At 42.3% G+C, this 144179-nt stretch overlaps 1 protein-coding gene across 7 annotated transcripts; it reads left to right on the forward strand.

Moving 5' to 3' along the window:
• The first annotated feature begins 54364 nt into the window (after positions 1–54364).
• LOC310922054 (uncharacterized protein) lies at positions 54365–120244 on the forward strand. Of its 7 annotated transcripts, XM_083882355.1 has the most exons (13): positions 54365–54401; positions 54532–54929; positions 63682–63815; positions 71330–71445; positions 80878–81042; positions 82019–82197; positions 82745–82875; positions 85093–85207; positions 97636–97755; positions 99627–100148; positions 114773–114859; positions 115536–115662; positions 117039–117833. In XM_083882355.1, exons 2-13 carry the CDS (start codon positions 54664–54666, stop codon positions 117189–117191), a joined length of 2115 nt encoding a protein of 704 aa, XP_083738481.1. In that variant the 5' UTR covers positions 54365–54401; positions 54532–54663; the 3' UTR covers positions 117192–117833. The 7 variants fall into 7 exon arrangements, 6 of the variants coding, with proteins under 6 accessions (XP_083738481.1, XP_083738483.1, XP_083738484.1 ...); XR_014592288.1 differs by lacking the exons at positions 54365–54401; positions 117039–117833 and adding an exon at positions 110793–110955 and having other exon boundaries at positions 54444–54929; positions 115536–115572; XM_083882358.1 differs by lacking the exons at positions 54365–54401; positions 117039–117833 and adding an exon at positions 120154–120244 and having other exon boundaries at positions 54444–54929.
• Positions 120245–144179: the final 23935 nt, after the last annotated feature.

Below are 144179 nucleotides of genomic sequence, written 5' to 3' on the forward strand. Positions count from 1 at the left end.
AGGCGACCCTCCTTTGGGCACCTGCAGAGTGGATGTCTGTCGCAGCCGCATCTGTGGCAGCTGAGGCATTTATTTCTGAGGGTGGTGCTGTCCTGCGCTCTGGTTCTGGTTTCCCTGGGTCTGGCAACCTTTAGAATCATACTTAGAGCGACATTGGTTAGAAAAACATAGGCCCCTATGGCATCTTGAAGACACATCTGTGTATTTGGGCTTTTCTTCTTTTAAATCAAGGCAGTCTCTTTTTAAGAGCTCATAAAATATGGTGAACTGATACCATGCTCTGTGACTGCCCACCGGAACTCTTTAACTTCTAGGAAAAACAACTGTTCCCAATGGGCAGTTCGTTTTTGCCATCCCAAATATATGACTGGTGTGACAATTCTTTTGGCAATGTCCAAATCCTCCTCCCTTAGTGGTTGTTGTTTCAGGCGGATCCAGGTGTCACTGGGATCAGGAGGGGGGAGATAAAGATCTGGCTCTTTTGTGGGGTCTACAGGTCCAGGGTCAAAGGGATCCCCTTCAGTGTCTTCGCTGTCATCTGGGCAGTAGCCAGCAGCGAATGCTCCTATGTATTTCGAGGGGTCCTTTTCCCTCTTAGTTGCAAGGGGGGGGGGGGGGGGGGGGCTACAGGAACTGAAGGCTGTACTGGGAGAGACACAGTCTCTTCAGATCATAAAGAGCTCTGAGACTCTGCCACAGAGGGAGGGCAAGCAGCATCCCCTTTATCTTTAGCATGGAATTTTTCTTGGGCTTTTAAAGCCTCAAAAAATTACCTTCCAAGAGGGAAGTAATTGTGCAGCTGCTTTATCTCCCTTCGTTGTGCTATTCCATAGTTTCACTCCCATGTTGTCCCACAAATCTGCCATAAAGATTGTGGATGAAGTAACTTCTGGGAGTTTAGATGCTGTCCATTTGAGCATAGCTTTCAAATCATGCGCAGGCAGAGAATTGCCATGCTTGTCTAGCAGCTTTGTCATAAATTCAAATACATCTCTCTCATGGGCAGAAACCCCCTGCCCCATAGTTCCCCACAGCTCACCTCCCTCTCCTGGGAGGTGATCATTGCCTGCTGGGCTCCCGCTTCCTGTCCATGGTCTCTGAAGTTCTGTGGGGCACTGCTGCCTGCTGCTCACATCAAGTGGTCCTCCTCACACAGTGGGCACCAATTGTTAGTGGTCAAAGAGACATGACTGATTGCTTGGATGCAAAAAGTCTGTTTATTGATCACAAAACTTCAGTATATATACCTTTTCAGCTGTAACTAAAAATAGCTGCTCACTTAAGCAATAATAACTATAGCAACCATATCTTATGCTTCCTAATAACACTGCTTAACGATAGGCAAGCACAGAGCCGTACAAGCGTATATGAACTTACATAAGCTAAACATACTCAGCATACCATTATCTTGTGCTTCCCTCTTCAGGATGCCATCTCCCACGAGCGCACTGCCTGCCAAGGCTTACAGCCTACTAATGCTAACATGTCCACTTCTGTAATGAGCTGAGCAGTACTCTCAGTCCTGCTCTCTAGCTGCATCTCTACAAAGTAATACTTTGTATTGGCCAAGCAGCAACTAGAATATCAAGCATAGTATTGTCAGCCTATGTACAACTGTAATATAGTCTACAAAGAGCTTTTTCTGAGGAACCTTATGTAGGTACATGAAAATCTCAATGAATTTGCATCACTGTCAGCAAAAAAAGATAATCTCAGAGATTTGTACTTGTCAAAGTATTTGCCTGCATTTCAAACTGCTTGTCTTATTATTTTTCTCAATCATCAGTGTAAGGCCCCAGAGCTCACTCAACAAGTCTCTTAAAAGGGCTTAAGATTCTATCAGGTTATTAGGAGAGATGGCACCACTGGGAGATGTCTTAAAGCATGATTTACTGTTATTATCTTCTACAGTCTCATGAAGGATTGAGAACATCTTCACCACATACGCCAGAAGTCTGTGGTCAGTGGTCACAAGACCACAGGTTACACGATCTTTTAAAGGTTAATTAGCCAATAAAATACTGCCACAAAGAATGTTTCTATTTTCACACCAATAGCTAATTAATTTGTCTTATACATTTTTGCCTCAGTGCGGACTTCTTAACCAATCATATAATGACACACAATCCCACAGAATTGCACCTTAAAATTTCTTATTACCTTTATAACTACTTCTATATTCTAAACTTTAAACTCTAAAATTTGCCACTACCTAGCTTAATATGTTTCTGCTTAAACTACAAATCCACATTCTTCCTCATGGTCTCTAGATCCAGAAGCCTTTTCCAAGGTCCCAAGCTGAACCCTGTATTCATTTCCATATTTGGACCTGCATGAACAAGGTTTTAAAAATTTTCTGTGCCTGGATTTCCCACAGATTCTTTTATGTACCCTGAATCAGATGCACAGGAGAAAATACTTTTGCGAAAGCTTAAAACAACATTCAATCAATATAAAGCATTTCACAAAACATTTATTTAGCAAACTGAGTCCGTTCAACTTAGCAAACTTCAACCTATCCAAGTATAAATTACTCGAACTTTGAGAAGAAGGAATTAGAATAAGAAAGAAACAGATAAAAGATATAAAAAAGAAAAAATATAGCTACCTCTCTGTTGGGGGTTAGATTTGTTTCTTTTTTACTTATGGAATTTTTTCCCATAAGTTGCTAGGAAACTAACTACTGGGTACTTATGGGTACTTAAGCAAAACAAAGAAGGGGCCGAAGGAGAGGAGTGTAGCACCTGGCTACACTTCTTTTGTCTCTAGGAGTTTCTCTCCAAGAGGGAAGATACTGTGAGTTTTGCAGAGCAGATAAAGGACAGGGCCAGGGACAGCTGTGCTCTCTCTCGCTTTTGGCATTGGAAGGAGGAGGGTCAAGCCATTGATTACTGTGGGGAGAATTCACTGTCATCACTGGAGCCCAGTCCTAGGGACCTACTGAAAAAAATGAAAATTAGAATGTTGGAGATTTGAAGAGTTGAAACCCTTGATTGTCATGGAATAAGTGTATTAATATTTTAAATGTGATAATTTTAAATTGTAATGTAACAGTAAGGAGCCACCTCCGTGGTCTCCCTGAGGGGGGCAGTGAGGGGGGGGGCTGCTTGGTCGCTGGAGGCCGCCCTCAGCAACCCCGACGCCAGAGTGGGCTACCCGCTGCCTCAGGAAGAGCCTGCACCTTCCCCCCAGACCCCGGAGCGGGCTCGCCTGCCGCCTCGGAGAAGCCTGCAACCCCCGCGAAATGCCGGCTGCCCGCGCCTTCCCACCGCTGCCACTGAGCCGGCGTGGAGCGTGGCTCTGCCGACAGGGCGGCCCGCCCCCGCCCCGGCCCCCTCCAAAAAAAAAAAAACAACGAAAAAAACCCGCTCCCCAAGCAGCGGCAAATTGCCGCCGAGGCGCCGCTACCGGCGCCTTCCCCCCCATCGAAACCGCGAGATCTCCGAGACACCCGCTCCCCGTGTAGCGCGGCCATCTCGCTGATGCTAGTTGCGAAATAACTGCAGCCCGCCATGAGGCTGCTCCAGCCCCTGCCCCCCCCCCCCCCCCCCCCTTTGGGCAACCCCGTAATACATGTAAATTAGGAATCCCAAAGCATTCTGGGACTCTTTTTAACACCAAAAACCCCCTATAAAGATAAATCCAAGTAAAATTTAAACCACAAAAACCAGTACTAAGCTGTGTATATCCTAGAGTATCAGTAGAGCTAATTAATACAATTTTTGTAACTCGCTGTAACCTAAAAATACCAAAAAAAAGGTGAGACCCCGAGGCAAACAAATGGAAATCAGAACTCCTTGGAGACCCCCGGCGAGGAAAGAGTTCTCCAGCTCTGCAGAAACTTCCTGCTGCAAAGCTGACCAGGACCCTCCTCCTCAAGGGCGAACCCGGTGGCTGGCCCCTCGAGGCACCCTGGTAAGAGCTGATTAATAAAGGCATTTTAAGGAGAAAAATATTACCTCCGCCCATTTTTAACACTACTACCATCTGCTTGTGTGCCCAGGAATTTCCTGTCCTGCTGGAGCCAGGCCCCTGCTGTCCCACCCCCACCACTTCTTCGGCACTACTCGGGGTCTTTTGCTATGCTGTAGCCCCTCACCCCCCACCCTGCCAAGATGTCCCACAGTTCCAGCTACCACTGTGGAGCTTCTGATACATCTCATCCACCAGCCCAGGATTTCTGCTCATTCCTGCTGTTCCAGCTTGGTGCTCCTCAGGGTCCTGCAGGGGCACCAGGATCAGACTGCCCCAGGGTTTTGTGAAACAAAGTCTCTCCTCCATTCCTTCCCGTCATGGCCCAGAAGGCCGTCACAAGGTTCCTAGTTCTCTTTTCTTGTTAATGCCACAGTTATTGCTGTTTGTTTGCCTTTTTATACATACTAGTAGAGAACTGTTATTTCTACCCTCATATCCTTGCCTGAGAGCCCATTAATCTCAAAATTATAATCATTCAGAGGGAGGGGGTTTACATTCTCCATTCCAAGGGAGGCTTCTACCTTCCCTAGAACATACCTGTCTTTCAAACTAAGACATGCTTCTGGGTTCCAACAGTGTTCCAGCTGATATAAAATCCAAGGGGAGGTAGGATCATGGCAGGTATCTCATGCCATGTTACTGGAACAGGGGAATGTTATTCTGAAAACATTTGCTGACAATTCTGGTATGTCTCAGTGAAAAACGAGATTCACTTTCATTGAAAAATTTATAAGTTTAATAAAATTTTTTAAAAAGACAATTAGGAGACAGACAAGCAAAATAGTTGATAGCCGAGTGCCTGGCGTGTATCCAGAAAGCACACCTTAACTCAGAAAAATACTCCTTTTAAATGTACCAGTTTGTTACATATTCAAAAGAATCTAATACATTATTCAAACATTCCTTTGAGTTTAGAAATTATTTCCTAGTTTTAAGTCACCCACTCTGCCCCTATTTCACCAATTTAGCATTTTATTACTCCTTGTAGATAATTTTCTTGGTGGCACCTCTTGGTCATCTCATGTCCCTTTTTCTGATAACAGAGGATCAATAAATTCCTTCTTGGAGCTTTGGTTCATTGTTATCTTCATCTGGATAATTCAGGAATGCAGGAGGATTCTCTCTACCCTCCGGTTTAGCCAGTTTAGATGTAAAAAAAACCCAGTCTTTGTTTTTAATATTATGGTACAACCTAAAAAAAAATATGCGTTCATAACATCACTATTTCTAAACCCTGTTAATAATAGTAAAACTTTCTCACATTATAGATATAGCATCCATTTTAATATTTGCGAAAAGTCAAATTTATAATATGCATTTATAACATCACTGTTCCCAACACTAATGGATTATGTATCTGAATATGACTGTTTCTAGACCACCAGAGGCCTATTCCAGCAGACGAGACCTGAAGGACGTGCCTCCAGAAGATCCAAATTGGGAGCTGCATGCAGACGAGAGCAGCTTCGTGTGAGATGGCAAACAGATGACAGATTATGCAGTGACAACCACGGATAAGGTAATCAAAGGCAAAGGCCTTGCCATCAGATATTTCATTGCAGAGAACTGAACAGATTGCATCAATGAAAAATCTGGAACTGAGCGAAGGAAAGAAAGTAAAAATATGGGCTAATTCTGCATATGCATTTAATGTTGTGTATGTCCATGAAGTCATCTGGAAGGAAAGAGGACTGCCAACTGTTCAAGGTAATAGGATGAAACATACTGAACAGATCCATGCACTGCTACAGAATATTTGGAAGTCTAGAGAAGCAGCATTTATGCATTGCAAAGTTCACCAAAATGGGGAAACAACTCCCAAATTAGAGAATCATTTTTCTGATTAAATAGTAAGGGGGGAAGGGGCAATAAGGGCATCTTAACAGTGGTGCTACAGAAGGAAATTGATCTGTCAAGGTTTGTCCCAAAGCACTGATGCCTGAAAGATAGGTTGGAAATAAATCCTCATAGACCAATGTCTACACAGCAGGTATTTGTTTATTGGAGCACTGGTGGTGAGGGGGGATATCTCCACCTAACTCACTCACCTTTGTCAAGTGCTATGGTATATTTATACAGTAAGTATTGCTTAGCGTTACTATGTCACTATAACATCATCACATAGGCATGAGAACTAATTGACATAGCATGATCTCATGATTATTAGATAGTTCTTTTGCACTGTGCTTGCGCCTCCCCAATTTGGGGCTCATCGGGGGTCTTTGACAAAGGCTTCCAAGGTCGTCTTCGCATCTGAACTTTTCAGCTTTGTCTTTGGAGCATGTGCAGTTAAGGTGTTCCTGGGTCTGTCTGGTCCTAACCAGTCTAAATTCTTTATTTTGTGGCTAATGGGTTTTACATTTGCCAATTTTTCATTAGTACTATACTTATCTATCTCTAAAGCTATTCACCTGGTGAGTATTTTTATTCTTTTCTGTCTATTCAGCATTAAGCAACTAGTTAAACATATACTAGCCATTACATTGTTTAGAAAGTTGTTTATATCAGGTTATATAGGTATAAAAAGCTATGATTCAGGTTATATAGGTGTCAGGTTATATAGATATATCAGGTTATATTGATATCTTATAACTCAAGCTATATAAGCACCTTGTAACTTTGACCTAAGTTATATAGGCATCAGCATGAAAATGAATGGATTATTACACCAGAGGGGCAGATTGTAGTTCCACCACAGCAAGAACATGAAAGCGTGTTGTAATTCTCTGGGGGAATGGTTTCTCCCTCCTGACCCCTGGAGTCCCTCACCATACAGAGTGACCCTTCCTTCCTTCTCTGACCTCACTGGCTGTGCTCCAGCTATCTTTTTCCTGAGCAGGGGGCTATATAAGCCTGGTGCTTCCTTGTTCTGTCTCTTTCCCCGCTGGAATTTCCAAGAATAAACACCTGGGACAAAGATCCCGGGGAAGGAGTCTCTTCTGGTATCTTTTATCTTGTTCCTGGTATAATTCCCTCCAAAGCCTCCTAATAACTGAGCTAGCTGAAGCCCCTGGAGGCGGGCAGGGGGCATTTATACAAAAGCGCTCATGTTGGAACAAAGAACCTCTTGAAACATCTGAAGAAGGTCATAATAGAAAGGGAAATGACAGATACTGTACAGTCTATTACAAGCAAATGTGAAATCTGCTATAGAAACAACCCAAACATGAGCAAAAGAGTTGAGTTAGAAATAACAGGGGCAGCAGATTTTCCTGGAGGTTATTGGAAAATAGATTCTGCTGAATTACCACCCAAAAAAAGATACAGGTATGTATTGTGTTGGTTGACATCTTTAGTGGATAGTTTGAGGCTTACCCTTATTGCACTAACACAGCAAAAGAGGTGGTGAGAGTTTTCTTCAATCATATAATTCCAAGGTTTGGGATTCCTTTTGGGTTGGTCCCCCAGTGATCGGGGAAGTTAGTCAAATGCTGGGAATTGTTTGGGATCTGCAAATTCCCTACATACCTCAGATGAGTGATAAGGTTGAACATGTGAATGGAACCCTCAAAAAAACCCCCAACAAAATGTATTCACCCCATGTAGGGGTGGGAATTTTGTGTACATTTTCTGTATCTGCCCCTGGAGGCTTCCAATAAGACAAGCCTTTATATTACCTCCTATGGTAATGTTATCTTGAAAGTGCGTTGTTTCATTTTTAGGTTCTTTAAGGCACCACCCCAGCCTGCAACTGCCCGAAATTTAAGAGCAGTCTTGGGTATGGCTGAATGAAGCAGATTTTGGGTCTCAAATTATGGATTTTTGGTCAAACCATTGTATGAGCTTTTAAAGGAGGCCTCAGAAGGACCTTTGATTTGGACTCCTGAGAGTGAACATGCATTCTGTAATTTAAAGATAGTCCTGTTGTCTGCACCTGCCTTAGGACTCCCATACTTAACAAAGCCCTTTGAGCTTTTTGTGCATGAATGACAGCACCCAGCCCATGGAGTTCTGGCTCAGAAGGTAGAAGACTTCAAGACACCTGTGGGGTACTTTTCAAAACAACTTGACAAGGTTGGCCAAGGATGACCCAGATGTCTCTGAGCCATAGTGAAGACTGTTTTCCTCATACAAGAGGCCAGGAAATTGACTTTAAGACAAAAGATAGTAGTGTACACTTTGCATGCCATAACTACTGTATTAGGCCAAAAAGGTGGGCATTGGCTTTCCCTGATCCACATGCCAAAATATCAGACTTTTCTACTGGAGCAAGAAGATGTGGAGTTGAAAGCAACCACATCAGTAAATCCAGCCCAATTTCTGAATATCCCAATGCAAGGAGAAGAGCATCTAACCCATGGTTACTTGCAGACAATTGAGTACGTTTATGCAAGCCAACCAGACCTACAAGATGCATCCACTGAAGATCCAGAGATAGAGTTCTTTACAGACAGAAGTAGCTTTGTGAAAGATGGAAAATGAAAAACTGACTATGCAGTAGTCACGCTAACGAAGATAATAGAAGCTGCACCGTTGCCCGTGTACACCTCAGCTACGAAGAGCCCTGGAATTGGCACCAACAAAAAGAGTAAACATATTGTGCGGAAAATCACACTATGGAAAGCCCCTGGACGCCTCTAATAAAGACCAGCCTTTATATTACCTTCTATACTAATATTATCTTGAAAGTGTGTTATTTCTAGGTTTGAAAAGGCATCACTGGATAGGATTGCTCTTGAGATCTGGTCTGCTAGAAAACACTTGTTCAATGGTTACCAGGCAGTTATGGTACAAAGGTCTCTAAGCTTCTTCTGAAGCCTGGAGAAACATGACTGAGTTTAAAATAGTCATTACCTTAAGCCAAACATTGTCCTGCTCCAGTAGGGCAACCTGATATTTCAGCATTTTGCTAGTGATATCTAATGTCCTCCTTTTTGTTCCAAACCATTTATTACCATGTGGGGTACATATCCGCTTTTGTGCTTCTCTGTACCTACCACTGCTCTCAGGTATCCAGGTCATCCTTTACTCGCATTTTCCAATTGTTTGGACAGGCTGCTTCCATGACCCCAAATGCTGCGTCAGTACCCCTAGTGCCAGGTGCATCCCTTCATGCACAAATAACTCAAATGGTTTGGTTTAAGTGTGAGAGTTCCTATGTAGGGATGGACATTAAGGTTTTCAGGGCTTTCCAGGTCCTCTGACTCTCAGGAGTCCATTACAAATATTTTTAGTGGAGGACCATACAAGGGTTTTGCCAGTACCCCATAATTGGCAATCCATAACTGACACCATCTGGCCATAGAAGGCTTGTAGTCCTTGGCTCCAGAGTCTGGCAAGCAGCTTCTTTTCAGCTGCTTCCCAAGCTTTTTTTTTTCCTGTGAGATCTCAAACCTAAAATATATTACTGCTTCTTTGTCTATTTGTGCCATTTTCTTTGACACCCTGTATCCAGATTGTCTCAAGAAATTTAACAGAATTACAGTAGCATTGAGGCACTTACTTTCAGTCTTGATTGCTGGCAGAATACTTTCCCTTTTTTTTTTTTTTTTTTAGCACAGTTCATGTTAGCTGTGCCTTCCACCCAGTGTTTGTATTCCCCCACTGAAAGGCAAACAATTTCTTACTACCTGAGTCAGGGGAATATGGAAAAAGGCATCCTTAAGGTTGAGCTCCATGAACCATTTGTATTCCCGTTGCAGTGCTGTCAAAAGTGTGTACAGATTAGCTACTACTGAATGAATATCAGGTACTATTTTATTAATGGCCCTTAAATCTTGTACTATTCTATAACTGGTAATATTGATGTGATATTCTGATTTACAGTCTTACAATAACCCATATTCTAAAATCTTTTCTATAAGCTTCTGCAACTTTTTCTTTGCCTCCCACTTAATAAGATATTGTTTTTGCTTTACTGGTCTGGCTTCAGCTTTGAGAGTAATCTTCACTGGTTTGGCCACCTTTGATCATCCAGGCATCTCAGTTGCCTATACCAACAGGGTTACAGCATTCTCTGCCTCCTCTGGGATTTCTTTCAACTCTTCTGATTCCTGTAGCACTAAATCTTTGCCTTGACAGCTTTTGAGTCTGGTGTTTGAATTTGTTTTTCCCCATTCTGGAAAGTGATTTGAGCATCTGATTTTCCCAATAAATCTCTCCTCAACAAGGGGGTTGGGCATTCAGGCATATACGAATTAGTGTTTCCCCCACTGGTTTTTTAAATTTAAATAGTAATAGTTGTAAAAAAAGGCCTGTTCTCTTTCCTCCCTGTTGCACCCACAACACTTACAGGTTCCTGTCATCCCTGCATTTCTTGCTTTCAAGTGTTTGAGTCTTTGCAGCAGCTTCTCACGCTGCTTCATGTAAACAATATTGTATTGTTAGAATTTATCTGTATGTTTTGCATTCTTGTTCTCTGAGAAAGAACTTGACTGATGGTCATATTGACCAATGGAGTCAGGAGGTTGTAACCTCTTTGGGCCAATCTTGGCCCTCTGTACAAAATGTATATAAGCCTTTGGAGTCAGATAATAAAGAGCTTTCCATGATTCACCAAGCTGCTGCATGCTGTCCTCTGTGAAGGTCCACTCCCACGTCACAACGTGTTGCCCCTCTAAAGGCGTGGGGTAACAGGTTCCAAGCTGTTTTCCTCTGCATGTATTCAGTACTGAATAAGTTGTTCTTGTATCAATTTTAAAAATTTACCTTTTAATTTCCCAGCGATAATGTAACCAGGGGCTCAGCTGAGAAATATTCCCCTGGTCCCCCTTCAGGGCAATTCTTCATCACTGAATGTCTTAAGCTTGATGACTTGAAGATCTGGGTTTAGGTTTTCTGTCTGATTTCCCCTGACTTGGGGACACTCCCTTTTCCAATATCTCCTTTCTTTACAAATTGCCAATTACACTTCAGTCAACAATTATCACAACACAAACTGCCAAATATACTTCAGCCACTAATTAATACAAATTACCAAAGTATACTTTAGCTGCCAATTATAATATTCAACCAATTGTTTCCAAGTGAGAGGGGTCCTGAGTTCTAATTGTGGTTTCAAATTCTTTAGCAACTCTATCCAGATCTTCCCTATAAACTCCTACCACCTTTCTCCATGACATTAAATCTGCTAGTAAATATGGGGGTTTTACTGTTACTGGACCATTATTCTCAACTGCCTGCCGGAGGGGAGCTATCAGAACTTTCCCCCTGTGGACGATTGAAGAGACAGGACTCCACTTAGGTTGTATGCAAGAAGTTGTTTATTGTGAAGGCATGAAGTCCACTAGTGACTCTAATGCTAGGTTCATATACTCTTATAGCTTTAAACAAAATTTTCCATTGTCAGGCAATAATCACATTAATAATGCTTCTTAGCAATATTGCTTAACCACAGGATTGCAGGTGCAGTCATACATGATTTCCTTAAAAAAAAGTACCACATTCCTTTTCACCTCCTTGTGGTGGTTTGAAAGCAAAACCAGTGAGAGACTCCAAGTCAGAAATACAATTTAATAGGAAGGAAAAAAAAAAAAAAAAAGAAAAAAGAAGTAAAATAAATGCAATAATACAAAAGATCACTGACAAAGTCAGAATTCAAATTGAGCAGGGTGCTGGAAACAGTCCAGATGAGGTGGTCTTCTGGAAGCAGTGATCCTGTAGAAAGGTCTAGTAGCTCTTGTCCTCTGGGAATCCAGTGGGTAAGGGCTACCTGTGCTCTTCCAAACCCCAGATTATATCCAGGTGGGAATGCTTGGCTCCTCCCCCTGGGCGGAGCATCTCACAATGGGATGATATGTTTCTATGAGTCATGCAGTGGGTCCTTGATGGCCCATTAAACAGAGATAGCTCCTGGAGGGAGTTACCTATGAGTCATGCGGCAAGGCATCGATGGGGCCATTAACAGAAGATAGTCCAGAGGGAGGGGGCCTGGGAAACACTGTCCCACCTGGTTACAACAGCTCATGAATATGGTGATAGAATATATACTTTGTGCACATCCTACACTGCAACCCAGGACACTCCTCCCTTACATTTCTGTTTGAACGTCCCATGGTTTTTGACCAACAAGAGTAAGGATGTCTGGACCATCCATCATCTCCACAGCATTTCCTGTTCCATTGCCCAACTGCCTCCTCACACCCCTCCCCCCCATTCTTTGCTGCAGAGCAATCATAAACTCTAAATCCTTCTCTTGCCTGCACTTTAAAGGCCTCTGTCCTATGCTGCATGCAGAACAACATCTCTTTGTAACAGATATAGCTAGACTACATGTGCACAGATGATTTGGCCTAACAGATACCAGCTCAACCAGCCTAGCTCGAAGGAAACAAGTCCCTGGACACCACAATGATAGGTCGGATTCAAACCCCGACAGAGGACCTCAGCCAACCCCTTTGAAGCACACATACACCCATATCATTGGCCAGTGAGCTAGGCGGAGTTAAGACCCTTGACCAATCATGTCTGTAAGCGTGGGAAATTTGAAAGTCCTATAAAAGCCAGGGAATAAATGGAGCTTTTGCTGCATGATCTCAAAGGGTTAATGTCACATCCCTGTCTCTGACTCCACAGTGACATCTCTTCAACCCTTTGCCTTTCTTTTCCTTTTCAAGTGATAAAATTAATGGATCTTGGTGGTCCTCCCACATTCCTTTTGCCCATATGGATGATTTCTTAGGGTGAAAACCAAGTCAGCATATGGAACTTCATCCCACTTATTTTCCCATATACAAAATAACATTTATAGCAATATTATGTTTTACTGTAAGGTTCCATCCTTAGGCCACTTCTCTTGGTCTTCCAGTGTGTAAAGTGGCCATCACTGATTACAATATTGGCTTTTCTCATGTAAGGGGATCACCCCCAATGTCTTTCCAATGTGTCAAGATACATTCCAGCAGTGATACCTGTCATACTTCTTTCGAGGTTTTGTTTCCCATTATAACCAATTACCATTTAGGAACTCTGTCACTATTTCAGACACACAAAGCATGAGGCAGGCAGCAGAAGGTCAGGCAGGAAAGCTCTATTTTAATTTTCTGACTCCATCTTATATACACTGATCAGAAGGCAAAAGATTGGCTACACAGGTTTCTACCTCTCTGACCTCATTGGTGAACATCACCATCAATCATATTTCTCCTCCCAGAGGAGAAATATGTAAACAAATAGATAAGTTCTAAATATATACATAGTTTACATGAAGCTGTATGAGAATCCCCACTGCAGAGATTCAAACACTCGAAAGCAAGAAAATTTAGGGCGACAGAGCTCCTTTGAAGGGACTCTAACCCTTCCTTTTTCTTACCTTAGGTACCTTTAAACCAATCCCTGTGTAGCTTTTGCTGTACCTTACAGGCAGGTTAGCACTTAACACCGTTAAAGTAAACAATACCTTTATCTTAACAGGGATCTTGCTCTGATTTCCTTCAGACCAGAGATCGAAGGTTCTCCCTGAGAATCCCTTGGTGCCAGCTGGAGGCCCTGTGATCTCTCTCTGTCTCTCTTTCTCCTCTATCACATTACCGTGTTGTGGGCACTCAATAAAGATGCATTGTTTTGATTAAAACAGTAATTTTCTTGTGTCTTTTGCACTCTGAGATCAATAAGCAAACCATCATGACCCCCACTTATTTTAGCGGATTATGACACACCAAGGTAGCATTAAGAAGCAGGCATTCTTTATTCAGCTGTATGCACAAGTGGATAGCTCCTCCTAAAGCTGTGCATGCTGAGTACAGGAAAATTTCGGTTTATATACTGTGTTTTACATACATATTAATCGATTTTCCCAGAATAAACATGCATATGATAATAATTTCCCTGAAGTAATTAATATGTTTTCCCTCCCCTTTATGCATGCGTTCTTCTGTCCTGGGGGTCTCTCTGGTGGTCCCTAGTAGTTGTGGACCTCAATGTTACAGATGATGTAGTCAACTTGGCAGAGCACTGCAGCTGGTGAACTTCCAGTTCTCCTTAAACCATGGGCATTGTGCAACTCCATAGCCCAGTGGCTTTGGAAGAACAAGCATTGTATTAATTCACCAGGTGTAGACAATTTATCATCTGGTAACATTTTCTTTGAATGTTCTAATAATTCAATTTTTCCTGAAGACTGGGTGTGTGTCTTGGGTGCAGAGGCAAGGGAGTGGAGTTTTCAGTGCTGTTTATTCAAATATCCCTTATGTCATAGTCATGGGCATTGTTTCAGCAGGGGAGATTCCATGGCTGGAACCGGAAGGGAGTTCTTTTTGTCTGGCTCACTCCAGTGAAGGTATCAGCAGACCTTGGCGTTGCGTGCCTGCCAGGTCTCTTCCCATTTCCCATCCCTCTAGGATGCTTCTGCAGGACAAGGGGATTGAGAAGAGACAGCAGGGCTGCTCCTGAGCCACAGTGCTGAAATGACAGCTCCAAACCACAGCCTGAACCGGTGGGGCCAGGGCACAGATTTCTAAGATCAAGTCCAACTGTTAACCCAGCACTGCCATGTTCACTACTAAACCGTGTCCCCAAGTGCCACATCTACATAACCCCTGAACACTTTCAGGGATGATGGCTCCACTACTTTCCTGGGCAGCCTGTTCCAATGCCTGACCACCCTTTCAAATGAAGACAATTTTCCTAATATCTAATCTAAACCTCTCCTGGTGCAACTTGAGGTCATTTCCTCTTGTCTTGTCACTTGTTACCTGGGAAAAGAGACCAACCCCCACCTTGCTACAACCTCCTTTCAGGTATGAGCTGCTTAATCACAAATATTTATCTGTAAAGGACTACTTTTGACCCACACCAAAACCATCTGTATTTTGACCAGCTAGCCCAGAGATGGAAAGAGGAGAAAGATGGCTGTGCAATAAAAGGCATTTTGCTTGGATTGTAGATGTCCTGGATTCAACTGCAACCTCTGCAAGATTTTCAGCATAACATAGAGCATCTCTTTTATGCTGTTCCTATCTCTTTCCATCTACATAATAAAATAATCATGCTTATTTTTAATTGCTTTTTATGGCATAAATTATAAAATACATTGTTCCTGAGGAAGGCAATAAAAATGCTCACAAATCAGCTTGAGACAGGAGTCAACGTGTAAGTAAATTCAGTAATGGGAAATGCTCAGATCTTACAGAAATAAAAATATCAAGAGACTGATGAGAATCTAAGAGGGTTTTTTTCATCTGTAATTGCCCAGATGCCACAGCTGCTTTGCTGTTTCCATTACCTTTTTCCTGACAGGAATTCCATCAATTCAGTCACTTTGAATTTCCTATTCAGCCCACCATTTTATTGTAAAATGTGTAAAATTGCATCAAATAAGGGCTTCCATCCAGCTTGAAAATAAAAAGAGAAATATCTGAGTCCAAATTTCCTGCAAAGTGAGATTTTAAATAATCTAGACAGCTCTCTAACACTTTCAGTTTTTGTAAGCCATGTGCCACCTTTAGGGAGTGAACAGCACAGGAACAAGGTCAGCTGTGAAATTGGCTAACAACTCACCAATGTGCAGCTCCAGAAGCTCCGCATCTCCCAGATGTTTGCAGTGCTTGATAGCAAAATTATATTGAGGGGTCCAAGAGGGACCCCCTTCCCTTTCCTGCAGCTGCCCACCACCTCGAGACATGAGAACAGCTCAGCTCTCCCTCCTGCACCTCCAGGACTGAGTGATGGACCTTCTCTGTCCACTTGGCAGTTTTAAAGGGACTCAAAATCTCTGCTCTTTACCCTTTGTATAAGCATTTTATGGCTCACTTGATAATAAATAACTAAAAAGGAGAAGAAGGAAGGTGAGAGGTCACAGATAGACAGCCAGATGGAAGACTCACATAAACTTTATTTCTTTGGCAGCTTAAACCAACCTCCAAGCCAGCAGTGAAAAACAGTGTTGAGGTCCAGCCCACCTGTGATGCAATGTGACAGCACAGAGAGACAGGTGGCAATTGTGGCACAACGGGGCATCAATAAGCCCATGGTGCCATCCCAAAGCTCAGCTGGGATCTACGTTGCTGCTCATCAATACACTAAGAGCTCAAACAAGGTCTTTCAGGAGTGAGATGACAAAATCTGCTGTGGAAGAGCAGCAGCTTAAACAGGTAAGGATGTGTTTAACATAAAGGCAAGGCAATGCCTATACAAGATAATAGATTTATATGTGTTAGTTTCCTCTCCCTGTCTCATAGAAATGGCTGGTTTAATAAAGCCTGTGAATCTGCAGCACAGTAACCAAAATCATCCTGGAGCTGGAAAACTTCAGGTGCCCTGTGTGCAATGCATGCTGCACACCAGGGTAACTCAAGGACAGCACTTTTAAGAGAAAGATTTGCAGTTACTTTGACCTTGCATGCACTTAAAAATAAACCATATGACTGTGCTCAGCCTATAAATATTTTGTGGAGATGCAATTTTTTAACAGTAAGTTTCTTACAATCAGCAAATGACCCAGCCATTACTTCCAACATAAGCAGGCAGGCTCAGCATCTCACCATGCATGAACCTTCGGGAGCTCATGAAAGGCATATCTATTACTGCTAAGACAGATCTGGGGCTCTGTTGATATATTGTTGGGGAAGATGAAAGTTTAACAGGAAAGTTTCACAGATATGTAGCTTTAGCAGAAGGCTCTCTGAATGTAGAACCTGAAAGCGGAATAGAGATAGAAGCAAGTTTTGATATAGAAGAATAAAAGATGTCTAAATGAAGGATTGCTGAGCCAGTTGTTACTGGACAACTAAGAAAGCAAAGATTAAGTCGAGTTGGAAGGAGGTTTTATGGCTAGAGCAAAGGATATGTTGACTACAAACAAAAAAGATGTTTTTAGCAAGCAGAAAGAAGTCTCAAGAAAAGTAAAAGATGCCATAAGCAAACAAAAACATGTTCTTACCAAGTAGAAAAAAGGTCTAAGAATTTTCCACCTCAAGAAAATAGAAAAACAACTTTAAGCTTAAACTGTAACATACTAACTTGATGTGATTGGGTAGCACTAACCATAATATGGTAATGATAATAGTTATGATGGGCTAGAAGTAATGGTAAAGGTATTGTGTATGATGCTGATTGGTTTTTATGTATTAGGATGCTCAGCAAAGAAAACTATATAATCCATTGTAACCAGAAATAATGTGGCTTCAGGCATGCCTAAGCTGTAGCTGGCAGCTTTAGATGTGGCTCTGTCACCCACGACCCAGGACTGCTGTAACATCTTTGATACAATAAACAGCATTTTGAAGAGCCGCTTGTTGTCCCAACATCCTTTGTCAACGCATCTTCTGTTCCCCCTTCACTTAGAGGGGTAACACATTGCGACATGGGTGTGGACCCTCACAGAGGACAGCAGGCAAGCAGCAGGGTCAAACATGGAAGGCTCCTTTATTATCTGACTCCAATTAACTTATATACACTTTTTACAGAGGGTCAGCATTGGCCCAAGGAGGTTACAACCTCCTGACCTGATTGGTCACTCATACTTTCAATCAAGTTCTCCTCTCAGAGAACAACTATGCAAAACATACAGATAAATTCTAAGAATACACATTGTTTACATCAAGCAGTGTGAGAATGGTGCTGCAAAGGTTCAAACACTTGAAAGCAAGAAAATCAGGAGCAACAATCTTCTACAATATATAACTCAGTAAAAGTCCATGTTGGAGTCCAGGGCATCCCTCTGGGCGCCCTGGATGGTCACAGACGTCGGTAGAGAGGTCTGGGACCTGAGAAAGAGGGTCTGGGGTCTGTGCAGGGGGGTTTTGCCTGACACAGAGCCCAGAAAGACATAGTCTTTGATTTTGGTCCATGAGAAAAACATCCAACAGAGAGAAGAATTGCAAGTCACAAATGTGTGACAGAGCGTAGTGTAGTTTATCACCAGGTAGAAGATTTTGTAGTTTTGGATTTTTAGAATGTAGATGAAAAGGGATAAGATGGAGATTTTAGGGTGGTGCCCTGAGTTCTTCTTCCTTGGCATCCATCTTCTGTTGTGACGTGGGCACAAAGTAGTTTAAGTGGATTGGGTCAAAGTAGAAATGACCCTGTTAGTATAGGTGATAGACATTGGCACAGAATTGTAAATAATGGGTACGTAGTTATCTGTATAAGAGGTAGCGACCTCCCATCACACGGGAGGAGTCACCTCGTGTCCAGGCTGCTGTGAACATCTTGGCCAGACACAGAGAAAATCACATCGTGTCCAAACTGCTGTGAACATCTTGGCCAGACACAGAGAATTGTAAGATAAGAAATAATAAACAATGTGAGAAACCAAGAAAACCAAGACCTTGAGAATCCTCATCATTCTCGCGCTGCACCGAGCTCAGCACAGAACACAGAGACACAGAGTCAGACAGCAGACCCTAAATCCTTCAGAGGTCAACAGGGAAAATCACTCCCTCGGACCCACAAGAACCACCAGCCTTTGGAATCTCGAGTGAGAAAAACCATTAAACCCGAGAAGTCCACATAAACTCACTAGACTTGTCCTGTGCACATGCAAGTTTTAGGAAGACAGGTACACTGGACCTCTGCTCCCAACCTGCCACTCCTATTCTGCATCAGGTTGAATGAGCTAAAACCCAAGGTATTTGGGCTACAAGACACTAATTGCGCTTTCTTTCATAGAAATTTCCTACAACTTCCTAAGCTACAAGTGGGGCATAGGTAAGATGGAAAGGATGTTTTCTTCTGTGCTGGGGGGAAAAGAGTGTTTTGCCAGTAGACAGGGTCAGCACAAAAGACACAGACATCAACTTAAGGAACAAGTGTGATTTACTATAATGCAAAACTGCAAAGAATTACAAAAGGATAAGCTAAACAATGCACATAATCATTACTACAAAAATTGCCTATAGTGATTAAGAAAGATACATCACCAGTTATCATAGTACTAAACTATCATCCAGGGCTGCACATCGGCTGGTGGAAGTTGTCACAGTGAAGGACTGAAGAACCACTCCCAGTAACTGGGAAATCCTGCAGGTGCATCCACCTACAGGCAAAGAGGCTTCTCTGACTTTGCTGTGAGAGGGTTTTTATACTGTTGAATAAACAAGCTACCACAACTTCTAGTGCAGGAACATCTGGTTTCATTCTCCTATTGGATTTCTCCCAAAGCCTGGCCAGGGCTCAAGGAGGAACCAAGGGAGCTGTCTTTGATCCTATACCCCCAAACAAGGCCAGATGTGACCTTGTCTGGTTTCTAAATACGGAAAGGTTGTCTTGGTTTGAACGATGGGTATCTGCTAGGGAGGGGCAGGGCCTCCCTTTGGAATGGAGAATTCAAATCCCCTCCCTTCAAATTATTATAATTTAGAAAATTAAAGGGACTTTCAGGCAGAGGTATGGGGAGAGGAATAACAGTTCTTTACTAGTATGCATAACAAGGCAAACAAACAACAACTACAGCAATAATAATAACAGAACCAGGAACCTCGAGGGGCTTTGTTTCACAAAGACTGGGGCAGTCCAATCTCTTGGGACTCCAAGAGTACCAGGCTGGAACGGTGGAAAATCCTGGGCTTGTGGATGATCAGAAGCTCCACCAGTGGTAGCTGGAATGGCAGGGATGTCCCAGAAGGGCAGGGGGTGCAGGGCTACAGCGTAGCAAAAACAAGCCTCAAAGCAGTGCCGAAGGAACAGCAGCGGTAGGACAGGGCTGGCGCAACAGGGCAGGAGGAGGCAAGCTCAGAGTTCTGGGGCGCATGAACAGATGGGTGGTAGTTTTCCTCAGGACTGGACCTGGTGGGGACAGCAAACTCCTACCTCAGCAAGCAGCAGCCTGGCTGTCCTCTCTCTGATGCGATGCAGAGAGCAAGAGAGAGCAGCTGCACTCAGCCCTGTCCTTATCTCCCCCTCTCAACTTTTGGCCACCTCATTGTTTTAGTCAAGCACCCAGTACTTAGTCTCCTAGCAACTTATGGGGAAAAATTCTTTAAGTAAAAAAGGAACAAACCTAACCCCCAACAAAGGTAAATACATGTTTTGCCAATGAGAGGATACATATGTCATATTGCTAATAGTACTTTGTTAATGAGTGGATACATATAGCATTTGGTTGGAAGGTTCACCTAGAGGTCAAATTTGGCTCAGGGCCTGTTGTTCAGGCCTTGGTACTTCAGTGAGTCATAGAAAATAAAAAGCAATTCAATTTCCATAGACTATATTATGTAGCAAAACAATGGTCTCACTAAAACAGTGGAGGAAAATGGTATTGCTGCCTAGTCCTGGCTAACACCTGCCCCCAAAGAATCCTACTCATTATATCTATAGCACCAGATCCACAATATCCAGCATTTCTCTCCTCAAAGTCCACACCAAGTCTAGGGATGGGACAGGACAGCGCTGTAGAGGTCTTAGCTCTGTTATACAAAATATAATATAACCACTGAAAGAGTCACTGTCCCAGTGAGGGGATGTGCTGCTCATCCAGCAGGTCAAGAACTCAAAAGACTGATGGACTGTTGGAATGCATTTCCCACACCCCCGGCAGGTGTTTCCAAATAGGGAAAGAGTTTCAGTTTACCTCTAGACATTTTAGGAAGCTTACCTAGATTTTTCCATACCCTCCTGGCAGTAATTGGCTCAGGGCCAAGAGAGAAGCATCTATTGGACCTTGCCACTGTTCTTCAAACCCTGTATCTCTATTGGCTGTAAGCCAGATTGTCCCTCCATTCAGTATTTAGGAAGGAGCACAAAAGAAAGGAAAGGGCTTTTTGGAGTGTTTTAGCAGGGTGTCAGAAGTTTTCTCAGACACCTGTGCACGGCTTATCTTTTGTTTTCTGTAATGCTTGTTATTTTGTTATTTTTCTTAATTAAACCTTTTGCTTTACAAAACACCTCTGAAGAGCAGTCTCGCTAATTAATTTTAGCCACTTCTCTGCAAAGGCTGGACCCTCAGAGACTGATACATTTACATGTGGTTCATTACACTCTGACCACATGTTAACCTGTATCAATGGACACCAGAGATGCAAAACACCAAAGGGCTTCTTTTTGTAATCTGCTTTCCTGGGTCTGTTGGTTTTTAGAAGTGAAATTACATCTATTTCTAAACTGCAGGAGACTGAAGCACTGACCCTGCTTGGTCCTTGTCCTGGGGTGACCAAGACAGTCCTAGATAGGGAGACAGAAAACATGACTTGAGTCATCTTGATCATGAGACAAACAGCCTGTTTTATTGTTTGAAACCATCTTATATAGGAAGTTCAAAACTCCTGGCTCTAGACACTGATTGGTCTGACTCTTAGCCCTGCCCAGCTCCTTGACCAGTGATATATCTGCTCTCTGGACTGTCTATGATTGGCTGAGGTCTTTGCACAACCTCTCTTATTCACCTAGGAACTTCAGGAACAAGCCAGGTCAGCCGAACTGGAAATGCCATGACCAGATTTATTTTGTCTTAGCTAAAGACTAGCTGTGACAAAACTGAGCACAGAATTAAAGATTTCATTGACTACCAGAATGGCCAGATACAAAAATGGTAAAAGTCTTTAAACCCAAAAGTTTAGGCCCTAGATCAAAATCCCAGTATGAATTCATCTTTCATGGCAGTTTATGTCATTTTGTATTTTTAACTTGGATCATCCCATCTGGCTGTCTTTTAAACCCTCTATGGGAGCTATTGCATTTTGGTGAATTCTAAGCAAATTTGTCAAGAGATTAAGGATCTCAAATAAAGGAAGTCATCACAAGTTTAATAGAAATCAGTTCTTGGGTGCAGTGCCCTCACTGATCAAGACTTCAACAGAAACTTAACAACTCTCTACTCAGAGGGTGGTAAAACACTGGTGCAGTTTGCCCAGAGAAGCTATTGCTGCCCCATCCTTGGAAGTCTTCAAGGTCAGGTTGAATGGAGCTCTGAGCAACCTGGTCTAATGGAAGGTTCCCTGCCCAGGGCAAGGGGGATGGAATGGAATGGAATGATCTTTATGATGCCTTGGGAAGTCTGACCTGGAACAGAGACTGAACAGAGCTAGAGAATAAAGTAGATATTTATTGAAAGGCCTTTAAGGGTACACCTTGGGCAGCATAAGAGCTTGACCAGGGCTACACCCAAGTTAGACTTAAAATGGTCACAAAATGGACAACTGGTCACGAGGTCCTGCACTTTTATAATTTTTGGTCCATTTGCATATTGGGGTTTAATTATCCAATTACAGCTTTGGGTTGTGAAGTGCCATCCTTGTTTTGTCTCTTCAGTCCACCATTGCTTATGTTTTTGGGCATGAAAGTTGTACTCATTGTCCTTGGTCTTCATCGGGAAAAGGATTTGTTTTTTCTACCTACTCTGTGAAGAGAGCTTACTGGCACTTAATATGAGGCTCAGAACTACACCCCTAGGCAGCACAGAATCTAAAAAACATGAAAGTTAAAACTTAAGGCATAATTTCCCCCCTTTACAGGCTTGACAAGGCCTTTTCCTTGTCAAGTCTCTATTCTAAATATCTACTAATAATAGGTATTCAATAACAGATAATATCTAACAATAGTAAACAGCTAACAATAATAAACATCTAACCATAGATAAATATTTAATAATAGTAAACATCTAACAACAGTAAATATCTAATAATAGACAAATATCTAGCAATAATAATAATAGCAACAAACAGTAATAAACATCTAACAGTAGTAATGCTTTGTACAGTTAGGTATCATGCAAAGAAGAATAATGATTATTGTGAACAGTTCTTTAGTCACAGAAGAGGAATCATTTACAGCATGTTTTCATCTCCATCAGTCTCTGTTTCTACAGTTGTTTCAGGAGCAGAAGCTTTCTTAACTCTGGATTAGTGAATCCAGGGTCCTTTGCCAGCAATGTTGACTGCAGTTAGGGTGGTCAGCAGAACTTGGAATGGTCCTCTCCACCTGGCTTGTAGAGGATCACTGTCCCACCACCTAACATAGACCCAGTCTCCAGGTTGGAAGGGATGTGCAGGTGTGTCCAGTCCTATGGGTCTGGATAGCATGGTGTAGTTTGGAGCTTCTGCAAAGTGGAACCTAAAGCCATTAGATATCGTTGTAAATCAAGTTTCCCCTTCATGTGAACTTCACCTGGAATATGTGGAATCTGATATGTGTGGTGGTCTGTGGACCATCCACAGAGGACAATTCACTCCCTTGGAGAGTGCACAGCCCTTAGGTTGCCTCAGTTCATACTGACTCCCCTTTGGGAAGTCCCCTTGGAAAACTTCCTTATAGCTCAGGGTGAGCAAAAGTACTTCAACCCATGTTCAGCCCCTAGGCTCTCTCAGTTTGCAGGGACTCTCCTTTGGGAAGTCCCTTTGAGAGTTTTCCTTGTGGCTCAAGGTGAGTAAAACTACTTCAACCCATGAGCCTTTGCAGTTCTATGTTAATGTTTCATACCCCATTGGTTATTCCCTTTGTTCCTGGTTTTTACCCCTCCTGATTGGTTCTTTTTGGATCCTTCCCCTGATTGGTTCCTTTCCCAATTCCTTTCCTCATTGGCCAAATCATGAAACCCTGCCCCTGGCTACTCTATATAATCCTCCTCCCCCAGGACCATTTGGCTCCTTTCTGCTCTGGACCTGTGGAATAAAGAAGCTCTCCTGGAGATCAGAAAAACACCATCTCGCTGCTTTTACTCCTGTGTAACCTGGGGCAGAAAACATGGCTTTGCTGCTCAGGCAGCTTCTCAAAGACTGAATCACTTTGCACTTGAGAGTGCACTAAAGAGTGAATCACTCTGCAGCTATGGGTGCACAAAGAGCAAATCACTCTGTGCCTGAGTGTTCCTGTGCCTTCATCAATCTAGGTGTCTTTTTAAAGACGCTTCTAGTGAGGAAGGTTGTGGCACCTTCACCATCACACCAGACCGTGACAGGTATGGTCTGCCATACAGTATTTCATAGGGACTGATGTTATCTCTCTGCCTTGGTTGTATGCGGATTCTCAGTAAAGCTATAGGCATGGCCTGAACCCATGTCATGGATGTTTCTTGGCAAATTATCCTAATTTGTGTTTTGAGGGTCCCATTCACATGTTCAACTTTACCACTTGCTTGGGGTCTATAAGGTGTATGCAGATCCCAAGTAATTCCTAAAATCTGGCTAACTTCTTTAACCACTGTTGCAACAGTGTGGTCCCCTATCTGATGACTTCCCCAAGGGAACTTTGAACCTTAGAATTATATGGTTGAGCCAAACTTTTACCACTTTCTTGGCTGTATTACTGTGACGGGGTAAGCCTCTGGCCTTCCGTTGAAGGTGTCAACTAATACCAGTATGTAACAGTACCTCTCTTTGCATAGTAACTCCGTAAAATCTATTTGCCAGTAATCTCCAGGAAGATCCCCTGCTTTTGTTACTCCTAATACAACTCTTTTCCTTGCATCAGGGTTGTTTTTACAGCAGATTTCACATTTGCTCACTACTGATTGTCAGAGTCCAGGACATCCCCTTGGATGACCTAGGACCTGAGGAAGGGAATTTGAGCCCTGGACAGGGGGGTGTGGAGCCGGTCCAGGGGGTTTGATGACCTTGGCACAGAGCCCAGGAAGACACTGGGTTTGATTTTAGTCCATGGGAGAGGCTTCCGACAGAAAGGAATTGCAAACCACAAAGATGTGAAAACAGTAGTTTGTCACAGCAAAAGATGAAAACTTCAGTAGTTTTAAGGTTCATAGAATAGAGGTAAGTGGAGGACAAAATGGAGGAATTAGGGTGGTACCTTGTGTTCCTTTTCTTCTTCCTTGTCCTCCATCTTCTGAGGTGGTGATGACAAGGTAGAGTGGATTGGGTCAAAGTAGAAATTACCCTTTTAGTGTGAGCACTAGGTATTGGTATAAAATTGTAAATAACTGACACGTGGTTATCTGTATAAAAGTGACGCCCCATCGGTGGGCAGTTGCCTCATGTCCTAGCTGCTGTCCGGACCTCAGCTGGGAGCAGAGAAAATTTTGAGATATCAAATAATAAACAACACGAGAAACCTGAAAACAAGGCCTTGAGGACTCCGCTTTTTTCTTCCGACGCGACCCGGGGCTTTTAGAGGGCCAAGGACTTTAAACAACTTAAATCTCGGGTGAGGAAACCCTCCCTGAGAACTGATTGTATAATGTCAGTCATTCCCTTTCCTATTACTACATTTTTTAGATGTTTCATGAGATTTTCAACCCCAAAATGTGCGTTTTCATGTTCTCTTTGAGCTAGCTCCTGAAGGACCAGGAGTGGGACTACAACCTGATTTACTGGTATAACAGCCCACCCACTTTCTGTGATCTTGGCTTTAAGAAACTTGATTAGTTTGTGGTCTGCTGGGCCATATTTTAGGGTGAACCTCAACAAATCAATCTCTTTTTGTGGAATTGCTGCGAGAATACTTTTTTCTGCAATTCCTCTTGCTGCTTAATCAGCAAAGCGATTTCCCAATTCTGGAGTGGTTTTCCCTTTTTGGTGACCTCTAGAATGCATGATAGCTACTTCTGCAGGTTTTTTTATGCTAAGAGGGCAAGTGTCTGTTCAGCATGTTTGATTTGATTACCTTGAGTGTTCAGAAGTCCTCTCCCCTTCTAGATGGCTTCATGAGCATGGACAACACTAAATGTATATTTAGAGTCAGTCCATATATTTACCTTCTGTCCTTTCCTCAGGTCTAGGGCTCTCGTCAGTGCAATCAGTTCAGCTTTCTGCAATGACACATCTGCTGGAAGGGCCCTTGCCTCGATCACCTTATCATGCATGGTTACTTCATAGGCTGTCATCCTTTTGTCATTTTTCATAAAGCTGCTCCCATCTGTAAAAAGCTCCCAATCTGGATTTTCCAGGAGCACGTCTTTCAGGTCAGGTCAGCTGGAATAGACTTCTTCAATTGTGTGTAAACAGTTATGTTCAGGCTCACTGTCAAATAAGGTGGAAGACAAAAACATGGCAGGGTTAACAACAGAAATTGTTTTCAGGGTAACATCATCCTGTTCTAATAACAGTTCTTGATATTTAAGCATCCAGTTGCCAGACAGCCAATGCCCTCCCTTTTGTTCCAGTACAGCTGCTACGGCATAGGGTACATACACTACAATGTGTCACCTAAGGGTGAGTTTATGGACATCCTGGATCAGGAGGACAGTGGCTGCCATAACTTTCAGGCATCCTGGCCAGCCTTGGGCAACATTGTCTAGCTGTTTAGAAAAGTAGGCCACAGCCCTCCATTGTTTCCTGAGGTGCTGTGCTAGTACCCCCAAAGCCATATTCAGTCTCTCATATGTAAAAAGTTCAAAAGGTTTAGTTAAGCCTGGCAGTCCCAGTGCTGAGGATGACATTAGAGAGTGTTTCAGCTGTTTAAAAGCTGCTCTGGTGTTTTCAGTCCATATGATAATTCCTTTTTCAGCTGCTTTTAATGCTCCATATAAGGGTTTTACCAGCAGTCCATAATTTGCTATCCACAAACGTCACCAACCTACTATTCCCAGGAAAGTTTGCATCTTTCTCACAGTATGGGGCTCTGGGAGTCAACAGATGGCTTCTTTCCATTCTTTGCTGAGCAGTCAGTGTCCACGGAAGATCTCAAGCCCGAAGTAAACTACTGCTTCTTTGGCAATCTGTGCTTTCTCTTTAGAAACTCTGTACCTACTCAGTCCTAAGTTTAATAAACTTACGGTAAGTTGTATGCAGTCATCTCTGGTTCTGGCTGTAATCAGGATGTCCTCCACATATTGAAGAATAACTCCTTCTGGGTCCTGTCTTTTCCAGTCCTCTAATTCTGTTGCTAGTTGGTTTCCAAATATTGTTGGGCTGTTCTTGTAACCTTGAGTTAAAACTAAGTGAGGTGAATTTTCCTCTCTGTCTTGGGATTTTCCCTCTCAAAAGCAGAGAGCTCTTGGCTGTTTTATGCACAGGAATGCAGAAAAAGGCATCCTTCAGGTCTACAACAGTAAACCACCCTAATTCATCTGTAAGTGTGGTCAAAAGGGTATAGGGATTGGCTACCACTGGGTGTATGTCCTCTGTAATTTTGTTAATTGCTCTTAAATCTTGTACTAATCGATAACTCTTACCATCTGCTTTCTTAGCAGCTAAAATTGGGGTGTTGAATCATGACTCACATTGCACTAATAAACCATGTTGCAGGGATTTTTCAATTACAGATATCAATCCCTTGCAGTTCTCTAATTTCAAAGGGTATTGTTTTTGCCTTTTTGGTGTGGCTCCTGCTTTCAGTACAATACTCACTGGTTCTGCTCGTTTGAATCTTCCTGGGATATCACTGGCCCACACTATTGGATTTACCACATTTTCAACTCCAGCAGGGATTTAACCACATTTTTCCTGTATAAAAAGTGCAGCAAATTGGACAAATTTAGATTCATGAACTACAATTTGTACACCATTCCCCTTTTTAAATTTCATTTCGGCTTCCAATTTTTCTAATAAATCTCCCCCCAGCAATGGTTTTGGGGAGTTAGGCATATAGTGGAACTGATGGGCTACCCAGTGCTTCCCCAGCTTAAATTTTAAAGGTTGGAAGAAAGGCTGTGTTTCAGTTACCTCGGTTGCCCCAACAACATGTACAGTATCGTGACTCAGTTTCCCTTCTAAGGCATTTAAGACAGAATAAGCTGCTCCAGTATCTACCAGAAATTCAATGTCTTCTTCCCCCAGCTTAGCTACAACCAAAGGTTCTGCAGGGGAAGAAACCTTTGGTCCCTGTCACTCAGAACTTGAGTTGCTTGAGGTTTATACTACTGGGAGTTGGGGAACTGAGTATTTTTCTTTCAGTGCTGGACAGTCCTTCTTCCAATGTCTGCACTTCTTGCAGTATGCACACTGGTCCTTCTCTGTAGGGGAAGTTTTCTTGGATGACTTTTCTTGAGTTGCCTTCTTACTAGGTTGGCATTTAACTTTTTCAGTGGAGCATCTGTCTCGAAACACCTTGCAGGCAACCTCTAGCAGTTTATCTATGTCTCAAACTCCCTTCATCTTTTGTAGCTTTCTCCTTATATCATTTGAAGCCTGACCCATAAACAAAAGTACTAGATGTGCTTTGCCATCAGTTGATTCTGGATCTAAATCTGTATATTTGATGTCAGTTTCTCTTAGCCTGTTTAAAAAATCTGTGAGTGATTCATCATAATTTTGCTTTACCTCGTAAATCTTTGACCAATTTATAGCTTTAGGGACACCATGTTTTAACCCATATACCACAAGGCTTTGATATCATTTTAACCTCGCCATTTGTTCTGGTATATTTGGATCCCATCATGGGTTTTCAAGGGGGAATATCTGTGGGACAGTGCATTGAAACAATCCATTTGAAATGCTCACCTCGACTGATGTTGTGATGGCTTTATTGACCATTTTTCTCTTGGTAGGGTCAAGCAGTGTGTCTAAAATAGAGTTCAAATCAGCCCAGTCAGGGTTTTGTAAGTTAATTGCCCGTTCTAATAATGTTACTACTTTATCTGGGTTCTCTTTACATTTCCCCACAGTAGTTTTCCACTGTTTTAACTCGATAAGGGAGTATGGAACCTTCACATACATTGACCCTGGTTGCCGACTGCTTGCCGTAATGGGGCTTGTAAAACTGGTTCTTGTTCTTTTTCTCTTTTTGATCTGGTATGTTTGGCACTCGGGCTACGTTCTCTGATGGCTTGTCTCGCTATTTTTCTGGTCTTCTGCCTGCTTAGGGCAGCAATGATTTGATCAATCTCATCCTCCTCCTCAGAGCTGTCTGACTCAGTTGTCTCTGTTGTAGCATATAATCTACTTCACCTAGTCCAAACCATAGGAAGGGCCATACAGGACTTATTACGTTGCTGGTCCCAGGCTGTGTACCTGTGCGCATTGATGATGTCATCTGAGGCAGCTCCCTGACATTCGGGATTCTATGGAAACTCACAGGCCTGAAAGCAGAGGAAGGCTCCCCATGGGAGGTTCCCTCTCCACCCTCTTTTAGAAGGCTCTGCCCCCCGGCTCCTCCCCTAGGGGCAATACCATGGGCTGCACATGCTGTCTGTCCCCTCCCCTTTCCTCTTTCACCGGCTGGGAGCCCACCAGGGTCAGGCCCCACCCCGTCCCCCCTTGTTTAGATGGCGGTGGCACCATCCTTGCCGGGGGCAGCGGCAGGAGCAGGGGGACCGGCTCAACCAGAGGCTGCAGCGGCCCTGCCGCTCTGACTGGGGGCAGTGTTTGCCAAGACCCTCCCCCACTCACTTGCTTTGATCATGGCGGTGACGGTGCTGGTGCCGGCAGGGGTGGGACCAGGGGTGGAGGGACCAGTGGAGCCATCGGGGGTGGCACTGGCAGGTGCAGGACTGGGGGTGGAGGGGCCCCGCCTGGACCCAAGCTCAGGTCTGCCCTCTAATCAGGGGCGATGAGGTTTAACTCCACCTCCTCTTTGTTTTTACATTCACTATCCAATATCGACTCATCTTTTTTACTTTTCCCCTGTTTTATCTTTAAGACCAATATATGCTCCTCTTTCTCTTGCCCTTGCTGACAAGCCAACACCATAAAGAGCCTAGCATATTCTAGCTTGTCGAAATATCAGTTTTCGCATATGCGGGAGATTAAACTTGATATTAACTTCCTATCAAGACTGCCGAATTCAGGCCACATCTCATCGTTATCTAGTTCAAAAGTCGGCCAGATCTCTTCTGAGTCTAATAAATTTGGATTTAAAAAACAACAAATCCCCCCCAGTTAAGTCAGTCCGGTTTTTCAATAGTAATCACAGGGGACTATCTCTTGGAATATTATTATTACAATATTCATAAGAAAATCTACACCCCATATCTCAACAGTTATGAGTAAGAAAGCAACCAGGGAGAGGGAGAAAGCAAGCAAGGGACAAGACTAGAACCTCTACCCTTCAGAGCTGCAGCACAGTAACTAACTCCCTGTGCTACTGCTGGCTTCATGCCAACAGCACTGCAATCTAACTCCAGTTTTCAGAGACCGTCTTCCCTTACTACCAGCAGGGGAGACAGAGAGCACTCCGCCTGACCCTAGGGCCCTTCCGCACTAACACCTAACTCAGGTGCTAAACAAAATACCCCTTTATTCAATTACTCATGTGTCTCTGTCAGGTCCACAAATTTTTGGATTCTTGGGCTCTGATACCTTCTGGGGCACAGCTGGGGCCACTCCCCCTTGGAGTGCTGGCAGGAGTGAGGGGAAAGGAACTGGGTGTTCCTCTGGTCCAGTGGAGTTTTTCAGATGCTTCACTGTCCTGGCAGAGTTGCCAAAAACTGATGCCTTGGGAAAGCTGATCTGGAACAGAGACTGAACAGAGCTAGAGAATAAAGTAGATATTTATTGAAAGGCCTTTAAGGGTACACCTCAGGCAGCACAAGAGCTTGACCAGGGATACACCCATGGTGGACTTAAAATGGTCACAAAATGGACGACTGGTCATGAGGTCCTACACTTTTATAACTTTTGGTCCATTTTGTGATAGATGTAGTATATAAATTCACGTATAAAAATATAGTATTAAAAATTTTGACTATTAAAAGTACTGGGGGAGTCTCCAGGATTCCAAGGCCCATTGTGCAATTGTGAAACCACAAAATTTGCAACAGAAATGACAGGGCCTGGCTGGAGATGGCCCATTCATCAAGAATGGGCTTCTACTTCACGGCTACTCAAGATCTGATATCAATCTTGGTGGAGGATCCGGAGGACGATCAAATCAGCACCCCAAAGGAGGAGTCCGGGAAGACTCTTGAGACTTCTTTCATACTTACGGGAAATCTTTTCAAAACCTAACTCGGGAATAAAGAAATACATGAATATTCGGACTTTCAATAGACGTAGCCTCCGGACAGAAAAACTGTACTCCGAGACCCAGCATTTGTGGGCAAGGTTGGATGGCACTGTTGCTGCTGTTAACCTGTCCACCCAGCATTCAATCAATGTTGTCTGATTATATTGTGGCCTTTTAATTTGATCTTGGAAAATTGCTAAATAAATTATTTTATTTTGGATTGGCTTCTAATCATTTATAACAGATTTGCATATTGGGGTTTAATTGTCCAATTACAGCTTTAGGTTGTGAAGTCCCATCCTTCTTGTTTTGTCTCTTCAGTCCACCATTGCTTATGCTTTTGGGCCTGAAAGTTGTACTCAATGTCCTTGGTCTTCAGCCAGAAAAGGATTTGTTTTGTCTACCTACTCTGTGAAGAGAGCTTACTAGAACTTAATAAGAGGCTCAGAACTACACCCCTAGGCAGCACAGAATCTGAAAAGCATGAAAGCTAAAACTTATGGTTCCTCCCAACCCCAACCATTCTATGATTCTATGACTTGAGCCTGATGTATAGGCTTAGTACCAGAAATATGTTCCTCTATCAGCTGCCTCTTGGTAAGTGGTACTCAGGGGCATCAAAAGTGGTGAAGCTGATTGTAGGATATGGGGTTGTAATTGTTAAAGTTATTAAAGCTTATGTTTACCATAAAGCCCTGTAGGAAGGCACAGCTGCAGGTTGGATAGTTAGAAGTTGGTTGGGGGGTGAGAGATAGTTATGACTCATGGACAACACACTGCAGCTGAACCAGCCACTGGGTGCCCTTCTCCTGTTGTTTTGGTTTTGTCTGGTTGAGATTAAAGCTATAAAAGGAGGGTAACTTCTTCAGTAAAGTGATTTCCTTTGCATGCATAAGGGAGTCCATGTCTTTGTTTCTCCATTGCTACAGTTGATGGCATTTATACCTGCTCGGACCTCCTGGGGTGGCAAAAGGGATAGAAAAGGACCCCAATGAAGGTGATTGGTCTCAAGGCACAGGCTTGTAGGATGCAAGTCTATAAGAAAGCAGACTTCATTGGTTATGCTGCTCCCAGAACAATTGTTACACCAGACAAGTAACAAAATTAGTAATTAAGAAGATTCACAACCTGAGAGAATTGGTGCCTCTGATCTATAAGAAGAAATCTATAATTAGAAAGCTCAATGGCAGATTGTGCTGCCACAGAAAAAAAGTCAGTGTGGTAATGCGCCCCACATCTCCAGCAGGTGCTTCCAAATAGGGAAAGAGTTTCAGTTTACCTTTAGACATCTTAAGAAATTTAACTGGAAAGTTCTGTGATTTTCTCATTGTAATTGGCTCAGAGCCACCACTAAAGCATGGATTGGGCTCTGGGAATGTAACTCAAAGCCTGTTGTTCATCTCATTGGGCCAAAAAGCCGACCTAAACTGTTAAGTACTTGTCTTGGTTTGAGAAGACAGGTATCTACCAGGGAAAGCTGGAGTTTCCCTTGGAATGGAAAATGTAAACCACCCCCCATACACACTTTTTTCCCAATTATAAATTTGCAGTTAGAGGCTTTCAGGCAAAGATTTGGGGATAGAAATAGCAGTTCTTTACTAATATGTGTAACAAAGCAAACAAAAACAACAACTACAGCATTAATAACAAAAACGGTACCAAGAACCTTGAGGGCTTTGCTTCACAAAAACCCAGGGCAGTTTAGTCTCAGTGCCCCTGCAGGATCCTCAGAGCACCAAGCTGGAAACAGTGGAAAAGTCCCGGGCTGGTAGCTGGGATGGCAAGATGTCCCGGCAGGGTGGGGGGGGTGCAGGGTCACACTGTAGCAAGAGGAGCTGTGCTGAAGAAACCATGACAGCGGGGCAGGGCTGGCCCAGCTCCAGCAGGGCCGGTGGAGGAGCTCAAAATTCCAGAGCAGGCGAGCAGATGATGGTAGATTTCCCAGGACTGGACCCCTCCGGCGACAGTGAACTCTGTTAGGAATAAAATACAAGTTCCTGAACTCAGTTGAGTGTTGTTACTGTAAAGTGCTGTCCTGGTTTAGGGCAAATTTAGGAGGAAACCTCCCAATGGCATTCCTCTGGAGAGCAAACCCAAACAGCCCCTTTCCCCCCAGCTGGTCCGGGAAAAGAACTTCCTCAGAGAAAAGTGGAAAAACTATTTATTTAACAAACAAAATGCCCACAAGCATAAGGACTGAATAATATGAAACAAAACCTCTCGCTGCTCCAAAGAGAGATGGCAAAACTGAGAGTCCTTGCCAGGAGTTAGCTCAGCTCCTTCAGTCTCTTATCAGTCCCAGTCCCTTTGGTGCTGGAAAATGCCAAGGTCCAGGCCCGGTGGACGGCGTACGCAAGATCCCGGTGCTCCTCTGGGTTTTTCAGTCCAGAGCAGATTTAAACAGTCCCAAGAAAAAGGAAAAAAAAAAAAAAAAACCACAAAAAACAGTCCAGGAAGCTTCTTTGCCTCAGCTAGCTAGACTAACTAAAAGGAAAAAAAAAACCTCTCCCTGGCCGCTGTCCATGAATCCGATGAACACACACAGTCCCGAGGAAGAAGAGAAGATGCAGAGGAGTGAACACTGTTTTTCAAAACAAACTGTGTGCTTCTTCTTTCTCTGCTTCACTAGCAGAACCAGTCTTAAAGGTACAGAACACACAGCACACACAGAACAGACGATTGGGGATACAAGCATCATAGTCACCCTAGGACAGGGTGAAGGGTCACAATGTAGGAAGAGGAGCTGTGCTGAAGAAACAACGACAGCAGGGCAGGGCTGGCCCAGCTCCATCAGAGCCAGTGGAGGAGCTCAGAAATCCAGAGCAGGTGAGCAGATGATGGTAGATTTCCCAGGACTGGACCCCTCTGGTGACAGTGAACTCTGTAAGGAATAAAATACAAGTTCCTGAACTCAGTTGAGTGTTGTTACTGTAAAGTGCCTTCTCGGTTAAATGCCATTTACCTCGTATCCATTGTTATTGTAATGCCTTCTCTGTTAAATACAGTTTACCTCATACCTATTGTTATTGTGATTGCAAAGGCCTTTTCTAAATGCCTTCTCTGTTAAATACCACTTACCTTGTACCCCTTTCTTTGTAACTGTATCCTTCCCGTTCCTGTTGGGTAATTGCCTCCGCTGCTCTCCGCATGGCAACCGATGACACCACCCGGCATGCAAATAAGGAAAACTCCCATGGGCCTTAGCACCCAGTGAAAGTGGGATTGACACCTAAAACCCCCTAGAGCTAGCGAGCCATGGCCCAGACAGGACTCCAAACTATGTCACTGAGTAGGGAAAAACATTGGGCTACTTGCTGGGGCTCTCTGCCTTGTCACCGTGAGTTGAACAGTACCCTCTCTGCATGACTACCTTAGACTTTTAAATGAGCCAATGTCTTCCTAGGGACTCTCGTGAGGACGGAAGCCCCAGCTCTGGCATGCGGCAAAGCTGAACACCTCCTCCTTTGCGTCGTCTATTGGGAGCAGCAGCGGCGGTGTGCATGACCCTTCGGGCCCCCACCAAGAGCTGACCTCAATAAAGGCATTAAAAAGGAGCTGGTCTCCTTGCCCTATTCATTTCAAACTCCTCTCGCAGGAAGCAGCAACCCAGCCGTTCTCTCTTCCCCGAATGCCAAAAAAAAAAAAAAAAAGAGAGCAAAAAAAGAGAACGAAGCTGCCTCCAACTCACTCCTTTACCTGCCCCAAAACTCAAGTTATCTCCCCCTCTGAGCTTTGGCCACCTCTTTGTTTTGGTCAAGTACTCTTAAGTATCCAACACTTAGTCTCCTTAGTAACTTATGGGGAAAAGAATTCTTTAGAGTAAAAAATAAAAGGAACAAACTTAAACCCCAACAGTTCTAAAGAGAGAGAACAAAGAAACTCCACGCTTTTTGAGATGTTGTAGCAAGTAGGAGACTTGTCTCTATACTGTGCTTGGCTTTGCCTTTGTTTTTGTATTATTTTCCTTCTTTATTAAAACCTTTTTGATTTTTCAAGACACACTCGATCATGCCATCTTGCTAATTGATTTTTGCCACATGTCTGCCAGGCTGGACCCTCAGAGGTATGGGTAAAACCCATAAGTCAGCAGAGATTTTAGTACCCTGTCCTTACTAAATCCTCACCTAAGCCAGGTTAAAAAAATAGCAATCAGATGGGTTGAATACTGGTTTCAAGACCATTATTGTGGTACAAAGCACTGAAAGATTTTAGCAATGTTACATATTTCTTAAGGTAAGTTCTTTCCCAGGATAATGAATTTACAGATTAAAGCAAGAAACCAGGAGAACTAATCTATATATTAATGAAACTCAGTGTGTGCCATTAAAAAGCAGTTACTCTGATGAAACATTAATTTAGAAGAATTAAGGACTTTAGTTAAAATAGATATTGCTGAGGTAAGAGAGATAAGCTTCCCTTTGTTAACAGAAGCCGGATTGAAGGAACTGATAAATCATGGAGCCTGTCAAACTATGTTTGTGTATTCTGACTAATCAATAGACTCCAAGAATACAATACAATCATAAATCAAACAGTCCTGGAAAAACAGGATTCAGTTGTCATGCAACACTAAAAGGTTAAAAAGTCAAAGCGAGGAAGACCATCTTACTTCATCACTTTGGGACCCTGCCCCATAAAAAGAACCACTGACCCATTTCAAAGAACAAACTATGCATGCTTAATAGCTTTTTGGCTAATTACCATACGAAGTGGGGAATGGGATGTACCAGAGTTATGAATATGCATTTGTGTTTTGGGTATTCAATACTCCTGTACATAAAAAGACTCTGTGATCATCTGTAAATTGCGCGTGTGTTTTTGGGAGCTATCCCGCACGCTGCCCAGCCTTGTAATAAACATACACTTTCTAACTTTAAACTGTTAGAGAGTCTTTGTCCGTCATAGTTGGATATTGGTATTAGATCAATATCCATATTTTTTTTAATAATTCACTGAGACAACAGGAATTATATTTATATGGTGTGTAGTGATACTAATAGTTTTGTTAACATTATGTACTTTGCCATAGACTTAAAAAGAATTACCCATACTAGTGGTAGTTATGGTAGCATTGTAAAGATTGCTGTCTTTCTGCCATTCTAATTCTCTCTTCAATCATCTGCAATTTTCAACCTTTTTCTCATCTATTAAGTTGCAATTTTTCAGTGGAGAACCACATGCTAGTGAAAAAAATGAAATTTAGAGAATTGAAACCCTTGATTGTTATGTAATAAGTGTATTAATATTTTGAATGTTTATTTTGTAATGTAACAGTAAAAAGCCACCTCCGTGGCCCCCCCCCCCCGGTCGGGGGGGGGGGGGGGCAGTGAAGGGGGGGCTGCCTGGTTGCTTAGAAGCCGCCCGCAGGCACCCTCTCTCCGACCCCAGAGTGGACTGCCTGCCACCTTGAGAGAGAGCCTGCAACCCCCCCCAGACCCCGGACCACCTAAAAAACAGACCCCGGGAGAGGGCTCGCCCACTCCCTTCAAAGAAGCCTGGCCGCACGGCCCCGCGCCTCCTCCGCGCCCAGCCCGCCGAGCCCGCCGCAAAACAGCTGCTAGCGGGGGAGGGTCTGCCTCGGGCTTCCCAGCCCAAGCCGGCCTCCCTCGCCGCGAAACGGCTCCGGCACTCTGTCCCCCACCTCCACCCCCGATGCCGGAGCGGGCTGCCCGCCGCTGGTGCTGCCCGTTCCCGAGAGAAAACACAAACCAACAGAGTGTCAGTTTATGCGGTGCTTTATTTGAGGCCCCGGGGACCTGAGGACTAATGTCTCAAAGTCAGCGTCCCAAGTTCGTTACAAAAGATGCTTATCTTTTATACCTTTGTTACAAGTCTTACTTCATCAGCCTACGTGCAGCCTCCTACGTATTTTACTATAAACATTCACATTCATCTTACAGGTAACCTTTCTAAAGGCTATAAATTTTGCACGCTTGCTCTAGCTAAAATAAAGGTTAATTCTCTAAGCTTAACTCCCACCATAGAAAACATTTTATTGGTAACCATGTAATCATATTTCACAAGTAATTTGTATACCTATATGTACTACATGCTCTACTAAGTCCTTTAAACATTGTTTCTTGTATCTGCAGATTCTCAGGCCTCATTTCTCAGGTTTGGTTCCCATGGGCCTGCAACAGGAACCAACTCCTTAGCCTAACTACTGCTAACAGAGGCCTTATGGCAACAACTCCCCCCTTTTGAGCATTCTTCAACCAGTTGCAAGGATGCTCAATTCTCTTCTTCATGCAGCAGTCTCTATATAAGATGGTGGTGGAGTAATTCTTGTCATGACTTCATTTCGGGTCATGGTCTTCATGACTCTTCTCGTATGCATCCTTTCCCTAAAGATCATTCCTAAGAAACAACGATATGCTACAAAAATAATCACAACCAAGATTATAATCATTATTACATATTGAATAACAGAGGATATCCAACCAGAAACCTGGATCCCTAAAGAGCTAAATATTGCTCCAATCCAATTCTGTTCAGCATCTTCTTTGGTTTCCTGTATCTTAGACTCTATATCGTCCAATCAACTTATGTCTTTTTCTACTTCCTTTGTAACATTTGGGATATGGATACAGCAATGATCTGTTCTATCATGTAAGTACCCGCAGACACCATGTTCCTTTAATAACAACATATCCAATGCCATTCGATTCTGTATAGCCATCCTACTAGTTGCTTGTAGCTGCAAATTCAAATCCTTAAACCCCTTTTTAGTGGCTGATGCTAATCTCTCAGTTTGTCCCAAAAGCCGGTAGAGCATTTCCCTATTTATATAGGTCGATATGGGAGCAAATAATGATTCTAACATCCAACCCAATTTGACCCCTCCTGATGGTTCATGCCACTCATCTTCTGGATCTATTCCCTCCATGACCTCTCTTTTATTCCTCCTTCCTATGTCCAAATCTGTCAATCTTGATTGTTTCCAGAATGGGCATAATGTGGGCACTCCCAACGTTATTTGGGTTACCAATCCATCTATAGGTATATGTGTGGTCCACATTCCATGTCCCATGACCCATACTAAATTCCCTGGACTCCTTATGGTAGTAGTTTTGCAATTCACCTGCTTTTGTCCTTTTAATTCTCCTTTTATAGAGTGGTTGTATCCTCTACATTCACATCCCCATTTCAGCAAAATCTTCACCGGTACCAGCCCTATCTGCTCTCCTGGTGTATCACACGTAATTACCCTTGTGCAATTCCACGACTCTACTTTCTCTGTCATTTTCCTATGACTTGTTTCTGCTGTTAGGACATGGGCATGTGTCTGGTTCTTTCCACCAGTCCATTGTATACACCATCCAATTTTCCCTAGATAACTATATGTTTCCAGCAAGCTTGGCCCCCAGATTGCTTGCCATGTAGTCCACTCTTCCTTGCCATCCTGGCAAACTACTTCATAGTAATATTTTGTAGTGGGCATTTTATGCGATTGTACCTTATCATATTCACACCATCCTACATTTTTGAATCATCCAATTGTGATGAATTTGGAATTGGGTAAGGCTTCACAATCCCCTCTGCTTCCAGGTGATGACCACTGTTTGCGGAGAGTTGTTGTTTTAACTGTCCACTCAGTACGGTTATGCAACTCTTTCCTACATTCCTTTGTCCCATTTCTGGTGATCGGAGGCATTTCAGTGATAGGAATAATTCCCCAGGGTATGGGATCCCCTGCTGCATGGGGTAAAGGTAGACAAGCAGTTATGGATGACACATTCTGAGTTTTTCCAAAGTCTCGTATCAGTCCTACTACCAGATTTTCCTGTTTAGAGTTTCTTGGTAACCCTACCTCATTATCTACCTGCCGAGTCACTCTCATCTCATCTAGGTACATCATCGTTCTTGCATGTGCCCACCAATCATCCTGTGCTATCCAACACCAGTAAATGCCTTCATCTTTTCCTGGCTGCACATTCCTTACTATCAGGATAATTGATTCTCCTAACCTTCTTTCTATCTGATACTTCCATCCAGATGTTAAATTTTTCCCAAACCACCATCCATACTCGGAAAAATGCTGGCCTTCTTTAACTTCACAAGTAAAAATCACATCCTTCCCTTTGGTTACTTGATATTCTCCATGTTGGGCCTTAATTTCAGAGCCTAAGTGGGCCCTTGCCTCCACCTTTCGTAACCCAAAATTCCCTTTCCCTCCACAAGACACTATGCACAGATATATACCTTCTGTCTCTCCTATCTTTGGATCAGTATAATTCAGCCACCCCTTCCCATAAGTTCCCAGAGTCCACCAACTTATATTCCCCAGCTGTCTTTCCCATTGCTGATGTTTATTCTGTTTCCACCACTTGACTTGGATATCCTGATAATATTTCTTTTCCAATTTGAAGGTACAATTTATTCTCAAAGGAGGTCCATCCCACATATCCACCTGAGTTGAGACTGGAGTTACATTTACAGCTACAGTTTCTCCACTTATTTTCCCAGTATCCCATGGTAAAACTTTCAATTTGAAACTCCCATAATCAAAGCTTTCTCTTATCCAGACTACACAACGATAAACGTCGCTGTCAGTTATCGTGACATTGGATAATTGCAGGGTGGTATTTCCTTTTTGCTCATCCTTATCCCAAACCATAGTTATACCTGTATGAATTTGTTCTGCCCCATGTCTCCTCCACTTTATATTGGTTTCTTCGGATCCAACTTTCTGGTTGTCCGTGAACAGACAGGTCATAGACACATTCATTCCTTCCATCATCACTATATTGGGTTCGAATTCTGTAATAACTAAAAATTCATTGGTTAAAGGTAATAAAAAGATCAGCAAGAACCCAACTGTCAGAATCCGATCGTGGGCCGGAACACTATTCGAGTGGGGGTTAACGGTTGAACTTCTCAACGGATTGACACCTTCTTGACTCGGGTGTAATGTATCCAGTTGTCAATCCCCTCGACTTTTACTGCGGTGAAGGTGGTTATGATCACTTGTCGTGGGCCTTCCCATGTTTCTTCCAGGGGGGTCTGTGTTCCAATTCTTCACATAGACCTGGTCTCCCGGCTGGATGTCATGGACAGGATTTTCCAGCGGCAGGGGTCTGTTCCATTGCAGGGCTCCTTTTAGGGCAGTAAGTACCTTGTTCAGAGACAACACATAATTAAAGAGCACATCATTCCCTACTACATGAGGGTCTCCCTTTAATACTGTAGCATGATATGGTCTGCCATACAGTATCTTGTATGGACTTACTCCTATCCTCTCCCGGGGTTTAATCCTAATTCTTAACAAGGCTAATGACAGGGCCTGAAACCACTGGATTTTGGCCTCCTGACAGATTTTCTTAATCTGTCCTTTCAGGGTTTGATTCATCTTCTCTACTTGCCCGCTGGATTGAGGCCTGTCTTAGTTTGAAAAGACAGGAGTCTGTAAAGGAAGGCAAAAGCCTCCTGTGAAGTGGGAAAGGTAAACCCCCTCCCTCCCTCCGAATTACCACAATTTCAAAATAAAAAAAAAAAACAGCTCTCAGGCAAAGGTATGGGAATGGGAATAATAGTTATTTACTAGAAAAAACTAAAATAGAAAAAAAAACAACAAATGTAATTAGTACAAACAAAACTACTGATACAGTCAGAAAACCTGACACCCTGAGGAGTCAGGGTGTTGGTAAAAGTCCAGTTGGATGGTGGCTGTGCCTCCTGCAGTGGCAGATGAAATGCTGCTGAAGCAGAGATCCTGTAGAAGGGTATAGTTCTCTGTGAAGGTCTGGTGATAGAGTAGATGGGCCCGGTCCTCCTCTGAGAATCCAGCAGGGAAGAAGCTGCTTCTCTGGGAATCCAGCGAAGATGGCTGCTCCTCTGGGAATCCAGTGAAGAAAAACTGGGCCGATGGCTTAGACCAAGCTTATTTTATGCAGGTAGGAATGCTTGGTTCCTCCTTCTGGGTGGAGCATCTCACAATGGGATGATGTACCTTATCAGTCATGCAGTGAGTCACTTAATGGCCCATTAGCAGGAGGCATCTCCCCGGAGGGAGACATTGTTCTTGGAAGAGATAAGATAACTGCCCCCCACCTCCAACAGATGGCAAATAGAATACATTCTTATCTCACAAATCCAGGACATTATCCACCCCTTATTCTATTTCCATCTGCATCACAATGAAATCTTACACCCATTTCTCACTTAAGACTAGGTTTCCTTGTGGTACACAACGGGTTTCTCCATCTTTCTGCATTACCCACCAAGTATAACCAGGTCCTTGAGCAAAAACAATCCCACGGATGGGTTTGTCTCTGCCTGAGGTGGGATTAATCCAAACAGTTTTTCCTAAAATACCTTTCATATGTACCACAGGGACTTTATCTCCATCTACTGTGTGCACGGGTTCAGACTGGGCAGGACCAGCTCGATTGATGGACCCTCGGGTGTTGACCATCCAGGTTGCTTTTGCCAGGTTCATTTCCCAGTTTCTAAAAGTTCCACCACCAAGTGCCTTCAGGGTGGTCTTAAGGAGTCCGTTGCACCGTTCAACTTTGCCGGCAGCTGGAGCATGATAGGGAATATGATATATCCATTCGATACCATGTTCTCTGGCCCAGGTGTTGATAAGGCTGTTCTTGAAATGGGTTCCGTTGTCCGACTCTATTCTCTCAGGGGTGCCATGTCTCCACAGGACTTGCTTTTCTAGGCCTAAGATGGTGTTCCGGGCGGTGGCATGAGGCACAGGGTAGGTCTCTAGCCATCCAGTGGTGGCTTCCACCATGGTCAGCACGTAGCGCTTGCCTTGGCGTGTCTGGGGCAGTGTGATGTAGTCTATCTGCCAGGCCTCCCCATACTTGTACTTGGACCACCGTCCACCATACCATAGGGGCTTCACCCGCTTGGCCTGTTTGATGGCAGCACACGTCTCACAGTCATGGATAACCTGAGAAATGCTGTCCATGGTTAGGTCCACCCCTCGGTCTCGTGCCCACTTGTAGGTGGCATCTCTGCCCTGATGACCTGACGCATCATGGGCCCATCGAGCCAGGAACAACTCCCCCTTATGGTGCCAATCTAGGTCTATCTTTGACACCTCTATTCTTGCTGCCTGATCTACTTGCTCGTTGTTTCGGTGCTCCTCATTAGCCCGACTTTTGGGGACATGGGCATCTACATGACGGACTTTCACTGTTAGTTTCTCCACCCGAGAGGCAATGTCTTTCCATATATCAGCAGCCCAGATGGGTTTTCCTCTGCGCTGCCAGTTGGCCTTTCTCCACCTTCCCAGCCACCCCCACAGAGCATTGGCTACCATCCACGAATCGGTGTAAAGGTAGAGCCTTGGCCACTTCTCCCTTTCAGCAATGTCCAGGGCCAGCTGAACAGCCTTGAGCTCAGCGAGTTGGCTCGATCCACCTTCTCCTTCGGTAGCCTGTGCAACCTGTCGTGTGGGGCTCCATACAGCTGCTTTCCACTTTCGGTTTATCCCTACGATGCGACAAGAACCGTCAGTGAAAAGAGCGTAGCATGTTTCCTCTGCTGGTAGTTGGTTATATGGTGGCGCTTCTTCAGCCCTTGTCACTTGTTCCTGTTCCTCATCATCAGTGAGACCGAAGTTTTCACCTTCCGGCCAGTTCGTAATTATCTCCAAAATCCCAGGGCGATTCGGATTTCCAATACGGGCACGCTGGGTGATAAGGGCAATCCATTTGCTCCATGTAGCATCAGTGGCATGGTGGGTAGTGGGAACCTTTCCTTTGAACATCCAGCCCAGCACCGGGAGTCGGGGTGCCAGGAGGAGTTGTGCTTCCGTGCCAATCACCTCCGAGGCGGCTTGAACTCCTTCATAGGCAGCCAAGATTTCTTTCTCTGTTGGGGTGTAGTTGGCTTCGGACCCTCTGTAACCTCGGCTCCAGAATCCCAAGGGTCGGCCTCGAGTCTCACCAGGCACCTTCTGCCAAAGGCTCCAGGACAAGCCATTGTTCCCGGCTGCAGAGTAGAGCACGTTCTTCACCTCTGGTCCCGTCCTGACTGGGCCAAGGGCTACCGCATGAGCAATCTCCTGCTTGATCTGGGTGAAGGCTTGCTGCTGTTCAGGGCCCCAGTGGAAATCGTTCTTCTTGCGGGTAACCAGGTAGAGAGGGCTCACAATCTGGCTATACTCGGGAATGTGCATTCTCCAAAATCCTATGGCACCCAGGAAAGCTTGTGTTTCCTTTTTGCTGGTCGGTGGAGACATCGCCGTGATCTTGTTGATGACCTCAGTGGGAATCTGGCGGCGTCCATCTTGCCATTTCACTCCAAGGAACTGGATCTCTCGGGCAGGTCCTTTGACTTTGCTCTTCTTAATGGCGAAACCGGCTTTCAGGAGAATCTGGATGATTTTTTCTCCTTTCTCAAACACCTCTGCCACTGTGCTCCCCCACACAATGATGTCATCGATGTATTGCAGGTGTTCTGGAGCCTCACCCTTCTCCAGTGCAGTCTGGATCAGTCCATGGCAGATGGTGGGGCTGTGTTTCCACCCCTGGGGCAGTCGGTTCCAGGTGTACTGCACACCTCTCCACGTGAAAGCAAACTGAGGCCTGCATTCTGCTGCCAGAGGAATGGAGAAAAACGCGTTAGCAATGTCAATAGTGGCATACCACTTTGCTGCTTTGGACTCCAGCTCGTACTGGAGTTCCAGCATGTCCGGCACGGCAGCGCTCAGCGGTGGAGTCACTTCATTCAAGCCACGGTAGTCCACAGTCAATCTCCATTCTCTGTCGGATTTGCGCACAGGCCAGATGGGGCTGTTGAAGGGTGAGTGAGTTTTGCTGACCACCCCTTGGCTCTCCAGCTCACGAATCATCCGGTGGATGGGGATCACAGCATCTCGATCTGTCCGATATTGCCGGCGGTGCACTGTCGAGGTCGCAATTGGCACACGTTGCTCTTCCACCCTCAGGAGTCCTACTGCAGACGGGTTCTCTGATAATCCAGGCAAGGTGTTCAACTGCTTAATGTTCTCTGCCTCTACAGCAGCTATTCCAAAAGCCCACCTGAGTCCCTTTGGGTCTTTGTAATAGCCGTTCCGGAGAAAGTCTATGCCTAGAATACATGGAGCGTCTGGGCCGGTCACAATAGAATGTTTCTTCCACTCCTTCCCGGTCAGGCTCACCTCGGCCTCCACCAGGGTCAGTTGCTGAGATCCCCCTGTCACACCAGCAATGGAAACAGCCTCTGCCCCCACCTGTCCCGATGGTATTAAAGTACACTGCGCACCAGTATCAACTAAAGCATCATATTTTTGTGGCTCTGATGTGCCAGGCCATCGGATCCACACTGTCCAGAAGATCCGGTTTTCCCGTGCCTCTCCCTGGCTAGAGACAGGGCACCTCTAACACTGGTTATTATTCCCTTCCTGGGCATACATACTAGAGGTTCCTTCAAGGGGATCTGACACATCATACCCGGCAGCTCGGTCATGGGAGGTCGAGGCTACCTTCACCTTGGTGGAAGTTCCTCGGTTAGAGTTTCCCTCTTTGAGCTGACGCACCCGTGCTGCCAGGACAGAGGTGGGTTTCCCATCCCACCTACCCATGTCTTCCCCATGGTCACGCAGGAAGAACCACAAATTGGCCCTTGGGGTGTACCCTCTGTCTCTAGCTGGGGAATGTTGGGCACTGAATTTGGGGCCTGTAACTCGCACAGGGGCTGCATAAACTTTCTTCATCTCCTCCCTCATCTCCTCTTTGAACTCCTTAATCACAGCTGAGATATGAGCCTGCATTGGGCCATTGATCATGCTCTCATAATTCCTCAGCTTGTTGGCAACAGAACCCACGGTCTCTCGGTTAGTATCTGCATCAATTGTTGCAATAAAAGTGGTGTATTGAGATGGCCCAAGGTTTGCTAGGCTCCACAGCATTTGCCCTGTGCACCTGACTTTGTCGGGGTCATTGTCATGCTGTCCATCCCTCCCGAAGAGTACCTCCAATATTGCTACTTCCCTCAGCTGTTGGATCCCTTCCTCAAGGGTCTTCCAGCGCATCCTATGGTGGTGCTCCTGCATTCTTTCCCTGTGGACAAACCTCTCTCTGACACTCATTAAAAGCCGCTCCCAGAGAGAAAGAGACCCTGGCTCCCTTACAAAAATCTGATTCATACCTGAGTCCTGGGTCAAGGGTCCCAAGTTCCTTGCCTCACCACCATCCAGCTGCACGCCTGTACCCATAAGATCCCAGACCCGGAGTAACCAGGTAGTATAAGCCTCACGTCCCCGTCGCACAATGTCTTTGTGCAGGTTACGGAGACTTTCGTACCTCAGGGACTCGGTGATGATTGCAACCTCTGGCTCCCCTGTGGGTTGTGAGGTTCCTCCATTCCTATCCTTATCTGGGTGCTCAGCTTTCATCTTAGACCTCCTTGTTTCTACCGGGGCAACTGCTGCTGGCTGTGACTGCCTTTGTGGTTCGGCTGGACCCTGGACAGTTGTAACACCTGTGGGTTCCACTGCTGTACTATTTGGCTGTCCCTCTTGAAGGCAAAGTGAGGGTTTCTCAATAGCTGGGGAAATGCACTCCTTCAGCATCTGACTCATCTCCTTAACCAGAACCCCCACCCAATCTGGGTGGTTCATTTCTGAGACAGACTGTGGGGCAGGGTCAGGCTCTGGAACAGCAGCATCTCTAGTCTCTGGGGCAGGTGTCAGGGTAGTTCTCCATGTTAATCTTCCCTTATCTCTGAGTGCTAAATATAACAGGCATATCAACAACACCACCCATTGTATGACATCATTAGCATTCAGAGTGGATCTTAACCCTTCAAAAACTGGTGGAGCAGACCCAAAAAGATGGTTAAAAGGTTGGGAGAAAATCTCCCCTGGTGTCATTTCTTCACAATAGGTACCATTATTAAGGTAACCCCAAAAACACACAGTTAGTGTATGATAGCTCTGAATCCATGTACCTGCCTTCCAGAGGAAGTTAAAGATCCATGAATTCCTCACCTTATTAACCCATAAGCCAAACTGGATAACAGCCACAGTAGCCTTAGTTATAGGACCCATATCTAGATAAGGGCCTGCAAATGGGAGAAATACAGCCACGATCACGTGCCACCCAAACCAAGGTAAGCTAGACCACATGGTGACACTCAAAGATGTTTCTATATCAGTACACACAATTAGATTACTTAAGAACTATTATTCCCTTTTTCCTTTCAATGCCCTCGAGCCCCACGTTGGGCGCCAAGATCTGTCTTAGTTTGAAAAGACAGGAGTCTGTAAAGGAAGGCAAAAGCCTCCTGTGAAGTGGGAAAGGTAAACCCCCTCCCTCCCTCCGAATTACCACAATTTCAAAATAAAAAAAAAAAACAGCTCTCAGGCAAAGGTATGGGAATGGGAATAATAGTTATTTACTAGAAAAAACTAAAATAGAAAAAAAAACAACAAATGTAATTAGTACAAACAAAACTACTGATACAGTCAGAAAACCTGACACCCTGAGGAGTCAGGGTGTTGGTAAAAGTCCAGTTGGATGGTGGCTGTGCCTCCTGCAGTGGCAGATGAAATGCTGCTGAAGCAGAGATCCTGTAGAAGGGTATAGTTCTCTGTGAAGGTCTGGTGATAGAGTAGATGGGCCCGGTCCTCCTCTGAGAATCCAGCAGGGAAGAAGCTGCTTCTCTGGGAATCCAGCGAAGATGGCTGCTCCTCTGGGAATCCAGTGAAGAAAAACTGGGCCGATGGCTTAGACCAAGCTTATTTTATGCAGGTAGGAATGCTTGGTTCCTCCTTCTGGGTGGAGCATCTCACAATGGGATGATGTACCTTATCAGTCATGCAGTGAGTCACTTAATGGCCCATTAGCAGGAGGCATCTCCCCGGAGGGAGACATTGTTCTTGGAAGAGATAAGATAACTGCCCCCCACCTCCAACAGATGGCAAATAGAATACATTCTTATCTCACAAATCCAGGACAAGGCCGCCATGGGGTATGCAAATTCCAGGTAACATCTAACAGTCGGGCGACTGTCTGTACCACTCCTGCCACAAAATGAGGTCCCCTGTCAGAAGAGATTCCTAATGGAACCCCAAATCTCGGAATGATTTCTCTCATTAATGTTTTCACTACTTCTTTGGCCTGATTAGTTCTGCAAGGGAAAGCCTCTGGCCATCCCGAAAATATGCAGACATACACCAGCAGATACCTGTATCCTTGTGATCGGGGCAATTCGGAAAAATCTATCTGCCAATAATCTCCTGGCTCTGCTCCTACCTGTAATTTCCCTAGTTGTATCTGCTTCCTCACTATTGGATTATTTTTAAGGCACACTGGGCACATGGCATTCACTCATTTAGCCATTGTTAACATCTGGTTAGAGATAATTTCCCTCTTCAGAAATTTTACCAATACCTCTGCTCCCCAGTGGCATTTATTATGCTCAGTTTCTAAAATCACCTTCATCAATTTGGTAGGGACCACTACTTGGCCAGTCCCAGTCACATACCATCCCTTTGCATTCTTCTGGGCCTGGACCAGCTGTGCCAATTTCTCATCCTCAGCAGAATAGCTGGGGTTTTGTCCCATATAAGGTTGTACCGGTCCTACCTTCGTTGGAATCAGCGCCATTTCAGTCCAGACCTTTCTAGCAGCTTTTCGTGCGATTAAATTAGCCAGCCGATTCCCTCGAAAAATCTTTCCCTCATCTTTCTGGTGTCCTTTCACATGCATCACAGCCACTTCCACTGGCTTATACACAGCTTCCAGTAGCAGCAGGATCTCATTCCGATGTCGAATGGATGTCCCCTGTGAACTCAACAGTCCTCTCTCTTTCCATAAAGCCCCATGTACGTGCAGAACTCCAAATGCATATTTTGAATCTGTCCATATATTTACCTTTTCCCACTGCTCAGGACCAGGGCTCTGGTTAATGCGATAATTTCAGCCTTCTGTGCAGATGTTCCTGGAGTGAGGGCCCTAGCTTCCACCACCTGCGTGAGGGTCACCACCGCATACCCAGCATACCTGGTTCCATTCTCTACAAAGCTGGATCCATCGGTATACAGTTCCCAGTCTGGCACCTCCAGGGGCACATCTCTCAGGTCCGGTCGGCTAGCGTATACCTGTTCAATGGTTTCCACACAGTCATGTGTTAATTCGCCCTCATTCTGCTCACTGCGGAGGAACTCTGCTGGATTGATGCAATTAGTCACTTTGAGCTCAACATCATCCTGTTCTCTGAGCAATGCATGGTATTGTAACAATCTGCTAGAGGACATCCAATGCCCCCCTTTTTGTTCCAAAACTGCCAGTACCATATGGGGCACAAACACCTCCATCTTTCTCCCCAGAGTCAATTTTCGGGCCTCCTGGATCAGTATTACTGTGGCTGACACTGCCCGCAAGCATGCCGGCCATCCTGCGCTCACAGTGTCCAGTTGTTTAGAGAAATACCCAACAGGACTCTTCCACGATCCGAGGGTTTGGGTTAGTACGCCCAGGGCTAGTCGCTGCCTCTCATTGACGTATAGCTGAAAGTCTTTATTTAAATCTGGTAGGCCGAGTGCAGGTGCCTCTTTCAAGGCCCGTTTCAGATCTAGGAAGGCCTTCTCCTGTGGTTTGTTCCACTGCAGTTGAGACTCCTTTAAAGCTTCATAAAGGGGTTTAGCCATTAGCCCAAAGTTTGGTATCCAGAGTCTACACCAACCCACCATTCCTAAAAAGGATCTTAGTTCTTGGTGGTTTCGGGGTGTGGGTATTGCACAGATAGCTTCAACTCTATTGATTCCCAATTTCCTTACCCCCTTTGAGATTTCACAGCCTAGGTATATCACACTCTCTTGGACTATTTGGGCCTTTTCCTTAGAAACCTGATATCCTCCTTGTCCCAACATATTCAACAGTTCTATGGTTAGGGTTAAACAGACCTCCCATTGTTCTGTAGCCAAAAAGATGTCGTCCACATACTGGAGGAGAACGTAAGAGAAGAGTGATTCTCTTACCTGAGTCGTCTTCCATTCCTCCAGCTCTTTGGCTAATTGATTTCCAAAAATTGTAGGAGAATTCTTAAATCCTTGGGGAAGTCGTGTCCAAGTGAGCTGCCTTTTTCGTCCGGTATCCGGATTTTCCCATTCGAAGGCAAAATATTTCCTACTTTCTAATGCCAGTGGGATGCAGAAGAAGGCATCTTTTAAATCGATAACTGTAAACCATTGGAATTTCTCTGACACAGATGTTAACAAAGTATACGGATTGGCCACCACCGGGTGAATGTCTTTGACAATGTTATTTATTGCCCTTAAATCCTGCACTAGTCTATACTTACCATTTGTATATTTCTTTCACTGATACTAGCAATGTATAAGGATTAGCAACTACTAAATGAATATCTTTTTAGTTATCTCATTTATGCCCCTTAAATCTTGTACAAGTCTATACTCACCATTAGATTTCTTTACTGGGAATATTGCAGTATTGTATTTTAATTCACATTCTTCTAGAATTTGGTACTTTAGGAATTTATCAGTGGTCTATGGTCTTTACTATTCCCTATCGTGCTTCTGCCTTGATAGGATATTGTTTAATTTGCATGGCACTTGCCCCTTCCTTCAATTCTACCTGTAGTGGCTGTGCCAATTTAGATTTCCTTAGTATATCCGTTTTCCACAAAGAGGGAATCACTACTTCTTCTACTTTTTTTTTTTTTTTTTTTTTTTTTTTTTTTTTTAGGAATATTGGGAGTTGGTTTTTTCTTTTGCCGTTAAAATCTTTCCTGGTTTAGACTCGGGTACCTCATTACAAGTTTACCATTCTCAAAAGTAATCACTGCCTCTAGAGCTGCCAGAAAATCACATCCTAAAAGCAGAGCTGAACACCCAGGCATATATAAAAATTATGTGTTAAAGTTTTATTTCCAAAGCTCAGATCTAGGGGTTGCAGGAATGGCCAGATCTCCTCCTTCCTTGTGGCTCCAATAATTACAGTCAATTTTTTTTTTTTTTCCAATCTGCCCTTCTACATAATTTAATATGAAATATTTACAAGAAAAGTGACATCTTTCCCTTCTAAGCGCAGAGTGACCATCTGTTCCTTTGATCCTGGCTTCCCCTCACAGATCCATGACTCTGGCTATGCTATTCAACTGAGGCTGAACATACTGACTAAACCAGTTTGGGCACTCTCGCTTTCAATGTCCTTCTAATTTATTTATTCTTAATACTCCACAGCCTCTGCCAAAACCACCTCTATTACTGTCCCGACCGGTTCTGCCACCACGTCCTTGCCACCTCTAAAAGCTTGTCCAAACTTCTTAACTTTCCGCTTTCCAGTTCCTGTAACTTTTCCTAATGTCCTCCTGTGATTGGTCTAGAAAAATAAAGGTAAGCTGAATCCCCACTCGCCCACCATCCACCTGAAGACCAGTATACCTCCTGGCCGCATCCGAGCCATCCCCTCCACCACCACTGCTCTCCGCCCTGTCCCTTCTGCATCTCCCTTCCCTTCATCCCCGCCCCACAGTCAAATCCCGATCGCTGCCAGGGATAGAAGCAATGGGCAACTCCGGCAGAGAAGGACTGGGGATAGGGGACAGGAGCCGATGACATAGGCGTAGGTGGGAGAGGAGGGTCGGTAAAGGGATAAATCTTTGAGCAAGTGTCAGCAGAGAAGGGGGATAGCCAGGAGAAGCATTTTGGATAGGCGCAAGCAGGGGAGAGGAAACAGAATCAGGTGGGGTGAGAGTAAGTGGAGTAAAACTTAATGCTGAGGGAACATTGGTAGGGGCAGTGGGTCCTACAAATAAATCAGCTTCCAAATCATCTCCTCCCTTTTTTTCCCAAAACCAGGTGTTCTACACAACACTTATCTTGGACGCAAGCCAAACAATGATTATTTTCTAAGACCAGTGCTTGTATTCCACATTCCACTAACCATGCCGGTTTCTCTTTTAAATAAAAGATCTATGTATGGCAATTCATCAAGTTTTGATTCTCGTTTACAATGTGGCATCAGTTGTGATATAAGTTCTGATTGTAAAGACCCATTTTCCGGCCATCTCTGGTTTGTTTTTGAGAGCATAAAACAAATCAAGATAAGGTATTTCATCCCATTTCTCATTATACTGTAAAAAGCACATCAAGGGGGTTATAACATCAGGGTTAACAGATCCATTCAAAGGACACTCTGGGCCACCAGTTTCATATTGTGGCCACCAATTATTACAATAATCAATCATTTTATTTTTATGGAACTCTTGGTGGAATCCTTCCTTTTTCCACCTTCCCAGTAAACATCCCAAGGGGGAACTCCCTGGGACCTTATCATTAGATTGTACCAAAGCCTTAAAGGTTTTAAATGGCATCATTTTTTTTTTTTTTCTCTTTTTTTTTTCTTTTTTTTTTTTTACACCTTAAGTTGCTCACACACACACACACACACACCAATACTAATACTAATACCAATACCAATACCAATACCAATACCAATCTTGCCACTTCTCGTCGCCGCGAGGGGCAAGTGCCGATCCTGCGAGGCTTTCGCCTCATCTGACGGTCGGCGCCTAGGCTTCCCAGACCATAGACGTCTTTAGCCCAAACCTGCGGGCATCACCGTCCCGTCTTATTAGGCAGGCACCCAAACCTAAAGAATAAAGCAACTTTTGGGCTTACCTTCTCACAGTTGTCCGTCAGGCGCGGGGTCGGGCGCGGGTCGATGACTCCCCAGAAATCACCTGGTGCCGGCGTGGAGTTGATCAGCTCGCGAACCGCCCCAGCCACCTCCGGAGTCCTGCCGCGGTCGCCAGAAAACTGCTGCCCGTTCCCAAGAGAAAACACATACCAACAGAGTGTCAGTTTATGCGGTGCTTTATTTGAGGCCCCGGGGACCTGAGGACTAATGTCTCAAAGTCAGCGTCCCAAGTTCGTTACAAAAGATGCTTATCTTTTATACCTTTGTTACAAGTCTTACTTCATCAGCCTACGTGCAGCCTCCTACGTATTTTACTTTAAACATTCACATTCATCTTACAGGTAACCTTTCTAAAGGCTCTAAATTTTGCACGCTTGCTCTAGCTAAAATAAAGGTTAATTCTCTAAGCTTAACTCCCACCATAGAAAACATTTTATTGGTAACCATGTAATCATATTTCACAAGTAATTTGTATACCTGTACGTACTACATGCTCTACTAAGTCCTTTAAACGTTGTTCCTTGTATCTGCAGATTCTCAGGCCTCATTTCTCAGGTTTGGTTCCCATGGGCCTGCACAGGGACCAACTCCTTAGCCTAACTACTGCTAACAGAGGCCTTATGGCAACACCGGGGCCGAGGGAGAGAGAGAGAGAGTTTGCCCGCCCGCCACCGAGGTCACGGAAAAGCCCTCGTGGCTGCTAGCGGGCCGTGCTCCTGGACTCCCCGCCGCTGCCGCCGCTGCTGGGCGGCCAGCCGCCGCTGCGAACCGACAGGCCGGCCAGCCCCGTCACGCCCCGGCCTGAGCCCAGCGCAGAAAACCCCAAAGCCCGCTCCGGCGTGGCACAGCCGATAAAAGCGGCCCGCCGCGCTCCATCTCCACCTCACAGCCCCGCCACCATCGAGACCTCCGAGACACCATAACTATTGCGAAACTGCCATGAGGTTGTTAAAGCCTGCAGCCCCTGCGCCCCAGAGCGACCCCATACATGCAAATTAAAAATCCCAGGTGCATCTCGGGACCCTTTTAACACCAAAAACCCCTTAGAAAAAAAAAACCTAAGTAAAATTTAAACCCACAAAAACCAATACTAGTCCATGTGTACCCTAGAGCATCAGTGGAACTGATTTTTCCAGTTTTTGTAACTCACTGTAACTTAAAAGGACCAAACCAGGAGTGAGACCCCGAGGCAAACAAAGAGAATTCAGAACTTTTGGAACACTCCCAGCGAGGGAAGAGTTCTCCAGCCCTGCTGAACTTCCTGCTGCAGAGCTGACAAGGACCCTCCTCCTCCAGGGCGCACCGGGCTGCCAACCCCCTCGAGCCACCATTGTAAGAGCTGATTAATAAAGGCATTTTAAGGAGAAAAATATTATCTCCACCCATTTATAACACTAGTATTTTGCAAGAAGGATTTTGCAAGAGTTACTGAGTCAAAAATTTATCTGGATTTTCTCCAGTCAATTTAACTTTTAAAGAGAACTTAAACTGTTACTCCAGGCAAAATCAATTTAATTGGTATAAATTCCCAGTGAAGTTATAACAAAATTTGTCCCAAAATGGATCCTTTCATCTGGTGTGCAAGAGACCAATCCACACACTGAGTCAAAGTATTTGATTTATTTAAAGTCCTGTGCAGAAAGGGGGGCTGGGTGGAAAATGCACAAAGCCAGCATGATGACTATCAAAAATTTTAACTACTTATACTGAAGCATTGATTTAGAAGAATTAGGGACTTTAGTTAAAATAGATATTGCTGAGATAAGATAGCTAAGCTTCCCTTTTGTTAACAGAAGCCAGATTGAAGGAACTGATAAATCATGGAACCCGTCAAACTATCAATAGACTCCATGAATACAATACAATCATAAATCAAACAGTCCTGGAAAAACAGGATTCAGCTGTCACGTAACACTAAAGGTTAAAACAAACTATACATGCTTAATGGCTTTTTGGCTAATTGCCATATGAAGCAGGGAATGGGATGTACCAGAGTTATGAATATGCATTTGTGTTTTGGGTATTCAATACTCCTGTACATACAAAGACCCTGTGATGATCTGTAAATTGCGCGTGTGTTTTTTGGAGTTATCCCGCACGCTGCCCGACGTCGTAATAAACATACACTTTCTAACTTTAAACTGTTAGAGAGTCTTTGTCCGTCATAGTTGGATATTGGTATTAGATCAATAGCCATATTTTTTTAAATAATTCAATACATTTCAGCAAACAAAGGAATTAGTGTTCATTGGCTACAAGTTACATGGTTCTCTTATTAATTAGTATTCTATCTTATATTGGTTAATGATTCTCTCTCTTCCCATGCTGATTAATCCACATGCTCAGTCTCTCTTCTTTTGGGTCGGTGGTCCATGAGTTGGTGGTTGCAATCTCCCCCTGCTACAATTACCTTTTACCCAGTCTGTGCTGATTTCAGCACAGTTGCTGAGGTGGGTTTATTAATTTCTTCTTTATCTTGGGAGTTCTGCCAAATGTCCTAACGGCCCATAAATGCTGCATTCTTTGTATCCACTATCAGTAGTACATCCTTTTTAGCAAACTTTGTTAACCTCCCCCAAGGTCTGAGATCATTAAAGCATGTCAAGCCCTAAACCTTAACAAGGCAATTCTACAAGTAATTTATCTCTCTAACACCTGGACATCAAAACCATTAACAACTTATTCCATTACAACTCTTGTTTAAACATAGTTAGAGCAAATTTTCAAGGGTTTACTCCCTAGGGTAATTAAACTGCCTCTTATTAAACTTGGCTACCAAAGGAGCACTTAAAAAGGGAATCTATTTTTCCTTCCATTTCCTGCGGGCATGTTTTAATTTGCTGCCAGGGCATTCAGTGAATTTCATGCCAAATGGATTAATAAAGCTAAACATGACCTATTAAAGATGAGGTTTTGTACCTAGACTCTTTGGTATTCCAGTTTTAAGATAAGAAGCCTTTTCCTTTGCTAAAGGACAAGGGAACCAGTTAACAAGGTATTCAGGCTCTGTTTGTGCAAGAATTAGTCAGGCGCTCGCAGCTGCGCCTTCCCCACGTATGATAGAACTATCTAACCATTCTGCGTGCGGCGTCCGGGCAGTCGTGCTTACTTCCTCCTCGCAGGATCTATGATCCAGTCCCCTGGCAGCCTGGGGTGGGTGACGCGTGTGAAGGGAGGCCGGGGGGAGGGAAACGCGGTCCCGCCTTAGTAGTGGCGGCCTGTGTAGCTCCTAGGGAAACCGGAGGGAAGAGAGTTTTTTTTTTTTTCCTCTCCTTTCTTGCAGGGGAACTCGGAGTCCCGTCGGCGCGGAGCGAGGGCGGCCGCTCCACCGGGAGCCCTAGCTAGCACGGAAAGAACAGCTGCCCGCCTAGAAACACCTCCAGGGAGCAGTCGAGTCCGCCGCTAGAGCGCCCGCATGCTAGGACGCTCTGGCAGGCGCCACGCGCTTCTCTCTGTCGTCGGGCCCGCCTCTCCGACTGTGTGGCACTGTCGCGAGCGGAGCAGTCGTGTAGGCTCCGCCATGATGAACAGTGGAGGGATCGGGGTGCCGCTAGGCTTCCCCTTGGGCCCCACGTCCGTCATCCAGATCACGAACCTCTCCTCAGCCGTGACCAGTGAGCAGATGCGGACTCTCTTCAGCTTCCTGGGAGATATCGAGGAGCTGCGCCTCTATCCCCCGGAGTAAGCAGGGTCTGCGTCGGCCCTTAGAGCAATAGAGATTTAGGATGAGGAAGAGGCTTAAAGGGGTCTAGAGGATGGAGGGAAAGGAAGAGGCAGAAGGTCCTATGTGCCATCTTGAGTGGGCATCAGTTTCCCGCACGTGGGTGTGTGTCTATCACGTGGTCTCACCCCTTTGTATGGGGCAGGAACGTTAGGGGAAAAGGGCTATGCCTGGACCTAAGATGGCGGCCTCGGTCCGGAGGAGGGGAGCAGTCGCGGTATCTCTGAAGCAGCCTGTAGAAACACGGAGAGTACTGTATTCTCGTGGTGGCGGTCAGAGCCGCGGTCACCCGGTGGCGGCTGTCGGCACTGAGTCACAGTCTGACAAGACGTGTGCTCGCAGGCTGCCCCGAAGCGCTTCCTAGGTGCAGGTCTCGTTTCCCCCGTTTTCCTAAAAACCTGTTTTCTGTGCCCCACTTTTCTCTTCGCTCAGATTCATCCCAAGGGGAGGCGGCGGGAGCGGGCAAGAGCGCCCCAGGCCTGACCCCCGCCCGGCTAACTGGCAGGCCAGCCGCGCCACTCGGGCGATGCATGGCGGCGGGACCAGCTCTTTTTGTTCGAAGGGCTGTTTTGTCCCGCGAGAAAAGGCCACTCGAAAAGAAGTCAGCATAGCTGTTAGCAGAGGAACGGTACCTGGCCTGTGCTTAGAAATGTTTCCCATAGGACATTTGCAGTAAGTGAAAGTAAATAACGGACATTACACGTTTCTCTAAATTGTAGCTGTCCTCATTATGTCAACTGCATGCAAAGGATCTGCTCAAATGAGAGATAATATTGTTATTTTGCAAACCTCAATGTTTCTTCCAAGCCGATAGAACAGAAGAGGAAAAGAAGTATTCTTTTCTTAACACATCTGTTGTATTAAGAAGTGAATGGCAGACCGGCCCTTTCAAAACAATTTTATATATACATATAAATGAAAATTAAATCGGAATAGCAGAAAGGGGCAGGAGGAGTCATTCACATTCAGAGTTCTATTTTAATACAAAGAAGACAGGAATAAAATTTCATTATTAAAAAATAGCAGAAGATGGTGTTTGTCCATTTTAGTGTGTTACTAGATTATACCTAGCTAGGTTTGGATGAGGAACGTTCAGAAAAATTAAATGTGATTTAACATATATAAAGTATGTATAGTAGGCATTCATTCATGTCAAGATAAAACAGTTTTAAACATTAATAGATTTATGGTGATTTTTGCACAATTTTCTAGGTTTTTATTTTGGACTTGTTCCACAATACACTTAATACATTTATCAGAGAATAGAATCATAGAATGGCTTGGGTTGGAAGGGACCTTAAAGATCATCTAGTTCCAACCCCCCTGCCATGGGCAGGGACACTTTCCATTAGACCAGGTTCCTCAAAGCCCCATCCAACCTGGCCTTGAACACTGCCAGGGATGGAGCATTCACAACTTCTCTGGGCAACCTGTTTCAGTGCTTCACCACCCTCACAGTAAAGAAATTCTTCCTAATATCTAATCGAAACCTACCTTCTTTCATTTTAAAGCCATTCCCCCTTGTTCTATCACATGCCCTTGTAAAAAATTCCTCCCCAGCTTTCTTGTAGACCCCATTTAGGTACCAGAAGGCTGCTATAAGGTCACCCTGGAGACTTCTCTTTTCCAGGCTGAACAGCTCAGCCTCAACTCTCTCAGCCTGTCTTCATAGGAGAGGTGTTCCAGCCCTCTGATCACTTTCATGGTCCTCCTCTGGACTCTTTCCAACAGGCTTATGTCCTTCCTGCGCTGGGGACCCCAGAGCTGGGTGCAGTGCTCCAGGTGGAGTCTCCCAAAAGCAGAGTAGAGGGGGAAAATCACCTCCCTCGACCTGCTGGCCATGCTCCTTTTGATGCAGCCCAGGATACAGTTGGCTTTCTGGGCTGCAAGCACACATTGCCAGGTAAAGCAATGTGATGAAACAAAGTTGTATGTTGCTTTGTGTAGAATTGTAGCCTGTTTTGTCTCTTATTCTGTATTGCAAATATTCGGCATACACAAAATATTTTTACTTAGTCAAGCATGAGTTTGCTGAGTATGATCAAGTTGTGTTCTCTTCTGTATGCATAATTTTGTTTATTAAAGGGCATTCAAGTTAAGAGATTTACTGTAATATTTGTAATGACATTGCCTTTGCTGGGAATGTTTATTTCTAATAGATATGAACTTGTAGTTCTGTTGATGTTCAACATTAAACAGAATATATACACATCTATATGTATATGTACATGTGTATATAGTCTTGATAAATCATATAAACTCTCCTTTTTCTAATTCAGCATTATAACCTTCCAAATAAAAGTATAAATTTTCCTTCACATCTTCCAAATCAGTCATGTTTGTCAGCCTTCTATTTTATCCCTTATTCTGCTGAAGTCTAATACATAAAATCTTATATTAATTACTCAGTAGTGTTGTTATTAATTTTTTTGCTTGAAAGGAAATAGATCTCATTCTGGTATTTGTGAATTAACTTGGTCAAAGACATGGACCATTTTGAGGTATTGGTCTTGGTAATTTAATTTATTTAAAAAATATTTTTCCCCATTCTTGGAAGATGCAATATTACATGTTTAGCTTTGGAATATCTTTTTCTTCACAATTCTCTGATATTTTGCTCTGTCAGGGCAATCCAAGAGATTTATAGAAGTGGTGAATTTGATCAGGTGATCATTTCAACTTCTTAGGAAATTCCTTTAACAACACTTCCACTATAGTTAATTGTGCAGCACCCTACTGCTGACTTGAATGAAATAAAAGAGAAGATTTATGACTTAATGGGGAGTGAGGGTGATGGGTCTTGTACCTATAGGCTCTTCAATGATTGTAGAACAAAGTATAGGGCTGTGCTATGAATTAGCATCATGAGAGAGAAATTACTTTTCAGCAATTTTCTACATTTTTCCAGTCTCCTGTTATTGTCTCTGAAAGTGGTATTCATCACCTGATGTGCAGTAAGACTATCTCACATACAGAGACAAGGTATTTGTTTTTTTACATATTTGCACAAAGGTGGGTGCTGGGTGGTAAATTCACAAAGCTAGCACATAGAGCAGAGAACTTGATCATTATTTATACAATGTTAATCTAACATATTCCACCTATCTACTACATATTCAATGTTTACTACTCTACTATTGGTTACTCATAAAAGGGCTGATTGCATAAAGTATTTTGTAATTCATTATTAGCTACTGCACATTCAGTACAGTGGATGAATTGGCTTTGTTAGTTTCTTCTTATCTTGGGCAAATGTCCTTTTGATCTCTAAATTCTGGATTCTTCTTGTCCATTATCAGTAACCTCCTCCTAGGTCTGTGGCCCCCAAACCATGTCAAGCCCCAAACCCCAACAGAGCGATTCTTTTTTCAAGCAACCCATCAAAGACATCGCTGTCATTAATATATCCCTTGGTTTTATAGGGTGCAGCAGAGAATTTCTTAAAAAAACTAACAGGAAGTCTCAATTGTTGAATATAATTACTTATACTTTAAATAGAAAACATTAATGTTAGATTACTTCACTTAAAGTTCTTGCAAGGATACACAATGTGGAGAAGAAGAGAGAGAAACCACCTCAGTTTTTTAATGCATTAAATAAAAGGCAGGTTCTTTAAGATGACTCTTCAGTATTTCTAGTGAGCTTCCTGAAGCCAGTGACTTTTCCCAGCAATTAATATCTTAAGACTGGGGTTTTAAAGTAGCAGTTTCTGACAAGGTCCTTTATTTTGTATACTGAATTGATTGGGATGACTTTTATGAATGTTGAGCTAAATCACACTATGCTCTTTGGTGGTTTGTCACTTCATGCTTTATCTTCATTCGTCAAAGCCCTTCAGTTTCTTCGGTCACTGCTAATCAGACATCCCAATAAGAAGGATGGATTTCGTATCTGTCATTTTCCTGAAAGCCTAGTTCTCTGTGGGGAAGTGTCTTTCTTGTGTATGAGAGGTTTTCACACTTTAGGCAGTTGCCAGTAGATGCTATTTTGTTATTATTGTTATTTTCTGAAGAAGTCTGTGTGAACTGTGAATAAGCTGCTTTCAGATTCAGTATTGAGGGCATAGGAAACTCTTGGTACTGAAGAAGTTTCCATATGGTCATCATTCTGATTTTAGCTACTTGCCAGTGAGACTTCATTGACACTGAAAACAATATTTCTTTTTATTGAAAAGCTATGAATGTGTATCATATTTCAGTAGGCCATAATGCGTGTTAATGGTGGCTGTTTGTATTTACCTGTTTTCTTTCAAGAAAAATTTAAATTTGACTTGACTGTACAACTATATACTGTTCTGCTCTCTGGAATGCTTTCCATTGCAATTTTAATCTAAAATTTGAAAGCACCTAATTGATTAATGACATCAGTAAACAAGTTATGTGGAGGTGGTAAGAGGGTTGGTTTTTTTAAAATCCACTAATTTTACTCTTAAGTAATTTGTATTTGATTATCAAATCTTGAAGAGACTAGCTGAGTTTATATTTTATCATGTTGCAATTGTCTGCTGTATTGCTTTAAAATTGGTGTCAAAAACTTGCCCAAGAAACTTTAACTTCATGAGATTTCTAACCATTTCCTTGTAAGACCTCTCTCTTACAGACTGCTGTAAGTAGCTTTCAGTGCTCAAAGACCTCTTTTATTCAATTTCATTACTATTGCCAAGCATTTTGGTCACCTCTTGTTCTCTGTCCCATAAACAGCTTTAGCTTCAAGAAGTATGTTCTGAGAATTTGTGGGTTTTTTTCCTCTTCCTAACTGCTCAGAAATGAAAGTAATGGATGCTTTGAAAATCCTTTCAGAAAATGGGATTTCTGTGTTGTTGGCTTTTTTTATTTACTTGTACATATATTTTTCCCTTTTGCTTACATCTTCAGGAAATTAGGAGGACTGAATTGCAGGTTTCTAATTTTACCAAATGAGATCTGTTTTTTTTTCTGAAGGTAAAGACTTAAATATCATAAAGTTAAAGATGTATATGAATAGGAAAATTATTGTTAGATAGGGTGAAGCAGTTAACAAGAACAGAAGATAATATTACAGTCACAGCCTTGGTAAGAGAATTTATGTCCTATGAGTTGTTACTACATCAGGGCCTTGGTGTGAATTTGCCATTTGTGTGTAGAAGAGGGTGACTTTAGTGGGACTTCTGTCATCTTCAGTGACATTTTGTCATCAAAGTGTGAAGAAAAACTCCTGACATTTTGAATATCTGTGTTTGGTCCTGATTTAGGTAGAGATCTAAATTCTCATGTTGAGAATGGAGAATTGCTGTCATTGTTTAACAAGTGCTCCTCAGTTTGCCATTTGCAAAACCATGTTTTTGTGTTAGGTTTGTCACCCAGTTGATATCTGTATTTCAGAGTAGCCTTTAAAGTTACATTTGTAGTGATAAGCCTTCAAATGTGACTGTAAGAGGATTTTTGATTAGTTAAATATTGAAAAGCTTTAAGGAAATTGAATTTTTGCAGAATGAATTGTTTGAAAGCATGGAGGCACAAAATGTCTGCATCAGGTGTTGAAAACCCTGCTTATAATACTGTTTGCTTTTGGGTGTTCTGGAGTTGTCTTGGAAGCTAATACACACGAGTGTTTCTTAGATATTGTTATATCCTGCTGTGGCTGCAGTATAGATAAGGCCTTTGAGATAAAATACACAGAGCCTTATTTAAATGTGATCTGCACAATTATTCCAGAGCATCTTATTTTGACAGGTTATTAATTTCTGTTGCCTTTCCACCATCACCACCTTGAGACAATTTGGACCCTTGGAGGGATATTTTGTAGCCTTTTGTTTGATTTTTCACTGTAGATTTCTGAATAGGTAATTCTTAAAATTTTGGTTAGCTTTTGTTCTGTTGAGGGATGGATGTTACTGTCTCCCTACAAAGGAAAAGCAAAGCAGTAGAAACATCTGAATACTATTCATATCGTTATTTCCTTTCTGAGTTTTCTTGCATTTCTAAAGAGACTGGATTATAGTAACCTTAAATCAGAGATGTAAGACTTGCTTTTTTGCATCAGTGCTTTGTAACCGTAGGAAGAAGGCTATGACTACCTCAATTCAGCCTTGAAAAGGATTGGCAAAAAAAAATATATATAAAGGGATTAAAACAAAATAGGACTTTTCTGCTTTAAGAATGACTTCTTACGAAGCCTACTGGGGAAGTTTAGGAGGCCCACTTTGTAAAAGCAGAGGACTCAGTCACTGTGAAACTTTTTAGCATTTTAGAACTTTTGGATCTTAATTGTCTCCCTCGATGTAGATGCAGCATTGATGTGTTTTCAGCAGAGGTGGTCTCCTTATTAGAGAATTTTTCCTTTTCATCACTTCTCCAGTGAATCTCATGATTAGCTTAACTTTCAGAAAACATTTTTGTAGCAAGGCTTTTTTTTAGAGCCTTGTTGCAGTAGTATTCTTATGTGAATATTTTTTAACCTACTCATATAGCTTTTGTGATAGAAATCCAGGAAATACAGAGAGGGAAATATAGAAGTGACACTTGTCATAACTGGCTCTGTAGTTGTTGGAATTTATAAGGTTTATTTATGGAGCCTGTAACTGCCTGGAACAGAATTATGTTTTTGAGTTACCAATGAAAACAATAAACAAAAAAGCTAAGAGATGTTAGAAGTCTGAACCAGAGAATCTTCAATGGAGGCTTCAACCATTTGGGTTGTAACACTGGCATATGTATTTAATAACAAACAAACCCCAAACAACAAGAAAAAAACAAAAAACCCTCCCCCTCAAACTTACCCACACAGGCCTCTGTACCCCCAACCCAAAACAAAGAAAAAAAACCTGCGGCCATTAAAAGAAAAATCTTTGTGATGAGCAAAGTCTGGCTCTTCAGAATATGTAATATTACAAGTTGCATGCAAACATTTCTGCTGAGTACTGAGATAGTCATAGTTCTTTGTCAGCTCTGATAAAAAGTGTCCTGAATCAAGACCTTACAGATGGCTTAAAAGCCATTTTTATATATTTTATTTCCTTCCCGAATATGAAAGCTTGAAACTGGGAAAACATTGTCCACAACAGACAGACTAATGGACAGAAGAAATGTAGTAATCTTGCAATGTTTTTATAAATTGCATAATAATGCACCTAAAACTTGTGAGTTTTTATTTAAATACTGAAGCTTAATTAATTTCATACAACAACTTTGGGAGTACTGCTTGGAATTTGAGGGACTGCAAGATGCATTGGACTAAACTTGAACTCCTTCTAGTACTTCTGAAAGTTGACAAGTATTATAGTTGAGAGGGTCAAGATTAAACAGTTCATGCAGTGTATTTTCCATGATTTACTACTTTTCTAGAAGATGTTTATTTTAAATGGAACTTGCTGATGTTTCAGCAATATCCCTTAGTATTCTGGTTTTGAATGTTTTACCTGTACTTACTTCATATGAAGAAATAAACTAATTGTGTAACAAGTATAAATCTTGACTAGGGCTCACAACTTTTAAAGCAAACTTTGTTTTTGACCAAGATTACAAAGTTTGCATATTGTGCTTTCTGATCTATCCATTGGTGTATTTTCTAATGGAAAAGGAAGTTACCCAGCATACGTGTTTTTCATTTCCTTCTTTATTCTAGTCTAATAGTGAATTCTTCCTACCTCCTCCAGTGTTATCCTGTACCACACTCTGCCAAACTAAGAGGATAAAAAGGATTTTTGTTACATTAGTGAACTAAGATGTAACAATTGTAAGAATTCTCAAGAATATGTTTTTATCTTAATATGATTCAACAAAATTTCTTTTGTGAAGGCCTAAGAAAGATTATCAGTTAATATGGACTAATATCCAAACGATCCACTAAAAATGACTGGGCTTATTATCATAGAATTATAGAATACCCTGAGCTGAAAGGGACCCACAAGGTTCATCATAGTCCAACTCCCAGCCCTGCACAGCACCATTCCAAGAATCACACCATGTACCTGAGAGTATTGTTCAAATGCTTCTTGAACTCTGTCAGGCTTGAGGCTGTCACCACTTCCCTGGAGAGCCTGTTCCAGTGCCCAGCCACCCTTTGGGTGAAGAACCTTTTCCTAATATACAACCTAAACCTCCCCTGGCACAACTTCAAGCCATTCCCTCAGGTCCTGTCACTGGTCACCACAGAGGAGAGAGCTGTGTCTGTCCCTCCTCCTCACAAGGAAGTTGTAGACTGTGATGAGATCTCCTCTCAGTCTTCTTCAGGCTGAACAGACCAAGTGACTTCAGCTGCTCCTTATACGGCTTCCCCTCAAGGCCCTTCACCATCCTCTTGGCCCTCCGTTGGACACTTTGATAATTTTAAACAAGGTTTATTTGGAGGAAAAAAGATAAACTATAAATTATTTACTTGACAAATGTGTCCTGTAAATATGCTATTTACAATAGCAATGTAATTTTGTTTAGCAAGATTTGTAAAGAAAATCAGCCTTGTTAATTTGGGCTTTTGGCTTCTGTAAGTTTCCATTAAAAAGAAGGAGGGGCTATACTATGCATTTTTAAGTGACAAGGAAAATTAGTAAATTTGTAAATGTTTAAAAATTAGTAAATTTTAAAGTAGGCAAATTAAAAAATTTCTATACTTGTCTTTTGTGTAACTTTTCCAGGAAATCTAAATTTTTTTTTAATTAAGAAATAATAGTTGAATATATACACAAACACTTATTTAATATGGCTAATTGTTGCTTTTTTCCCTTTTATCTTGCAGCAACGCACCTCTTACTTTTTCCTCCAAAGTATGTTATATTAAGTTTCGTGAAGCATCAAGTGTTGGTGTGGCCCAGCATCTAACTAACACGGTTTTTATTGACAGAGCTTTGATAGTTGTGCCCTGTGCAGAAGGTTGGTATTTTAGACATTCTTCTGTAATGTTGGTCTTTGTCCTGTCTGCTAGTTGTTTTAAGCTTTCTAGCTAAAGAGACAGTGCTCTGTTATTTTATTTCTGTAAAAAAAGCCTTGAAACAAAATTGAAAATCAAATGAAACCAAATTATCTAGATTAAATTGAAATCCAACATTAGGAAAAAATAGTTGATTTAAATTAGGAGAGTTCAATTTTCCACAGTTATTACATATTTTGTGGGAAAAGAAAGTAAAATAATACTCTTAATTTTGGTTTGTATTGGCAAGCTTATTCCCACACAGAGTTCCCTCTGAAGTCAATGGAGCACTGCAAAGATAAAACAGTTTCCTGGCACTGTGATAACACTGCAGTTTGGATCTTAATGTGTTGCCCTTGGTGTGGTATTTTGATTTTGGTTTTTTTTTAAGATAGTAATTAAATTTTTAATTTTTTTTGACCAAATTCAGATTTTGTCTTGTAGATGTTATATATGCATTTGACTATTTTAGATTAATCTCATCTTACGTATTTTGCATTTGTGATGATAATTGCTGTTTGAATATAAGTATTTACCTTCTAATTGAATAAAATAATGTTTCAATTTTTCTTTCTTGTTCCTGTGGAAAATATTACTTTGTGTGCAATAAAAAGGCTTTCTTATGCATACTGGTACTCTTTGATTTTAGATATCTTTAAAAATGCAATCAACTGTACAGAATACTTTTAGTGTAAAATATTTTTATAACTCTTAGTAAAATAAAGTGCTTGGTGAATGCTAAATTTTCAAGTGTTTCTTTAACTAGCTTTGAGGTCCTGCTTTTACATATGTGTTGAATATGAGGTAGTTCTTATTGTTAGTATACTATCCCAGATTTAAATGCAGTTCTATGAAGCATGGCTCTATTTACTGTAGGCAGATCACTGGAGTTAGGCAGAACCCCATCGACTTCATTGTGTGAATTGAGCATTTGCCCATTTGGATCTGGATTGCCTCTTTGGAGTAGAGTATTCCAGTTGATGGAGTGAAGCTAACTTCACATGGTAGCTGTTTTGCCTTGAACAAAAATATTTAGAAAGATTGATCCATCAATTGCAGCAAGTCCAGAAATATCTGCTGTTAACAGGACTTTTATAACTGCAATAATCAGATTTTTCTTCAAAAAATACTGTTGACTTCTTGGAGTTTGTTAACAGTGGTCCCAGAGTGTCATTTTTTGGCATGTTTGCCACATCATGATCTAGATAATATGAAATTAGTGCTGCTGCAATGATGGTCTGGGGTTTTCCTAGCAAACTCTGACAAGTCTTAAAAATTTCATGGACTCTTAGATGACCTACATATACTGTCTATTCTTGTAGCCTTGTTAACATGGGCATATTGACAAGTCTTGTGAAGCCTAGATTTTTAGTTGCTTTTTTGGTTTGTTTGGGGGGCTTTTGGGTTTTATTTTTGAAACTTGTTCTTAAACCACAGAGGATATTGCTGTATCCACTTGAAGCTTTGTAGAGGCTTTGGGTAGGCAAAATGTATCAGAACAGCGTCCTTATTGAAAAATTGCCCTTCAGTAATTGACTGCAAATTCTTCAGAATCTTAGTTTTACATTTCATTGAAAAGACCTTAACACTAGTTCAGTACTGCCAGAGAGGAAAGATTGCTACCTAATGAATGAACAACACTTTCTGGTGTTTTTCTTGAGATCACTGCATAATGTGATATGACAACAGGCAGGTAGAGCTATGTTTTCCTGTCTCTTGATGGTAGACAATGAGGGGAAGGAGAATAAAATCAGTTCTGAGAAATCTTGTTCCAACCCTGTTTGTAGCTGACTTATTAGGCATTTCTCAGAAAATATATCACAGAAAAACTGTCACTGTTCCAGACCATTTTGGACCCCACAGAGATTTATACATAATTAAGTGAACAAGTGATTGGGTTGTGAGGTCAATTTCTATTTTAAAGTCAGAATGCTGTTTCCATGTAACTTTTTAACAGAATTGCTAATTTTAATTTGCAAAGATGTGAATTCATATAGGTTTAACTTTCTGAGACCATAGTGCAACATTTTTTAATCACTATGTATAATTGTTAATGGAATCAGTGGAGTGTATAATGGGCTTTAAAAATAACAACGGCTATATTCTACTGGAAGGTTAAATTATATCGGTGGCCAACAGTGCCAGCAATAAAATGTTTCATGTGCTGAATCAAACATATAGGAGGGGTAAAATGAAACCGAAAACTTGGTTTGAAAAACAGAATAAAATCTGAAATTTGTAGTGTATTTAAACAGTGGTAAATTAAGAGTATGAGGAAGTAATCACTACACAATGAAAACAGTTTGATTTTGTGACATTTAATAAACAATTTAACCAAAATATAATTGTAAATGAATTAACATTATCAAGTTGTCAAAATATAACTTTCTTTTGTGTGTATCATTAGGTTTTTCTTTAAACATTATATATAGTATATATAATATACTATATATATAGTGTATATATATATATATATAGTTTGAGAACACAAAAGTTCAAAGATACAAACAAAGATACCACCATAATAATTCTAAATTTTATGTCCACATTGTCTAGTAGATGGATTTTGACTATTAATTTGGTTTTGTATGTTTTCTCTGTGTGATATTTGTGCATTATTAGATGACTAGACTGGCCAAGGCAGACCTGTTACACTTGCCTGAGTTAGGCATTGTTTGCCATGCCACTAAACCTGCCGCCAAGTGAAATCTTCATGGGGGAAATGAGATTGAAGTCTGGCCTGCTGAAGATGGACGCCTTGTCTCTGTTTTTATTTTGCTTCCTTTTCTTTGTTTCTTTTATTTTCACTTTTTAAAATTTTTTCCCCTTTTTGTTTTGTTCTGGTAAATCCCTTACCCTTGTACTTGTGAACTGGTAATTTAGCTCTGAAAAAACTGATGTTTTGTAAAGGGTTCATAGTGTTTCATTTTGAAGTTGACCTGAAGCTACTTGTGGATGGTATACAGAGAATTTAGGATATGTTTAAGTTTTATGCTGTGAATTATGGATTAGTTTTGTTTGGAATACATTTAAGCATCTAAATTCAACAGATGAGCACATTGTGTCAGACTGGAATAGTCAAAACTATATCAGTTTTAAGATGCATTCTTTCATATGTTATGCTTTGTGAGCTTATCTTGAAAGAGGAAAGTTAAAACTTTCTGGAGAAATTAACTTTGCAAAGTAAAATTATGTTTTTTCTCTGCTATTTTTCCTTTTCTCAGCAGAGTACTTTTAGGTTGCATGATCTTTTTAAAAGAAGGCTATTTATATCTAATATGAAGAGTTAACAATAATTATTTCTGATATTGAACTTTCACGAGTATTGAATGTCATCAAATTTTTGTTTGCTTCTGATGAAACCTTGCTCTAGTGAGGTCAGTGGCAATAAGATTTCATCCTTTTGCTTTTGTAATTTTTAGAAAAAACTGTTTACAACTCATAAGTACAAATGCAGCCTAAAATTTTTGTTGGAATGTATTGTGAGGCACATTTTCTTTCAACACTTATTCATGGGAAGATTGAAAAGTTTTATGTGTATGTATGTATGTGTGTATTGCCATTTTACATGCTTCAGTGGTCATTATTTCAAGAAGAGTTTAAAAAAAAGTATCTCACAATCTCAGAAGCCCTGGCAGTTCACGCTGGAGTGATTGAGAAAGTTCTCATCCCTAAATGATGTTTGTTCTTGTGAAACAGAAGCCCTAAAACAGAAGTGCTGGACCAGGGGATGTGTCTAGTCCTCAAGCATTACTCTTCCCAGCCAGCTGCATTGGGACCAATTGGCTTGACTCTCATAATGCACCAAGCTGAGAACTGTAGCTGGGAAGAGCTTCGTGATCTCTGTTGGATTTAGCTGTGCCAGTTGAGGTAATTACAAGTAGTTGTAATCTCTTTAATCTCTGCTGCTAAATCCAATAAGAATCATGAATTGACTCACACAGAAATTATTTTATTTGTAAGTGTGCATTTTTCATTGATTTAAAATAGTAGAAAAATAACAATTCCTTTAAAATTCTTTCAAGTAAATGTAAAAAGAAAGTATTTAAAAAAGAAATGTGCTTAGTTATTTTCGAAGCTGTTTTGGAGTGATGGGAGGATTAACCATGTAGTTTCAGTATAAAGAGTAAGAAAGTAATTTCTGAGCACATGGATGGCGATAAAAATACTGTGATTAGTACCTGCTTAACACATATTTCTGTTCAGCATTTATCAAAATGGATTTTGGTACAGACTAGGTTGACAAGGGCTCTTAAGCGACTAGGGCTCTTAAGCACTTACTTAGGAAAACTGTACATTTCTGAAGAAGCATAAGGTATCTCTAGTTAAAACAGAGATAATCTACATTTGCTTCCATATTCCTTTGCAAAATGAAGAATAAATAAATAAATGAATGATCATATAATCTAATTTACTAAACACTCATGCATTCAAATAAATATTTCTAAGGATGTGGTATAGATGTGGCATATTTATTTTGCTTGTTTCCCTTATTAGAAAATAAATATATTTGCTTCATTTCCAATCAGCTTTTAAATACCATGAGTTTAAAAACCAAAACAGTTATTCTTAAACTAAACTGTCCTAATTTGTTATGTCATTACTGACATATTTTGTTGAATTTTTGTGGGCTTGTATCCCTTTTTAAAATAAATTAACAGAGGCTGTAACTTGTGAGGTTATTTGGCCTTACATATTGTTTTTCAAAACTGTCTAAAGAACAGGGAAGTAAATTTGCAAGATATTTCAGGCTTTTGGGTTTGGGTTTTTTTTTACCCTCAACAGTTTATTTTCTATAGAATTGTTTAAAGTTTAATCTGATCTTAAAAACTTAAAACCTAGAAAGGGATATCTTTTCAAAAGACAGTATTTGAAAATACAAGCAAATTTTCAGGGTTCTGTCTGTAGAGATAGACCTTTCTTCATTCTTGAATAAAATAAATGAACAGATCTTTGTGGCATGGAGCTGATCAACTAGATGTTGTATGTAACATTAAACATGTTGTTGAGGTACCAAAATATTCTGGAAATAATGCTGCTAACTTTATATATGTATGTTATTCATTTTTTTGAGCTATAATAGTTTATTTAACTGAAATTGTTCAATTGATTCTTTAAGCAATGTTTGAGCAAATGAATAATGAATAATTGCAGTTATTTCAGTAAGATGACCCATATGCTTAAAGTTTAGAATTGTATTTAAGTACATTTCTGAACTTGACTCTTTGTCAGTTTAGTTATATGCATATGCATAACTCAGTTCCCATCTAAAAGGGCTAAACGTCTTTAGCATCTCTTACGTTTATCTGGTTAAGTGTATTGAATTGGCTGTATCTAAGTGCATACTTAAATTAGGCATATGCTTATGTATATTAGTGACCAAGGATCTAAATTACAATGCAGATGTACCACTTTAGGAGCCATTGAATTTATTTGAGCCATGTCTGTTGATCCTGTAGAAACCTCTATGAGTATCCAGTAAATTGCAAGATGCTGGCTCAGCAATAATTTGAAAACTTGAGTGTTTTGTTTTTCAGAAGAACTGATATATAATTGTATGCCTAATTTGCCCACACAGTTGTTGGAACTGTATATTTGGAAGCATGTTAGTCAGCTACATAGTAGGCAGTATGTGAGGCAAGGTACCTGATTCTCATAAGCAGTCTGGCAAATCAAGTGCACCTCTCATTGCATGCCTGACTTCAAAATGAGACCTGATAAGAGTGCTCAGCATTGTAATGATGACTCAGATTTATGCATGTTTTTATAAAAGCCTTGGAAGACACAATTGCACAGTTAATTCTTAATTGTTAATAATTTTCCCTGTTTTCTCCTTTAGATAGCAAAATAAAGTGGTTTGTTACATGTTAAGGAGCAAGGTGCCTCAAAACTTAACATAAATATAATAACTCTAAATAGGTGTGAGAAAAAAAGAGTACTGTTATTTTATCTTTTCTAATCCACTCATGCTATATAAAAATTAATTTTCATTTATATTTGTTTTGTCCTTTGTATCTCCAACTCTAACCAAGTTCTTGCTGCAGATCTGTAGAACAGGTTTGCAACTTTTGTCTTTTTATTTTTTTTAAGTAGTATGATTTCTGTGGGGTTTATTTTCAGAAATATAGTTGAAATTTCACAATATTTTGAAAATAATATCATATTTTGAGTTTTGATAGCAATATTTATAATAATTTTGAAATCCTGAAGTTAAAGGCTTTATAGTTAAAACATATAAAGTTTGAACCAAAGCAGTAAAAGCCACTGGCACAGTATTTGTATATACCTTGACTTTTAAAACAATGTTTAAATAAAAGCATTTACATTATTAAAGTACATGGGGTAATATCTAATGGCTCAGATGTATAGCATATATACTGTTACTCCAGTAATTTTGGATAAATCATAGATAATTAATGTAATTAGAACTTATTTTCTTTTTTTTTTTCAGTTCAGTTTTTAATATTTGTACCAGTTTAAATGCCTTTGCATTTCAAATTTAAAATATACATTTAATTGCACTTGTAATTAACTATTGCATCTTTTGATTTTTGAAGATTTTTTTTTATTATTTATTTAGCTGTCTAATTGTACCTAACTTTGAATGAAACCTGTGTTTAGTTCAGATTAGATATTGCTTAAAATTTTCTCATGACAGGGAAAATATAATATCATTGAAATAGTAGGAAATATAGGAAAATATAGCTTGCTTAACTGATCAGTTATTATTTCCTTCAATTTCAGTAAATTTTAAGCTAATTTATCAAAATTTTAGATAAACTGAGATGACCTAGAATATAAGACAGTACAAATATGAATTTTTCAGCCCTCCCTCCACTCCCAACTTAATTTTAGTATGTCTTGTGTGGAGTCTCAGTAGGGTTCTTTTTATTTTTATTTAATTTTACATCAAAAGTAGGTAACACCAGAAGGTGAAAAAGCTCATGAATTTCAGTTAACACATACTTTGTTTCTTTCTTTTTTTAACTGATTTGGTTATTTGCCATTTCTGGGGATTAAACTTTAAAAAAATGTTCTTCTTTTCTGTATCTGATGTTCTGTGTGCTATTAGTGATGCAGCCAACACGAACGGTTGTCATGTGTAAAACAGCTTTCGATCACCGTGAAAACACCGCCCTGGGAAAGCGTCCATGCTTGATATCGTTTGGTTCATGAACATTAAGTTTCCAGTACAGGTGACCCATAGCTCCAAGTGTTAAATAATTGTGTACATTATTCAGTTTTTAAAATAACAATCCATTAATGACATTGCTAGTCTTTGAAGTTCTCCTTACTTTTGTTTTTTCTAGTAGAGGCAGGATAAAAAAGTTCATATCTGTTTCTTTGTAAGGATCTGGTAAATAGATGCATTCTTATTTATTACATTTTTAAATGCAAGGGTAATTGTAAAATCATAGAAAGAGTTACATCTGTGTAGTATTCCAACTCTGTGTAACGCTTTTCTTTGCTTCTTCAGGTAAAATCCCAGATGAAGCCAAAGCCCTTTCTCTATTGGTACCTGCTCCTGCTGTGACGAGTCTGATGCCCGGTGCAGGGTTGCTTCCTATACCTACACCAACCCCTTTAACTACAGTAAGTAAAATTCAGTCTCTGTTTGATTTCTGGTTTTCCTTTATACTCAGTAGCCTATCTGTGTTCAGAGAACAAGAACTATCTGATCTGTGGATGTTGTCTTCTCATATGCTAAATCAGTGAGGACTTAGCTGTTGTGCCTAGAGGGTAGATCACAAGATGTCCATGCACTACCTTTCCTGGGTGTTCATTTAAGATTCTTGGTTTGCAAAATAGTGGGTAAATACTGGGTCTGGTTGTGTTCATTTTTGTTGTCCCTTCACTATACCCATTAATTTGATCCACTGGCAATGCTATCCACCTCCAAATAAATTATTAAAAGATCATAGTTAAATTGAAAGAGTTCTTCATAATATTAAAATGCTGCAATAGGATGTTTTTGCAATAGGATGCTTTGACCCTGGTAGAAGCTGAGGTGATCTTGACTGGAAAGGAGAGGAAGAAACATCCCACTGTGACTGGCCCAGAGGCCCCGTGCATTTTGGGCATAGACTTCCTCTGAAGCGGGTATTTCAAAGACCCAAAGTGACTCAGGTGGGCATTTGGGATAGCTACTGTGGAGACAGAGGGCATTAAGCAATTGAACACCTTGCTTGGACAATCAGAGAACCCCTCTACAGTAGGCCTTCTGAAGGGGGAAGAGCAACAAGTACCGATTGCCACCTTGACAGTGCATCGCTGGCAGTACCAGACAACTCGAGATGCTGTGATTCCCATCCACAAGATGATCTGTGAGCTGGAGAGCCAAGGATTGGTCAGCAAGGCCCACTCACCCTTCAACAGCCCCATTTGGCCTGTGCTCAAATCTGAAGGAGAATGGAGATTGACTGTGGACTATTGTGCCTTGAATGAAGTGACTCCACTGTTGAGCGCTGCTGTGCTGGGCATTTTGGAGCTCCAGTATGAGCTAGATTCCAAGGCAGTGAAGTGATATGCCACTACTGACATTGCCAATGCATTTTTCTCTGTTCCTCTGGCTGCAGAATGCAGGCCTCAGTTTGCCTTTATGTGGAGGAATGTGCAGTACACCTGGAACCAACTGCCCCAGGGGTGGAACCACAGTCCCACTATCTGCCATGGGCTGATTCAGATTGCACTAGAAAAGGGTGAGGTTCCAGAACATCTTCAGTACATCGACAACATCATTGTGTGTGGGAACACTGCAGCTAAAGTGCTTCAGAAAGGAGAGAAGATCATCCAGATTCTCCTGAAAACTGGTTTTGCCATTAAGAAGAACAAAGTCAAGGCACTTTCTAGAGAGATCCAGTTCCTGGGAGTAAAGTGGCAAGATGGATGGCATCAGATTCCCACCGAGGTCATCAATAAGATCACAGCAATTTCTCCACCAACCAACAAGAAAGAAACACAAGCTTTCCTAGGTGCCATAAGGTTTTGGAGAATGCATATTCCTGAGTACAGCCAGATTGCGGGCCCTTTCTACCTAGTTACCCACAAAAAGAACAATTTCCATGGGGGCCCTGAGCAGCAACAAGCCTTTGCCCAGATCAAGCAGGAAATGGCTCATGCAGTAGCCCTTGGCCTGGTCAGGACAGGACCAGATGTGAAGAATGTGCTCTACTCTGCAGCCGGGAGCCATGGTTTGTCCTGGAGCTTTTGGCAGAAAGTGCCTGGCGAGACTTGGGGTCAACCACTGGGATTCTGGAGCTGAAGTTACAGAGGATCTGAAGCCAACTACATTCCAACAGAGAAGGAAATCTCGGCAACCTATGAAGAAGTCCAAGCTGCCTCAGAGGTAATAGGCACTAAAACACAACTCCTCCTGGTGCCCAGACTACCGGTACTGGGTTGGATGTTCAAAGTTAAGGTTCCCTCTACCCACCATGCCACCAATGCCATATGGAGCAAATGGATTGCTCTCATCACACAGCATGCCCGTATCAGAAAACCAAAGCGCCCTGGGAACTTGGAAATAATTACAAATTGGCCTGAAGGTGAGAACTTTGGTCTCACTGGCAAAGAGGAACAAGAACAAGTGACACGTGCTGAGGAAGCTCCACCGTACAACCAAGTGCAAGCAGAAGAAACATGCTATGCTTTTTTCACTGATGGTTCCTGCCGCATTGTAGGGATGAAACAAAAGTGGAAAGCAGCTGTATGGAACCCTACACGACAGGTTGCAAAAGTTACTGAAGGAGAAGGTGGATTGAGCCAACTTGGTGAACTCAAAGCTGTTCATCTGGCCCTCAGGTGGGGTTTTGGGATAGCTTCTGTAGAGACAGAAGACATTAGACAGTTGAACACCTTGTCTGGTCTTTCAGAGGACCCTTCTGCAGTAAGACTCCTGAGGGTTGGGGCAACACATCAGAAGAATTTTTTGAGAAAGGGGAGAAAATAATCCAAATCTTCCCGAAGTCCAGTTTTGCCATAAAGCACAGTAAGGTCAAGGGACTTGCCCAGGAAATTGAGTTCCTGGGAGTAAAATAGCAAGACAGGCATAGACAGATTCCAACAGAAGTGATCAATAAGATAGCTGCTATGTCTCCATCGACCAGCAAGAAGGAAACACAGTCTTTCCTAGGCATCGTGGGGTTTTGGACTATGCATGTCCCAGAGTACAGCCAGATTTTAAGCCCTCTCAACTTTGTGACATGAAAGAAAAATTATTTCAAGTGGGACCTTGAACAACAGCAAGCCTTTGAACAAATCAAATAGGAGATTCCTCATGCAGTAGCCCTTGGATCAATCAGGACAGGACAGGATGTGAGCTCTGCACCGCAGTCGGGGAGAATGGTCTTTCCTGAAGCCTCTGGCAGAATGTACCTGGAGAGACTCGAGGACGATCTCTCAGGTTCTGGAGTTGGGGATTCAAAGGATCTGAGCCTGGCTACACCCCAACTGAAAAAGAGATTCTTGTAGCCTATGAAGGGGTTTGAGCTGCCTCAGAAGTGATTGGCACCAAAGCACAGCTTCTCCTGGCACCCCAGCTACCAGTGCTAGGCTGGATGTTTAAAAGGAAAGTCCCTGCAACACATCATGCCACTGATACGACGTGGAGTAAGTGGATTTCTCTCATCCCACAGTGAGCTCGTATAGGAAATCTGAATTGCCCTGGGATCTTGGAAGTCATCATGAACTGTCCTACATGTGAGAATTTTGGATTACCATCTGAAGAGGAAGAAGAGCAGGTGACATATGTAGAGGAGGCTCCACCATATAACCAGCTACTGGAGAGTGAGAGGTGAAACTCTCTCTTCACTGATGGATCTTGCTGTATCATAGGGACCAGTAGGAAATGGAAAGCAGCTGTATGGAGCCCTATGCAGTGAGTTGCAGAAGCTACCGAGGTGGATGGAGTCAGATTGCAGAGCTGAAAGCTGTCCAATTGGCTTTGGACATTGATGAGTGAGAGAAGTGTCCAACACTCTACCTCTACACTGACTTGTGGATGGTAGCAAATGCTTTATGGAGGTGGCTGGAAAGATGGAAAAAGGCTAACTGGCAGCACAGAGGGAAACCCCTTTGTCTGCCAAAGTGTGGCAAGACATTGCTATCCAGGTGACTGTGAAAGTGTCATGTGGATGCACATGCACCTAAGAGTCAGGCTAATGAGGAGCACCGCAACAATGAACAGGTGGATCAGGCTGCCAAAATCAAGGTCTCACAGGTAGATCTGGACTGGCAACATAAGGGTGAGTTATTTCTAGCTCGGTGGGTCCTTCATGTCATCAGAGAAGAGATGCAATGTACAGGTGGGCTCGTGACTGAGGGGAGGACTTAACCATGGACACTATCTCCCAGGTTATCCATAACTGTGAAATATGAGCTGTGATGAAGCATGCCAACACAGTAAAGCCCCTGTGGTATTTGGGGCAGTGGTCTAAATATAAGTATGGGGAGGCCTGGTAGATCAATTGCATCACACTGCCACAAACCTGCCAAGGCAAGAGTTACATGCTTACAGTGATAGAAGCAACCACTGGATGGCTGGAGACAACCCCATGTCTCATGCCACTGCCCAGAACACTTTTTTGGGCTTTGAAAAGCAAGTCCTGTGGTGACATGGCACCCCTGAAAGAACTGAGTCAGACAGTGGGACTCATTTCACAAATAGCCTTATGTAACAGTTCTGCCTGCTTTATCTTGGCCAAGGTCAGGATAAAAGACATGGGAAACGTAGAATCGAGTTTGGTCTTGGTTGTTTATTATATCTTATCTGTTTACAGTATTTACAGCTTGCGCTTCAACTTGCCAGCTACAGAAATGAGGCAAAATGGAGTGCTTCTAACTTTCACCAAGGCTATTTAAGAGATAGTTACTCAATACCAAAGTGACACCTATATTATTTATGGTTTTGACCCAATAGTGACCCTTTCAGGTTCACAATGCAGAAATTTTTCACCCAATTAGAGAAAACCACCCAGATCCATGAAGAAGATGGAAGAAGAAGGTGAAGAAGAAGAACTTGGACAACACCCTGAATCTTCCATCTTGGCCCACACACATTACTATATACCAAAACCCCAAACCTAAGTTTTCACCCTGTGAGATCACACAACACCGCTCTAACTACACACTCACAACCCCTGTACTATCACACAACTTCAGAAGCCTGTTCCAAGGCCTCAAGTCAAATGTGGTGCCTGCCCAAGGGTCAGCACCCCTCAGCTCAGAAAGCCTGAAATTTTCAGCTTCCAGGGTTCCAAGAGCCTTATAAACATCTGGGCTAGAGAACACAATATTGAGTGGGTGTATTATATACCCTGTCATGCACCAGCCACTGGGAACGTCAAATGATATAATGGACTGTTAAAAACAACATTAAAGACAGTGGGTTGTTGGACCTTCAAGCATTGGGATCTGCACTTAGCAAAGGCTACCTGGTTAGTCAACACCAGATGTTCAACTAACTGAGCTGGCCCTGCCCAATCAGGATCCCTGCATACAGCAGATGGAGATAGTCCCCGTGGTGCATATGAGAGGTATGCGAGGAAAGACAGTTTGGATTAATCCTGCCTTGAGGAAAGGCAAACCCATCCATGGGATTGTTTTTGCTCAAGGACCTGGTTACACTTGGTGGGCAATGCAGAGGGACAGGGAAACACGTTGCATACCTCAGAGGGATTTGACTTTGGATGAGAACAGCCTGTAATGTTGAATTCCTTACGTAACACTGGTTGCTGAATGCCATTGCCACTGCATGTCATAACTACCATGGACAAAGAGAATGGACTGCTCCAGTTATATCAGTCATGGACCAAATGAATCCAATCCATATCCTGCGGGATAGTCAGTGGCTACTGAAATAATAATTGTATTTGTAAATATTTATATGTATATATGTGTACAGGTGGAAGGTATTAATTTGAGCAGGAGATGATATGGAATAAGGGCTGGATAATGTCCTGGGTAACCCAAAATGTTATCACATTTCACATCTATCTGTGCCCAAACTTGTTACTGTCTCTTTTAGACCTGGCAACTGAAAAAATGGAATGGTAGGGCAGGGGCTGGGGGGTGCCCCAGGATTTTTAAAAGTCAGAGCATTCAGGTAGAGCTCTCTCTTGTCTCTTGCCTCTCTTGCCTCTTCACTTTTGCCATAGAGCTGAGGCAGCCTGGGTGGAGGCTCCCCTTTGGATTTCTTTTGGTCTTTTTTCTTTGAGGGGAGTGCTTCAGGTGGTTTTTTTTCGAGAGGCTGTGTTTTGTGGTCCTGGACTACCTCAAGGTAAATTCTACGAGTGCCTGACTACAGCTGCAGCATCACACCAAGAAGAACATAACAGCTCTGCTCCATATGGTTGCCCCAGCCCATCAGAAGCACCCAGTCGAAATGGAAAGGCACAGAGTCTGAGTTACCCCAGCCGACTGCTTGCCATCTTCTGCCAAGAAGGCGGCAAAGTCCCTCCACAAGTTCTAGACATTGACTGAACTCCAGCCACTGGAGTGTGACAGCTGCATTTTGCCAATGGAGCTGCCACCACTGGAGACATAGAGGGGATGGGCTACTGCCATCTTTGTCTCTCTACATGCTGTCATCTGCAGAGGGCATCATCTTGGGAGGGGAGTGGGGGTGGTGTTACTCCTCCGTTTTGAGTTTCTCTTTGTTCCTGGGAAGTCTGTGAGATTCCAGCAGGTTTGTAACTAGTGACTATTACTGTTATTTTCTGCCTGTTGCTATTTTTGGTTTTTTTAGTAAACTGTTATTTTTTCACTTGTATCTACTCATATTCTTCTTATTGATGGAAAGGAATTGGCTAAAACTCTAAGAGGATGGAACTCATTTTGAAGTGTCCACCTCTTAAATCATCTTAAACCAAGACATTGTACTTAAATGATTCCTCATCTGTCTCCATGACCAGAAACATTATTTCCACTCTCATATTCTTAAATGATACTGATCATCATCCTAAAAGAAATTCCTTCCTTCCTTCCTTCCTTCCTTCCTTCCTTCCTTCCTTCCTTCCTTCCTTCCTTCCTTTTTCAAAAACCTGCACAGAGGTCATGTCCTAGGGTGACTTTATGATGCTTGCATCCTCAATCATCTGTTCTGTTTATGCTGGATATTAAGTTCTGCACCTTTAAGACTGGTTCTGAGAGCGAAGGGAGGAAAGAAAAAGCGTGCAGTTTGTTTGTTTGTTTTCAGAAACTGCACTTGTTCCTCTGCATTCCTGCTCCCAAACTGTGTTGTCTGCAGCACAGACAGTGGGAGAGAACTCTCCTTAGCTTTTTAGTTAGTTTTTTTTAGGTAGCTGAGGCAGAGAAGTTCCCTGGACTGTGGCTTTTCTTTTTCTTGAAACTAATCAGCCCTGCTCTGGACTGAAAACCCAGAAAAACACTGGGAGCTCACACCTGTAGCCCACCAGGGCCCAGGACATGGCATTTTCCAGCACCGGAGGGACTGGTAAGAGACTGAGCGAGCCGAGATACACCCCACAAAAAGAACTTTCTGAATTTGCCATCTCTTCAGAACAGCGAGAGGTTTAATTGTTAATATTAGTAATTTTTTAATGCTTGTGAGTACTTTGCTTGTTAAATAAACATTTTTTCCCACTTTTCTCCAAGGAAATCTTTTCCCGAACCAGCTGGGAGAGGGGCCACTTGAATCTGCTTTCTAGAGGAACCCCTTTAGAAGTTTCCTCCTAAATTTGCCCTAAACCAAGACAGGTCACTATCTATTTTAAAGGTTGTGGTCCAAGAGCTGTTTTAAAGTGTGCAACTTATATAATGAAACAGTGTATCCAAAGTCGCCAGTTAGAGGTTTAGGCTACTTCTGTTTATGGTTCATAACTGTCATTGTATGAGAGACATTGGATGACTTTGAAAATAATTTTTAGTTCACAAGAATGTTGGCGCTTTTTTTGTCTTAAAATATGTGAAGTAATAGTTTAGGTATTTCATTAAGAAACTCTGCTTACTCAAGTTTCCACTGCATAATTGTTGGTAATGAACCCTAAATAATCATGGAATCATTTATGTTAGAAAAGACCTCTAAGATCATCAAGTTCAACCGTAATCCTAACACTGCCAAGTCCACCACTAAACCATGTTCCCAAGTGCCACGTTTACACATCTTTTAAATAGCTCCACAGATGGTGACTCAACCGCTTCCCTGGGCAGCCTGTTCCATTGCTTGACAACCATTTGATGAATAAATGTTTTGTAATATCCAATCTAAACCTCCCCTGGTACAACTTGAGGCCATTTCCTCTCATCCTATCACTTGTTACTTGAGAGAAGTGACTGACACCCACTTCGGTACAACTTCCCTTCAGGTAGCTGTAGAGTGATAAGGGCTCCTCTGAGCCTCCTTTTCTCCAGGCTAAATAAACCCAGTTCCCTCAGCCACTCCTCATAAAAGACTTGTGCTCCAGCCCCTTCACCAGCTCTGTTGCTCTTCTTTGGATGTAGTCCAGCATCTCGGTGTCTTGTCCTGAGGGGCCCAAACCTGAACACAGTATTAGAGATGTATCCTCACCAGTGCCAAGTACAGGGGAAGAATCACTTCCTAGTCCTGCTGGCCACACTATTGCTGATACAAACCAGGATGACATTGGCCACCTGGGCATGGACTGGCTCATGTTCAGCCAGCTGTTGACCAACATCGCCAGGTCCTTTTTTGCCAGGCAGCTTTCCAGCCACCCTTCCCCTAAGCAGTACTGTTTCATGGGGTTGTTGTGACCCTAGTGCAGTACTCAGCACTTCACCTTGATGAATCTCATACAGTTGGCCTTGGCCCATCAATTTGGCCTATCCATATCCCTCTGTAGTACATTCCTACCCTCCAGCAGATCAACACTCTCACCCATCTTGGTGTTGTCAAATTTGCTAAGGATGCACTTGATCCCCTCATTCAGAGCATTGATGAAGATTGATATATTAAACAGGACTGGTGTAATAGTGGTGTTTAGTGACATTTGTTTCTAAACTAACCATCTAAGGTAAATTCACTTTGGTTTTTTATACATATTTAATAAATTATCTGTGAATTTTAGAATATCAAAGAGGAAGTCAAGCTGTATAACTTTGATGGGTTGACCTTGGTTGGGTGCCAGGTGCCCACCAAGCTGCTCTACCACTCCCCAGCTGGATAGGGGCGAGAAAATAAGAACTTGTAGGTTGAGATAAGGCAGTTTACTAAAGCAAAAGTGAAAGTTTGCATGTGAACAAGCAAAGAGAAAAAAGGTTTATTCTCTACTTCCCATCAGTGAGCAATGTTCAGCTGCTTCCCAGAAAGCAGGGTTCCAGCACGTGTAGTGGTTGCTCTGGAAGGCAAACATTGTTAATAACAAATGCACCTCCTTCCTCCTCCTTTTCTTAGCTTTATATCTGAGCTGACATCATATGGTATGGAATATCCCTTTGGCTAATTTGGGTCAGCTGGCCTGGTTGTGTCCCTTCCCAGGATCTTGCCCACTCTCAGCCCCTTGATGAGGGGAAAGTTGAGAGACAGCGTTAATGCTGTGCCTGTGCTGCTCAACAGTAGCCAAAACACTGGTGTGTTATCAACACCTTTCTAGCTATCAATGCAAAGCACAACATTCTGAGGGCTGCTATGGGAACATGAACTCCAGCTCAGCCACACCCAGTACAATAACCCTGTTTAATAATAAAAGGATGATTTCAAATAAAGGGAGTAGTTTTGTTTCATTAAAAAAAATATTGGTGGCTTGTTGAGAATTTCTAACACTTGTTAGAAACTTTGTTTGCTGGAAAGGAAGTTGTTTTTTGGATGGAGAAAAAATTCAAATCAGGAACTCAGCAGACCAATTTAGTAATCATTTTAAAGCGACTTTTTTTTATAACATTCCCCAGGAGAAAGTTCCATTCCCAATTCTGGGACCTTACAGTTTAAAGTCTTACCCGTATTAATTAAGTTTGTTTTTACAGAAATGCACAAAGAAGGCAAGTATTAAAAGGTTAAGTGTCTCTTCTCGTGCTTGGTTGCAAAGCATATCCTTTTTTTATATTTTCCAGCTTAGTGTTTCACTTGGCACTTTGGGGGCTATACCAGCAGCAGCACTGGACCCTAGCATTACAACACTGGGAGAAATACCACAGCCACCAATTATGGGGAATGTGGACCCATCCAAGATTGATGAAATTAGAAGAACAGTCTACGTTGGAAACTTGAATTCACAGGTAGCTTTTTTTGGTTTTGTTGACTATAATAATGGAAGATACAGAATTGGTAATTTGTGAATTACAGTCTTACATTTTAAGAGTTTTCATTAGTTAATGCCAATAGAAGTTTACTAGAGATATTTCAAATTCTTGAATGCTCTTTTGCCAATCAGATTAGAACAGACAGTTGGAATTTATTCTAGCAGGAAACCAGAGAAATCACACTCTAGCTGAGTTCAAGAAACATTTATGATTGTGGGTGTTGATCAAATGTCCAGCTGGGTTATATTAGCTGAACAATGCCTCAGAATTTGTGAGAGCATGGTAACTGTCCTCCACAACACTCTGCAGTTGCTCAAGTACAGTAAGAAGAAATTATTTGCCCTAGTAGAAGTTGCAAAATTAGAATAAATATATTTGAGTTGCTCTGACAGTACAGTTGGGTCTGTCAGAAATTTCTTTTTCAGCAATTGATTGAACTGATTGAAAAACAATTTGATTTTGATTGATAGAAATATAAGTATTTGATTTTTGTGGTTTTTGACTGCTAAAGTAGCTACTAGAGTATAAAACTATTATTAATCGCCATAAAATAAAACAAGCTTGAAACTAGTAGAAAAACAGATGAAAGTGAAGTCTTGTAATACTGCTTGGATTTTTTTTTAGTTGATCAGAATTCACAATCAGTATCTTGGACATAGGTGTACCATCAGTTATTTCAAATAAGTTGTCTGAAAACTGCAAAATCCTGTATAAGTGCTTTTTTAACCTAGGTGTAGGACTTCAGGGCTCATGGTTACACTATTTTAAATTGTAATATATTTTTTAGATTAATGGAAGAAAAAAAACCCTTTCTCAATACCAAATTCATGTCACCTGTGTAATGATGATGATATGTCTTTCCAAAATCTCTAGCTGTTAGATTATCTGATATGTTGAATAAGTAATTTTCATTATATGTTTTACTTCAGCTGAGCACTTTGACTCTTTCTAGACTACAACAGCAGATCAGCTGCTTGAATTTTTTAAGCAAGTTGGAGAAGTCAAATTTGTGCGAATGGCAGGTGATGAGACGCAACCAACACGATTTGCTTTTGTGGAATTTGCAGACCAAAATTCTGTACCTCGAGCTCTTGCCTTTAATGGAGTTATGTTTGGAGACAGGCCACTGAAGTAAGAAATTAATTATCCATATGAATATTGAATGAGAGATGTCTTAGTATCCTTATACATTGATGACTCTGATGTGCAGGAAACTGCTGTGATTAATATTTTTTCAATGTGAAGACCTATTGTTAGTAAATGGAATGCTTTTATGAACTCAAATTTCAAGGTTGGACATAACTTTTTTCCAAGAAGAATATGGTTGGCATTGAATAAGATATTTCTACAACCAATCTTGAATTGGTGAAAGCCATAACAGTGAGAGAATCTGCAAAGTAGGTATTAATGTAGAAATTTGATCTGAAATAGATTTATAGACTACTAGAAAAAAAATTAACACAGAAATGTTGTGCCACAATTATTTAAAAGTCATAAGATTTGAAAGCAATAGAAACCTGACATTTCCATACTTAAAAAATATGAGTATCAGAGGAAAAATTTGTAGTTTTGCTGAACTTTTTAGTCATACATGGAAGTTGAGGTAGTTTCATTTTTTTTTTCATTTTTCCTTTTCAAGAGCGTGGAAGTTAAAGTTTTTATTTTTGTCTTAATTTAGAATAAATCACTCCAATAATGCAATAGTGAAGCCTCCTGAAATGACACCACAAGCTGCTGCCAAGGAACTAGAAGAAGTGATGAAGAGAGTAAGGGAAGCCCAATCTTTCATATCTGCTGCTATTGAGCCAGGTAGGTATATTATGTTGTCTCAGTTTAGAAAGACAGGTGTCTGCCAGGGAAAGCTGGAGCTTCCCTTGGAATGGAGAATGTAAACCCCCTCCCTCCAAACTATTACAATTTTGAAATTAAGGGGGCTTTCAGGCAAAGATATGGGAATAGGAATATTAAAAATACAAATATAGTAGTACAAAAAACAAGCTAACAAACAAACAAAAAATCCTAGAAACACTGACAGAGTCAGAACACAACCTGACACCCTGTTGGTCAGGGTGTTGGGAGCAGTCCAAAATAAGTCCTGGTGTGACAGATGTGGTTCTGTTGGAGTAGAGATGATCCTGCAGAAAGGATCCAGTGGTAGCAAGATGGGTCCGGTCTTCCTCTGGGAATCCAGTGGAAAACAGGTTGCTCTGCTGTTCTGAATCTCAGCTTTTATCCAGGTAGAAATGCTTGGCTCCTCCCACTGGGTGGAGCATCTCACAATGGAATGATGTAATTTTATCAGTCATGGGGTGAGCCTTAATGGCCTATTAACAGAAGATATCCCCCTGGAGGGAGGATGGGTCCTGGAAGAGATAAGGAACATTTGTCTACCTGGTTTTAACAACTGGCCCATAAACAGAAGGCACCCATCCCCTCCTCCCTGGAGTTATGGGGAATGGGTTATACAAGAGATAAAGAAAAAAAAAAACAAACCTCCCCAGCCGGTTTCAATAGATGGCAAATAGAATACACATTTTTGGTTACATATTGCAATCCAGGACATATGTTCATTACCTAACAGACGTGTTCTGTGTGTACCTTGTCTCATGCTTTTAAGAGCACTTTCAAACACAGGAAAAGGGTACTCAAAGGTGAGCAACATATATGTGGGAAAGCAAAAGAAAATAATCAAAAGTATTTTCATGGAACAAAGCAGTGGAATGAAGCTGGTTTTGTTTCATGATGTCTTATTTTCAGATACATGCTCACTGAATGTTTTCAAAAATGCAAAGTCAATACTAAATTAATATTTAATGTTGGTGCCTTTAAAGTTCAAAGTACTTACAAACTTAAAAAATGCTTTATATTTTGTTTTCTCTTCTAGCACCCATTAATACCATAGTTTCATGATCAGAGTGAGCTAGTGTGCTACTGAAAGCAGCAATATTATGCTTTTCTTTGGCAGGTTAATTTTATCACTGTGCTGTGCTCTTTTTCATACTGCCTCAAGACTCTATGCATCCTCATAGCAAATGGAATCAGAGAATGAATCTAGGATAAAACTTAACATATTGTAACAGACTTTTTTTCATTCAGATTGGTTCCCTGATTCCTGTTAACACTAAAATGCCAGGTCAAGGAGGAAGGTGTCAGTGGCTTGAGTTGTTAGGCAGACACTTCAGTGCTGATTTATGCTGACTTAAAGTGATCGAAATACCACAATGTAAAAAATTCTCAACTTGTTAAACTTGCAGTTGAAATCCTCCTTTTTCTTTTCATCGGCATGATTTTGTCTTTCTTCTTACTAAAATACCCAGACATTTGCTTATGTAGGTTAGATAGTGGAGGGTCTTGAGGTTTTTTTTCGGAGGGGAAGGAATGGAGTATTTACTGTCTTTTTTGAGAGTTGTGAGAAAAATAGTTCTAACATTTCCTCAGTGTTAAGCAACAGAATGATAATCTTTTAGAGTCTGAACCAAAGTCTGCAGAGGTCACTGGTAAGTTTTCTGTTGACTTGCTGGCCTTCGGATCAAGCTTTTTACTCCCTTCTCTCCATCCCTTCCTCCACCAAAACAGCATATGAGGAATAGAACTTCACTATTTGTACAGTGTTTGGAATATTTTAAAGTATAAAACCTACTAATTGTTATTTGCATTTTATGCTTGTTTTCAAAACTCTGCCCACTAAATTTATTATTCTGAAGTTATTTCAAAAAGTAATTAAATTAAATATACCAGAGGAGAACCTGTTGCAATCTTGTGCATTGTGGCAGCAACATAAATCCCATTCCTAACAGCTAGCTGTTTATAATTATCTGGTTCATGTCTACTGCTGCAGGGTGACTGCACTCTATGAGTATATGCAATGACTTTATTGGATGTTTCTCAAGGATATTAGCAAAGAAGAAAGATGTGCAAAGCATGGGCCCCTTGCACTATATGTGTGGTACATTACACTTCTGCCAAATTGTTAACTGGGATCTTTCAGTGTTCTGAGCTTACATTGCAGTGTTTTCTTCCTCTCAGAGTCTGGAAAGAGCAGTGAAAGAAAAGGTGGTCGATCTCGTTCCCATTCTCGTTCAGAATCTAGGTCTAGCTCAAAATCCCAATCTAGAAGGAAAAGATCTCACTCAAAACACAGGTAGGTATATTTATTATTTTGGACTAAGAATTCATACTGGGTTTTTTTTGAGTGGTGGTGGTTACTGAAATTTCTTACTGAGTTGTGAGACAAGTTTCCCTGTAGGGAAAATTAGTAACTTAAACTGACCTAGATAGAGTAACTAGGAACTTTGTCTCTGAACAAATACTCTTTACCTCTAAATGCTGCATGTTTTCATTATTACTTTCAGGTAAAACACACTAGAAGGTACTTTTTGTGCCATGTAGCATAACCATTTTTGTGTTTTCATGATACATTTTGTGCCATGTAGCATTTAATTTTGTAACCCTTGTATTTTAAAAAGAAATAGCTATCTCTGTTTTGTAGATGGAACATTTAGTTTACTGTTAATACCCTAAAAATACAAGCTGGCTGATTTTTCTAGTAGAAAGTTGCTGCTGTCCTGAACTTCTAAACATCTAGTTAACAAATACTGTATTTTTATTAACTGTACTGTAAATGTAAAGCTGTTATTTTTAAAAGCCAGAAGAAAAAAAGTTTTAAGGGTAATTTTTCATTCTTCAGATTTTTTTTGCTTTGCTAATTTCTTAAGTTGTAAAACAGGCTTTGAAATATGGGAGAAATAAAATTACTAGATCATCCATAAAGTTTTACCCATTACGATTTTTTTTCCCCAAGAATGAGACAGTCTATCTATGTAAGACTTATAAACACTTCCTGAAATGCTACAATGTCAGGAATGTCTTTTGATCATTTAGATAATCAATCTAAAGATATTTTACTCCATTAAGTATAAAAAACCCCCAACAAATCCTCAGTGTATTTGATAGCTTGCACTTTAAAAAGGTGAGTGTTTTCAGTGTTGCAGCAACAGCACTATCCCATTCTTTCATCCATTGTTTTTTTAACAGGGCAGCTAGAGTTTTTTCACATACAGAAAAGCTGGCCAGAAGGAATATACCACATCAGTTACACTACCAAACAAGATATAAGTGAGCAGGCTTCAGATTTCATAAAATCATAGATTAGTTTGGGTTGGAAGGGACCTTAAAGATCATCTAGTTCCAACCCCCCTGCCATGGGCAGGGACACTTTCCATTAGACCAGGTTCCTCAAAGCCCCATCCAACCTGGCCTTGAACACTGCCAGGGATGGAGCATTCACAACTTCTCTGGGCAACCTGTTTCAGTGCTTCACCACCCTCACAGTAAAGAAATTCTTCCTAATATCTAATCGAAACCTACCTTCTTTCATTTTAAAGCCATTCCCCCTTGTTCTATCACATGCCCTTGTAAAAAATTCCTCCCCAGCTTTCTTGTAGACCCCATTTAGGTACCAGAAGGCTGCTATAAGGTCACCCTGGAGACTTCTCTTTTCCAGGCTGAACAGCTCAGCCTCAACTCTCTCAGCCTGTCTTCATAGGAGAGGTGTTCCAGCCCTCTGATCACTTTCATGGTCCTCCTCTGGACTCTTTCCAACAGGCTTATGTCCTTCCTGTGCTGGGAACCCCAGAGCTGGGTGCAGTGCTCCAGGTGAAGTCTCCCAAAAGCAGAGTAGAGGGGGAAAATCACCTCCCTCGACCTGCTGGCCATGCTCCTTTTGATACAACCTTTGATGCAGATTATTTCTGATATGGTTGGGTGTCTGGGCTGCAAGCACACATTGTTGAGACATTGTCGTGGTTTGACACTGGCCCAACACCAGGCACCCACGAGAGTCGCTCGCTCACCCTCCCCTGCCACAGCTGGGTAGAGGAGGGAAAAAAACTTATTGAACATTTAATGAGGGAGATAGGGACCGGGAGAAATATTTCAAGGGCAAAACAGGCTCAACATAAATTGCAAAGTGAGTCTTATTACTAACAGAATCAGAGGAGGATAATGAGAAGTAAAATAAGCCCTTAAAACACCTTTTCTCCCCAGCTCCTCCCTCCTTCACACCAACAGTGCAGGGAGACAGAACATGGGGGTTTTGGTCAGTTCATCACTGAGATTTTCTTCCACTGCTCTAGGAGGAGTCCTTCCTCTGTGAGACCATGGAGTCCCTCCCACAGGAGACAGTTCTCCATGAACTTCTCCGGCGTGACTCCACTCTCACGAGCAGCAGCCATACGGCACCTGCTGCAACATGAATTCCCCCCACAGGCAGACAGTCCTCCCAAAACTGTTGCAATGTGGCTCTCTTTCCACGGGGTGCAGTCCTCCAAGGACAGGCTGCTCCAGCCTGGAATCAGGGGTCCTCTTTCTCCACCTGGTATCCCACTTGATCACAGCCTCCTCCAGGCATCCACCTGCTCCAGCATAGGCACCTCCCCCATGGGCTGCGAGTGGATCTCTCTGCATCCTTTGTGGACCCATGGGCTGCAAGGGGACAACCTGCTTCACCATGGTCTTCACCACAGCCTGCAGAGGAATCTCAGCTCTGGCGCCTGGAGCACCTTCTCCCCCTCCTCCACTGACCTTGGTGTTGCCATGTTGTTTTCTCTCACATGTTCTTACCTCCTCCTCTTCTATAACTACAAGCAAAAACTTGTGACATTTGTTTGCATTTCTTCTTAAATATGTAATCACAGAGGTGTTACCAACCTCTCTTATTGGCCCAGTTTTGGCCAGCAGCATGTCCATCTTCAGAGCCATCAGCCATTGGCTCTGTTGGACATGGTGGGAAGCTTCTAGCAGCTTCTCCCAGGAACCATCTTTGTGGCCCCCTGCTGCCAAAAACTAGCCCGTGCCAAACCAATACAGACATATCAAGTTTCTTGTCCACCAACACCCCCAAGTCCTTCTCCCCAGGGCTGCTCTCAATCCATTCTCCACTCAGCCTTTACTTGTGCTTGGGATTACCCTGACCCAGGTGTCTCGGGTATAATTGATTCTTTCTCACCCAAGATTCCAAGGCTGGTGGTTCGTGTGGGTTCGAGGGAGTGATTTTCCCTCTTGACCTCTGAAGGATTTAGGGTCTGCTGTCTGACTCTGTGTCTCTGTGTTCTGTGGTCAGCGCAAGAAGGATGAGGAGTCTCAAGGTCTTGGTTTTCTTGGTTTCTCATGTTGTTTATTAGTTCTTATCTTACAATTCTCTGTGTCCAGCCAAGATGTTCACAGCAGCTCAGACACGAGGTGACTCCCCCCGTGTGATGGGAGGTCGCTACCTCTTATACAGATAACTACGTACCCATTATTTACAATTCTGTGCCAATGTCTATCACCTATACTAACAGGGTCATTTCTACTTTGATCCAATCCACTGAAACTACTTTGTGCTCACGTCACTGCAGAAGATGGATGCCAAGGAAGAAGAAGAAGAACCCAGGGCACCGCCCTAAAATCTCCATCTTGTCCCTTTGCATCTACATTCTAAAAATCCAAAACTACAAAATCTTCTACACAGTGATAACTATACTACTCTCTGTCACACATTTGTGACTTGCAATTCTTCTCTCTGTTAGATGTTTTTCTCATGGACCAAAATCAAAGACTGTGTCTTTCTGGGCTTTGTGCCAGGCAAAACCCCCTGCACAGACCCCAGACCCTCTTTTTCGGGTCCCAGGCCTCTCTACCGAGGTCTGTGACCATCCAGGGCTCCCAGAAGGATGCCCTGGACTCCAACACAGGTGCAGGACCTTGAACTTGGCCTTGTTGAACTTCATGAAGTTTTTACAGGCCCACCTCTCAAGCCTGTCAGGGTCCCTCTGGTTGGCATCCCTTCCATCCAATGTGTCAACTGCACCACACAGTTTGCTGTTGTCAGCAAACTTGCTAAGAGTGTACTTAATCTCACTGTCCATGTCACCAACAAAGATGTTAAACAGTGCCAGTCCCAATACTGACTCCTGAGGTTCACCACTGGTCACTGCTCTCCACTTGGACATTGAGCTGTTGACTGCAACTGTTTTGAGTGTGATCATCCAGCCAATTCCTTATCCGTCGAGTGGTCCATCATCACATCACAGAATCACAGAATATGCTGAGTTGGAAATGACCCACAAGGATCGCTGAGTCCAACTCCAGGCCCTGCACAGCATCATCCCCAAGAACCACACCATGTGCCTGAGAGTATTGTCCAAAAGCTTCTTGTCCAAACTCTGTCAGGCTTGGGGCTGTGACCACTTCCCTGGGGAGCCTGTTCCAGTGTCCAGCCACCCTTTGGGTGAAGAACCTTTTCCTAATATACAACCTAAACCTCCCCTGACAAAACTTCAGGCTGTTTCCTCAGGTCCTGTCACTGGTCACCGCAGAGGAGAGATCAGTGTCTGCCTCTCCTCTCCCCCTCACAAGGAAGTTGTAGACTGTGATGAGATCTCCCCTCAGTCTACCCCAGGCTGAAAAGATCAAGAGACCTCAGCCACTCCTCGCAGAGCTTCCCCTCAAGGCCCTTCACCTTCTTTGTTGCCCTCCTTTGGATGTTCTCTAATAGCTTATTATCTTTCTTGTATTGTGGTCCCCAAAGCTGCACACAGTATTCAAGATGAGGCCACACCAGTACTAAGCAGAGTGGGGCAATCACCTCCCTTGACTGGCTGGTGATGCTTTGCCTGATGCACCCCAGGACCTGGTTGGCCCTCCTGGCTGCCAGGGCACACTGCTGTCTCACATTCAACTTTCCATTGACCAGGACCCCCAGGTCTCTATCCCTCGCACTGCTTTCCAGCATCTTATTCCCCAGTCTGTACATAAATCCAGGGTTGCCCCATTCCAGATGCAGAATCCATCACTTTCCCTTGTTAAATTTCATGCATTTGGTGATTGCCCAGTCTTCTAGTTTGTCAAGGTCTCTCTGCAGAGCCTCCCCACCTTTGAGGGAGTCAGCAGCTCCTCCCAGTTTTGTATTCTCTGCAAACTTGCTTAGTATCCCTTTGAGTCCTGCTTTCAAGTAATTTATGAAGGTGTTGAAGAGCACAGGGCTAAGATGGAGCCCTGAGGAATCCCACTAGTGACAGGTTGCCAGTCTGATGTCATCCTATTCATTGTAACTCTTTGTGCCCGACCTGTGAGCCAGTTTCTCACCCATCGCATGACGTGTTTATCCAGCTGTGCGCTGGACATTTTGTCCAGAAGGATTCTGTGAGAGACGGTAGCAAAAATTCTACTGAAATCCAAAAAGATTGCATCAACTGACTTCCCTTGATCAATGAGGTGGGTTACCTTGTCAAAAAAGGAAATCAAGTTTGATAAGCAGGATTTTCCTGTCATGAGACCATGCTGGCTGTGACCAATGACTGTGTTGTCTTTTGGGTGTTTTTCAATACCTCCCAGAATAATCTTCATAACTTTACCAGGCACTGAAGTGAGACTAGCAGGCCTGTAGTTTCTGTGGTCGTTCTTCTTGCCCTTGATAATCGGGACAATGTTCGGCAGCTTTCAGTCAGCTGGTATCTCTCCAGATTCCCAAGACCACTAAAAAATCATCGAGAGAGGTTTTGCAATGACATCAGCCAGCTCTATGAGGATTCTCAAATGAATCCCATCAGACCCCATAGATTTGTAGGGATCCAGCTGGAGCAGCAGATCCCATGCAATTTCAGGGTTGACTAGGAGTTGATCATTCTTGCAGTCGTGGTCCTCCAGCTCAGGACACTGGGACCCCATTGGTCCATCATCCGTGTTGATGACATAGGCAAAGAATGCATTAAACACCTCTGCCTTGTCCATGTCCCTGTTTGTGACGTGACCATCCTCATCCTGTACCAGGCCAATGTTATTTTTACACTGCCTATTGATATTATTATATTTGAAAAAACTCTTTTTATCATCCCCCACAGTTCTGGCAGCTTCAACTCCAGTTGAGCTTTACCATACAAATTTTCTCCCTACAGTGCTGTGCACCATCACTGTACTCTTCCCATGTCACCTGACCTTGCTTCCACCCAGCATATACCTTCCTTTTTTGCCTTATTTTCAATAGAAGATTCCTGTTCAGCCAAGTTGGTCTTCTGCCTGGCCTGCTTGACTTCTGACATTTAGGAATTGCCTGCTCCTATGACCTTAGAAGGTGATGTTTAAAAAGTGACCAGCACTGATGGACCCCAGCACCTACAAAAACATTTTCCCAAGGGACCTTTGCACAAGTCCAGGCAGATGACATCGGTCATTCTTCCTTCATTCACCACTGCTGTAACCCCATCATAGGCCACTATATTTGTCAGGCAGAATCTGCTCTGGCTGTCAGTAATCATCTCCTTATTTTCCAGTGCCTGTGTTTTGTAATAATGTTACACAGTAAGTGTTATATAATGACATCAAAACATTGGGAGCCTTTGTAATGCAAGAATCACTTGTTCAATTATTTATTGCTTGTTTATCTTCTCTAACACAGGACATAATTGAAAAACAGTCTTTGTTTTGTGTAACTGCAGTAATCAGTGCTATTTTGTACTGATGCAAATCTAATTGATTTTTAGGAGATAAATTTGGATTTCTTTTTCTTGCAGAAAATCTGTGCTTTAGCAATTGTTGATAGTTATATATATAAATAAATATAAATAAATAAATAAATAAATAGAAGTGATTTTATGACTTACTGTCAGTTTTGAGAACATGCTGTGTTGTGGTTTAACCCCAGGCAGGAACTATGTACCACTCAACCACTTGTTCACTTCCACCCCTCCCTCCCTGGTGGGATAGGGAGGAGAATCAGGAAAAGATAAAACCCGTGACTGAGATAAAAACAGTTTAATAAAAGGAAAACAAAGTAAAACAATAATAATACTAACAAAACCAAAAAATGTAATTACAATAAGAGGGAGGGAGACAGAGGAATAAACCCAAGAGAAACAAGTGATGCACAATACAATTGTTCACCACCTGCTGAGCAATGCTCAGCCTGTCCCCAAGCACTGATTGGTGGCTCATGGCCAACTCCCCCCCGTTTATACACTGAACATGATGTTCCATGGTATGGAAAATCCCTTTGGCTAGTTCAGGTGAGCTGTCCCAGCTATGCTCCCTTATTGTTTATTGTGCACCTCCTCACTGGCAGAGCATGAGACACCGAAGAAGGCCTTGTCTTAGGGTAAGCACTACTTAGCAACAACCAAAACATCAGTGTGTTATCAACATTATTCTCATACTGAATCCAAACCACAACACCGTACCAGCTACTGAGAAGAAAATTAACTCTGTCCCACCTGAAACCAGAACTGTATCCACCCCTTATTCCACTATTTATGTCATGCCAGGTCACTGTTATGAATAGAGCTGAGAGTTTAGACAAGTCCTGCCTTTGACTCAGATTTCTGGTAGTAGCTCTTTTTGAGGAGGCCTGCACCCCACATGGTTCTCACTCCCAAGTTCTTAAGAATGGCCAATTAGGTCTATTTTAAAATGAATTATTTATTGAATAGACACAATATTAACAGGCATAAGACTTTAAACAGACTACTTACTCCACAGGATAAAACAAAAAGAACTACTAGTAGGTAAAATACAGTGCATGATAAAAGGTACCTATATTACAGCTAGCAAAGAAATAGTATAGGTTGGGAGTCAATGTAGCTTGCAATCAAATTGATGATGGAGTAAAAATAGAATCCTTTCACTCAATTCCTGGAAAAGTAACCACAAAGTTTGTGTCCAAATTTCTGAGAGAAGTCCTAGATGTTTCCAGGGTGTGTGTAGGAGACTTCTGACTTGGTGAAAGTATGTGTAGCTTTTATAGTTTGTAAAATGAATTGTATGTCAGTCAGAAATTCCAGCTTATCTCCCTACATCCTGCTCTCAAGACAAGATGTTTATTGTATCCCATCTGGTGTCAGAGATTACTCCTTACTGAACAAGCCTGGGTTATCTCACCAATTCATGTGAGGAGGAGAATGCCTGGAGCTATTGCACCAGCTGATGGATAGAACAGATAAGCTCTTCTGTGGTAGGGGGGAAGACTTATGTACATTCAGGTTCCTCATGTGGTCATGAACCTGATCTTCTCTTACAGTGGGAGGCACTTTGCTCCCCCAGTCCCCATTCTGCTGTCCATCCACTCAAGAGGTGTGGGAAGAGAGGTTGCCATTGAAGACTAAGGCAAAAAAGTTGTCAAGTACCTCAGCCTTCTCATCTATTGTTACCAGTTTACCAGTGTTGTTTATCGGGGGGTTACACGTTCTTTGACCTTCCTTTTCTGGTTGACATACCTGTAGAAGCCCTTTCTGTTGTTCTTTGTGTCCTTTGCCAGGTTCAGTTCCAGCTTTACCTTGGTCTTCCTCACTCTATCCCTACACAACTGTACTTTCTCTATATATTCTTCCCAGGTCACCTGTCCTAGCTTCAACTGTCTATGCATTTGCTTCTTTCACTTTAGTTTGACCAGTGGTTCCCCACTCAGCTATGCTGGTCTTTTGTCTTCCTTGCCCGATTTCTTTTTCCTGAGGATCACTAGCTCTTACACTCTATGGATGGCTTCTTTAAATGTCTGCCAGGTCTGTTCCACTCCCTTGTGCCTGAGGACAGTCTCCCAGGAGATCCCACTGACTGTCTCCCTGAAGAGCTGGAAGTTTGCTTTCCTAAAGTTCAGGGGCCAAACTGCTCCTTACCTGACCCATATCCCTCAGGACTATGAACTCCACCAATGCATGAACACTGCAGCCCTGGCTGCCTCAAATGTTGATGTCCCAATTAGCCCAGTTACATTGGCGACCAACAGATCCAGTATTGCATCCCCTCTGGTAGGGCTATGTCCTGGTTTAGGGCAAATTTGGGAGAAAACCTCTAAAGGGTTTCCTCTAGAAAGCAGATTCAAGTGGCCCCTCCCTCAACTGGTTCAGGAAAAGATTTCCTTGGAGAAAAGTGGAAAAAACTGTTTATTTAACAAGCAAAGTATTCACAAGCATAAAAAGACTAATATTAAACAATAAAACCTCTTGCTGTTTGATACAGGTTAGCACGTGGCCAGATTTTATGAACCACGTGTTAATGTATCAATTTCTGAGGGTCCAGCCTTTGCAGAGAAGTGGCTAAAATCAATTAGTGAGATGGCATGATCGAGTGTGTTTTGAAAAATTAAAAAAGATTTTAATAAGGAAAGAAAATAATACAAAAACAAAAGCAAAGTCGAACACAGTATAGAGACAAGTCTCCTACTTGCTACAACACCTCGAAAAGCCTGGAGTTTCTTTGTTCTTTCTTTAGTACTTAACAGTTTAGGTGGGCTTTTTGGTTCTTGGCCCAATGAAATTAGCAACAGGCTTAGAGTTACACTCCCGGAGCCCAATCCATGCTCCTGTGCTGGCGCTGAGCCAATTACAATGAGAAAACCACAGAGTTTTCTAGTTAAACTTCCTAAAATGTCTAAAGGTAAACTGAAACTTTTTCCCTATTTGGAAGCACCTGCTAGGGGTGTGGGGTGCATTACCACGGCTGTTCTGAAGAGATAGCAAATTCAGAAAGTTCTTTTCATGGGTTGTAGTTCAGCTCACTCAGTCTCTTATCAGTCCCTCCTGTGCTAGAAAATGCCGCGTCTCGGGCCCAATGGGCCACAGGCATGAGCTCCCAGTGTTTTTCTGGGTTCTTCAGTCCAGAGCAGGGTTGATCAGTTCCAAGCAAAAGAAAAGCCACAGTCCAGGGAACTTCTCTGCCTCAGCTATCTAAAAAAACTAACTAAAAAAACAGAGGAGAGCTCTCCCGCTGTCCGTCCATGCTACAGACACCACAGTCCATGTGAGAGAGAAAGCTGAAAACTCTTATCTCTATGTTTTCGAATACAACCGCCTCAGACATTCCACCGCTTCTCCTTCTCCCCTCCTTCACTCTCAGATCCAGTTTTAAAGATGCAAAACTTATTATCTTATTATCCAGTATAAACAGAATAGACAATTGGGAATACAAGCATCATAAAGTCACCCCAGGACAGGCTATTACCTGGCTCAAGAAGTTATCCTCCATGCATTCCAGGAGTCTCTTGGATTGCCTACAGCTTGCTGTGCTTCTTTCCCAGCAGATGTTGGTGTCACAGGTGTCATAGGAGCTTCAAAGTTTATTAGAGAAGCCTTCCCATTGAGTCACAAGGTGCAGAAAGGGCCGCCTTGCTTTCTAAACTCTTTCTCTGAGAGGACCCTGAGTGTGTATGGATCCAATCTTAGCCCCAGACTTTGTCAATGGTTTAAGTCTAAAGAATTATAAAGGTGTAATTGAACCTGTGTACAACTTTGTCCTGTGGGATTAAGGATGTATATTTATAAATGAATTATTTATTATGATAAATGATTAGACAAAAAGATATTATTTAGAATTATTTACTACAGAGTATAGAAGCTAAAACTACTAGTATAGTATAGTGTACTATATTGAAGCAATTATATTAAAGCTACCAAACCCACCCAATTTTTAAGTAGAGATTGATGTTACCCATACCAACAACTCTGGGCTCTTTCAGCCTCGAGGAGTAACCTTGAGGGGTGTCCTCACCCAAGGGAGGAATCTTCATATACACTCCAAGAAAGGGTGTGTTAGAAGAACCTGCCGTTTGAAAGTGGGACTGAACTTTTATAGTATAAAGTGATTGACTGTCAGTCATATGTCTCCAGGTCAACTGTGCCAGCTTAGCATTTTTAGCTAAGGATACTTTACCATATTGCCACATATTCTCCTCCATATGAGGATGCTTAACTTTGGGATTGATGAGTCAGACTGACTGTAGCCTAATTCAACACCAAAAGCAGCATGATACCCCCTCTTAGTTCACCACTGATAGCTTTGCAAAATAGGGCATTGTTCGAGTTGTTTTACCTGCTCATGGCTGTTCTTCAGAGACAATTCTTCACACTCAGTCTGCTTCTTGATGTAGAAGGCAACCCATCTGCCTCTCCTTCCTCCTCTGTCTCTTCTGAACAGTCTTTAGCCATAGATAGCTGCACTCCAGTCATGGGATTCATCCCACCAAGTTTCAGTAATGGCAACAAGGTCGTAGCTTTCTAGCCGCATGGTGGCTTCTAATGCCTCCTGTTTGTTGCCTATGCGGTGTGCATTGGTGTAGAGGCACCTCAGCTGGTCTGTTAGGTGTGTTGCCTTCCTAGAGGAAGACCCCTTAATTCATTTGAGATAATTTTCTGGTGTTTCCCTGTTTGCTTTTATTAGCTTAGGAGTCCACGGCTTGTCCCCGTAAGACTGCAAGTGTGTTCCAGTGTGGCCAGCACACTTCAGATTCAGTGAGGTCTAGATGCACTACAGCTGGGCTATCAATTTCACCCCCAATACTGTCATGTCACCCCTTAACTCATCTCTGCCGAGCCCGGTCTTTTCCCCTCTCTCCTTCAAACCTAGTTTAAAGCCCTCTCAATCAGCCCTGCCAACTCACAGACTAGAATCCTTTTGCCCTTGCTAGACAGGTGAACCCCATCTGTTTCCAGTAGGCCTGGTGTAATATAAACTACCTCATGATTGAAAAAGATGAAATTCCACCGATGGCACTGATCTTTGAAACTTGTGATGACCAGATGGGTTCTCCTTTTTGGCATTCTTCCCTACTACTGAAGGAATTGAGGAAAACATGACCTGTGCTCTTGTCCCTTCAACCAATTGTCCCAATGCTTTGAAGTCCTTTTTGATTGCCCTAGGACTTTTCTCATCAACCTTGTTGCTGCCAACCTAGGCAGCCAGCAGTGGGGAATAATCAGAGGGCTGGATCAGTCCAAGGAGTCTTCTGGTAATATTCCTTACCTGGGCCCCAGGGAGGCAGCAGACTTCCCTGTGGGATGGGTCCAGTTGGCATACCAGGTCCTCGGTTCCCTTCAGAAGGGAGTCACCCACTACAATTACCCTTTTTTCTTTCTTTCCACCCATAGTTGTGATCTGTCTCATTGACTGACTTGTTCTGGTCAGGCCCCCAGATAGATCTTCATCTTCACTATCATCTGCCTGATCCTTGAGTTTCAGAGCCTCATACCTATTCTGTAAGGGCACTTGGGAACACGAGGGAGGCCAGAAGGGGATTCTCCTACCTCCTGAGCAGAGACCTGCTTCCATTCCCCCCCATCTTTTAGGTTTCCTTCTGCCTGATGGTGAGAGGGTCAGGGCTTCTCTGACTCTTGCTGAGATTCCATCCACTGTATTTTTTTCAGGGATAGAAGGGTGGGACTCCACCAATCTATTTCTCTCTCACACTCCCTGATACTCTTCAGACTCTCCACTTCTTCTTTAAGCTCTGCCTTCAGGCTGAGCAGATCATCCACCTAGTCACACAGCACATAGATGTTGTCTCTGCTGTCATCTGATATTATTACCAGGAGTACATGAGTATTACTTAAATGGAACATTGTTTCAAAGGAGAGCATATGCACCTGGTGAAGCTTAAACTATCCATTTTAACAAAAATGATGATAGGCAGTATATTACTGAGGTGTAACTATATAGTTTTGTGTAATGAGGCAGGATTTATGTGGGGTTTTTTTCCCTTCTTGGTTGACCTAATTTTTATGAAGTTTCAATATTAAAGTATTTTTATTTTGGCGTTAATTCATATAGAAGTAGATCTGGCAACAGATCACTCTCAAGACACAAGGACAGACACAGATCCAGAAGTCCCCTGAAAAAACAGTCTAGATCTAGGGAAAGGTGGAGATCAAGAAGTCGCTCTCATTCTCGGTGAGTTCCATTTCTTAGAAATTATACTGTTCATCTTAACACATAGTACAAAGTTTTTGAAAAAAATCTAACAAACCTTTTAGATGATGGCAAAGGATGGAATCTAAATGCTTTAGCCTGTCCCAAGGCTTTGTTTGTGGAACAAAATAATAGAAAGTAAGGGTTTTTTTGTGCTCAGTGTGCTGGTTTTGTCTGTGATATAATTAATTTTTTTTCATAGTAGTTCATATGGTGCCTACAGGGGTTAAACCACAACCCTGAGGTACCTAAACTTTGATACCAAAGTCCAGTCTGCATTTATACCAACATCAAGCTGATTGAAAGTACGTAACTTAATTGTCAGACTTTAACCAATGAATTAGGTATGTTCTGTGTAGGCTGTGTTACAAAAAAAGTAGATGATGCTTCTTCAACCTTGTCAACAGTTATACTTTGGATTCAAGCTGAACTTGATCTTGCATTCTGAGAACATGTATAAAGTTTTTGTGCATGAGATTTTATTTTTGCCTTTGGCTATTTCATATTGGTCATACACTGCTGTAAGCACAAATGTATATGTCTATTATGTAACATATTTACATTTCAGCATCTAATACACCTATATTTTGCCTAGTCCATTAATTTTAAGTCTGATTATCTGATTATTGAACTGTGAAATTCCAGCAAAATAATTCCTTTATCTCCTTGGATGATAATGTAACTTTCTGAGAGGTAAAATAGTGACTATTCACAAAATAAAAGAGACTGTAAAAGTAGCTTAATGAATAGAAGCCTTGGTACTTCTCTTTCTGTTTCATCTCTAATTCCCCTGACTCATTTAAAGGGAGCTTCGTACTTATGTTGTGCAGTTGTTTTCTGAGGAGAAAAGTTCTGTGGGAAGTAGAACTGCAGATCTGGGGACCTCAGTGGGAACAGTTAGGAGGTAGGCTACATAGCTGGGCTTCATTGATGATCCTTTTGGCTCTGTTGCTGTTGTTTGGAGCTTCTTGAGATATCTGCTCACTGGAAGAGCCAAATCCAATGAAATCTCTGTGATAAGTTACTAGAAGGTGCTTCTTGGATCATTGTGAAACGCCTTGCTATTGGTGGGACTGTGTGCTGTTTCATCTTAATTATCTTACATTTCATATGTGAGACATCCAAAGAGGTATTTGCCAAAACTTGATGGGAACCAAAATCTTCAGGTCACAGACCATGAAACAAGTCTACTTGTCTGTTTTTATGGTCTTACTGATTTTTCAATAATTTTCTAATTCATAATGGCATTAGAGATAGTTAAATTGTCTTGGTTGAGTTTTTACCTTACATTTACCTTTTGAGGGAATGTGGTGAAATTTTATCCCATTTTTTTTGTTTTTGTGTATTAATTGATGTTGGATTTCCAAGCAGTTAAAAGATATTTATGTGAGAGAACACTGCAGAATAAAGACTTCAGTCCAGTCAGCTGTCATTATTCACATGGGAATGGTTAATCTGCAGTCCATTTTACATGTACACATTTAGTAAAGAATGGATTTACAAACTGTAGCGTTTGTCTCACTCCTGATAAAATGTAGAAAATTTATGTATGCATGGTAATGTAGCTGTGAGGTAAAAAGACATTCTTTCAAAATGCAACGATGTCACTGATGATCACAGTTTGATTTGATTTTTGCCCCCTCTTCCACAATTTGGTTTCCAATTTTTTTCTATCTATATAGCCTCTCCCACATGGTGAACAGGGGTGACAAATGAAAATTCTGAATAATTACTATTTTTCTACAGAAACATATATTTTGTCTTGAACAATTAATGTATGCTAAAGAATTAGTTGTAATTTTTATTGGAAAGTTCAAATATTAATTAATGGATTTGTGTTTCGCTTTTCACAGGAACAAGAAAAGAGACAAAGAAAAGGTCAAGGAAAAAGAAAAGGCCAAAGAAAAGGAGAGAAACCAAGACAAAGAGAAAGAGAGAAACTGGGACAGAGACAAAGAAAAGGAAAGAGAGCGAGATAAAGGGAGAAACAGGGATAAGGACAAGGAGAAGGACCAGGAGAGAGAGAAAGAGCAGCATAAAGATGGAGAGAGAGTTAGAGACAAGGATAGGGATAGAGACAGAGACAAGGACAGGGAAAAGAACAAGGAGAAGGAAGAAGATAGAGAAGAGGTAGACCAGAACAAGGAAAAAGATGATGTTATGAAAGAGGAGGAGAAGGATAGAGAGAAGATTAACGACAAGGAGGGAGATAAGGACGGAGGGGAAAAAGAGGACAAAGAAAAAAAGAAAGATGAGAAGAAAGAGAAGAAGGAGCAAGAAAAAGAAAAAGAGAGAGATGATAAAAAAAAGAAAGAGAAGAGATCCAGAACACCCCCAAGAAGCTATAGCTCTTCAAGATCTTGTAGCTCCAGCAGGTTTGTTTAGAATTTTTTAATGCTTTTTTGGACTTGTCAGTACAGTGATGCACCATGTAAAATGCACATCCTAATTTTTATGTATTGCTATCACCATGCCACCTACTAATTCAATTTGTATTCTTTCTGTTTTTTAGATTTCCCTATAAAATAAAATCTATTACAAAGAGCTCTATATGATGCTTGATGGAAAATAGTTTCTTGCTGGGCAACTGATACTTGCCTTTCACATAACTGTATAGTATAGTCCTTGAGGACAGTAAGTAGATGGTTCTTATGCCATTTCACTATGTTGGAGCCATTCAAAAGTTATGATAGAGGGACATTAAACACCATCTTTGTCCTAATGAAAGTTCGAGTCACTGGTACATAGTTTCTTTGTTACTTACATACTGTACAGTGTTGGTCTGTAATAGAATTTGTTGGGTTTATGAACAGTTGGGTGGTAGTATTTGCCACTTGGCCACCTTAAGGATGGCGGGCAATGAATTTTTTTGGCTGGATGGCTGAAGAGCAGGAAGCAAGCGTATCATTTGGCTGACTAACCATTCAGAAAGCCAATGTATGTATCTCAGGTGAAAAATAAGAATACCTTGTTTAGTCGATTAAATGTCCAGATACAAGTAAAAATTATCACTTCTTAACCATGCTGATAGTAAACAGGAAAGCAGTCAAGGTTAATCTAGTTGTTGTTTTTGCCTGTGAGGGAGGGTAAACTGGGTGGAAGTCTGCGTAAATTCATTCTAGCAAAAGGAGACTGTGAGATTGATTATAAGCTCTGTAACTGGACTAACTCAAGCATATTTAAAAACATAGCAGCTAACTTAAGTTCAGAAGGTTTCCAAATAGCTCAGCAATTATGGAGTTCAATAATATCATGTGACAAATTTAGATAGAAATTTTTATCTGTTACCTTGAGAAAATGAAATGCTGCATGAATTGGGAAAAGTTCTACATATAATAATCACTTCCCTGGACAAAAGCAAAATTTTCATAGCTTTCAAAATTCAGTTCATGGTTCATATAATGCAGAAAAAGCTGTAATGGTTTCTGAACATTCTGTTTGGATTATATGAAATGTCCATGCTGTTCAGGAGGTTTATGGGCAAAATATTATGGCTTCTTTAAACATATTCCTATTCTTCCTATTTTAATGCATTGTTAACATTATTTCATGGGTTGAATATTTGCACAGAGTAGAGGTACTTCTGTTAGCTTTGAAAACAACAATTTCTGCATGTATGTATCAGGAGTCTTGAATTAGAAAATTAATTGTGCTGGATTGACCTAGGTTGAATGCCAGGTGCTCACCAAGCAACTCTATTCCTCCTTCTCCTCAGCTGGATGGGGGATAAAAATACCACGAGTTGAGATAAGGAAGGGAAGAGATCACTCACCAATTACCATTATGGGTGTGGTGGGTTGACCTTGGCTGGATGCCATGTGCCCACCAAGGTGCTTTGTCACTCCCCTTTCTCAGCTGGACGGGAGAGAGAATAAGATGGAAAACAACTCATAGGTTGAGACAAGGCAGTTTACTAAAGCAAAAGTAAAAGTTTGTGCATGCGCAAGCAAAGAGAAAAACAAAAAATTATTCTCTACTTCCCATCCAGCCACTTCCTGGGAAGTAGGGCACATGTAGCGGTTGCTCTGGAAAGCTATCACGTGAAAAGGGGAGAAATCCTCAACCCTTAGTGTGGGGATGCTTAGTATTTAATTTGTCTGTAAGCACCCCAGGAAAGCCAAGACCCCGGTGCCCAACCAGTCTGTCAGCATCCTGTTAGGGGGGACCCTTCACTGAACAGTCCAACTGGATTGGAGGGTGACTCAACTGACTTAGTCAGGGAAACACACCAACAGCATAAGGGAGACCCCTCAGCAGGTTTTCCCCTTTATTTGAGTATGTTACCCACTGCTAGTGCCCGTGAAGGACTCACAATAACAGTTTATGGAATAACACTTTATTAATATAAAATTGTGACAGGTTAAGGTTCAAGGATTGTCAGTGATAGTATCTGACTGCAAAAATGTATTCAGAGCAATACACAGACAAGTTCTAATCCCCAATAAAAGTATTCAGCATGCAGAGTACAGTTCCTACCCAATAGGCATCCCTAGGGGAAGAAGACAGGTTCAGCCTGTTGACTGATCCCAGCAGTTGCAACGGAGTCTTCCCTAACTTTTTTCCCATTCTCCACTTACTTTTATATTATTTCTTTATGTTTAGGTGGAGCTCAAGTGACTCTAGTCATACATACCTTTGTTACTGATTGGTGTAAAATTCTGTTGCTTTGCTTTTAAAGATATAGTCAAAAAAATATAAAGCACATGCCCAGTGAGGTGTGGTCAGACCTTGGAGGTGGGTTGCTGTGGGATGGCGGTATGTATTAATATTACAATTAGGCTATAATGAAGCAAGTTCATCTGAGGAGAGCAATTTCAACACAGTTGATGGCTCAGCAGCAGGACATCTTCTATCTCCCCTGGTTGACAGGTGCTATTTGGTTTATCAGCTGCAAAGTACCATTGAGTTCCCCTCCCTGTAAGGATTTTAACAGAGCCTGGCTCTCCACTCCATTCCACCCTCCACTCCATCCCCTTTAGCAGGTGCTATGGTTGCGGATTGTGGGTGTGGAGAACTATCATAGAATAGGTCTCTAGCATGCCAACCGCATTCTATCCAGAAAGTGGCGACTTTATTTTAGCCTATAATTTCCATATGGTTTATAACTTCTGTCAGGATGTAAATATAACTTCTCAGTTCCCTCTAATTTTATCTCCAGCCATCTTTCCATAAAGGCAAACATCGTAAATAAGGAATGTTCCCCCTTCTTCCCCATTTTCTTAGCTTTTATATCTGAGCTGATATCATATGATATGGAATATCCCTTTGGTCAGTTCAGGTCAGCTGTCCTAGCTGTGTCCACTCTGTCATGGTTTAGGAATGGTATTTCCCAATTCAGTGTTTCCACTGAAACACTCCAAACCACATGCTGCTTCCTCAGTCCCCCTCTCCTCCTCCCTCCTGCAGCCAGCTAGAGAGGAGAATTGAAGGCACAAAAGGCAAAGATCATGTGTTGAGATCAGAACAGTTTACTGGAAACAGCAATGAGATAAGAAAACTAACAGGAACAGCAACAATACTAATAACAATGTATAAGAAAGAGGCAAACGATTCACTGATTCACTCTCATTACTCACCATGGAACCCAGTAATAGGGGAACCTCCACCATGATACCCTTGAGAGACCTTCTTCCCCCACCCCTGGCAATGAGGTGGTATAAACTAACTGCCCATCCTGGCTACTACAGAAATTACCCCATCCTGGCTGGAACCAGGGCATTATCCACCCCATAATCTATACCTTATACTCATGCCCAAATCCTACACCTTCCAACTATATACATATATATATATATATGTATTCAAGCACAAATATAATTTCCTTAGTCAATGGCTGTCCCTCCAAGATGTCTGTTGAGTTCATTTAATCCATGACTGTGGGTTCTATCCATCCTAGATGTCTTCCAGGGCAGGAGGGCTGGTGTGCTGTTGGCTGATTGCAAGTTGCATCAGGAACTCACGGCTGGTATAGCTGGAGCAGTCCATCCTCATTGTCCATGGTAGTTATGGCATACAGTAAAAGTGTCATTCAGCAACCAGTATTATACAATTCAACATTACAGACTGTTCCCAGCCAAAAATCAAATCTCCTTGAGGTACACATTGTGTTTCACCATCCCTCTGCATTACCCACAAGGTACACTCAGATCCTTGAGCAAAAACAATCCCATGGGTGGGTTTGCATTTGCTTGAGGCAGGACTAATCCAAACTGTCTTCTTTAACACATGCCTCATATGCACCACAGGGACTTTAACCCCTTCTACAGTATGTGGAGGTTTTGATTGGGCAGGGCCAGCTTGATTGGTAGAGCCTTGGGTGTTAACTAACCAGGTGGCCTTCGCTAGATGTAGATCCCAATGTTTGAAGGTCCCACCATCCATTGCTTTCAATGTGGTTTTTAACAGTCCATTGTACCGTTCAATTTTCCCAGAGGCTGGTGCATGATAGGGATGATGATGCACCCACTCAATACCATACTCTTTGGCCAAGGTGTCTATGAGGCTATTTTTGAAATGAGTCCTATCATCTGACTCAATTCTTTCTGAGGTGCCATGTCACCACAGGACTTGCTTTTCAAGTCCAAGATGGTGTTCCAGGCAGTGGTGTAAGGCACAGAGTACATCTCCAGCCATCCAGTGGTTGTTTTCATCATTGTAAGCACGTAGTGTTTGCCTTGATGGGTCTGCGGGAGTGTGATGTAATCAATCTGCCAGACCTCCCCATATTTATATTTTGATCATTGTCCACCAGGGGCTTTACCTGCTTGGCTTGCTTCATCACAGCTTATATTTCACAGTTATGGATAACCTGGGAGATAGTGTCCATGGTTAAGTCCACCCCTCGGTCACGAGCTCATCTGTATATTGCATCTCTTCCCTGATGACCTGAGGTGTCATGGGCCCACCAAGCCAGCAAGAATTCATCCTTATGCTGCCAGTCCAGATCCACCTGAGATGCTTTAATCTTGGCAGCCTGATTCACCTGTCCATTGTTGCAATGTTCTTCTGTAGCCTGACTCTTGGGTACATGTGCTTCTATATGATGTACTTTTACTGCCAACTCTCTATCCGGGCAGCAATGTCTTACCACCATTCTGCAGCCCAGATGGGTTTACCTCTGCGCTGACAATTGGTCTTTTTCCATTGATCCAGCCACTCCCACAGAACATTTCCTACCATCCACAAGTCAGTGCAGAGGTAGAGTGCTGGCCATTTCTCTTATTCAGTGATATCTAAAGCCAGCTGGATGTCTTTCAGCTCTGCAACCTGACTTGATCCACTTTGTCTCTCAATAGCTTCCACGACTCAATGCGTAGGACTCCATATGGCAGCTTTCCAGTTTCAATGTATCCCTGCAATATGACAGGAACTGTCATTAAAGAGAGTGTACTGCTTTTCATTTTATGATAGCTGATTATATGGTGGGGCCTCCTCTGTACATTTTGCCTTCTCCTCCTTTTCTGATGATGGTCCAAAATTTTCACCTTTGGGCCAATTCATGATGACTTCCACAATCCCTGGGTGATTGGGGTTTCCTGTTCAAGCTTGCTGTGTGATCAGAGCAATCCACTTAGTCCGGGTAGCATCAGTGTCATGATGTGTTGCAGAGACTTTCCCTTTGAGCATCCAGCCTAGCACTGGCAGTCAGTGTGCCAGGAGGACCTGTGCTTCAGTGCCAATCACTTCTGAAGCAGCTCCAACCCCCTTATAAGCTGCCAGTATCTCTTTTTCAGTTGGGGTGTAACAGGCCTTGGATCCTTTGTGTCCTTGACTCCAGAACCCTAGGAGTCATCCTCGAGTCTTCTCAGGTACTTTTTGCTAGAGGCTCCAGGAAAGACCAATCTCCCCAGATGCAGTGTAGAGCACATTTTTCACATCTTGTCCTGTCCTGACTGTCCCAAGGGCTATTGCATGAACAATCTTCTGTTTAATTTGTTCAAAAGCTTCTTGTTGTTCAGTCCCCAACTTGTCAGAAGGTAGAGAGGACTTACAGTCTGACTGTATTCTGGAATATGCATCCTCCAAAAACCCACAGTGCCTAGGAAAGCTTGTGTTTCCTTCTTGCTGGTTGGTGGGAACATCGCTGCTATTTTGTTGACCACATCCATTGGAGTCTGATAATGTCCATCTTGCCATTTTATTCCTTAAAACTGAATTTTCTGAGCAGGTCCCTTGGCCTTACTCTGCTTTATGGCAAAACTGGGCTTCAACAGAATCTGGAATATCTTATCCCCTTTCTCAAAAACTTCTTCTGCTGTGTTGTCCCACATGATGATATCATCAATGTGTTGCAAGTGTTCTGGAGCCTCACCCTTTTCCAGTGCAGTCTGGATCAGTCCATGGCTAATGGAAGGTCTGTGTTTCCACCCCTGGGGCAGTTGATTTCAAGTGTACTGGACACCCTTCCAGGTGAATGCAAACTGTGGCCTGTACTCTGCTGCCAGAGGAATGGAGAAAAATGCATTAGCAGTGTTGATGGTGGCACCGCTTTGCTGCTTTGGACTCCAGTTCATACTGAAGTTCCAGTATGTATAGCATGGCAGCACTCAGCAGTGATATGACTTCATTCAGGCCACAATAGTCTACTGTCAGTCTTCACTCTCCATTGGACTTATGCACTGGCCATAGAGGACTATTAAAGGATGAGTGAGTCTTGCTGACCACTCCCTGGTTCTCCAGTTCACGAATCATCTCACGAACAGGGGGCATGGAGTCCTGGTTAGTGCGGTATTGCTGATGGTGCACTGTTGTGATAGGGATCAGTACCTGTTGTTCTTCAACCCTCATCAGTCCCACAGCAGAAGGGTCCTATGAGAGACCAGGCAAGGTATTCAGATGATTATTTTCCACTGTCTCCACAGCAGCTATCCCAAAATCACAGTGATGCCCTTGTGGGTCCTTAAAATACCCTCTCCTCAGGTAATCTGTATGAGGGCTGCACGGGGCCTCTGGACCAGTCACAATGGGGTGGTTTTGCCATTTGCTCTGTGTCAGGCTCACTTCAGCTTCCAGTACAGTCAGCTGTTGGGATCCCCCTGTCACTCCAGAAACAGAGATGGATTCTGCCCCTAAATATCTTGATGGCATCAGGATGCACTGTGCACCAATGTCAACTAATGCCTTATACTCTTGTGGGTCTGATGTGCCAGGCCATCAAATCCTCACAGTCTAATAGATCTGATAGTCCCTTTCCTCCACCTGGCTGGAGGCAGGGCTCCTCTAGTTCTAGTCATAGTACTCATTGCTCACTTCTGGTAAATATGACCTGGAGGTTCCTTCAAGAGTATCAGAAGTAACATCATCCCTTCTATTCTGTCTGAGGACTTGCTCACTGGAAACTGCATTGACATTTATCCTTGAAGAATTTCCTGCAGTAGTTGTCATTCCTCTCAACTCACATACCCGTGCTGCTAGGGCAGAGGTGGGTTTTCCATCCCATTTCCTCATGTCCTCTCCATGGTCACACAGGTAAAATCACAGGTTACCTCGTGGTGTGTACCCCCTCTCTAGAGCAGAGGGGTGCTTGTTCCCAATAGCAGACTCTGGTCCATACTGGTGGGGCATGGGACATTTCCTCTCTAACTCTCTCAAGTCTTTCAAATCTGTCTGCTGTCTTGGACAGTCTTTCCACAGCCAAAGTACCACAACCATGTGAACAGACCAAGCAACATTGTGACCAGTGGCTCCGTACCTAATATAACAAATGCTTGTGGATGCCCCACTTGACTCCCTACACAAAATTACAGACTCATTAGGGTTGGAAGGGATCTCTGGAGATCATCTAGTCTGACCCTCCTGCCAAAGCAGGGTGTATTGAATCTGAGATAGAGTTCATTTTTCCTTAGCAGCCCTCACAGTGATGTGCTTAGCATTGGTAGCTGGAAGTGTGTTGATAACACACCAGTGTTTTGGCTACTGCTGAGTAGCACTGTCCCTCTAACATTCCTTCCCCCCATCAAGGGGCTGGGAGTGGGCAAGATCCTGGGAGGGGACACAACCAGGCCAGCTGACTCAAATTAACCAAAGGGATATTCCATACCATATGATGTCAGCTCAGATATAAAAGCTAAGGGAGAGTGCGGGAACAGGGGACATTAGTTATTCTACGTTTGCCTTCCAGAGCAACTACTACTCGTGCTAAAGCCCTGCTTCCCAGGAAGTGTCTGAACATTGCTCGCTCATGGGAAGTAGAGATTAACTTTCCCCTTTCCTTATGTACGTGCAAACTTTCGCTTGTTTTTTTTTTCCTTTGCTTTAGTAAACTGCTTTATCTCAACCTACTAGTTATTTTCCATCTTATTGTCTCCCCTGTCCCACTGGGGAGTGATAGAGCAGCTTACTGGGCACCTGGCACCCAGCCAAGGTCAAACCACTACAGTCCTTTTGGCACTCAAATGTGGGATAAGATAATGGCAGTTATACATATAAATATATTGCATGCTATAGTAAATGGTAAATAGTAGTTATCAAGTAGTAAGCTCCTACGCGGGACATGGTGTTTGTTAGCTGCACTGCTTATCACTGTTTAGCTGAGTTTGGGAACATGTTAAGACAAACAATGACAATGAGTGAATACAGCTCCTTCTCCCTGCCCAGGGTGGATGTGAATGATTTTATACTGCAGACTTCCATGGTCTTTGCTCATCCTTATGTAAGCTGTTTAATACTATTAATAATATTAGCTAATACTGTTGGTACGCTATGGAATTCATGCAATCTGTCATCATCCTGGTGTAAGAGAAAACAAACTTTAGGTGAGGAGATATTGAAATCTGCACTGAGGCATCCAGTTCCTGGGTGGCAGGGTTCATGGAAGAATTTGGGCAGGTTCCTAGGGTAGTTATCACCTCCCATTGCCTGGGACTTTACACCCAAACAGGTAAACAACCCTAATAAACTGACCTGTCAACTGATAGAAGGGTGCCTTGTTTACCCCCACAAAAACCAGCAACTTCTTGCCCTGTACTAGAGCCTGGCCTGTGCCTACCAAGCCACTGTTCAGTATTCTCACAGGACTGTAGTTGAGGCAGGAATCCAAACTGCATTTGAGGACACTATGGCTGAGACAGGAACTCAAACCACAGTGACTATGACTGAGACAGGGACTAAACCACAGCAACTACAGTAATTGTCCCAGTAGTGAAAACAAAAAAACGGACAAGGCAAGTTGCAGGCCCATACTACTGATTAGTAAGGGAGGAAGAAGAAGAGGAAGTAACAGTAGGAAAGGAGGGATTAGATCAAGAGGCAGGCCCTTCAACAAAGAAATTGAAAGGAGTGAGGCAAATCAAATGGGAAACTGAAGTTATTTGGTCCCTGACCTCATCAGAACTTTGAGACTTGCAAAAATATTACAGCCACCAGCAAGGTGAGTGGATTTCTGCCTGGCTGCTTTGGTGCTGAGATAACAGGGCCAACAGTCAATAATTAGAACTTCATGAAGCCCAGCAGCTGGGATCCCTTGCTAAAGATCAGGAAATTGAAAGAGGAATTAGAAAGGAAGTAGCAATTTTCAGACTTTGGAAATGGCTTCTCTCAAGTGTGAGGGCAAGATATTGATTTAAAGGAGATTTTGTGAACTCCCCAGGAATGTGGACCACTGCAGACAAAGATATCCAGTACTTAAGAGAAGTAGCAGTGCTGGAAATCATCTATATTGATCTAAACAGTGACAGAGTCCCTAAAGATCCAGAAGATGCCCCTTGCCCAATGGCCATGTGGAGGAAGGTGGTCCAAAGTGCCCCTGCATCATATTCCAGCAGCTTGGTTTCATTGTATTATCCACAAATGGATACACCAACTATAGAGATGGCATCCTCATGGCTCTGAAATGTAGAAACTCTGGGTACTTCCTCATCCCTACAAGCCAGCACCCCAGCTTTTAAGGGCAGCCCAAGAGATCGGTCCTCTCCTGCTCTGGTCAGAGGGAAGTCCCAAGCTCAGGCTGTGTGGCGAACTCTGGTTCTTTCTGTGTGACCAGAGGGAGGGCATGAGGAAGTGGGATGGTGAATCCACCTTTAAGCTGGAAGGCCATGTCCGTGAATTGAGAGGGAAGAGAGCTGTTAAGAAAGGGTCATCCAAAATGATTCTGTGTAGTTGCTTCAGAGAGACAAGAAGGCAATCAGTGATCTCCCAGACATAAAAGAACTGAAATAACTTTCTTTAACCCTGGTGAGGACACTTCTGATCTGGCATCCCAAAGGTCAGACAGTGAATACTCTGACCAGGAACAGGAACATAAGGTCCCTGCCTTCAGCCAGGAGGAGGAAAGGGATGACTGAGTATACTGGACTGTGTGTATTCAATGGCCTGGCACATCAGATCCACAGAAGTATAAAGCTTTAGTAGATACCAGTGCAGAGTGCACACTGATGCCATCAAGGCACAGGAGTGTGGAATCCATCTGCATCTCTGGAGTGACAGGGGGAGGCCAGGAGGTGTCCGTATTAGAGGCTGAGGTGAGTTTAAGAGCGGACAAATGGGAAAAGCACCCCATCGTGACTGGCCCTGAGGCACCTTGTATCTTTGGCATCGACTACCTCAGGAGAGGGTACTTCAAGGATCCAAAAGGGTATTGATGGGCTTTTGGTGTAGCTACTATGAATACAGAAAAAATCAAACAGTTATCCACCCTGCCTGGCCTCACAGAAGATCCCTTCATTGTGAGATTGCTGCAGGTTGAAGACCAGCAAATACCAATTCCTACCAGGACAGTGCATTGGCGGCAATATCGCACCAACCGAGACTCTGTAACTCTCATCCATGAACTAATTCGTCGACTGGAAAGCCAAGGAGTGATCAGCAGGACCCACTTATCCTTTAACAGCCCCATATGGCCAGTGTGAAAGTCTAATGGGGAATAGAGGCTGACAGTAGACTTGTGGCCTGAATGAAGTCACACCACCTCTGAGTGCTGCCATACAAGACATGTTGGAACTTCAATATGAGCTGGAATCAAAAGCAGCCAAATGGTGCCACAACTGATATGACTAATGCATTTTTCTCAATCCCTCTGGCAGCAGAGTGCAGGCCACCGTTTGCTTTCACTTGGAGGGGCATCCAATACACCTGGAACCAACTGCCTCAGGGGTGGAAACACAGCCCCACAATCTGCTGTGGATTGATCTAGACTGCACTGGAACGCAGGGTCACCTAGACCAGGTTACACAGAAATGTGTCCAGGTGAGTTTTGAATGTCTCCTGAGAGGGAGAATCCACAACTTCCCTAGGCAACCTGTTCCAGTGCTCTGCCACCCACAACATAAAGTTTTTCCTCATGCTGAGATGGAACTTCCTGTGTTTTAGTTAATGGCCATTGCTTCTGGTTCTGTCACTGGGCACCACTGAAAAGTCTGGCACCATTCTCTTGGCACCCACCTTTGAGATATTTATATGTAATGATGATATCCTCTCTGAGTCTTCTCTAAAGAGGCCCAGCTCCCACAGTGTCTCCTCATAAAAGAGATGCTCCAGACCCTGCCATCATCTTAGTGTCCCTCCACTGGACCCTCTCTAGTAACTCCTTGTCTTTCTTGTACTGAAGCGTCCAGAACTGGACACAGCACTCCAGATATGGCTTCAGTAGGGGCGAATAGAGGGGGAGGATCACCTCTCTCAACCTGTTGACCACATTCTTCCCAATGCACACCATTGGCCCTCCTGGCCACAAGGGCACACTGCTGGCTCATGGTCAACTTGTCATCCACCAAGACTTCCAGGTCTTTCTCCGGAGAGCTGCTCTCTAGTAGGTCATCCTCAGCCTGTACTGGTCCTTGGGGTTATTCCTCCCCAGGTGCAGGACCCTACACTTACCCTTGTTGAACCTCATTAGGTTTCTGTCTGCCCAACTCTCCCACCTATCAAGGTCCTGATGAATAGCAACACAGCCTTCAGGTGTATCAGCCACTCCCCCCCAGTTTTGTATTATCAGCAAACTTACTGAGGGTACATTCTATCCCTTTGTCCAGGTTGTTGATAAGCAAGTTTACTGTGTTTTTTACACACCCCACTCTTATATGGCTTCATCACCGGCTCAACCCCAGGTTTCTCATAGCAGAGTCTCAGACATCTGATTCCTTAAAACAATTTATTCATGGTGCAGTAACACAGAAACAGCTCAAGCTGGTTCCTCCAATTAGGAACCCTAAGCAACTGAATCCCTGGGCTTTTATATCCTTCCAGTCTATCTGCATAATAGTCTGGAGTCTTCCTGCTGAGTCCTCAGCTCCTGCTGTGTCTCTGAGTGTCCAGTCACCTGGCTGGTGCTACAAGTCTCTGTGCCCTTTGTTGTTCAAAAGGTCAGTGCCAGCTCACAGCCTCTTCCTGGGGCTCCCACTATTTCCCACCACCCAGAGTTTAATCTGCAGCTCACACTGCAGCTGCACACTGAGCTACCTGCAGAGAATGTATTACTCAACACTCACAAGAGCAGAAGGGAAGTTATTCCACACTACCACCATTCTTCCCAGTACTACTAGTTGGAGACAATTGTTGTGAAATGTCTCTGCCTCAAAGCTTCTGTTTGTCTCAGAATTCAAAAAATTCTAGCACCGCTAGACCTAATGTTGGTCTAAGGCAAATCTTGGAGTGATTTCTAGTGAACTTTATTTAAATCAACAGGAAGTTGGCTCCAGTCATTACCCTGTGGAATTTTTCCTTTTATACAAGAATGTTAGTTCTGAGTATGATTTAGTCGCACAATTAGTATCAAACTTTTCAAACTATTTTTCCTTAAATTTTGCTATATTAGTGTTCCTTAAGAGTGTGAATAAAAACAGGCACACAAAAATCTTTTTATAGACAAATGTAACATAGAGGTAAGAATGGTGTCAGACACAGCTGTAGCTCTTCAACTTCAAATATGAAAAGCAGAAACCGAAAATTAGATTTAATGAATAAACAGTTTCTAGTTGGAACACAAATACTAGGGTGCTTACTTGATTGCTCATGGATATGTATGCAGGAAAACAAAATAAAGGGGATGTACTCAATGTAGACCAGGTGGGAGCACTGTCAGAACAATATATTAATTTCCAATGTCCCCATTTGAAAAAAGGTGATAATAAATGTAAGGATGTTCAAAAGGAGGTGCATGTTAACCAGTGAACAGATGATCAATGATTGTAGGGGTTCTTTCCATGATTTTGAGGCCATTTTATATTTTTCTTTACCAAAAAATTAATCAAATTTAAGAACTTGCTGAAAAAAAATAGTTATGAACTTTTGTCCTGTGCAGCATCAGGAAATCAAGCTAGATGATACTGTCAGAATATAAATCCAAATAGTGATACTAGGTATATCTTAATATATGCTTTTGTAATTTATCTAATAACTGTTGTTTTCTTGGCCTTTCTAAATATTAAAATCAGGGAGAATTGCAAAAGCTGGTACGCATAAGTGTAACTTGTGTTGTATCTTAAAATGCCCTGACAATTAGTTTTTAACTTCCCTGTTGTCTTTGTTGGTTCTTCCTGTCTGTTTTTCCTGCCCTATGAAGAGGTGATAGAAAAGAGTCATCTTTGACAGATAGGTACTATGTTTATGTCGAATTAAGCTTTTACTTGCTCAATTTTTACTTTATTTTAACATGTGCCTCGGTATGTTTGCAACCAGTTATTTAATGTTCTGTTCTATTTGAGATCAGACTCTGTGGGGGTGCTGAAATTGTATCATAGGTTTTTTAGTTGTAAGTTTGATGTGATTTGGACTTTAACCCTAGCCAGGCAAAGTTCTTGTCTTGGATTGTTCTTATCAGAAGTTGATAAGAGTTGCTAAGGCAACCTAATCCTCTGCCCAGAGTTTCGGTCATCCTATTGTATTTTCCCCCATCACATTGTATTCTCCCCCACATGCCCATCATACCCCAGGCCCCAAAACCTTCAGGAGAGGTGTCTGACAGTGATTGGTGGGTCTCCCAGGACCACATCCCAAATTCACCTGATTTGTTAATGTTGTGTATTGCATTTTGGCCTTACCCACCTGGCTTTGTTTCATTGGTCTTGTAACTTGTGCCCACCCCGGAGATTTTGGGGGAACAAAAACTCCCTGCAAACGAGGCCGGGGGTCACTCCCGAGAGGCACAGGCCTGGAACCAGGGGCTGCCCCTGAGTTTCCCGAATAAAACCTTTCTCCCTGAGCCTGGAGTGTCCCCTCTTTCGAACCACGGCCGTGACAGCCAAGGCAAAGGGGCTGCGGAGCCAAAGACCCACGCAAAGGTACTGTTGGGCATATCAGAGCTAGCAGGGTGGCCCAGCAGAACGCTGAGCTGACCTGAGAGACAGATACGCGAAGCAACAAGACTCCATAACAGCAACTTCATCAAATTTCATACATCTGTATAAAACAGCTGTTTTGTAAAATACTAAGAGCTTTTCAGTGTGTTATAGAATAATGCATAGGTTTGCTGAGTATGGACTGCTAGGAAAATGATAGATATTAACATTTTCATTTTTATTTTGACAACAGCTTGAGATTCATTTTGCACTGCTTGGTAATAAACCAATACAAATGCTAGCTTATGTATTCAGGAATTAAATTTCAGTCATGCTGAACTGGAATTCCAGTGATCATACGCTTGCAATGTTAATCTTTGAAGTTTGTATTGCTCAAGTTTATGCCTTTTGTCTTAATGTGTATTTTCATTCAATTGTATTATTTTCCTGACTGAAGAAACTTAGTATAGGATTAGTGAATTCAGTGTGTTTCCATTGTTATATAAGTACAGGCATGTGAGGATAAGCATAAAACTAAAATCTGAAAGGAAGGGCACAACTTCTTTTTCCTACTTCTCACTTCCATTCTCTCCTTTCCCATCAAACTGAAACATATGAATTTTTTTCGTTTTGTTTGTATGGTTCATATATTATTGGTCATAGATAATGTTAAATTCAGGGATATTTACTTAGTTGTGTCAGATAATTTTAAGAGCTTTCTAGTTTTATCCAGTTGCTGAGTTTATTATTTTTCTTCTTTGGTGATCTTGAATTTCTTGGTCCTCCAGAGAAAGGTGTAAAAGGAAGAGTAGAAGTCTCTCCAAGTCTCCTAAAACGACCATAAAAAAGTATTCACAAGCTCCTTCTCCGAGAAGGTCAGTTTGCCATAAACATAAAAGTTAATGAGCAGTAAAGGAGGAAAAAGTTGTAGTATTTATGTTAAATTGAAATGTGATATAGAGATCAGTGTTATGAAAGGAGCTAACTCAATTTGTGCTTCTTCTGGTTTTTGTTTTTGTTTGGTTTTTTTGGGGTTTTTTTTTTGTTTGTTTGTTTGGAAGAAGCTCTTTAGTAATTTTCATTTCTAAGGAAAAGGTCTATTTTTCAATAAACAGAACACTCAAAAGTGGATGCAGATACATATGTTGAAAACAGTTTGGGAAGTATTTTCATTGATTTACTGCCTTTTCATTAGTTATCTCAGATAATTTCAGTTGGTCAGTATGATTCAGTTCTGAGTTAAAACAGACCAAAAAGCCCGTTATGGATTTGATCTTTGGTATGCTTTCAATTGGAAAGTTTTAAACCTGTTAGCTCTTTGCAAATACCATGTATACTGAACACATGCATTCTTTAGCTCTCTTCCCTTGACTTTGTGAAGGGATTTTTATGTTTGAAAGTGACTGAACCTTTCTGAAAGAAAGCAAACCAGGATATCAACATTCATAGTTATTGTACAATTTACTGTACAGTACAGACAGAGTATGCATTGGTAGTACAGTTGTTGCTGTGGGATCAAATTCTGATTTGAGAAAAAATTTTCTTAAACAGAAACAAGAAAGAGAAAAAAAGAGAAAGAGATACAAATAATGAAAGAAGAGAAAGGGACTACTTCAAGAAAAAAAATAGTAAAGAAAAAGAGGGAAAGGAGAAATCTGACAAAAGCACCACTGTGAAGGTAAGCTGTGTGACCAGGTGATAAACAGAGGGGAGTGCTACAAGTGGAATAATTACTGGAATTTCCTCCCTTATTTATCTTTCTTTTCCTCACCCTTCTTTTTCCCCTGTTTTCTTTATCAAAGTATTGACACTTGATGGAGTTTTTGTGAATAGGTTACTGAAGCACTGTTTTGGTTTCTCTCTCTTTTCTGTTGTGTTATGTTAGGAGTTGGCTGGCTGCCTATCTGTATGGGCAGGCATAAAGGAGATTGTATAACTAAGCAGAAGGGGTCAGGGTTAGTTTGCCTGTGTCGTGGTTTAACCCTGGCCAACAACTGAGCACCACACAGCTGCTCTCACCTACTCCTCCCTGATGGGATGAGGGAGAAAATCAGAAGACTAAAAGGGAAAAAACTCATAGGTTGAGATTAAGACAGTTTAATAGGAAAAACAAATGCTGCACACACAAGCAAAGCAAAACAAGGAATTCATTCACCCGTTCCCATGGGCAGGCAGGTATTCAGCCATCTCCAGGAGAGCAGGGCCCCATCATGTGTAGCAGTTACTTGGGAAGACAAACACCATTGCTAAGAATGCACTCTCTCCTCCTCCTTCCCCCATCTTTTGATTCCTATGAAGAAAATTAGCTCTATCCCAGAAAAAAACAGCACAGGCTTTTGATCTGAAAAGATTTTTAATAAACTTTCATTCTGCAGTTCAGCCTCTCCCTGGTTGCTTTGGTCCTGGACTGCATATTTGACTCTGCAGGAATAAAGCTGAAGATTTGAGGAAAGAGTAGTATGGGATTTTTCCCTTGAAAAATAGAAGGTGATGTGATTAAGAAAATAAGCATATTCAAATGTTTAATCTTAAAATTTAAAACCCAGCATGCTTTTAAAGAGTAGTTTGTGGTACTCAGAATTATTCAACTGTTATAAACCAGCTGATTTAGGTGACTGTCCACATGCTTAAGTAATTGTCTTACCCAAGAGCTCTCTTAAAATTTATCAGTTACCTGAAAAAAAATATAAAAGAAAAATTGCAATTCTGTTTTACTTTTAAAACATGTTGAAGTCCTAATTTCTGAAGCTTTTTCTCATAGGTGCCATGATACCGTTTGTTCTGTATTACCCGAATATTGATCATAAAGACAAATCACTTTATGGCAGTGATTTCTTGGGTGACAGGTTATTATGAGTGCCTAACTTCAGCCAATTAAAAAAAAAGACTTAAAAAAATTTAATTAAAATTTTTTAAAACCCTGATGCCTCTATTCTGAAAATTGCTGAAAGAAGGCATGTAAAAATTGAGGCAATAAAAATACCAGTAATTGGTTGGAAGTCTTATCTTGTAATGCTAAGAGGTTTTTTTTATTTATAATTTTATCTTTGGTAGGACAAAGATCACACTAAAGAGGATGAGAATTCAGAAACTGACAAGGAAGTAGGCAATAGAGATACAGAAAGGATTGATGAAGTCAAACTACAACAGAATGGGAACTGTCGATCAAATGACGAAAACCTCTCAATTAAAATGGAAGAGGTTTAAAGCAAAAAATGGACCTCTGACTCAACTAAGGAATGAAATCTGAAGCTTTTTTTTTCCCAGAACAAGGAAGAAAATATGAAAGTAATCAACCTGAACATGGTGATAGTACTAGTAGCTCTTCCAATTCTAGTGACAGCTTTCACAATTTCTTGCTGTAAAGCGAGAGAGCACAGACCAGTAGTTATACCCTGAAAAGGCAGATGCCATCAGAACTATTCATGTCTGAAAATCCATGGATCTCCATGATGGCTGTACTTGTAAAATTATTTATGTTAAGTTTTGCCATTTTCTGTTACAAATAAGTAGAAACTGAAAGATGTAAACCTGAACTATCAAAAAAAAAAAAAAAAAGCTGAATATATGCTTTGAAGATTGTTTAAAGTTCTGCTTGTTCATGAATTTTGTATTGGTTTACTTTTTGGGTTAAAAATCCACAAAACCTTCAATGTGTACTGTTTGATGTGCTTCAAAATGGTGCATAAATGTACACATTTTCTTCTGTTATAAATGAAAATTATTTTTAAATACAGTTTTATGGCTCCTATGTTAAATGCCCACTGACTAGTTTGTTTTTCATTTGCTTACTGCTTGAGATTCTTGGGTTTTATTTAAAACAATTTCTTACTGTTATGCTTAAAATATTTATTTTTTTTAAGTACTTGAACAATGCATTATACTTTCCTGTTCCAAAAAGGAACATTGCTATGTTATAGATAATAAGTTAGCTTGCTGGGTTATTTTGGGGTTGTTTTGGGGTTTTGTTTATTTTTGTCCTTCCAGAAGTGAGCACATTTATATGATATTATTATAACTTACAGCTTTGTTTTGAGCCATACTGCAGTGTCTGTTCAGTTGCAAATAGTACAGGTGCCATTATGAAAATACTTTTTTCTTATTTGTTTAAAAAACTATGGGAGCACAAGCAGAAGCTGAAGTGCCTTCTTAAAATAATGTGGTATTTTCCAGAAATGTTTGTGCTATTACTTATTTTCATCTAAATCTATCATTATCTCTATTGCTATTTCCCACCACAATACTGTAGACAAGAATGCAAGTTACTTCTCAGAAGGATTTTTTGACTCACTTGTTAAAATACTAAAACTCCATTTTAACTTTTTTTTTTTATTACTAGAAGAGATTTATAGGTGAAAGCAAAGATGCATTTCGGGTACCACCACTGTACAAAAGCAGTAGCTGAATACAAAGCATTTTCTGATCACCTGCATCAGACAGCCCTTCAGACATTTAATCTACATTTGGATAGCCTTAATTGTTACGTCTCCATCATCATCTCTGATGCCTGTTGGGTGATATAAAAGGAATCATATGCAAAAACTGAGGGGATAAATAATTTTGCCAAAAAAGTCCTAATTTGCATAGGAGTTATATAGTAAAGATTCTTTTTTTTTCATTCTTTAAAGGAAAAGCATGTAAGAAGAGAATGACAAACCAAATGTTTTTATCAAGCTAAAACACTAAGTACTTGAGTACCTTGAGTACTGTGTCCAGTTCTGGGCCCCTCAGTTTAGAAAGGATGTGGAGACACTTGAGCGTGTCCAGAGGAGGGCAACAAGGATGGTAAAGGGCTTGGAACACGAGCCCTATGAAGAACAACTGAGGGAGCTGGGGTTGTTTAGCCTGGAAAAAAAGAGCCTCAGGGGAGACCTTATTCTCTACAACTACCTGAAAGGTGGTTGTACTCAGGTGGGGGTCAGTCTCTTCTCCCAGGCAACCACTGACAGAACAAGAGGACACAGTCTTAAGCTGCGCCAAGGGAAGTTTAAGTTAGACATTAGAAAAAAATTCTTCACTGAATGAGTGATTGCACGCTGGAGTTGTCTGCCCCAGGGGGTGGCAGAGTCACTGTCCCTGGACGTGTTTAAAAAAAGACTGGGCGTGGCACTCAGTGCCATGGTTTAGTTGATGAGGAGGTGTTAGATCATAGGTTGGACTTGATGATTTCAAAGGTCTTTTCCAACCTAGTTCATTCTGTGTTTCTGTGCTCTCTGAACTAATTGAATCAGTTTCATCATTGTGAGATTTCTTAAGAGTCATACCTTTAAAATTTATACCTAAAATCAAGTAGATTATTTTTAAAACAACTTAATACAACCAAATTACTTGCCTTACTTCCTATGAAGTTATTTCCTTCAGTTAAAAAAAATAATAATACCATATTAACTATTTGCTTTCAATTTGTTTTTATTTTCCTTTGCATAAGTAATTCTTACCACAAAAACAAAAAAGAAAAGCATATTACAGGGAATGTAAAACAACTCAATTTGATTGTAAGACGCTTAATCACTCTTTTTTAATAGGATTTTATGTTCTTGAGACTGTTTACATTCAAGACTATAGAAAACACTTTACCATGTATAGACGCTCATTTTTGTGATGTTTAAGCCACATGCTGTTGATTGGTAAGCAGCTTATTTTGATCAAAGAATGACAAATCTGTATGCTTATAGAAAGACTGTGAAGGACTGTCTTACAACTGTCTTATTTATGATGTGTAAGTAGCATAGAGCAAAGAAATTCTTTGCATACTTGTTGTCCTTGGTACCATTTCACTAATAAAATTAACTATTTTAGAGGGAAGTTTTTGCTTTTACATACTTTCAGTTGATCTGATGCTGGCTGGATGCCAGGCACCCACCAAAGCCTCTCTATGCCTCCCCTCCACAGCTGGACAGGGGAGAGAAAATATAATGAAGGCTTCATGGGTTGAGATAAGGACCAGGAGAGATCACTCATCAAATACCATCATGGGCAAAACAGGCTCAGATTAGAAATATGAATTGAATTTATTATTAACAAAATCAGAGAAGGATAATGAGAAGTAAAATAAAACCTTAAAAACACCTCCATCCTTCCCAGCTCTACCCCCTACCACAGTGGTGCAGGGAGACAGGGAATGGGGGTTATGGTCAGTTCATCATACATTGTTTCTCCCACTGCTCAGGGAGAGGAGTCCTTTCCTCTGCTCCAGTGTGGGATCCTTCCCATGGGAGACAGTTCTCCATGAACTTCTCCAACATAAGTCCATCTCACAAGCAACAGATCTCTGCGAACTGCTGCAAGGTGAGTCCACTCCATGGGCAACAGTCCTCCTCAAACTGCTGCAATGTCGGTCACTTTTCCACGAGGTGCAGTCCTTCAAGAACAGGCTGCTCAGGCATGGAGTTCTTTCTCCACAGGCCTCCCACAGGGTCACAGCCTCCTCACAGGCATCCACCTGCTCCAGTGTGGGTCTCCTCCACAGGCTGCAGGTGGATCTAGGCATCTCCATGGATCTCCATGGGCTGCAGGGGAACAGCCTGCTTCACCCTGATCTTCACCATGGGCTGCAGAAGAGTCTCAGTTCTGGTGCCTGGAGCACCTCCTCCCTGTCTTTCTCCACTGACCTTGGTGTCTGCAGAGTTGTTCCTTTCACATATTCTCACCCTACTATTCTCTAGCCACAATTACAACTGTGCCGCAATGTTTTGGTTTTGTTCTTCTTTTTAAATATGTTATCATGGAGGCATTACCACCATTTCTAATTGGCCCAGCCTTAGCCAGCATCATCTGTCTTCAGAGCTACCAAGTATTGGCTCTGCTGGACATGGAGGAAGCTTCTGACAGCTTCTCACAGAACACCCCTGTTGCCCCCATGGTACCAAATCTTGGCCATGCAAACCCACTACATTCAGGCAGCTTCTCTGATTTGAAATGAGGATACAAATGAAAATAATACCTTTGAAAAGCTAAGTTTCTCCTTTGGGAGAAATTAGAATTCTTGTAGTGTATCACATTTCAGCTGAGATTAGTTTGATTTCCTGAGTTTTGTTATCCTGAAATGGCATAGCTCTATTATATAGCAGTTACAGAATATGCAAAGGACTGTATACAGTTAGCAAAGAAACATGCCTTTGAAAATTAATAGTTAAGGATGGAAGCCTTACTAGCTAATGCATCACATGTGTAAGTCAATATGCAGCACATTGTTATATCATATGTGAATTAATGGTTTCCTTACAAAAAGTTTTGGGTTTTTTTTTTATTAAAAAAGGCAAGCAAACAAAAACAAATCGGCCAAGCACATAAATTCCCTCCCCACCCCAGGTCATATTTTCTTACAAATTCTATATTTTTTTATTTTGCTTTGTAAATACTATGCAGATCTGTGAAGTAGTTAAGTTATATGTATTCCTATTACATGATTTTAGGTTCCACTCTTCCTTAAAAGCCACCACTACAGAGCTATTATTCTGTAAAATGCCTCTCTCTGCAGAACATAGTTAATTTTTAAACCAGTAGCATAGCACAGTAATGAAGTTCCTGTTTGCTCTGCTAGGATTGTGTGCATCATCCATTAAATGTGTACCTCTTCCATTGAAAGTTCATTGCCTTCATCATTAATATGTTTGCATGCTGCCTTTCCATGTCAGGTTATTTGCATTTGCACTTTATAAATGAGATTAAACTGGGTGGAGGTTTTGAGAACAGTGTAGATCATTACAGTCGTATTGTTTTAAATGTAATATCATTTGAATCAGCCTTTATTGTAAATGTTGTGATTTGTAATTGCTCAGAAAACTGATGATATGCTGATGTTTTGCTAAGATCAATGTAAAACATTTATGTGGAAGCTTCCATTAGTGACCACAGTTATTTCACAATAGTGTTTCTGGAAAGCAGATAGGATTTTAATTTCGATTTTAAGAGGAAGGTAGCAGAAGACAACTGCTGGTGGATGAAGCAGGATTCCAAGCTCAAAATAGAGGTGGCTATGGCTTAGATAAATTCATTGAAGTTAATGGTAAACCCAGATGTTAAGGATGAAATTTTGTTTGTACTGTTAGTAGTATGGTGTGCAAAAAATCTTGCTTTTCAGGTTTCAGAATTAGAACTAAGAGGGGGAAAAAGCACCTAAGTTGGAAACTAGAAACATCTGAACAATGCCTGAGAAATTGGTGAGACATGCGTTATGCCTACTCATTATTTGCCTGCTAATTTCTTTGATTGCAATTTCAGATAGTTCAGATGTATCTATCCTTAAATTATCTGGCTAGCAGTGGCAACCTTCATACAGCTTGGACTCTGAAACAAGATGACCATTTAAGTGCATTTATTCTGCTGCTAAGAAGGTAAACTCTGCAGTCTGGAGCATGCTTGTATTGCTTGATAAAGTTCTCCAGCTCAGGTACATCTAAGGCAATACCTGAAATTAATTTGAAACTGCAATTCTATTTGTTACATGGTGGCTTATCTGTGTTGCCCTTAGTTTGAACTGGTATTTTGTAATAGTTTTTAGATTTAGGGATTTCTGTGATTTTTTTTTGGTCTGAGGAAGAGAGAGTAAGTAAAGGCTGCTTTGTATGATAAAAATTCTTGTATACTGCATACTTATCCTTATTACTGCGACCAGTTATTTTTTTAATTCATGTGTAGAACTGTTGCAAGCAGTAATGACATAGTGATGTCTGTATCTTCTACTTTTTGGTCTGAAGAATCTCTGCTTCACTGTCATGTTAGTTTGTAATGAATTTTTTGTTATTAGTTTGAAAATTGCATTATAATGGTAAACCAAATAGTTTTAAAGACGTGAATTCTAAACAATGAAGTATTTCAAATTGTGGCATATTATGGGTCCCATCTGCCACTTGATACTTTCAGTTTTATAGCAGTGGATTATGGCCTATGGTGTTGTCATAATATTAAAAGTGAGAATTTGACTTAGTGAAACAAATGCTGGGATTTGCAAATAGTAAAAATAATGTAAATCAGTAGGGGCTCACCTCAGAAGGACGTAGTTTTCTCACCAGAGAGTAGTGTTGACAGTTGAAAATTGTAGATCGTGTTATTACCTAAAGAGAATCTAACATTTAATTTTGTTTGCTATATGTTGAAAAGTGTAATTTAAATAATATTGAAAACTAAAAGCACTGTATAAAAGGGATTTTTTTAATGTAAGAGAGGTATGCTTTCAGTTGTGTTTAATTTTAAACTTCTATAAATGTCTCTTCATGAGGTATTTATTTTTATTTCAAATTCAAGAATGGTTCATTTGTAGGTAAGTCTTATTGCAAGATCTGAGCATGTTAGCAATGGTTTTTTTCCTGTACTCTCATCAATATAGAACAACTTAATAAACTTGCCTGACAATATGTGAAGGTAGCTGTTTCATAAAGGTAAAGCCTTATAAAATAAGGGCCTTGTTACCTTTGTAAAATCATGGGTCAGGCCTGCTAATTCGGCTAAGTAGAAGAGGACTATGGGAAAGTGACTCAGCTGAATTAGAGGTAGAAAACCAAGTTATATAACCATTGCATGTACACATTGTGGTTTATGGTGGTTAGTTAAATTAAATTTGTTATGCTAAAATTGAATGTAGCTGATAATGGGCTAACTGCTTAAAAAGGCCTGGGTTTTGCAATAAAGCAGCTCTCCTTTGCACCTGCCTAGGGACTCTGCATCACTCGGCTTTAAAAGGTAGCTACTTTTCCCCTAGTGTAGAGGTGTCTTGTCTCTCTGCCTCAGCTAGCCCTGACACCTCGACAGTAAAGGGCTTGGTAGCTGGACGAACCTCACCAATCCCTTGGATTCTTGTTTACCCGAAGGAGTCAAGCGACGACAGCAGGAAAGAAAGAGGGAGTCTGCTCAGGGTTAACTACTGACTTTATTCATCCCCCAGTGGGGATAACCTCAGTTCAGGGTATCTACTTCAGCAGACATCCCTCAGCAGAAGTGACCCCTTGGCAGAAGCAGCGGGAAAAAAGGGCAGGAAACCCCCCAAAGTAACATCTTTTATTGTGAGAGGAACTCAGGGATGGGTTTAACTGAGGACAAATCAGGGATCGTGTGGGTATGGCTCTGCAGGTAAATGACACATATTATAACAAATCAATAACTCGGGTGGGGAGACAGTCAAAGTCTTGTCCAATCACTTGGGGCCATTGCTGGAACTTTCCAGACTTTTGGGAGAGACCCCAAAGTGACAGACAAGGCCCAGGGGCTGTATAACTTATGATTGACACATAACTGGTGTTGGGGTAAAACCAAGAAGGGTTGAACATGGGTGACATGGGACAAACCATTACAACTTACAAAAACCAATATAAAACAAGGAACGAATACATACATAAAACTAATAAAACCAAAAACACACCACTACACCCTAGTTTGAGGAGGCACAGCTCTAACTTCAATTCTGTAATATTTAAGTAAATAGTACAGTTGAGAAGCTATCTATGGACTTCAGTTTTCACAATGTTTTCTGAAACCATGAAGTCTTACTACCCAACAGGGAAAAAAATTGTCATGGCAGTTTTATGATTGTTGAGCTCAATATAGGAGGATACTGACAGCAAAAATGAGGGTTTACTGTCTATATATTATCTTCTGGAAAATTTCAGCTTACAGGTTTTTTTCTATTAGCTGCATTGTTTCCATTAATCTAGTGCTAAATAATTGCTCACTAAAGCATTAGACATGGTGGTTGAAAATTGACAAAAAAGTGACAGTCTTTTAAAATAGATTTTTTTTTTTTGCATACATGTCTTGTTTCTCTACTTATTTTAAGAAAACAGGCAGACATGAGTGTTAGTATTAGTCTTTCCTTAATTGTGTGTGCTGGTTTTGCATTTACTGACATTTAGTGAAGAGGGAAGAAGCCACCCATGAAAATGATTTTCCTAAGAGGAGCAGCTAAGAGTCTCTTCCATGCCTGACAAAACTAATCAGTGACTAGTTTTGAATATTAATACCTTGTTAAACTACTAGGAAGCTGAACACATCTCTGTAAACACACGTTAAATATAGAACAAACCCCAGGAAAGCTCTCTTCTTCTTCTGGCCTAGGAACAGGCAACAGGCCGGTCCGGCCTCCATCTGTGTGGCTGGGCTGGGCCGAGACCGCCGTGCCGAGGGGCCAGACCCCTTCCTGGGGAGCCCACCGAGCCCCATCCGGGCAGGGGGAGGGGAGGCTGAGGGGCCCCGTCCCAGCAAGACCGGGCTCCAGAGGCTGTTAACATTGTGCTGCGGGGCTGGTTCCCACCACCACCAGCACGGTCAGCTGACCTGCAGCTAAAATTAAACTCAGCACGGGCCTGAGACCAGCCATGTGGCCAGAGCGGCTGCCACTGTTCTGGCCCAGGGCCCCTGAGATCCTAGCACAGCCCCAGTGCAGCCTAAACTCCATCATCATAACTGCTTTGACCATCATAACCACCACAGGCCCCAGGTGAGATATTAACTCTTTCATTGCACAGATAAAACTTGCAGGACATTAATCCTCTCTCTCAAGTGAAAGAAAAGGACAGAGTGAAGACACGTAAAAAAACAACATGAAGATACCAAGGTCAGTGAAGAAGGAGTCAAGTCCCAGATGGGAGGAGAATGAGGAGATGCCTTAGTCTTAAGCTAAAATTCTTTTGCAAAACCATGGTAATAGACAAAAATACACTAGAATATCCCTTTAATTCATAAAAACAGTATAGTGAGATAGTGTTCAAATTGCAGACACGAGCAAAAGCATTCATGCTAAAGCAAGTAAATGTTAAAGTAGCTGTAATCTCAGAAGTTTGAACAAAAAGAGAGATAAGAGTGATAAAGACCCTTTGCCCCCAAGAAAAGAAGACCTCTGTTTCCAGAAATAAAGATAATTTCAGAAATAGATGAAGAGAACCTTTGCTTTGAACAGCTAATCCTTAAAATAATATCCCATAAATTTAACATAGCCCATGAACACAGCTGTGGGAAAGCTACATAAGATAATAGGAACTTCATGAATACAAATTTCCAGGCGGCTGCTATTCGTGAAAATTAAAGTCACAAGAGAACTGTTTTCTTGTAGAGAAGTCTCCATAACATAGCAAAAGAGACTCTACTCCCAAAGAAAACTGATAAAAAACTATTTTAAAGTGGTCAAATTACTGAAGTCCTAAGGTTTTGTCTCTATACATTGTCAGTAAGAAAGGAAAGAAAGTTGTGGGGGAAGGAAAAATGTTCAAAAAATTTTATTCTAATTCTTATTATTTTTTTCCCTCTTCTTGTAGTTTTGTTAATAAAGTTTTCTTTATACCCTTTAAAGTTTTAAGCCTGCTTTGCTCTTCTCCTAATTCTTTCTTGCAGCAGAAAGAAGTAAATAATTCTAAGTACATTAGCAGTTAGCCAACATTAAACCCACTACATTATTTGGTACAGTAGCCAAGAAACAAAAAATTGGCAAACCAAAACCACTACATTGTGCTGCTTTGGTTTCAGACCTGGAAATACTCCATGCTTCTCCTTCTCTTCTGTTGTACTCTCTATAATTCTTATTTTTACTTTTTTTTAATTGAAGCCTTAAAAAACCTTTAATTTTAAAATAATATTTTATAGCATTGATTCAAATTCCTGTATTTAGAAGTTTAAAGCAAATGTATATGGATTTGCTTTCATCAGATTTCTGTATTATAGTGCAGACTCAGCATTTTCCATAACTGTTCCTCTAGTTTGTTCAACTTTAAGGAGTTACTATTTTTTTACTAAGACTCATGTAATAAGTCTTCTGAGCTGTTGTGGTTTAACCCCAGGCAGGAACTAAGTACCACGCAACCATTTGTTCACTTCCACCCCTCCCTCCCTGGTGGGATGGGGAGGAGAATCAGAAAAAGATAAACCTTATGGCTGAGATAAAAACAGTTTAATAAGAGGAAAACAAAGTAAAAATAATAATGCTAACAAAACCAACAATAAAAAATGTAATTACAGTAAGAGGGAGGGAGACAGAGGAATAAACCCAAGAGAAACAAGTGATGCACAATACAATTGCTCACCACCTGCTGAGCAATGCTCAGCCTGTCCCCAAGCACTGATTGGTGGCTCATGGCCAACTCCCCCCCGTTTATACACTGAACATGATGTTCCATGGTATGGAAAATCCCTTTGGCTAGTTCAGGTGAGCTGTCCCAGCTATGCTCCCTTATTGTTTATTGTGCACCTCCTCACTGGCAGAGCATGAGACACCGAAGAAGGCCTTGTCTTAGGGTAAGCACTACTTAGCAACAACCAAAACATCAGTGTGTTATCAACATTATTCTCATACTGAATCCAAACCACAGCACTGTACCAGCTACTGAGAAGAAAATTAACTCTGTCCACCAGAACTGTATCCACCCCTTATTCCACACTATTTTTGTTGTGCCAGGTCCCACACTTTCCAACACACCATCACCTTTCCTGTCTTTTGATAGATATACACACAGATATTGTTCCCTTAGTCAATGGACCATTTCTATAAAAGTCCATTGAGTTCATTTCATCCATGACCTTGGTCTCCATCTGGCATAACAGTCTTTCAGGGCAGGAAAGGCAAAAGATGGTGTGTGGTGTTGTCACATGTTAAAGCCAGTTCAGATTCCATCACTGCTATGCTTGTCCAGTTTTATCGGAGTTCATTCTTCATTAATGTGGTCATCAAAGGGGAGTCAGATTCACATCCCCAAATCTGGAGTGGCAAAGATGGGTGTTGCAAGATGCCAAATGTGGTGATGATAATATGTTACGAATGAGAAAAGAGAGCTTAGACAAGTCCCTACCTTTGCCCAGGTTTCTGGCAGTAGACAGCAGTTTTGAGACGGCCAGCACCCCAAAACCCACTCTTGCTCAAAAGTCCTAATAATGACCAATCAAGTCTATTACAATATGGATTATTTATTGAATAGACACAAGGAAAAGACAGACATGAGACTTTAGCAGGCTTATGGGGATTGAAATAGAGAGTATAATGGAACTGATAAAGGAGCTTGGTGTCTTAGGCCTGATCAAGCAGAAACCATGGGAGAGACAGACACAGATCAAGGCTCCCTGGGGTACAAGTGACCAAGAAACATGTTGTGAAACTTTGTAATGATTACCAAGTAACTGATGTCATAAAGAATGTAAAACCAATGAGAAATTATTACCAAAGATAGAACCCTATATAAATGTCATACAGGAAAAAACCTATATAAACGCCTTGTATGCTCAATAAATTTGGCTTCTGATCAGAACTCGGAATGTCCCCATCTCTCAATTGCCCATGCAGGCTTACTTATTACACAAGATAAACCAAAAGGAACTATTAGTAGAAAAAATCCCAGTGCACGATAATAAAGGTAAATATGTTACAGCTAGAGAAGAAATAGTATAGATTAAGAGCCAGTGTCACTTACCAACGAATGATGGTGGAGTGCAGAATGTCCTATTTTCTCTCAATCCCCAGGGGAAGTAACTCGAGGTGAATGTCTTCACTTTCAAGGAGAGCTCTCCACATACTCAGAGACTATGTAAGAGATTTCTGATTTTATGAAAATAATAGCAGTCTTTTATAGTTTGTAAAAGTGCTTATCAGTCAGTCACTAATTTTTGCTTATCCTTTCCCATGCATTCAAGGCAGGATGTTTATTGCTGGCTAAGGATGTTTTCAGCCAAGATAATTCATCACAAGACAAACCATTCCAGCCTGACTTAGCCATATGGGGTGGAGAAATAAACTTTTGCTGTGTCAGGGGGTGAAAGGTCCTGTCACAGCATATACTTGAAACACCGCAGAAAGAACTCCACAACTAATAATAGTTGTTAGAGTGCTATGTATTTATCAACATCGAGATGTGTGAGGAATAATTTCACCAAAGACACACATACCCACCAGGGAACTTGCCCCCCTTATTCCCTGAGGTCTTACATATGCATGACATTCCACAGTCCCCCTTCATACATATTCATTCCCTGATCCCACTTGTCCTCGCTTGGTATGGTAATTAACTCCACGCCCGTCTGGGCATGCTCAGTCTATTGTGGTGGTGGTCTTCAGGCCATGGTGGTGGTCTTCAGGTGTTCACCTCTTCACCTTCATCTCTCTCGTGTGGGCTTTGGCCCTCTTGGCACGTTTTCAAGGGAACATAACATCTTAGAGTCTGTGTTCTTTTCTTTATCTGCACCCTTAGCCCTGTTACTCTGCTGTTTAGGCTCGTTCTTCTTCTGATTATGCCGAAGGTTTCCCATACTTGTGGTGCTTAAAAATATGCAAAAGGGTAACAGGCACAGTATTTGGTGCTCACTGAATGCCATCTCATATATTCTAAAATACTACTTGGAATATATTCTAACATACAGTATATGTTCTTCAATCTACTATAAAGGATCAACTGGGATTTTTCAAATCTATGTCTCAATACTCACTATGGAAGTGATAATACACAGTATTATATAGGAGTTAGTGTTACCCCTGCCCTTAGAGGGGTAACAAGTTGTGACATGATGTGGACCCTCACAGAGGACAGCAGGCAGCAGCAGGGTCAAACATGGAAGGCTCTTTATTATCTGACTCCAATTCTACTTATATACATTTTGTACAGAGGGCCAAGAGTGGCCCAAGGAGGTTACAACCTCCTGACTCCATTGGTCACTATGACCATCAGTCAAATTCTCCTCTCAGAGAACAACTATGCAAAACATACAGATAAGTTCTAAGGATACGATATTGTTTATGTGAAGCAGCGTGAGAAAGCTGCTGCAAAGGTTCAAACACTTGAAAGCAAGAAAGTCAGGGGCAACATCTCACCCTTTTACCTTAAAAAAAAAGAAAAAAAGGAAAAAAGAAAATGAACATAGTTCAATTTCTGTTCCCATGGGAAGACCATCAGAGTGATCACCCATGTCATTGACAACAGAGTGATTTCTCAGTGGTTCCTCCACTGTTGACCTTCATTCCATCACAGTTTCTTGCTTTTCACATTGCAGGGTTAGTGAAATTCTGGCACCTGTAAGGTGCTCAATGGCATGCAAAGCCTTTGCCAATTAAATTTGCTGGGTTTCACCCTGCATTCCCCATTTGTTTTGAAGAACCAGGCCTCTGTGGCACAACAAAGGTTCTACAGCCAATGGAACAAAGCAACATTGCTGACTCCCTTTAAAATTGAACAACCCAACTGTGTGCCATGTCGGCCACAGAAATTAAGTCTGTGACTAAATGAAAAGGTTTCTGGGAAAACTGTGGAAATGCCATGACAGCAGCCCCAGTACAACCAAATGGACTGCCCATCCCCAGGGGCTTCCAAAACTTTGCCCCTCAAAATCATCCTTCCAAGCAACACTGGCCTACCTCGTCCTCCCCAAATCGTCTGTAAAGACAGTGGGTTCTTGCACTAACTTTGGACTATTTTTGGGCTGCAAAAAAAAAATCCAAAGGATTTTTGCCACTCGCAATGGCTCATGGCTCCAGAGCATTTGGCAGAAAAACACTGCTTGCAAAGCTCCATTCAAATTCCTCCCATAATACTGAGAGTATGAATTTTACAAAAATCTGCAACCATCAAATTCGCAAGCATTGTTGCCTGCATTTATCAATCGAGCAATGAGCTCATACAAAAATGATTGATTGCCACCTTTTGCGGCTGAAATCAAGCAATTAGCTCGATAAAAAAAAAATTTGATTGTTTGTTTGTTTTTTCAAACAATATTTTTGCCGCCTTGTGGCAGATGGGGCAAAAATGACCCATTCCAGAATGTGCAAGGAATTGGACATTCATCAGCCAGTGATACCTGCAGGATACAAATGAGTCACAGAAAACAGTCATTCAGATTCACAATTGAGGATTGGCTTTTTGGAGGTGTTATAAAAACCTCCATTCCCCAGAGTTCTGTTTCAATGCAGAACACAGGAACTTCCCAGGACTGGTCGAAGATTCCAGGTGATCCTGGTCCAACAGCTCCCAAACCAAGTCACGAAGGGCGACAAATGGATCTTGAAAGACAGTCCATTCCAGCTGCCAAGCAGCAAAGGAGAAAATTGCAATGTCCATTTCAAATTGTTCCAGGACAGTCTCTGATCAGAGCAACAGTCCAGTGAAATCGAGGCAGATCAGTGACTTCAGGGCAACTGCCTTCTCACCACCTACTCTTTGTCCTGTGAACAGAACTCAAACACAAATTAAACAAGTCTGGTCCCTTCAGGGACTCTGACAGGGAGAGGTGGATGTGGGACTAAACATTCCCAACAGACCTCCATTGGCTGTGGGGACTGGGAAGACTCTTCTGTCTGAGCACGCTTCCTCTTTGCACCCCACTGCCCGTTTGACAGAGGCTGGCCTTTCACATGGATTGCCTTACAAACATTTGCCATGTGACCTGGCCATCCACACCTTCCACAAAGAAACAAGGGAGTGATTCCTCTTTTTTGCACTCTCTTTCTTTGCTTCTTGCTGGCCTCGGGAGCTGCCTTCAGCTCGGCGGTACTTGCCCTCGCCATGCTGCTCCTGCTTGGCGCGGGGGGGGAAGATCGCAGCACTGGGGGAAGTGTGTCCCTCAGCGCCACTTTTGGACCAGCAGCGGCCGCCCGCTGCACCCTGCCCCAACCCAGCACTGAGGGAGACCGCAGCGCTGCAGGAGGCGTGTCCCGCTTGCCAAGCGCTGCCCCCAGAGGCGCGGGCGATTCAGGGGGAGTGCCATGATCAGCACAGGGAGGAGGGGGGCAGGGAGACTGTCCTGGCCCTGCATTCCTCCATGGAGCACCGGCTGGTTTCGCTGCCCGGCGCTGGGCCGCCCAGCCCCTTCTCGCGGGCAGGACCGGCCGCTGTGGGGGGGAAGTCTTCTCGCTCCAGGGCCGTGCAGACTGGCCCTGGGCTGGCCCCTTCACTCCCTGGGGCCGCTCCGCCCCATGCGGAATGGGCAGGCGGGTGCGGGGGGAATCCTTCTCGCTCCGGGGCCACGCCGCTTCGCGTGGACTGGGTGGGCAGCGTTGCCCGCCCCGGGACTCTGGGACGGCGCAGCCTCGTGCCGTCCTGCTGCACGGAATATCTTATCGACATTCCACAATGCGGGCAGTTCGCAAAAACCACCCCGCCCCCCCGATCCAAGAGCGGTCTTGGCGCTTCCAAGGCCAGGAAAGCACGGAGGGGGGGGAGTGGGGGAGGCGATCTTCCGCCTCCACCGCCGCTTTTGCGGCACGGGACTCGGAGGCACTGATCCCTCCGGTCCCGCAGGGCGCTGGTTGGCCCCGCATTCCTCCACACTCCATCGCCAAAGAGGTGGGGGTGCGGAAGGGGTCTGCTTTGCAGAAGACCCCGTGCCCACCTCAGCAGGTGCGCTGAGTGCAGGCAGGCCTTCTCCCAAGCTGCTGCGTTTCCGAGGAAGGGGGGTCGGCTGTCCCGCCCATCTCCGAGGGCCAGGAACAGGAGGAATGACTCCTCCGTCTTCCCTGGCACCCAGCCCGATGAGGCTGGAGCCGTCCTCAGAGCTGGAAGGCTGCAATTTATGCAGAACCTTCTCCAGCCTTCTCCAGGTCGCTATCAATTCCAATAGCTTCACACTGCGATCTGCAAAGAAAACCTGGAGCAGATAGTGACCCAAAGACTTCCACTCTGCTGTAGAAAAATCTTTTTGAAGGCTGCAAAAAACCCCATGAGTTCTAGCATAATAGAACAATTTCTGGAGAGCATCTCCAGGAAAGGAGACTTCTTCTCTCCGGAGGACCTCAAGGCAAAGTTCCACCATGAGGGCTTCATCATCTGAGGAGGGTTTAGAGATCATTATCTCTTACCACGATTACCTCAGCCAGAGCAGCTGCAGTCTCTCACTGGGCACAGTGGTCCACCTAATGTGCAGTCTCTCACGCAGTCGGAGGTCACCAGTGTGACCTGTTCTCCCACGTCAGGGGTCTGTTCAGACATGGACAGTGTCCAGATGTGATCCAGACACGAAGGGGTCGCCAATTGTTACGGGGGGCCTGTCCTGGGTTGCAGTGTAGGATGTACACAAAGTATTTATTCTATCACCATCTTCATGAACTGTTGAAACCAGGTGGGCTAGTGTTTTCCCAAGCCCCCTGCCTCTTCTGCTAATGACCTTTGGGGTGTCTTCTGCTAATGGCCCATTAACGCCTGGCCCATGAGTCACAGGTAACTCCCTCCAGGGGTTATCTCTGTTTAATGGGCCATCAAGGACCCACTTCACACTGCTCATCCTATTGTGAGATGCTCTGCCCAGGGGGAGGAGCCAAGCATTCTCACCTGGATATAAGCTGGTATGTGGGACAGTGCAATGGGCACTTACCCACTGGATTCCCAGAGGAGCAGAGCTACCAGACCTTTCTACAGGATCACTGCTTCAGGAAGAGCACTTCACCTGGACTGCTTCCACCATCCTGCTCAGGTTGTATTCTGACTCTGTCAGTGATCCTTCGTGTTATTGCATTTATTTTATTTTATTTTTACCTTTTTACCTTTCTTCTTATTAAATTGTATCTCTGACTTGGAGCCTCTCATTTGTTTTGCTTTCAAACCACAACAGGGCCCCGTTCTGACACGTTCGGGGTCACCAAATGTGACCCCTGCCCTTAGAGGGGTAACAAGTTGCGACGTGGTGTGGACCCTCACAGAGGACAGCAGGCAGCAGCAGGGTCAAACATGGAAGGCTCTTTATTATCTGACTCCAGTTCTACTTATATACATTTTGTACAGAGGGCCAAGAGTGGCCCAAGGAGGTTACAACCTCCTGACTCCATTGGTCACTATGACCATTAGTCAAATTCTCCTCTCAGAGAACAACTATGCAAAACATACAGATAAGTTCTAAGGATACGATATTGTTTATGTGAAGCAGCGTGAGAAAGCTGCTGCAAAGGTTCAAACACTTGAAAGCAAGAAAGTCAGGGGCGACAAGTTAGCATAATACAATTTTATTGATTGGCTATTCTCACCCAAAATGAAGTCCCCTTGAGGCACAGACTGGACTTCCTTATCCTCCTTCATTACCCCCTGTAGTAGTTTGAAAGCAAAACCAGTGAGAGGCTCCAAGTCAGGAAAACAATTTAATAGGGAGGGGAAAAAAAGTAAAATAAAACAAATGCAATAATACAAAAGACCACTGTCAGAGTCAGAATACAACCTGAGCAGGGTGGTGGAAGCAGTCCAGATGAGGTGGTCTTCCTGAAGCAGTGATCCTGTAGAAAGGTCTGGTAGCCCTTGTCCTCTGGGAATCCTCCCCCTGGCTGGAGCATCTCAATGGGATGATATCATTCTATGAGTCATGCAGTGGGTCCTTGATGGCCCATTAAACAGAAATAGCTCCTGGAGGGAGTTACCTATGAGTCATGCTGCAAAGCATTGATGGGCCATTTACAGAAGATAACCCAGAGGGAGGGAGCCTGGGAAAAATACTGTCCCACCTGCTTACAACAGCTCATGAAGATGGTGATAGAATAAATACTTTGAGCACATCCTGCACTGAAACCCAGGACAACCCCCAAGTACACCCAGGTCCTTGAGCAAAAGCAATATCATAAATGGGTTTGCCTTTGCCTGAGGCAGGAATAACCCAGACTATTCTCCTCAGCATATTTTTAATGTGCACTAAAAAAACTTTATCCTATTCTACAGGATATAAAAATTTTGATTGGGCAGGACCAGCCCGATTGGCAGATTCCCTGGTGTTACATATAGGTAAAACCTTATAAGAGAAAAGCCTTGTAAAATCAGGCCTTGTTATTTTGGCTAAGCTAAAAGCTAGCCTGAGAAGCTCCCATGAGAAAAGAATTATAAGAATGAGAATCAGTTTGCATAACAATCTATTCTTGTGAGAAGATAGCTCACACCTGTAGGGAGGAAAATTCTAGTTCTGTGAAACATTCACTTCCCAGAAGACAAAAATGTAAACATCTAGAAAAAAGTGTGATGGACATGTACACTAGCCATTACCAACCAATGAACTGAGTTTCAATGAATTGCTGACCTATTAGATTCAAACACAGTGCCTTCTGATATTCCTATAAATATGAGCTATGTGAATAAAGATTCAGCTATTCTGGATGAAGAAATAAGTGTCTTGTCAGTCTCTATTGTGACACTGGTATTAACTAACCAGGTGGCTTTTGCTAAATGTATATCCCAATGGCTGAAGGTCCTACTACTCATTGCTCTCAGTGTAGACCTTAACAAGCCATTGAATCATTCAAATTTTTTGGAGGCTGGTGCATGATAGGGAATGTGATATACCTATACTCAATGCCATATTCTTTTGCCCAAGAGTCTATGAGGCTGTTTCACAAATGGGTCCTATTGTCTGATTCAATTATTTCTGGGGTGCAAGGCTCCATAAGACTTTCTTTTCAAGGTCCAGGATAGTATTCTATGCAGTGGCTTGGAGCATGGAATATGTTTCTAGCCATTAGGTGGTTACTTCAACCAATGTAAGCACATGGCACTTGCCTTGGTGGATTTGTGGGAGTGTGACATAGTCAATCTGCCAAGTCTCCCCGTATTTATATTTCAGCCACCATCCTCCATACCACAGAGGCTTTAACCTTTTGGCTTGCTTAATTGCAGTAAATGTTTCACATCCATGGATAATCCATGTTTTAGTATGTATGGTTAAGTCCACCCCTTGACCACAAGCCTACCTATATGTTGCATCTCTTCCTTGATGGCTCGAGGTGTCATGGGCCCAACAAACTAGAAATAATTCACCATTATGTTGCCAATCCAAATCCCCCTGAGCTACTTCAATTCTAGCATCCTGATCCACCTGTTCTGATGTTTTTCAGTGGCCCAACTCTTGGGTACATGAAGATCGGTGTGACTGTTGATTTTCCATGGCCTGGCTTTTGGTAGCCAGTGGGGGGAGGGAACCAAGGTGGCTTCTGTGAGAAGCTGCTAGAAGCTTCCACCATGTCCAGCAGAGCCAATCCCTGATAGCTCTGAAGATGGACATGCTGCTGGCCAAGCCTGGGCCAATTAGAGAGGTTGGTAACGGCTCTGTGATAACATATTTAAGAAGAAAATCAAAGTGGACACAGTTTTTTCTACCCAGAGAAGAGGAGGAGGTGAGACCATGTGAGAAAAAACAACATGGAGACACCAAGGTCAGTGGAGAAGGAGGGTGTCTTGGTTTGAATAGACAGGTATCTGCCAAGGAAGATTGGAGTCTCCCTTGGAATGTAAGTTCCCCTCTCCCCCTTTTCTCTTGGGTTTTATGGTTCTTTCTGCCCGAAATTCCAAGGCTGGTCGTTTGTATGGGTCCGAGGGAGTGTTTTTCCCTCCTGACCTCTGAAGGTTTAGGGTCTGAGTCTGAGTCTGCTGTCTCTGTGCTCGGTGCGACACGAGAATGATGTGGAGTCTCAAGGTCTTGGTTTTCTTGGTTTCTCGTGTTGTTTATTAATTCTTATCTTACAATTCTCTGTGTCCGGCCAAGATGTTCACAGCAGCTCGGACACGAGGTGACTCCCCCCGTGTGATGGGAGGTCACTCTACTTTTATTCAGATAACTATGTAGTTATTATTTACCATTTCATACCAATGTCTATCACCTATACTAACAGAGTCATTTCTACTTTGACCCAATCCACTGAAACTACTTTGTGCCCATGTTACTACAGAAGATGGATGCCAAGGGAGAAGAAGAAGAACTCAGGGTTCCACCCTAATTCCACCATCTTGTCCCTTTGCATCTACATTCTAAAAATCCCAAAACTACAAAATCTTCCACCTGATGATAACTACACTACTCTGTTACACATTTGTGTCTTGCAATTCTTCTCTCTGTTGGATGTTTTTCACATGGACTAAAATCAAAGAGTGTGTCTTTCTGGGCTTTGTGCCAGGCAAACCCTGCTGCGCAGACCCCAGGCCCTCTTTTTTTGGGTCCCATGCCTCTCTACCGAGGTCTGTGACTTCCCAGGGCGCCCAGAGGGATGCCCTGGACTCCAACACTTTTCAAATTATTATAAATTTGCAATTAAAAGGCTGTCAGACAAAGATTTTGGGAATAGGTATAGCAGTTCTTTACTAGGGATATTAAAAAATACAAATGTTGTAGTACAAAAGAATAAGCAAACAAACAAACAAGGAATCCCAGAAAAAAACCCTGACAGAGTCAGAAATACAACCTGACGCCCTATTAGCGCGTTGGAAACAGTCCAAAGTCAGCCCTCCTGGAGTGGCAGATGTGAGCCTGTTGGAAGCAGAGATGATCCTGTGGAGCCAGGGGTCCTGAGGTGGGTCCGGTCTTCCTTTGGGAGTCCCGTGGGAACACCAGAGTGCCTGATGACACTTGTGGCTCCTTTTTATCTAGGTAGAAATGGTTTGCCTTCTGCTCCCTGGTAGAGCATCTCACCATAGGATGATGAAATGTGTCATGCCATCGGTGAGCTTTAATGGTGCGTTAACAGAAGATATTCCCACGGGGGTAGTGGAAGACTGAGCAGAGATAAGAAACAATACCCCACCCTGTTTTTAACATCTGGCTTGTTATCAGGGAAGGCAGTTAGCCCCTCCCTTCTGGAGTTGCAACAGATAAGAAAAAACCTCCCCAACTGAGCTTGGACCATCTCTTTGTTTTGGTCAAGTACTCTTTAAGTATCCAACACTTAGTCTCCTTGGTAACTTATGGGGAAAAAATTCTTTAAAGTAAAAAAGGAGCAAACCTAACCCCCAACAGAGGGGAAGGAGGTACTCTAGGAGCCAGAGCCAAGATTCCTCTGCAGGTCCTGGTGAGGACCATGGTGAAGCAGGCTGTCCCCCTGCAGCCCATGGGGATCCAAAGGGAATGCAGAGATCCACCCCCAGACAGTGGGGGAGGTGCTCATGCCAGAGCAGGTGGATGCCTGGAGGAGGCTGTGATCCAGTGGGAGACCCGGTGAAGAGAGGGGGCCCCTGCTTCCAAGATGGAACAGCCTGTCCTTGGAAGACTGCACCACGTGGAGGAGTGACCCATGCCACAGCAGTTTTGGGAGGACTGTGTGCCCGTGGGAGGGACTCACGTTGCAGCAGTTTTGGGAAGACTGCTCATGAGATTTGGAGCCATGGTGAAGAAGTTCACAGAGAACTGTCTCCCATGGGAGGGACCCCACAGTGCAGCAGGGGAAGGACTCATCTTGAGAAGCAGAAGAAAAGCTCAGTGATGAACTGACCAAACCCCCCATGCCCTGTCTGCCTGCACTGTCAGTGTGAAGGAGGGAGGGGCTGGGGGGGGGGAAGGTGTTTTGGAGGGCTTATTTTGCTTCTCATTATCCTCCTCTGATTCTGTTAGCAATGAATTTACTTTGTACCTCTAAGCTGAGCCTGTTTTGCCCTTGGAGTGATTTTTTCTCAGTCCTTATGTCACCTCATGAACCCTTTTTTAATTTGTTTCTCTTCTCTGCCCAGCAGTGGCAGGGGAGGGTGAGTGAGTGGCTTTCGTGAGTGCCTGATGTGAAAAATGAGGTTTACTTTTTTGGTTAAATTTAGAAAGTTTAATAAGAAGACAATAAGAGACAAAAGCAAAAATAAAAATTACGACCAGATGCTTGACATTCAGCCAAGAGCACACCTACTAACTCAGAAACACTTCTTTAAATGCCTCAGCATGTTGCATATTCATAGACCTCCATGCATTATTCAAACATTCCTTTGAGTTTAGATGTTCTTTTGCTTGGTTTCAACCCCTAGCCTGTCCCCATTCCATTCTGCAGATAAAATCAACATTTTATTTCTCCTTGTGGCTCCATCCTGCTGTCCCCACACTCCCTGATAATCAGAGGGTCAATAAATTCCTCCCCTGGGGCTCTGGTGTCCATCACTGCCTTCTTCATCCAGGTAGAACAATCCAAGAATGTGAGTAATTTCCTGATTATCTTTACCATTCTCTGAGTTAGCTACAAAAAAAGCATTTTACATCACATAGTTTCCATTTTAATATTATGTTATAGCATAAGAAATATATATATTTATCACACTACTATTTCTAAGTTTTGTTAGTAGCAGAAATAAAAAACTGTATTCACACAGCAAAGGATTTCCAACATTATACATATAGCATTCATTTTAATACTTGTGAAAAGCAAATGTAATATATGTTACAAAATAATTCGTGCAAGAGAATTAAAACTACAGCATTTGTATAACCAAAGCTGGTGACAGGGAAAAAGAAATTTGCATCAGGAAAGAGGGATTCACCCAGCAAGGATAAGCTGTCTCCAAAAATGTTTATTCCAAAGGATTTTTCCGTCTGACAAGGCCCCAGTGACATGCATTCGATATGCACCAACGATAATATTCGTTGCCAAAAATGTTTATTCCCGAACAGAATTCCAGTAAGAAAATTAATTATTCACTCATTCTGGGAAACTTTTCGTCAGACCAGCAGCAAGAAAATAAAAATACATGAATATGCTAAAAAGATAAGATCAACAAAGAAGTGAAAAGATCCCCCTGCTCAGCCAAAGAAAAAGCAAAAGCAAAATTTGCGAACCACAGAGGTTTTGAACGGATAGAGTTCAAACCTGGTTCACCCCGTGCTGGCTTCCTGGCTCGGCCCTGTGTTGCTTGTGGCTTTTCAAAACTTAGACTTTGATAATTTAATAAATTCTCTTTAATTATTAAATTGGCTGATTTGTTTATAACAGCCAATAATATAATATGTACTTATAACACTGGTATTTGGCCAACGTCAAACCACGACAGTTATGTTATGTGCAATGTCTGTATAAAATAATTTGTGCTGGGAATTAAGAAATATAGAAATAAGAAATCACAAGCAGCTACCGGGAAGGCTACTTTACACCTGTAAGGGGATAGGCAGTTCCAAGGAAGAACCACGAAATTTACAACAGTAAAAGAGTTGCAACCATGGAGATGGGCAATCAAGGGAGATCAACTAGGTTGCGCCTAGATGATTTATACTAGATATGCATCTAAGACAAGACGCCCAAGCTCATCAGGACTGAGCATCTCAATATCGGCTTCTCGGAAATCTCATCAATCCCTTGTCTCTGCCCGGAAAGCTATCCAGGAGAACAGAAGTCCCAGAAGAAGATGAATGAATATGCGATCTGAGCAGAAGTGAACAAAGAAACCCTGCCTCGGGGAAAATAAACTGTATATAAACTGCACATTCAGTGATGGGATTTGTGAACAGGAGGGGACTGGTGTGATAGAGGCCGGTCTGAAGTTCACCCGACTCCGATCCCAGGATCAGAGTTGTCCTTTTATTGTGGCTTTTCTGAGTTTGCTGTTATGCAAAATAAAATTTATTTTTTTCATTTTTCAAATCCATTTGTCTTGTTTATTATAAATTGATGACCTCAACGTGATAGCAATTTTGGGGTTCACGGGCACCCCTTCCTTCTCTGGAGGTGTCCCGCTGATTTTTAGCAGCCTGACGGTGTAGGAAACCCTGTGGAACCAATTGCTTCCCGAGCAAATTTAGGCCACAGCCACAATAAAAGGGGTTCGAGTTCAGAACTCTCTGAGAACTCAGAGAAGACCCAGCAGAGGGGTCTTTGGAAGCCGCAGCTATTTTTAACTCATAAAAATCTACATGCACGAAGAGCCCACGTGAGAAAAGGAACTGTAAGTATCGCGTGGTTGAGTGAGAGTGACTGAGCGTGTGTCTGAGATGTGATATTATCCCAAAGCAAGAGCAGTCCTTGCGGTCGCAGTTCCATTCTCCCGCGAGGGAAATGGTCAGCCAATAGGGAAGTGAACGTAACAGGATAAGACTCCTTTCACAAGTAAACCTTGAAACTTGGGGAGTTTTTGGGGATCAGTCATGGGAGAGGTAAAAGGGATGGTACGTTCTTTTGAGTTCGAGAACTGGTAAACCTTTTAGCTCAGGGCTTGGTGAGCCCAGGAAAAAAAGCAAGAAAAGTGACCAAGAGCACATTGCCAGTCAAAAACCCGCAGATCAGTTCGCTGCAGGGTCAATAGTCTGGAAATACTGGTCTAAAGGTAAGCACATTCCGGTAACAGTAGAAAAGAAACAGAGGTTTGCCTGAATACGTAAAACCGAACTGCGACAAGGAGTCGTCGGTAAGTAAAAGGACTGAAATCCTTAAATAAAAGGGGACAGAGAAAAAGCAAAGCCCAGAAAAAGGCCCCAGAAAAACATGGGTCAGAAAATGAGAGCAGTGCTCTCGAAATCCCAAGGGATAGCCTGTTGGGATGGATGTTGGAAAATTGGGGAAACTGCCCTAGAAGAAGGAAACTATCTAAAGAGAAAATGATATATTATTGTGTAGAAGTGTGGGGAGGTAAGGAAATTAGAGAACATCTGATCTGGCCTGTGTTTGGCACATTTGAAACATGGACTTGCCGAGCATTAAATAAGTTTGTGGACAGCAAGGTACCGGAGGACAGGGAGGAAAAAGGTTATGCAAGGATATGGGAAGACCCGAGGATAGGGTTATTCCCTATGAAAACTAAGAAGGGGACCGGGCCCCAGAGTGAGACATGGGAACCTGTAGAAAATCTCCTGCCTCCATATCTGGTGTCCATGTCTGCCCAAGCCCCAGCGCCCCCGCCCGCACCTCAGCCTGCGCAGGTACAAGCTCCTCTATTGGAGGTTTTGGCACCCATGCCAGCACAAGCCTCAGCATTGTCCCCACCGCAGGCTGTCCCATTGTTCCCACCTCCCCCTCCCTCTCAGCCCCTAGAACTTCAGCTATCACAGGCTTCTGTGGTACAACCCCCACAGGTTTTTGGACTGCCACACACCCAGGTAAGACCCCCGTCTCCACTCCTGATACCTTCCCAACCCACCGAGGCCCCACCTCTATTGACACCGATTCCTCTGTCCCAGCCCACACAGCCCGATGCACAGCCTCAGCCCACACATGCTCCACAGCCATCCGGAGCCAGAAAGCAAACCACACGCATGGGAATAGCTTACTCTCCCCCGAGAACATGATGTAAAGCAAAAAAGACTAATGAGGAGGACAGTGAAAGCGAGGAAGAAAGCCACCATCTTCTTCCTTTAGGAGAGGTGCCAACGGCACAGGGAGTCATAGGCTATGTAAACATGCCTAGCAACACGGGGGATGTGAGGACATTCAGAAAAGAAATGGGAAGGCTGATGGATGACCCTTTTGGAGTGGCTGAAAGACTGGATGAATTTTTAGGCACTAGTATTTTCAGTTTTGAGGATATTAGCTCGATATTAAGGTCATTATTTAATACCGAGGAAAAGGGAAATGATCAGACAAGCAGGGATACAGGACTGGGAGCGTTAGAATCCACAAGGAGTGTCAGGGGAACAGAAATGGCCAAGCCAGGACCCAGGATGAAGTGCATAATCTGAGGAAGGTAGGCGAAATATGATAGATTTAAGGAATATTGTGATACAGGGCATATGAGAGGCAGTGCCTCAGGGACAAAACATCAGCAAGGTATTCAGGGAGTGCCAAGGGAGGGACGAAACCCCAACCAAGTGGCTGGATTGACTGCAAAAGTGTTTGCAGGTATATTCAGTTACAGATCCTAACTCTCCAATCGGGGAAGTATTACTAAAAACTCAGTTTGTAGCCAAATCATGGGAGGACATCCAGAGGAAGCTTGAGAAATTGGAAAACTGGCAGGAAAAAGGATTGCAAGAGTTACTGAGAGAGGCTCAGAAGGTTTATATGAGGAGGGATGAAGAAAAACAGAAAATACAGGCAAAGGTGGTGGTGGCAGCAGTCAGGGAAGTCCAGAAACAGGAGTGAGCTTGGGACCCGGTGAAACCGACCTGAAACCACGAGGTTCAAGAAGAGGCAGACTGCCGCCTCAGGGAAGAATTCAGATAGCCAGAGGGAAGTCCCGGAATGTTGCTACTGTAAAAAGAAGGGACATCTCAAGAGGAATTGTAGGAAGAGGATGAAAGATTGGCAGATCTTTCAAGAGGACTAGGGGTGTCAGGGGTTTTTATTTTGGGGACCAGAACATCTAATGAGCCCTTGATAAAGTTAAGAATAGGTCCCCAGAAAAAATTAATTTGTTTTTTGGTTGACACGGGTGCGGAGAAATCTACTTTACAGAAATTACCACCAGGATGTACTAAAAGCAAGGAGACTATGATGGTAATAGGTGTGAAAGGTGAGCCATTCAAAGTGCCAGTGATAAAAGATGTGGAAATTGAATCAGAAACTAAAATTTGCCTAGGGGATATGTTGCTAGTGGAAGAAGCAGATTATAACCTATTGGGAAGGGATCTGATTGTAGCTCTTGGAATAAGCCTGATTGTAAAATAATCCCAGCTAGTGGTGAGCTTGTATAAGTTGACCACCAAAGATGAAGGTAAGATAGATTCTAAGGTTTGGTATGCCCCAGGGGAAGCAGGAAGGTTGGAAATAGAGCCTATACACATTGAAATAGAAAGGCCTGAGGAACCAAATAGAATTAAACAATATCCCATTTCGATGGAGGGAAGAAGGGGGTTGAAACTGGTAATAGATGATTTGGTAAGAAGGGGAACTTTGGAACTGTGCATGTCCAGACATAACACCCCCATTCTAGCAGTGAGGAAAACAGATGGGAGCTACAGGTTGGTGCAGGACCTCCGAGCTGCAAACAAGAGAACTAGAACCAAATTTCCTGTTGTAGCAAATCCATATACCCTTTTAAATCGAGTTTCCCCCGAGGATACCTGGTATAGTGTGATAGATCTAAAAGATGCCTTTTGGACCTGCCCCCTAGCAGAGGAAAGCTGAGATTATTTTGCTTTCCAATGAGAGGACCCTGAGACAAACAGAAAACAACAATTTAGGTGGACATCTCTACCTCAGGGTTTTGTGGACTCACCAAATCTGTTTGGACAAGCTCTAGAACAACTCTTAAGTAAATTCGTGCCCATAGTAGGAACCAAATTGTTGCAATATGTTGATGATTTTCTAGTGGCAGGTCCAAAGGAGGAGGATGTGAGGACAAGTACCATTGCCTAACTGAATTTCTTGGGAGATAAAGGACTGAAAGTTTCTAAGTCCAAATTACAGTTTACAGAACCAGAGGTAAGATATTTGGGACATTGGATAACCAAGGGTAAGAAGAAATTGGACCCTGACAGGGTAGCGGACATTATTGCATTACCTTCTCCAAGGACAAAAAGGGAAATCAGACAATTATTGGGACTTTTGGAATACTGTAGACAGTGGATTGAGGGGTACAGTGAGAAAGTAAAATTCCTTTATGAGAAACTCAATACTGATAGGTTGAAATGGACTGAGCAGGATGAAGAGGGATTCAAAGAACTGAAGGAGAC

This window comes from Zosterops lateralis (assembly GCF_965231275.1).
Source record: "Zosterops lateralis genome assembly, chromosome: W".
NCBI classification, from domain to species: Eukaryota; Metazoa; Chordata; class Aves; order Passeriformes; family Zosteropidae; genus Zosterops; species Zosterops lateralis.

Bases quoted from the DNA above. Each gene is read 5' to 3' on its own strand.
- LOC310922054 (XM_083882355.1), top strand. From the start codon at position 54,664: ATGCTAGGACGCTCTGGCAGGCGCCACGCGCTTCTCTCTGTCGTCGGG. The intron at 82,876-85,092 runs GTAGGTATATTA...TCTTCCTCTCAG, and splicing joins ATCTGCTGCTATTGAGCCAG to AGTCTGGAAAGAGCAGTGAA. The intron at 85,208-97,635 runs GTAGGTATATTT...TAATTCATATAG, and splicing joins AGATCTCACTCAAAACACAG to AAGTAGATCTGGCAACAGAT.